The 113,315-nt window shown below is 41.9% G+C and overlaps 1 protein-coding gene across 5 annotated transcripts; it reads right to left on the bottom strand.

The window, feature by feature from the left end:
* Positions 1–47,114: 47,114 nt before the first annotated feature.
* ARFGAP3 (ARF GTPase activating protein 3) lies at positions 47,115–108,382 on the bottom strand. 5 transcript variants are annotated; one of them, XM_088141580.1, is made up of 17 exons: positions 108,143–108,363; positions 104,586–104,704; positions 100,126–100,198; positions 90,309–90,440; positions 88,846–88,929; positions 71,017–71,098; positions 70,495–70,554; positions 69,725–69,769; positions 67,332–67,378; positions 63,518–63,648; positions 57,370–57,495; positions 55,908–56,030; positions 54,317–54,454; positions 52,915–53,038; positions 52,240–52,330; positions 48,571–48,692; positions 47,115–47,920 (listed from the first exon to the last, which is right to left on the bottom strand). In XM_088141580.1, exons 1-17 carry the CDS (start codon positions 108,209–108,211, stop codon positions 47,903–47,905), a joined length of 1,584 nt encoding a protein of 527 aa, XP_087997706.1. In that variant the 5' UTR covers positions 108,212–108,363; the 3' UTR covers positions 47,115–47,902. The 5 variants fall into 5 exon arrangements, with proteins under 5 accessions (XP_087997706.1, XP_087997705.1, XP_087997704.1 ...); XM_088141579.1 differs by lacking the exon at positions 108,143–108,363 and adding an exon at positions 107,873–108,020; XM_088141578.1 differs by lacking the exon at positions 54,317–54,454 and having other exon boundaries at positions 108,143–108,382.
* Between the last annotated feature and the right edge of the window lie 4,933 nt (positions 108,383–113,315).

Below are 113,315 nucleotides of genomic sequence, written 5' to 3' on the forward strand. Positions count from 1 at the left end.
TTTCAAATCTGGTGTTGTCTGAGCCGGGAACCTCATGTCTAAAAGTGCAGTTTCGCCATTGCTAGAATAGGCCATTTGAGCAATTGCGGTAATAGGCCGTTTCTTCCACAATGCTTCTTGGGATCACTCTTCAGGCAAGGAGAGATTCATGAAACCATGATGTTTTTCTGATTCTACTACCTAGGGAGAACATGAATCATCAGCTCTTTTTCATTTCTGGTGTTTGTGTGAGCCGGGAACCTCATGTCTAAAAGTGCAGTTTCGCCATTGCTAGAATAGGCCATTTGAGCAATTGCGGTAATAGGCCGTTTCTTCCACAATGCTTCTTGGGATCACTCTTCAGGCAAGGAGAGATTCATGAAACCATGATGTTTTTCTGATTCTACTACCTAGGGAGAACATGAATCATCAGCTCTTTTTCATTTCTGGTGTTTGTGTGAGCCGGGAACCTCATGTCTAAAAGTGCAGTTTCGCCATTGCTAGAATAGGCCATTTGAGCAATTGCGGTAATAGGCCGTTTCTTCCACAATGCTTCTTGGGATCACTCTTCAGGCAAGGAGAGATTCATGAAACCATGATGTTTTTCTGATTCTACTACCTAGGGAGAACATGAATCATCAGCTCTTTTTCATTTCTGGTGTTTGTGTGAGCCGGGAACCTCATGTCTAAAAGTGCAGTTTCGCCATTGCTAGAATAGGCCATTTGAGCAATTGCGGTAATAGGCCGTTTCTTCCACAATGCTTCTTGGGATCACTCTTCAGGCAAGGAGAGATTCATGAAACCATGATGTTTTTCTGATTCTACTACCTAGGGAGAACATGAATCATCAGCTCTTTTTCATTTCTGGTGTTTGTGTGAGCCGGGAACCTCATGTCTAAAAGTGCAGTTTCGCCATTGCTAGAATAGGCCATTTGAGCAATTGCGGTAATAGGCCGTTTCTTCCACAATGCTTCTTGGGATCACTCTTCAGGCAAGGAGAGATTCATGAAACCATGATGTTTTTCTGATTCTACTACCTAGGGAGAACATGAATCATCAGCTCTTTTTCATTTCTGGTGTTTGTGTGAGCCGGGAACCTCATGTCTAAAAGTGCAGTTTCGCCATTGCTAGAATAGGCCATTTGAGCAATTGCGGTAATAGGCCGTTTCTTCCACAATGCTTCTTGGGATCACTCTTCAGGCAAGGAGAGATTCATGAAACCATGATGTTTTTCTGATTCTACTACCTAGGGAGAACATGAATCATCAGCTCTTTTTCATTTCTGGTGTTTGTGTGAGCCGGGAACCTCATGTCTAAAAGTGCAGTTTCGCCATTGCTAGAATAGGCCATTTGAGCAATTGCGGTAATAGGCCGTTTCTTCCACAATGCTTCTTGGGATCACTCTTCAGGCAAGGAGAGATTCATGAAACCATGATGTTTTTCTGATTCTACTACCTAGGGAGAACATGAATCATCAGCTCTTTTTCATTTCTGGTGTTTGTGTGAGCCGGGAACCTCATGTCTAAAAGTGCAGTTTCGCCATTGCTAGAATAGGCCATTTGAGCAATTGCGGTAATAGGCCGTTTCTTCCACAATGCTTCTTGGGATCACTCTTCAGGCAAGGAGAGATTCATGAAACCATGATGTTTTTCTGATTCTACTACCTAGGGAGAACATGAATCATCAGCTCTTTTCATTTCTGGTGTTTGTGTGAGCCGGGAACCTCATGTCTAAAAGTGCAGTTTCGCCATTGCTAGAATAGGCCATTTGAGCAATTGCGGTAATAGGCCGTTTCTTCCACAATGCTTCTTGGGATCACTCTTCAGGCAAGGAGAGATTCATGAAACCATGATGTTTTTCTGATTCTACTACCTAGGGAGAACATGAATCATCAGCTCTTTTTCATTTCTGGTGTTTGTGTGAGCCGGGAACCTCATGTCTAAAAGTGCAGTTTCGCCATTGCTAGAATAGGCCATTTGAGCAATTGCGGTAATAGGCCGTTTCTTCCACAATGCTTCTTGGGATCACTCTTCAGGCAAGGAGAGATTCATGAAACCATGATGTTTTTCTGATTCTACTACCTAGGGAGAACATGAATCATCAGCTCTTTTTCATTTCTGGTGTTTGTGTGAGCCGGGAACCTCATGTCTAAAAGTGCAGTTTCGCCATTGCTAGAATAGGCCATTTGAGCAATTGCGGTAATAGGCCGTTTCTTCCACAATGCTTCTTGGGATCACTCTTCAGGCAAGGAGAGATTCATGAAACCATGATGTTTTTCTGATTCTACTACCTAGGGAGAACATGAATCATCAGCTCTTTTTCATTTCTGGTGTTTGTGTGAGCCGGGAACCTCATGTCTAAAAGTGCAGTTTCGCCATTGCTAGAATAGGCCATTTGAGCAATTGCGGTAATAGGCCGTTTCTTCCACAATGCTTCTTGGGATCACTCTTCAGGCAAGGAGAGATTCATGAAACCATGATGTTTTTCTGATTCTACTACCTAGGGAGAACATGAATCATCAGCTCTTTTTCATTTCTGGTGTTTGTGTGAGCCGGGAACCTCATGTCTAAAAGTGCAGTTTCGCCATTGCTAGAATAGGCCATTTGAGCAATTGCGGTAATAGGCCGTTTCTTCCACAATGCTTCTTGGGATCACTCTTCAGGCAAGGAGAGATTCATGAAACCATGATGTTTTTCTGATTCTACTACCTAGGGAGAACATGAATCATCAGCTCTTTTTCATTTCTGGTGTTTGTGTGAGCCGGGAACCTCATGTCTAAAAGTGCAGTTTCGCCATTGCTAGAATAGGCCATTTGAGCAATTGCGGTAATAGGCCGTTTCTTCCACAATGCTTCTTGGGATCACTCTTCAGGCAAGGAGAGATTCATGAAACCATGATGTTTTTCTGATTCTACTACCTAGGGAGAACATGAATCATCAGCTCTTTTTCATTTCTGGTGTTTGTGTGAGCCGGGAACCTCATGTCTAAAAGTGCAGTTTCGCCATTGCTAGAATAGGCCATTTGAGCAATTGCGGTAATAGGCCGTTTCTTCCACAATGCTTCTTGGGATCACTCTTCAGGCAAGGAGAGATTCATGAAACCATGATGTTTTTCTGATTCTACTACCTAGGGAGAACATGAATCATCAGCTCTTTTTCATTTCTGGTGTTTGTGTGAGCCGGGAACCTCATGTCTAAAAGTGCAGTTTCGCCATTGCTAGAATAGGCCATTTGAGCAATTGCGGTAATAGGCCGTTTCTTCCACAATGCTTCTTGGGATCACTCTTCAGGCAAGGAGAGATTCATGAAACCATGATGTTTTTCTGATTCTACTACCTAGGGAGAACATGAATCATCAGCTCTTTTTCATTTCTGGTGTTTGTGTGAGCCGGGAACCTCATGTCTAAAAGTGCAGTTTCGCCATTGCTAGAATAGGCCATTTGAGCAATTGCGGTAATAGGCCGTTTCTTCCACAATGCTTCTTGGGATCACTCTTCAGGCAAGGAGAGATTCATGAAACCATGATGTTTTTCTGATTCTACTACCTAGGGAGAACATGAATCATCAGCTCTTTTTCATTTCTGGTGTTTGTGTGAGCCGGGAACCTCATGTCTAAAAGTGCAGTTTCGCCATTGCTAGAATAGGCCATTTGAGCAATTGCGGTAATAGGCCGTTTCTTCCACAATGCTTCTTGGGATCACTCTTCAGGCAAGGAGAGATTCATGAAACCATGATGTTTTTCTGATTCTACTACCTAGGGAGAACATGAATCATCAGCTCTTTTTCATTTCTGGTGTTTGTGTGAGCCGGGAACCTCATGTCTAAAAGTGCAGTTTCGCCATTGCTAGAATAGGCCATTTGAGCAATTGCGGTAATAGGCCGTTTCTTCCACAATGCTTCTTGGGATCACTCTTCAGGCAAGGAGAGATTCATGAAACCATGATGTTTTTCTGATTCTACTACCTAGGGAGAACATGAATCATCAGCTCTTTTTCATTTCTGGTGTTTGTGTGAGCCGGGAACCTCATGTCTAAAAGTGCAGTTTCGCCATTGCTAGAATAGGCCATTTGAGCAATTGCGGTAATAGGCCGTTTCTTCCACAATGCTTCTTGGGATCACTCTTCAGGCAAGGAGAGATTCATGAAACCATGATGTTTTTCTGATTCTACTACCTAGGGAGAACATGAATCATCAGCTCTTTTTCATTTCTGGTGTTTGTGTGAGCCGGGAACCTCATGTCTAAAAGTGCAGTTTCGCCATTGCTAGAATAGGCCATTTGAGCAATTGCGGTAATAGGCCGTTTCTTCCACAATGCTTCTTGGGATCACTCTTCAGGCAAGGAGAGATTCATGAAACCATGATGTTTTTCTGATTCTACTACCTAGGGAGAACATGAATCATCAGCTCTTTTTCATTTCTGGTGTTTGTGTGAGCCGGGAACCTCATGTCTAAAAGTGCAGTTTCGCCATTGCTAGAATAGGCCATTTGAGCAATTGCGGTAATAGGCCGTTTCTTCCACAATGCTTCTTGGGATCACTCTTCAGGCAAGGAGAGATTCATGAAACCATGATGTTTTTCTGATTCTACTACCTAGGGAGAACATGAATCATCAGCTCTTTTTCATTTCTGGTGTTTGTGTGAGCCGGGAACCTCATGTCTAAAAGTGCAGTTTCGCCATTGCTAGAATAGGCCATTTGAGCAATTGCGGTAATAGGCCGTTTCTTCCACAATGCTTCTTGGGATCACTCTTCAGGCAAGGAGAGATTCATGAAACCATGATGTTTTTCTGATTCTACTACCTAGGGAGAACATGAATCATCAGCTCTTTTTCATTTCTGGTGTTTGTGTGAGCCGGGAACCTCATGTCTAAAAGTGCAGTTTCGCCATTGCTAGAATAGGCCATTTGAGCAATTGCGGTAATAGGCCGTTTCTTCCACAATGCTTCTTGGGATCACTCTTCAGGCAAGGAGAGATTCATGAAACCATGATGTTTTTCTGATTCTACTACCTAGGGAGAACATGAATCATCAGCTCTTTTTCATTTCTGGTGTTTGTGTGAGCCGGGAACCTCATGTCTAAAAGTGCAGTTTCGCCATTGCTAGAATAGGCCATTTGAGCAATTGCGGTAATAGGCCGTTTCTTCCACAATGCTTCTTGGGATCACTCTTCAGGCAAGGAGAGATTCATGAAACCATGATGTTTTTCTGATTCTACTACCTAGGGAGAACATGAATCATCAGCTCTTTTTCATTTCTGGTGTTTGTGTGAGCCGGGAACCTCATGTCTAAAAGTGCAGTTTCGCCATTGCTAGAATAGGCCATTTGAGCAATTGCGGTAATAGGCCGTTTCTTCCACAATGCTTCTTGGGATCACTCTTCAGGCAAGGAGAGATTCATGAAACCATGATGTTTTTCTGATTCTACTACCTAGGGAGAACATGAATCATCAGCTCTTTTTCATTTCTGGTGTTTGTGTGAGCCGGGAACCTCATGTCTAAAAGTGCAGTTTCGCCATTGCTAGAATAGGCCATTTGAGCAATTGCGGTAATAGGCCGTTTCTTCCACAATGCTTCTTGGGATCACTCTTCAGGCAAGGAGAGATTCATGAAACCATGATGTTTTTCTGATTCTACTACCTAGGGAGAACATGAATCATCAGCTCTTTTTCATTTCTGGTGTTTGTGTGAGCCGGGAACCTCATGTCTAAAAGTGCAGTTTCGCCATTGCTAGAATAGGCCATTTGAGCAATTGCGGTAATAGGCCGTTTCTTCCACAATGCTTCTTGGGATCACTCTTCAGGCAAGGAGAGATTCATGAAACCATGATGTTTTTCTGATTCTACTACCTAGGGAGAACATGAATCATCAGCTCTTTTTCATTTCTGGTGTTTGTGTGAGCCGGGAACCTCATGTCTAAAAGTGCAGTTTCGCCATTGCTAGAATAGGCCATTTGAGCAATTGCGGTAATAGGCCGTTTCTTCCACAATGCTTCTTGGGATCACTCTTCAGGCAAGGAGAGATTCATGAAACCATGATGTTTTTCTGATTCTACTACCTAGGGAGAACATGAATCATCAGCTCTTTTTCATTTCTGGTGTTTGTGTGAGCCGGGAACCTCATGTCTAAAAGTGCAGTTTCGCCATTGCTAGAATAGGCCATTTGAGCAATTGCGGTAATAGGCCGTTTCTTCCACAATGCTTCTTGGGATCACTCTTCAGGCAAGGAGAGATTCATGAAACCATGATGTTTTTCTGATTCTACTACCTAGGGAGAACATGAATCATCAGCTCTTTTTCATTTCTGGTGTTTGTGTGAGCCGGGAACCTCATGTCTAAAAGTGCAGTTTCGCCATTGCTAGAATAGGCCATTTGAGCAATTGCGGTAATAGGCCGTTTCTTCCACAATGCTTCTTGGGATCACTCTTCAGGCAAGGAGAGATTCATGAAACCATGATGTTTTTCTGATTCTACTACCTAGGGAGAACATGAATCATCAGCTCTTTTTCATTTCTGGTGTTTGTGTGAGCCGGGAACCTCATGTCTAAAAGTGCAGTTTCGCCATTGCTAGAATAGGCCATTTGAGCAATTGCGGTAATAGGCCGTTTCTTCCACAATGCTTCTTGGGATCACTCTTCAGGCAAGGAGAGATTCATGAAACCATGATGTTTTTCTGATTCTACTACCTAGGGAGAACATGAATCATCAGCTCTTTTTCATTTCTGGTGTTTGTGTGAGCCGGGAACCTCATGTCTAAAAGTGCAGTTTCGCCATTGCTAGAATAGGCCATTTGAGCAATTGCGGTAATAGGCCGTTTCTTCCACAATGCTTCTTGGGATCACTCTTCAGGCAAGGAGAGATTCATGAAACCATGATGTTTTTCTGATTCTACTACCTAGGGAGAACATGAATCATCAGCTCTTTTTCATTTCTGGTGTTTGTGTGAGCCGGGAACCTCATGTCTAAAAGTGCAGTTTCGCCATTGCTAGAATAGGCCATTTGAGCAATTGCGGTAATAGGCCGTTTCTTCCACAATGCTTCTTGGGATCACTCTTCAGGCAAGGAGAGATTCATGAAACCATGATGTTTTTCTGATTCTACTACCTAGGGAGAACATGAATCATCAGCTCTTTTTCATTTCTGGTGTTTGTGTGAGCCGGGAACCTCATGTCTAAAAGTGCAGTTTCGCCATTGCTAGAATAGGCCATTTGAGCAATTGCGGTAATAGGCCGTTTCTTCCACAATGCTTCTTGGGATCACTCTTCAGGCAAGGAGAGATTCATGAAACCATGATGTTTTTCTGATTCTACTACCTAGGGAGAACATGAATCATCAGCTCTTTTTCATTTCTGGTGTTTGTGTGAGCCGGGAACCTCATGTCTAAAAGTGCAGTTTCGCCATTGCTAGAATAGGCCATTTGAGCAATTGCGGTAATAGGCCGTTTCTTCCACAATGCTTCTTGGGATCACTCTTCAGGCAAGGAGAGATTCATGAAACCATGATGTTTTTCTGATTCTACTACCTAGGGAGAACATGAATCATCAGCTCTTTTTCATTTCTGGTGTTTGTGTGAGCCGGGAACCTCATGTCTAAAAGTGCAGTTTCGCCATTGCTAGAATAGGCCATTTGAGCAATTGCGGTAATAGGCCGTTTCTTCCACAATGCTTCTTGGGATCACTCTTCAGGCAAGGAGAGATTCATGAAACCATGATGTTTTTCTGATTCTACTACCTAGGGAGAACATGAATCATCAGCTCTTTTTCATTTCTGGTGTTTGTGTGAGCCGGGAACCTCATGTCTAAAAGTGCAGTTTCGCCATTGCTAGAATAGGCCATTTGAGCAATTGCGGTAATAGGCCGTTTCTTCCACAATGCTTCTTGGGATCACTCTTCAGGCAAGGAGAGATTCATGAAACCATGATGTTTTTCTGATTCTACTACCTAGGGAGAACATGAATCATCAGCTCTTTTTCATTTCTGGTGTTTGTGTGAGCCGGGAACCTCATGTCTAAAAGTGCAGTTTCGCCATTGCTAGAATAGGCCATTTGAGCAATTGCGGTAATAGGCCGTTTCTTCCACAATGCTTCTTGGGATCACTCTTCAGGCAAGGAGAGATTCATGAAACCATGATGTTTTTCTGATTCTACTACCTAGGGAGAACATGAATCATCAGCTCTTTTTCATTTCTGGTGTTTGTGTGAGCCGGGAACCTCATGTCTAAAAGTGCAGTTTCGCCATTGCTAGAATAGGCCATTTGAGCAATTGCGGTAATAGGCCGTTTCTTCCACAATGCTTCTTGGGATCACTCTTCAGGCAAGGAGAGATTCATGAAACCATGATGTTTTTCTGATTCTACTACCTAGGGAGAACATGAATCATCAGCTCTTTTTCATTTCTGGTGTTTGTGTGAGCCGGGAACCTCATGTCTAAAAGTGCAGTTTCGCCATTGCTAGAATAGGCCATTTGAGCAATTGCGGTAATAGGCCGTTTCTTCCACAATGCTTCTTGGGATCACTCTTCAGGCAAGGAGAGATTCATGAAACCATGATGTTTTTCTGATTCTACTACCTAGGGAGAACATGAATCATCAGCTCTTTTTCATTTCTGGTGTTTGTGTGAGCCGGGAACCTCATGTCTAAAAGTGCAGTTTCGCCATTGCTAGAATAGGCCATTTGAGCAATTGCGGTAATAGGCCGTTTCTTCCACAATGCTTCTTGGGATCACTCTTCAGGCAAGGAGAGATTCATGAAACCATGATGTTTTTCTGATTCTACTACCTAGGGAGAACATGAATCATCAGCTCTTTTTCATTTCTGGTGTTTGTGTGAGCCGGGAACCTCATGTCTAAAAGTGCAGTTTCGCCATTGCTAGAATAGGCCATTTGAGCAATTGCGGTAATAGGCCGTTTCTTCCACAATGCTTCTTGGGATCACTCTTCAGGCAAGGAGAGATTCATGAAACCATGATGTTTTTCTGATTCTACTACCTAGGGAGAACATGAATCATCAGCTCTTTTTCATTTCTGGTGTTTGTGTGAGCCGGGAACCTCATGTCTAAAAGTGCAGTTTCGCCATTGCTAGAATAGGCCATTTGAGCAATTGCGGTAATAGGCCGTTTCTTCCACAATGCTTCTTGGGATCACTCTTCAGGCAAGGAGAGATTCATGAAACCATGATGTTTTTCTGATTCTACTACCTAGGGAGAACATGAATCATCAGCTCTTTTTCATTTCTGGTGTTTGTGTGAGCCGGGAACCTCATGTCTAAAAGTGCAGTTTCGCCATTGCTAGAATAGGCCATTTGAGCAATTGCGGTAATAGGCCGTTTCTTCCACAATGCTTCTTGGGATCACTCTTCAGGCAAGGAGAGATTCATGAAACCATGATGTTTTTCTGATTCTACTACCTAGGGAGAACATGAATCATCAGCTCTTTTTCATTTCTGGTGTTTGTGTGAGCCGGGAACCTCATGTCTAAAAGTGCAGTTTCGCCATTGCTAGAATAGGCCATTTGAGCAATTGCGGTAATAGGCCGTTTCTTCCACAATGCTTCTTGGGATCACTCTTCAGGCAAGGAGAGATTCATGAAACCATGATGTTTTTCTGATTCTACTACCTAGGGAGAACATGAATCATCAGCTCTTTTTCATTTCTGGTGTTTGTGTGAGCCGGGAACCTCATGTCTAAAAGTGCAGTTTCGCCATTGCTAGAATAGGCCATTTGAGCAATTGCGGTAATAGGCCGTTTCTTCCACAATGCTTCTTGGGATCACTCTTCAGGCAAGGAGAGATTCATGAAACCATGATGTTTTTCTGATTCTACTACCTAGGGAGAACATGAATCATCAGCTCTTTTTCATTTCTGGTGTTTGTGTGAGCCGGGAACCTCATGTCTAAAAGTGCAGTTTCGCCATTGCTAGAATAGGCCATTTGAGCAATTGCGGTAATAGGCCGTTTCTTCCACAATGCTTCTTGGGATCACTCTTCAGGCAAGGAGAGATTCATGAAACCATGATGTTTTTCTGATTCTACTACCTAGGGAGAACATGAATCATCAGCTCTTTTTCATTTCTGGTGTTTGTGTGAGCCGGGAACCTCATGTCTAAAAGTGCAGTTTCGCCATTGCTAGAATAGGCCATTTGAGCAATTGCGGTAATAGGCCGTTTCTTCCACAATGCTTCTTGGGATCACTCTTCAGGCAAGGAGAGATTCATGAAACCATGATGTTTTTCTGATTCTACTACCTAGGGAGAACATGAATCATCAGCTCTTTTTCATTTCTGGTGTTTGTGTGAGCCGGGAACCTCATGTCTAAAAGTGCAGTTTCGCCATTGCTAGAATAGGCCATTTGAGCAATTGCGGTAATAGGCCGTTTCTTCCACAATGCTTCTTGGGATCACTCTTCAGGCAAGGAGAGATTCATGAAACCATGATGTTTTTCTGATTCTACTACCTAGGGAGAACATGAATCATCAGCTCTTTTTCATTTCTGGTGTTTGTGTGAGCCGGGAACCTCATGTCTAAAAGTGCAGTTTCGCCATTGCTAGAATAGGCCATTTGAGCAATTGCGGTAATAGGCCGTTTCTTCCACAATGCTTCTTGGGATCACTCTTCAGGCAAGGAGAGATTCATGAAACCATGATGTTTTTCTGATTCTACTACCTAGGGAGAACATGAATCATCAGCTCTTTTTCATTTCTGGTGTTTGTGTGAGCCGGGAACCTCATGTCTAAAAGTGCAGTTTCGCCATTGCTAGAATAGGCCATTTGAGCAATTGCGGTAATAGGCCGTTTCTTCCACAATGCTTCTTGGGATCACTCTTCAGGCAAGGAGAGATTCATGAAACCATGATGTTTTTCTGATTCTACTACCTAGGGAGAACATGAATCATCAGCTCTTTTTCATTTCTGGTGTTTGTGTGAGCCGGGAACCTCATGTCTAAAAGTGCAGTTTCGCCATTGCTAGAATAGGCCATTTGAGCAATTGCGGTAATAGGCCGTTTCTTCCACAATGCTTCTTGGGATCACTCTTCAGGCAAGGAGAGATTCATGAAACCATGATGTTTTTCTGATTCTACTACCTAGGGAGAACATGAATCATCAGCTCTTTTTCATTTCTGGTGTTTGTGTGAGCCGGGAACCTCATGTCTAAAAGTGCAGTTTCGCCATTGCTAGAATAGGCCATTTGAGCAATTGCGGTAATAGGCCGTTTCTTCCACAATGCTTCTTGGGATCACTCTTCAGGCAAGGAGAGATTCATGAAACCATGATGTTTTTCTGATTCTACTACCTAGGGAGAACATGAATCATCAGCTCTTTTTCATTTCTGGTGTTTGTGTGAGCCGGGAACCTCATGTCTAAAAGTGCAGTTTCGCCATTGCTAGAATAGGCCATTTGAGCAATTGCGGTAATAGGCCGTTTCTTCCACAATGCTTCTTGGGATCACTCTTCAGGCAAGGAGAGATTCATGAAACCATGATGTTTTTCTGATTCTACTACCTAGGGAGAACATGAATCATCAGCTCTTTTTCATTTCTGGTGTTTGTGTGAGCCGGGAACCTCATGTCTAAAAGTGCAGTTTCGCCATTGCTAGAATAGGCCATTTGAGCAATTGCGGTAATAGGCCGTTTCTTCCACAATGCTTCTTGGGATCACTCTTCAGGCAAGGAGAGATTCATGAAACCATGATGTTTTTCTGATTCTACTACCTAGGGAGAACATGAATCATCAGCTCTTTTTCATTTCTGGTGTTTGTGTGAGCCGGGAACCTCATGTCTAAAAGTGCAGTTTCGCCATTGCTAGAATAGGCCATTTGAGCAATTGCGGTAATAGGCCGTTTCTTCCACAATGCTTCTTGGGATCACTCTTCAGGCAAGGAGAGATTCATGAAACCATGATGTTTTTCTGATTCTACTACCTAGGGAGAACATGAATCATCAGCTCTTTTTCATTTCTGGTGTTTGTGTGAGCCGGGAACCTCATGTCTAAAAGTGCAGTTTCGCCATTGCTAGAATAGGCCATTTGAGCAATTGCGGTAATAGGCCGTTTCTTCCACAATGCTTCTTGGGATCACTCTTCAGGCAAGGAGAGATTCATGAAACCATGATGTTTTTCTGATTCTACTACCTAGGGAGAACATGAATCATCAGCTCTTTTTCATTTCTGGTGTTTGTGTGAGCCGGGAACCTCATGTCTAAAAGTGCAGTTTCGCCATTGCTAGAATAGGCCATTTGAGCAATTGCGGTAATAGGCCGTTTCTTCCACAATGCTTCTTGGGATCACTCTTCAGGCAAGGAGAGATTCATGAAACCATGATGTTTTTCTGATTCTACTACCTAGGGAGAACATGAATCATCAGCTCTTTTTCATTTCTGGTGTTTGTGTGAGCCGGGAACCTCATGTCTAAAAGTGCAGTTTCGCCATTGCTAGAATAGGCCATTTGAGCAATTGCGGTAATAGGCCGTTTCTTCCACAATGCTTCTTGGGATCACTCTTCAGGCAAGGAGAGATTCATGAAACCATGATGTTTTTCTGATTCTACTACCTAGGGAGAACATGAATCATCAGCTCTTTTTCATTTCTGGTGTTTGTGTGAGCCGGGAACCTCATGTCTAAAAGTGCAGTTTCGCCATTGCTAGAATAGGCCATTTGAGCAATTGCGGTAATAGGCCGTTTCTTCCACAATGCTTCTTGGGATCACTCTTCAGGCAAGGAGAGATTCATGAAACCATGATGTTTTTCTGATTCTACTACCTAGGGAGAACATGAATCATCAGCTCTTTTTCATTTCTGGTGTTTGTGTGAGCCGGGAACCTCATGTCTAAAAGTGCAGTTTCGCCATTGCTAGAATAGGCCATTTGAGCAATTGCGGTAATAGGCCGTTTCTTCCACAATGCTTCTTGGGATCACTCTTCAGGCAAGGAGAGATTCATGAAACCATGATGTTTTTCTGATTCTACTACCTAGGGAGAACATGAATCATCAGCTCTTTTTCATTTCTGGTGTTTGTGTGAGCCGGGAACCTCATGTCTAAAAGTGCAGTTTCGCCATTGCTAGAATAGGCCATTTGAGCAATTGCGGTAATAGGCCGTTTCTTCCACAATGCTTCTTGGGATCACTCTTCAGGCAAGGAGAGATTCATGAAACCATGATGTTTTTCTGATTCTACTACCTAGGGAGAACATGAATCATCAGCTCTTTTTCATTTCTGGTGTTTGTGTGAGCCGGGAACCTCATGTCTAAAAGTGCAGTTTCGCCATTGCTAGAATAGGCCATTTGAGCAATTGCGGTAATAGGCCGTTTCTTCCACAATGCTTCTTGGGATCACTCTTCAGGCAAGGAGAGATTCATGAAACCATGATGTTTTTCTGATTCTACTACCTAGGGAGAACATGAATCATCAGCTCTTTTTCATTTCTGGTGTTTGTGTGAGCCGGGAACCTCATGTCTAAAAGTGCAGTTTCGCCATTGCTAGAATAGGCCATTTGAGCAATTGCGGTAATAGGCCGTTTCTTCCACAATGCTTCTTGGGATCACTCTTCAGGCAAGGAGAGATTCATGAAACCATGATGTTTTTCTGATTCTACTACCTAGGGAGAACATGAATCATCAGCTCTTTTTCATTTCTGGTGTTTGTGTGAGCCGGGAACCTCATGTCTAAAAGTGCAGTTTCGCCATTGCTAGAATAGGCCATTTGAGCAATTGCGGTAATAGGCCGTTTCTTCCACAATGCTTCTTGGGATCACTCTTCAGGCAAGGAGAGATTCATGAAACCATGATGTTTTTCTGATTCTACTACCTAGGGAGAACATGAATCATCAGCTCTTTTTCATTTCTGGTGTTTGTGTGAGCCGGGAACCTCATGTCTAAAAGTGCAGTTTCGCCATTGCTAGAATAGGCCATTTGAGCAATTGCGGTAATAGGCCGTTTCTTCCACAATGCTTCTTGGGATCACTCTTCAGGCAAGGAGAGATTCATGAAACCATGATGTTTTTCTGATTCTACTACCTAGGGAGAACATGAATCATCAGCTCTTTTTCATTTCTGGTGTTTGTGTGAGCCGGGAACCTCATGTCTAAAAGTGCAGTTTCGCCATTGCTAGAATAGGCCATTTGAGCAATTGCGGTAATAGGCCGTTTCTTCCACAATGCTTCTTGGGATCACTCTTCAGGCAAGGAGAGATTCATGAAACCATGATGTTTTTCTGATTCTACTACCTAGGGAGAACATGAATCATCAGCTCTTTTTCATTTCTGGTGTTTGTGTGAGCCGGGAACCTCATGTCTAAAAGTGCAGTTTCGCCATTGCTAGAATAGGCCATTTGAGCAATTGCGGTAATAGGCCGTTTCTTCCACAATGCTTCTTGGGATCACTCTTCAGGCAAGGAGAGATTCATGAAACCATGATGTTTTTCTGATTCTACTACCTAGGGAGAACATGAATCATCAGCTCTTTTTCATTTCTGGTGTTTGTGTGAGCCGGGAACCTCATGTCTAAAAGTGCAGTTTCGCCATTGCTAGAATAGGCCATTTGAGCAATTGCGGTAATAGGCCGTTTCTTCCACAATGCTTCTTGGGATCACTCTTCAGGCAAGGAGAGATTCATGAAACCATGATGTTTTTCTGATTCTACTACCTAGGGAGAACATGAATCATCAGCTCTTTTTCATTTCTGGTGTTTGTGTGAGCCGGGAACCTCATGTCTAAAAGTGCAGTTTCGCCATTGCTAGAATAGGCCATTTGAGCAATTGCGGTAATAGGCCGTTTCTTCCACAATGCTTCTTGGGATCACTCTTCAGGCAAGGAGAGATTCATGAAACCATGATGTTTTTCTGATTCTACTACCTAGGGAGAACATGAATCATCAGCTCTTTTTCATTTCTGGTGTTTGTGTGAGCCGGGAACCTCATGTCTAAAAGTGCAGTTTCGCCATTGCTAGAATAGGCCATTTGAGCAATTGCGGTAATAGGCCGTTTCTTCCACAATGCTTCTTGGGATCACTCTTCAGGCAAGGAGAGATTCATGAAACCATGATGTTTTTCTGATTCTACTACCTAGGGAGAACATGAATCATCAGCTCTTTTTCATTTCTGGTGTTTGTGTGAGCCGGGAACCTCATGTCTAAAAGTGCAGTTTCGCCATTGCTAGAATAGGCCATTTGAGCAATTGCGGTAATAGGCCGTTTCTTCCACAATGCTTCTTGGGATCACTCTTCAGGCAAGGAGAGATTCATGAAACCATGATGTTTTTCTGATTCTACTACCTAGGGAGAACATGAATCATCAGCTCTTTTTCATTTCTGGTGTTTGTGTGAGCCGGGAACCTCATGTCTAAAAGTGCAGTTTCGCCATTGCTAGAATAGGCCATTTGAGCAATTGCGGTAATAGGCCGTTTCTTCCACAATGCTTCTTGGGATCACTCTTCAGGCAAGGAGAGATTCATGAAACCATGATGTTTTTCTGATTCTACTACCTAGGGAGAACATGAATCATCAGCTCTTTTTCATTTCTGGTGTTTGTGTGAGCCGGGAACCTCATGTCTAAAAGTGCAGTTTCGCCATTGCTAGAATAGGCCATTTGAGCAATTGCGGTAATAGGCCGTTTCTTCCACAATGCTTCTTGGGATCACTCTTCAGGCAAGGAGAGATTCATGAAACCATGATGTTTTTCTGATTCTACTACCTAGGGAGAACATGAATCATCAGCTCTTTTTCATTTCTGGTGTTTGTGTGAGCCGGGAACCTCATGTCTAAAAGTGCAGTTTCGCCATTGCTAGAATAGGCCATTTGAGCAATTGCGGTAATAGGCCGTTTCTTCCACAATGCTTCTTGGGATCACTCTTCAGGCAAGGAGAGATTCATGAAACCATGATGTTTTTCTGATTCTACTACCTAGGGAGAACATGAATCATCAGCTCTTTTCATTTCTGGTGTTTGTGTGAGCCGGGAACCTCATGTCTAAAAGTGCAGTTTCGCCATTGCTAGAATAGGCCATTTGAGCAATTGCGGTAATAGGCCGTTTCTTCCACAATGCTTCTTGGGATCACTCTTCAGGCAAGGAGAGATTCATGAAACCATGATGTTTTTCTGATTCTACTACCTAGGGAGAACATGAATCATCAGCTCTTTTTCATTTCTGGTGTTTGTGTGAGCCGGGAACCTCATGTCTAAAAGTGCAGTTTCGCCATTGCTAGAATAGGCCATTTGAGCAATTGCGGTAATAGGCCGTTTCTTCCACAATGCTTCTTGGGATCACTCTTCAGGCAAGGAGAGATTCATGAAACCATGATGTTTTTCTGATTCTACTACCTAGGGAGAACATGAATCATCAGCTCTTTTTCATTTCTGGTGTTTGTGTGAGCCGGGAACCTCATGTCTAAAAGTGCAGTTTCGCCATTGCTAGAATAGGCCATTTGAGCAATTGCGGTAATAGGCCGTTTCTTCCACAATGCTTCTTGGGATCACTCTTCAGGCAAGGAGAGATTCATGAAACCATGATGTTTTTCTGATTCTACTACCTAGGGAGAACATGAATCATCAGCTCTTTTTCATTTCTGGTGTTTGTGTGAGCCGGGAACCTCATGTCTAAAAGTGCAGTTTCGCCATTGCTAGAATAGGCCATTTGAGCAATTGCGGTAATAGGCCGTTTCTTCCACAATGCTTCTTGGGATCACTCTTCAGGCAAGGAGAGATTCATGAAACCATGATGTTTTTCTGATTCTACTACCTAGGGAGAACATGAATCATCAGCTCTTTTTCATTTCTGGTGTTTGTGTGAGCCGGGAACCTCATGTCTAAAAGTGCAGTTTCGCCATTGCTAGAATAGGCCATTTGAGCAATTGCGGTAATAGGCCGTTTCTTCCACAATGCTTCTTGGGATCACTCTTCAGGCAAGGAGAGATTCATGAAACCATGATGTTTTTCTGATTCTACTACCTAGGGAGAACATGAATCATCAGCTCTTTTTCATTTCTGGTGTTTGTGTGAGCCGGGAACCTCATGTCTAAAAGTGCAGTTTCGCCATTGCTAGAATAGGCCATTTGAGCAATTGCGGTAATAGGCCGTTTCTTCCACAATGCTTCTTGGGATCACTCTTCAGGCAAGGAGAGATTCATGAAACCATGATGTTTTTCTGATTCTACTACCTAGGGAGAACATGAATCATCAGCTCTTTTTCATTTCTGGTGTTTGTGTGAGCCGGGAACCTCATGTCTAAAAGTGCAGTTTCGCCATTGCTAGAATAGGCCATTTGAGCAATTGCGGTAATAGGCCGTTTCTTCCACAATGCTTCTTGGGATCACTCTTCAGGCAAGGAGAGATTCATGAAACCATGATGTTTTTCTGATTCTACTACCTAGGGAGAACATGAATCATCAGCTCTTTTTCATTTCTGGTGTTTGTGTGAGCCGGGAACCTCATGTCTAAAAGTGCAGTTTCGCCATTGCTAGAATAGGCCATTTGAGCAATTGCGGTAATAGGCCGTTTCTTCCACAATGCTTCTTGGGATCACTCTTCAGGCAAGGAGAGATTCATGAAACCATGATGTTTTTCTGATTCTACTACCTAGGGAGAACATGAATCATCAGCTCTTTTTCATTTCTGGTGTTTGTGTGAGCCGGGAACCTCATGTCTAAAAGTGCAGTTTCGCCATTGCTAGAATAGGCCATTTGAGCAATTGCGGTAATAGGCCGTTTCTTCCACAATGCTTCTTGGGATCACTCTTCAGGCAAGGAGAGATTCATGAAACCATGATGTTTTTCTGATTCTACTACCTAGGGAGAACATGAATCATCAGCTCTTTTTCATTTCTGGTGTTTGTGTGAGCCGGGAACCTCATGTCTAAAAGTGCAGTTTCGCCATTGCTAGAATAGGCCATTTGAGCAATTGCGGTAATAGGCCGTTTCTTCCACAATGCTTCTTGGGATCACTCTTCAGGCAAGGAGAGATTCATGAAACCATGATGTTTTTCTGATTCTACTACCTAGGGAGAACATGAATCATCAGCTCTTTTTCATTTCTGGTGTTTGTGTGAGCCGGGAACCTCATGTCTAAAAGTGCAGTTTCGCCATTGCTAGAATAGGCCATTTGAGCAATTGCGGTAATAGGCCGTTTCTTCCACAATGCTTCTTGGGATCACTCTTCAGGCAAGGAGAGATTCATGAAACCATGATGTTTTTCTGATTCTACTACCTAGGGAGAACATGAATCATCAGCTCTTTTTCATTTCTGGTGTTTGTGTGAGCCGGGAACCTCATGTCTAAAAGTGCAGTTTCGCCATTGCTAGAATAGGCCATTTGAGCAATTGCGGTAATAGGCCGTTTCTTCCACAATGCTTCTTGGGATCACTCTTCAGGCAAGGAGAGATTCATGAAACCATGATGTTTTTCTGATTCTACTACCTAGGGAGAACATGAATCATCAGCTCTTTTTCATTTCTGGTGTTTGTGTGAGCCGGGAACCTCATGTCTAAAAGTGCAGTTTCGCCATTGCTAGAATAGGCCATTTGAGCAATTGCGGTAATAGGCCGTTTCTTCCACAATGCTTCTTGGGATCACTCTTCAGGCAAGGAGAGATTCATGAAACCATGATGTTTTTCTGATTCTACTACCTAGGGAGAACATGAATCATCAGCTCTTTTCATTTCTGGTGTTTGTGTGAGCCGGGAACCTCATGTCTAAAAGTGCAGTTTCGCCATTGCTAGAATAGGCCATTTGAGCAATTGCGGTAATAGGCCGTTTCTTCCACAATGCTTCTTGGGATCACTCTTCAGGCAAGGAGAGATTCATGAAACCATGATGTTTTTCTGATTCTACTACCTAGGGAGAACATGAATCATCAGCTCTTTTTCATTTCTGGTGTTTGTGTGAGCCGGGAACCTCATGTCTAAAAGTGCAGTTTCGCCATTGCTAGAATAGGCCATTTGAGCAATTGCGGTAATAGGCCGTTTCTTCCACAATGCTTCTTGGGATCACTCTTCAGGCAAGGAGAGATTCATGAAACCATGATGTTTTTCTGATTCTACTACCTAGGGAGAACATGAATCATCAGCTCTTTTTCATTTCTGGTGTTTGTGTGAGCCGGGAACCTCATGTCTAAAAGTGCAGTTTCGCCATTGCTAGAATAGGCCATTTGAGCAATTGCGGTAATAGGCCGTTTCTTCCACAATGCTTCTTGGGATCACTCTTCAGGCAAGGAGAGATTCATGAAACCATGATGTTTTTCTGATTCTACTACCTAGGGAGAACATGAATCATCAGCTCTTTTTCATTTCTGGTGTTTGTGTGAGCCGGGAACCTCATGTCTAAAAGTGCAGTTTCGCCATTGCTAGAATAGGCCATTTGAGCAATTGCGGTAATAGGCCGTTTCTTCCACAATGCTTCTTGGGATCACTCTTCAGGCAAGGAGAGATTCATGAAACCATGATGTTTTTCTGATTCTACTACCTAGGGAGAACATGAATCATCAGCTCTTTTTCATTTCTGGTGTTTGTGTGAGCCGGGAACCTCATGTCTAAAAGTGCAGTTTCGCCATTGCTAGAATAGGCCATTTGAGCAATTGCGGTAATAGGCCGTTTCTTCCACAATGCTTCTTGGGATCACTCTTCAGGCAAGGAGAGATTCATGAAACCATGATGTTTTTCTGATTCTACTACCTAGGGAGAACATGAATCATCAGCTCTTTTTCATTTCTGGTGTTTGTGTGAGCCGGGAACCTCATGTCTAAAAGTGCAGTTTCGCCATTGCTAGAATAGGCCATTTGAGCAATTGCGGTAATAGGCCGTTTCTTCCACAATGCTTCTTGGGATCACTCTTCAGGCAAGGAGAGATTCATGAAACCATGATGTTTTTCTGATTCTACTACCTAGGGAGAACATGAATCATCAGCTCTTTTCATTTCTGGTGTTTGTGTGAGCCGGGAACCTCATGTCTAAAAGTGCAGTTTCGCCATTGCTAGAATAGGCCATTTGAGCAATTGCGGTAATAGGCCGTTTCTTCCACAATGCTTCTTGGGATCACTCTTCAGGCAAGGAGAGATTCATGAAACCATGATGTTTTTCTGATTCTACTACCTAGGGAGAACATGAATCATCAGCTCTTTTTCATTTCTGGTGTTTGTGTGAGCCGGGAACCTCATGTCTAAAAGTGCAGTTTCGCCATTGCTAGAATAGGCCATTTGAGCAATTGCGGTAATAGGCCGTTTCTTCCACAATGCTTCTTGGGATCACTCTTCAGGCAAGGAGAGATTCATGAAACCATGATGTTTTTCTGATTCTACTACCTAGGGAGAACATGAATCATCAGCTCTTTTTCATTTCTGGTGTTTGTGTGAGCCGGGAACCTCATGTCTAAAAGTGCAGTTTCGCCATTGCTAGAATAGGCCATTTGAGCAATTGCGGTAATAGGCCGTTTCTTCCACAATGCTTCTTCGGATCACTCTTCAGGCAAGGAGAGATTCATGAAACCATGATGTTCTTCTGATTCTCCTACCTAAGGAGAACATGAATCATCAGCTCTTTTTCATTTCTGGTGTTTGTGTGAGCCGGGAACCTCATGTCTAAAACTGCAGTTTCGCCATTGCTAGAATAGGCCATTTGAGCAATTGCAGTAATAGGCCGTTTTTCCACAATGCTTCTTGGGATCACTCTTCAGGCAAGGAGAGATTCATGAAACCATGATGTTTTTCTGATTCTACTACCTAGGGAGAACATGAATCATCAGCTCTTTTTCATTTCTGGTGTTTGTGTGAGCCGGGAACCTCATGTCTAAAAGTGCAGTTTCGCCATTGCTAGAATAGGCCATTTGAGCAATTGCGGTAATAGGCCGTTTCTTCCACAATGCTTCTTGGGATCACTCTTCAGGCAAGGAGAGATTCATGAAACCATGATGTTTTTCTGATTCTACTACCTAGGGAGAACATGAATCATCAGCTCTTTTTCATTTCTGGTGTTTGTGTGAGCCGGGAACCTCATGTCTAAAAGTGCAGTTTCGCCATTGCTAGAATAGGCCATTTGAGCAATTGCGGTAATAGGCCGTTTCTTCCACAATGCTTCTTGGGATCACTCTTCAGGCAAGGAGAGATTCATGAAACCATGATGTTTTTCTGATTCTACTACCTAGGGAGAACATGAATCATCAGCTCTTTTTCATTTCTGGTGTTTGTGTGAGCCGGGAACCTCATGTCTAAAAGTGCAGTTTCGCCATTGCTAGAATAGGCCATTTGAGCAATTGCGGTAATAGGCCGTTTCTTCCACAATGCTTCTTGGGATCACTCTTCAGGCAAGGAGAGATTCATGAAACCATGATGTTTTTCTGATTCTACTACCTAGGGAGAACATGAATCATCAGCTCTTTTTCATTTCTGGTGTTTGTGTGAGCCGGGAACCTCATGTCTAAAAGTGCAGTTTCGCCATTGCTAGAATAGGCCATTTGAGCAATTGCGGTAATAGGCCGTTTCTTCCACAATGCTTCTTGGGATCACTCTTCAGGCAAGGAGAGATTCATGAAACCATGATGTTTTTCTGATTCTACTACCTAGGGAGAACATGAATCATCAGCTCTTTTTCATTTCTGGTGTTTGTGTGAGCCGGGAACCTCATGTCTAAAAGTGCAGTTTCGCCATTGCTAGAATAGGCCATTTGAGCAATTGCGGTAATAGGCCGTTTCTTCCACAATGCTTCTTGGGATCACTCTTCAGGCAAGGAGAGATTCATGAAACCATGATGTTTTTCTGATTCTACTACCTAGGGAGAACATGAATCATCAGCTCTTTTCATTTCTGGTGTTTGTGTGAGCCGGGAACCTCATGTCTAAAAGTGCAGTTTCGCCATTGCTAGAATAGGCCATTTGAGCAATTGCGGTAATAGGCCGTTTCTTCCACAATGCTTCTTGGGATCACTCTTCAGGCAAGGAGAGATTCATGAAACCATGATGTTTTTCTGATTCTACTACCTAGGGAGAACATGAATCATCAGCTCTTTTTCATTTCTGGTGTTTGTGTGAGCCGGGAACCTCATGTCTAAAAGTGCAGTTTCGCCATTGCTAGAATAGGCCATTTGAGCAATTGCGGTAATAGGCCGTTTCTTCCACAATGCTTCTTGGGATCACTCTTCAGGCAAGGAGAGATTCATGAAACCATGATGTTTTTCTGATTCTACTACCTAGGGAGAACATGAATCATCAGCTCTTTTTCATTTCTGGTGTTTGTGTGAGCCGGGAACCTCATGTCTAAAAGTGCAGTTTCGCCATTGCTAGAATAGGCCATTTGAGCAATTGCGGTAATAGGCCGTTTCTTCCACAATGCTTCTTGGGATCACTCTTCAGGCAAGGAGAGATTCATGAAACCATGATGTTTTTCTGATTCTACTACCTAGGGAGAACATGAATCATCAGCTCTTTTTCATTTCTGGTGTTTGTGTGAGCCGGGAACCTCATGTCTAAAAGTGCAGTTTCGCCATTGCTAGAATAGGCCATTTGAGCAATTGCGGTAATAGGCCGTTTCTTCCACAATGCTTCTTGGGATCACTCTTCAGGCAAGGAGAGATTCATGAAACCATGATGTTTTTCTGATTCTACTACCTAGGGAGAACATGAATCATCAGCTCTTTTTCATTTCTGGTGTTTGTGTGAGCCGGGAACCTCATGTCTAAAAGTGCAGTTTCGCCATTGCTAGAATAGGCCATTTGAGCAATTGCGGTAATAGGCCGTTTCTTCCACAATGCTTCTTGGGATCACTCTTCAGGCAAGGAGAGATTCATGAAACCATGATGTTTTTCTGATTCTACTACCTAGGGAGAACATGAATCATCAGCTCTTTTTCATTTCTGGTGTTTGTGTGAGCCGGGAACCTCATGTCTAAAAGTGCAGTTTCGCCATTGCTAGAATAGGCCATTTGAGCAATTGCGGTAATAGGCCGTTTCTTCCACAATGCTTCTTGGGATCACTCTTCAGGCAAGGAGAGATTCATGAAACCATGATGTTTTTCTGATTCTACTACCTAGGGAGAACATGAATCATCAGCTCTTTTTCATTTCTGGTGTTTGTGTGAGCCGGGAACCTCATGTCTAAAAGTGCAGTTTCGCCATTGCTAGAATAGGCCATTTGAGCAATTGCGGTAATAGGCCGTTTCTTCCACAATGCTTCTTGGGATCACTCTTCAGGCAAGGAGAGATTCATGAAACCATGATGTTTTTCTGATTCTACTACCTAGGGAGAACATGAATCATCAGCTCTTTTTCATTTCTGGTGTTTGTGTGAGCCGGGAACCTCATGTCTAAAAGTGCAGTTTCGCCATTGCTAGAATAGGCCATTTGAGCAATTGCGGTAATAGGCCGTTTCTTCCACAATGCTTCTTGGGATCACTCTTCAGGCAAGGAGAGATTCATGAAACCATGATGTTTTTCTGATTCTACTACCTAGGGAGAACATGAATCATCAGCTCTTTTTCATTTCTGGTGTTTGTGTGAGCCGGGAACCTCATGTCTAAAAGTGCAGTTTCGCCATTGCTAGAATAGGCCATTTGAGCAATTGCGGTAGTAGGCCGTTTTTTCCAACATTCTTCCTTGGCTGGTGTGGGTCTTCCGGGCTGTGTGGCCGTGGTCTTGAAGTTTTGTTTCCTAACATTTCGCCAGCACCTGTGACCGGCATCTTCAGAGTGCAGGAGCACGGACAGGAGCAGTTCTCTCTGTGCCCAGGGTGATGTGACCCTTCTGTGGGTATTTATAGAGATCTGGGGATATAATCCACCCCAATATACAATTCACCATGGAAAAAGAAGTGGATGGCCAAATTCCATTTCTAGACACGTTGGTCATACGCAAACCAGACCTCAAATTAGGACACAAAGTCTACAGAAAACCCACCCACACAGACCAGTACGTACAGAAAAACTCCAACCACCACCCACGTCAGAAAAGAAGCATTATCAAAACCCTCATGGATCGTGCCAATCGGATCTGCGAAACCCAATTCCTAAGCTTAATTGGGTCCTACAAGCGAATGGCTACTCCAAGAATGAAATAAAAAGAGCCATCAAACCAAGAAAGCAACATGCGACTGAAGAAGAAAAACAGCCACCCACCAACAAAGTATTTCTGCCCTATATCAAAGGGGTCACAGACCACATGGGAAACCTGATGGAAAAACACCATTTCCAAACAATCTTCAGACCCACCAGAAAAGTACAAGAAGTGCTAAAATCAGCAAAAGACAAAAGGGATCCCCTCACCGCTGCAGGAGTATACCGCATACCATGCAGTTGCGGACAAGTATACATCGGGACCACAAAACGCAGCATCCATACCAGGATAAAAGAACACGAAAGACACTGCAGACTACAGCAACCAGAAAAATCTGCAGTAGCTGAACATGCTCTCAAGCACACTGGACACAAAATCCTATTTGAAAACACAGAGATACTGGACAACACCAACAGCCACTATACCAGGCTATACCGGGAAGCCATTGAGATTCACAAACACCAGCACAGTTTCAATAAAAAAGAGGAGAGTCTAAAAATCAACAAAACCTGGCTACCAATCCTGAAAAATACAGCCTGCAAAAGGTCAACGAACTCAGCTCAACCACCAGGACATGTGAACAATTCACACAATGAACTTGCTAATCACCCCCAGCAGCCCCTCGTTAACAATTCAGTAGAAGAAAAAACCCTGCCTAATCCCCAGGAAAATACACACAGATGCTGACTCCAAAACAAGCAGCCACTCAGTAACCCAACCCCCCCCCACACACACCCCCCCAGATCTCTATAAATACCCACAGAAGGGTCACATCACCCTGGGCACAGAGAGAACTGCTCCTGTCTGTGCTCCTGCACTCTGAAGATGCCGGTCACAGGTGCTGGCGAAACGTTAGGAAACAAAACTTCAAGACCACGGCCACACAGCCCGGAAGACCCACACCAGCCATCGTATGCCGGCCGTGAAAGCCTTCGACAATACATTCTTCCTTGGATCACTCTTAAGGCAAGGAGAGATTCTTGAAACCATGATGTTTTTCTGATTCTACTACAACTGGAGAACATGAATCATGACGTCCTTTTCAAATCTGGGGGTTTTCTGGGCCGGGAACGTCAGTTCTGAAAGGGGAGTTTCGCCCTCAGTACAGGAGGCCTTTTTAGCATATGCAGTAAAAAGCCATTTTTTCCAACTTTCTCCCTTGGATCACTCTTAAGGCAAGGAGAGATTCTTGAAACTATGATGTTTTTCTGATTCTACAACCTTGGGAGAACCTGAATCATGATGCTTTTTTAAAATTCTGGTGTTTGTCTGGGCCGGGAACCTCAGTTCTGAAAGTGGAGTTTCACCCTCAATACAGTAGGCGTTTTGAGCATATGTGGTAATAGGCCGTTTTTTTGAACTTTCTTCCTTGGATTACTCTTAAGGCAAGGAGAGATTCTTGAAATTGTGATATGTTTCGAATTCTACTGCCTCGGGAAAATATGAATCATGACGTCTTTTTCAAATCTGGTGTTTGTCTGGGCCAGGAAGATCAGTTCTGAAAGTGGAGTTTCGCCCTCAATACGGTAGGCCTTTTGAGCATATGCAGTAATAGGCCGTTTTTTCCAACTTTCTTCCTTGGATCACTTAGCGCAAGGAGACATTCTTGAAACCATGATGTTTTTCTGATTCTACTACCTCGGGAGAACATGAATCATGACATGTTTTTCAAATCTGGTATTTGTCTGGGCCAGGAACGTCACTCCCCAACTTTCTTCCTTGGATCACTCTTGGGAATCAGGAAAGACACTTGGTTTCATGAATCTGTCTTTGCCTCAAGAGTGACCCGAAGAACCAATCTGAGAAAATCGCCTCATTGCCACACGTTCCAGAATGGAGTCCATACCTGAAGCAGAAAGAAGGGGCAAGGGAACTACACCGTTCATTTAGCACTCCAGTGAGAGTTCAGAATTGTCATCTGAATGCAGTCTATGACATTGACCTCCTTTGATGCAACTTCATACGGTGACCTCACGTTACCAATTACTATGAGGGCTGCTATAGTGAATGCAGAATTGAACTTTGAGAACTGAAGTTTGCAGCTTAGGGAAACACGAGATATAAAGAACGGCTGGTGATTTATGTTCTACCTAGCAAGGGGAATCAGGAAGAGCACTTGGTTTCAGGAATCTGTCCTTGCCTTAAGAGTAATCCAAAGAACAAATCTGAGGAAATTGCTTCATTGCCACACGTTCCAGAATGGAGTCCATACCAGAAGCAGAAAGACGGGGAAAGGGAACTACACTGTTGATTTAGCAATCCAATGAGAGTTCAGAACTGTCAAATGAATGCAGTCTATGAGATTTACCATTTTTGATGCCACTTCATACGGAGACCTCATGTTACCAATCGCTATCATGCCTGTTATCGTGAATGCAGAATTCAACTTTGAGAACTCAGGTTTCCAGCCCAGTCAAGCACCAGATTTGAAAAAGTGTGGGGGATTTATGTTCTCCCTAGCAAGGGGAGTCACGAAAAGCACGTGGTTTCATGAATCTCTCTTTGCCTTGAGAATGATCCAAAGAACCATAGAGGAAGAAAATACAAGACTTCCCGAAAGGTGGTTTACAGCACTGGACAATATCCCATGGCTCTTTTTAATTAGGATTGTAATGTGTGAGTAATGAATCAAATTCTTAGAACAAACATATTTTTAATTTAGAATCAGTTGTATAGTGGGATGGGTGGCATATTGTAAAATTGGAAAAAAAATAGTTTTAATACAAAGATTCTTCAATAGAAATATTCATTGTTTTATTTGAGAGTCACAGTGTTCTTCATGTTTATTGAGCAGTAAAGTTTCCCGGTCAGTCAAACACCAGATTTGAAAAATTGCTGGTGATTCATGTTTCCTTAGCAAGATGGATGAGGAAAATGAACTTGGTTTCATGAATCTCTGTGCCTTCAGAGTCATCAAAACAACACATCTGATAAGCATTGCTTTATTACGGTTTGTCACAAGTGCAGACAAGGAGAAAGTGAACTATAGTGTTAGTGCTTTGAAGTTGGAATCTGGATTCAGTATAACAGGGTTCATAGTGATTGCTAACGAGGTCCCTCTATGATTATGCATTGAACTAGATAATTGTCATAGACTGCATTTAGATGACAATTTTGAACTCTCATTGGATTATTAAATCAATGGTGTAGTTCACTTTCCCCTTGTTTATACTTCTGTTATGTACTCCATTTCGTGACATGCAGTAATAAAGTGATGTTTCTCAGATGTGTTGTTTTGATGACGCTGAGGGCAGAGAGATTCATGAAACTATGGTTTTCCCCATTCTCCTTCCTACAGAGAAGATGAATCGCCAGCAGCTTTTCAAATCTGGCCTTTTACTGACCTGGAAACTTTAGTGCTCACAGTTCAATTTTGTATACAGTATGAAAAATGTACAAGGAACTGTGACACTGAATTAAATGCATGAATATTTGTATTAAATAATGTTTGTATTAAAAATATTTAAAATATCTTTGTTAGAAGAAATTGATATGTTACTTACATATTACAATCTTAGTGAAGAGGAAGACTGGTATATTGTGCCGTGCTATAAACCTGGTCTGGGGGAGTTTTGTTTTTCTTGCTCTGCTGTTTTTGTTTTTCTTCTCATCTAAATTATGGATTATATTGCCCAGTAGGGGGCGCCCCAATGCAAGAAATAGTCACACAGAATTTTTCTGCTTCCAAATAGTTGTTTTCTATCTCTCTAACCACAAGAAGGCAGTCCAACATTACTGTAACTTTTTTCTTATTAAGACTGAATCTGTCAATGCTGTCTCCTTCCTTGTCATTAAGATTCCAATGTCTGAATAATAATGTGGTTTTTTATAATACGGGTATTTCTAATACAAAGATACATTTATTCATTTAGTTAGTGTACATTTATCATACTGCATTTGCATTCCATATCATATGCATTATATGTATTGCTAAGATGAGGCCTATGATGTTGCGTCAAACTAGGTTAAGTGTCATTAACCTAGTCTTAATTGCATTTCAATGACAGTTCTGAACTCTCATTGGATTGCTGTAATGAGCTGCCCTGCAACCTGTTGATCCCAAATCCAGTAACTTTCCTTGCAACCAATATTGATTCAAAAGAAAGTTCATTTATTGAGAATAAGTGTACAGATCCAAAGCATTGCTAAGACTGAGCAAAAGCGCGCCAAAAGCTGTTTTTCTTACTCCCCCCTCCCCACATCGCCCTTAGTTCTTGGTCCTCTGATTCCCTTGCTGGTATGACCTTGAGCATGCCAGACCCTGTGATAAGGAACCATCTGCTTTAAACGGTTTCTCATTCCTACTCCCCCCCCCCCTTTTACAATGGCAGAACCGCAGCATGTAAAAAGCCATTTTTTAAACTAGCCATATAATAATCTATTATAAAATCTTGCGAGGATTCTGACAATTGCTAAATCAATGGTGTAGTTTACTTTCCTCCTGTTTGTAAATCTGCTATGGACTCTATTTTGTGACTTGCGGTAATAAAGTGATTTTCTCAAATTTCTTCATTGGATCACTCTTAAGGGAAAGAGAGATTCATGAAACCAAGTGCTTTTCCTGATTCTCCTTGCTAGTGTGAGAGATGGTTAAAATATGTTATTATTGACAAAGAAATAGTAGCTTGAGCATGCTAAGAGTGCAGCTGTGTGAGAGAGAAGGAAGTAGTGTTAAGTGTTATGGTTATCAAATAGTGGCAGATGGAGAGGAAGTTGTCTCCTTGTGTGGGACAATGTAAATAAAACTAATTTAACCTGGGGCAGTCTTTATCAGTATAATGCAATTAGCTGAAACCTTGAGCAAATTACCATAGACTTGCAATGGATGAGGTGGGAGGGACCAGGAAGAAATCATAGAGCGGCCGGAAAGACTGTACACCCTGAGTACCTTAGCCAATGGGGAAAAGGGGAGGGACTTGCGATCGGGAAGGTATATAATTAGGCCGGAGTGTGTATGTGGGTGTGGCTTCTTATTTGCAATGAAGCCCACCAGCCTTTGCAAATGCTTCCAATAAAACTTTACTTCTGACTGACCCAGAGAGAGATTTGTGGTGCTTGTTTCGCACACTAGGGAGAACATAAATCACCAGCTTTTTTTCAAATCTGGTATTTGGTTGGCCTGGAATCTTTAGTGCTTACAGTTGAATTCTGCTTTCATTACAATAGGTATGATAGGGATTGCTAACATGAGGCCTCTCTATGATGCTGCATCAAACTAGTTAAGTGTCATAGACACTTGCACTTGTTGTCTAAATGCATGTTGCATTTAGACAACAATTCTAAGGAATCTTTGTGTTAAAAATAATTAAAAATATCTGTTATAATTAAAATATCTTTTTATACTGTCATTGAATTGCTAAAAACCTCTGTAGATCCCATTGTGTGCACAGCTGCTACGGCCTCCATTTTGTGAATTCTAGTAATAAAGGAAGGTTTCTCAGATTGCTGTTTTGATCTCTCTTTACCAAAAGGTAGATTGAAGTCCTATGCCATGAAGGGATGTATAGCTAATAACCAGCACCTTGAATTGCACTTGGAAGCTGACTGGCAGCAAATGTAGCTTGCATAGCAGTGGTGACACATGGGCACCCCAAGAGGCAGCCATTACTGTCTGTTCTACTGCATTTTGAACCAGCTGTAGCTTCCGGGTGGTCTTCAAGGGCAACACAATAATCCCATTATGAGCAGAGCATGAGTAATTGTGTGAAGGGCCTGCTGATCAAGGAAAAGTGGCAACTGGCACACAAGAGGAACAGGCCCTCCTGGCCACAGCTGCCACCTGGTCTCTGAGCAGTAGCTTTGAGTCCAGAAGGACCCCCAAATTGTGTACTAGTCTTGAATGGGGAAGTGCAGCCCCATCCAAGACCAAGAATGGTAACATTCCCAATCCTGGGGGTTAGGGTTGTTCTGTTTTGTTTTGTTTTGCAAGCCACTATTCAAATGCACATAAAACATATGCTGAAATTTATTCAGGGGGTGCTGGCAATTTATTTCTGTTTTGTGAGTATTGAGAGAAAAGAATTTTTATTATATCAAGACAAGGAGTGGAGCTGTCATTGAATGACATTCTTTGCTGCTTTTCTGGTCATCTGGTGTATATTCTCTGCATTTCAGTCATTTGAAGTCAGGATGATCATGGGTTAGATTAAGACTGCTTTGGAGGGATCAGGAATTAGAAATCTAGACATCAGATGCCAGGGTTCTGAAAGAATTTACCACCTGTCTGTCATGCTTTATTTTCAATAAGACTTTTTTTTAATCCCACCTTTCTTATTTCTATAAATAACTCAAGGCGGCGAACATACCTAATACTCCTTCCTCCTCCTATTTTACTGACAACAACAACCCTGTGAGGTGAGTTGGGCTGAGAGAGAGGGACTGGCCCAAAGTCACCCAGACAGCTTTCATGCCTAAAGCAGGACTAGAATGCAGTCTCCTGTTTTCTAGCCTCATGCCTTCACCACTAGGAACAAACTGGCTAAGACTCAAATATCAAGAAAGGTAAGAAAAGAATGGGTACACATCATTTGTAGGGTTAAGGTAATGATGTTGTATCTATACATTTTTATTTATTGGATAATTCCAGTTTATTTAGTTTGTAATTCTTGCACTGTATGCAGAATTCAATTAATGTCTATTGATAGCTGTCCTGAAATCAGCATTCCATTGCCTAAAGTTTCTCTCCCGATACCATTCACAAAGCTATGGTAGCCTTATATTGCCACCAGATTTGCTAAAGGCTCCAAAATATATAATATGTACCAAAATTGACTCATGTAAGTTTGAAAAACATTGGCCTCTCATTTTTCATTAGCCATTTTTGTATTAGACAATAAGTTATTAAGCTTCAACATTCAGAAGATACAAAACCTGTAGATCAGATGTACAATGCTGATCAAAATCTTGTATTTGTATATAATATTTAAATATCTTACAATGCAGGATTTGCATCTCAAGTAGGGACCAGTCTGTTCATAGTCTTATCAAATGGGTAATACTACACAATTCAGTTTGGAACTATTTCCACATTTCATTCATAATGAAAAAGATACAAATGGAAACTTTTTTGAAAAGAAATAAACTTGTATTTAGGATATATTGGTTGAAGAAAGTGTTCCAGATGATAATGCTCCATGTAGTCAGTCCCTGCCCCTTGCTAGAATTTGACTCATTATAACTTGTGAAAAATATCACTGTCATTCCTATGTGAAATAAGATTTGCTGGAATATTTTCTTTTTGACCTATGGAATTTTATAAATCCAGGAAAATGCACTTAGACTTGAATTCCAATCAGTAAACTTCGTGGAATTACTATAGGGAATGCTAATAAAAAATAATAATTCAGGTAAGATTTTTAGCTTTAGTACTATATGCTATCTAATCAATATAGGCTGATGTTAAGACATTTTAAAACCTAATTCTTCTTCTTATTGTTTCATTGTTCAGTCTTGAAATACCCTCAGAATAAAATAATACAACAAACCTTATTTTTCTCTCTAGAAGTAAGCAAGATTTAAATCTCATCCATAAATAAATCATCAGTATTTATGTCCAACCATTCCAAATTAAACTCATTTTACAAACCAAAATAATTTAAAACTATGTTGTAAAAATTTAAGTGTCTTAGATTGTATTAATATGAAAATTGATGCAATTCATGCCTAAACTTATTAGTACAGTATTGCAATACAAATCTCATCAATTTCAAGCTTGAAAGCTGCATTTAAATTAAGAAACCTTAATAGTACAGACAGAAAATTTGCTTTGTGTGGAGTCCTTGGGGTTCTCTGAGCTTGGTTCTTTGCTTCTTTAGCACTGAAGATGTTACCTAGCTGGGTAATGAAACGTTTGCAAGAAAAGAACCAAGCTCAGAGAACCACAAGGACTCCACAGTTCAACCCTGAGCTACACATAAGCTCAATTTGCTTTGTTTTGATGTAACTAATTTTAGTAGCATTAGCAAACATTGTGTCAGAACCTGCATCACCCAACTGTTGTTGTTTTCCATTGTATTGCATTCGTTGGGAGTTGGATTGATTTGTTTCTGCCACTTGTAAATAAGGGGGGGGGGCTGTTAATGGTTGTAAGGGGAGTTGGAAAGCAGCTTAACCATATATGGGCAATTTAGACTGGCTTGATTGCCGGCCAGGCAGCTGGGGCCCAAAGAACCAGGAAGAAGCTCGGCCAGGCAGCTGGGGCCCAAAGAACCAGGAAGAAGCTCGGGGAGGAAGGAGAGAGGTCAACAACAGGTGAAGAGGAGTCACAACACCAGGCAATAAGGGGAGGGGGGATAAATAGAGGGAGGTTTACCCAAGGCATTAGTTTTAGCAATGTTCTGTTTACAAGCTACATGTACCTCTTAATAAAAAAGTATTTATCTGACCCAAGCCTGGTTGTGTGAGAATGCTTCAGAACTGAGAGTTGGACATCGTGGACTTGACACATTGTCAGTCATCATACATTGCCAGTGCATAGGAAATTGATATTCTGAGTTAGATTATCATTCCCTTAGAACTGTCTGCTCAACCAGTGCCACTCCACATTTCCAGACCAAAGGATTTTTGAGTCTGGAGTGGCACAGTGGCAAGGACAGTGATATGATCCATTTCTTCCCTTTTGCAGGTGTACCTGTGTATGAAGGATTATATGACTGGCTGAGATAATGTGTGTTTTTTGAACCTATTTTTATTTAATTTAATCTGATTTTTATTTTAAATTTATTTCATTTTTATTTTTGTTCTTACTTAGCAAGCTCCAGTATTTGCTTGCAGCCTGGAAAAAGTTGTGTATCAAGCTTTGTGAATTGCAGCACTGTACTGTAACTCACTCTTGCCTTTGAACCTTGTACCTGTATCCTATGTGTAACAATTACAATAGAGGACAACGTGAGTTCTTTGACACTGTGGAAGGGAGGGAAAGTAGTGTACATTAGAAATAATGTCCCACCTTTGGCAGAGGGTCAATTATCCAGATTCCCAATTTGTTGACAAGGCATCTCCTCAGATCATCCCCAGGTGTTGCGTGCTAGGGAGGGTTGTTGTTGTTATTAGGTGCCTTCAAATCAGTGTTGACTCTGTGAGAAGGCAGGGAGAAGTGAGGGCCTCAAACGAACCATGTTTGCTAGGGGAGAGCGCTGTGCACCATGGGGCAGCCTTGGGGGGGACGGCAGGAGGGAGGAAAGACTGCAGGCAAAAGGCACGTTCGCACCAGAGTGAAGAGAAACGGCAGGGGGCGGCTGTTGGGTCAAGTGGGTATTGCAATGTGTATTGCGCTGATTGGATTAGGAAAGTGGAATGTATGCGGTTTTGCGGTTAATTAGTGGCGCTCCGGGGCGGTAAAAAAAAGGTGAGATTGTGAGCCAAGCCCTCGTAGGAGGGGGAGGACAGATAGGGGGTATAAAAACCTGTCAGACCTTGTTTCGGGGTTCCTCCATTGCTGCGGGAGGGACCCACCTTTGCAAACGTGCCCAATAAAAAAAACTTCTGTCTACTGGACAACCGAACCCGTGTCTGTCGTTTTCTGACAAAATGGTGAGCCAGGCAGGAGTCCTCGACGTGGACCGGACTGTGGGGAACCGGTGAGTAATCACCCGTAACACCCCGTTGAGGTGTCTCCCGTTTTCCCCGGAGTCGGGTCCGGGACGGGACTCCAATCGCCAGTCAGACAGAAGTAAAGAGGAAGTCGGCCGACGAGGGGACCTCCGGGAGGTCTGGTGAGTACAGCCTACCCATAATCTCGGGGAGATTAGAGTGGTTACAAGGCGTTGGACCTCGCAAGGGGACAGAAGAGTCCGGGACTTTCTGTAAGGTGGGAAACATAGTCAGGAAGGATGGGTAAGGTGCAGAGTAAGAGTGTAAGGCCAGGGGCCAATGGGAAAAACGCAGTAGGGGGAATCCCCATGGATTCTCCATTAGGACAATTGTTGCAACAATGGGAGACACCCTGGTTGTGTCCATTCACCAGGGGTCTGGAAAAACCGACCATGATAACTTTGTGCACTAAAGAATGGCCAAAATATCCACTAGTGGACCCCGAATTCCCCTACCGTTGGGATACTTTGGAATCCCCAGTAATTACTGGGTGACCCAACTAAAAAAAAAAACACTACATTATAGAGCATAAATTGTTAACCAAGGATGTGGAAGTCTGGTTCCATGTTCATTGGGAGGGGCCTCGACCCAAGTTAGCCAAAATTTTTGTCCAAAAAGAACAGGAGGATGAGGAGGACCGCTGGCTGACTGGACCCCAATGGGGGCCGCCACCTCCTCCTCCTCCTCCTCCTCCTCCTCCTCCTCTTCCTACTGCTCCCCCTCCGGCACCCCCACCCTATCCTGGGCTGCGGAAAGAGCTGGACCAGCTGAACCAAGACATTCAGAACTTGCCCTTTATTCTAAGGTCGGCCAGTGCCTTCCCCGTCCGGGAGGTCCCGAACGGAATGAACGCACGGGGTGGCCGTCACCAGTTACGTAACGGTTCCCATCAAACCCAGTGAGTTGAGGGAATTAAAAAAGACCCTCCCTCATATGCAAGAGAACGCCCATACCGCCGCCGAACAATTGGAACTTTTTCTCAGCCCGGTGGAATACTCCTGGGGGGAACTGAATTACATTTTAGCCCACCTCTATATGCCAGAAGAGAGGGGCCAGATTCGGCGAGCCGCGCTCGGGGCTTGGGAGCGAAGGAATGCAAACGTTCCGAGTGCCCCGGCTGTGGATACTAAATTCCCTCTGGCAGACCCAAATTGGGATCCTGATAATGCTGAACATCGGCAGAACATGAGAGGAGTTTCCCCCTGTACAACTAGGGGGGTCATGGTTCCCCAACTGGGACCCACGGGGAACCCTTGGTAAACATCATGGTGGGTCCCACCGGCGAGGAACGGCAGTTCCTCGTGGACACCGGAGCCTCTTGAATGTCGCTGTGCCAACCGATCCCAGGGATTGCGAAATCCCGGGGCGCGTCGGTATCGGTGATGGGGGTGGGAGGCTCTCCGGTCAAGGCAGACGTACTGGAGGGAGTAAGATTAGAGTGGAATGGGAAGGAGGTAACTGCAGATGTGTTACTGATCCCACAGGTGGGAGTGAACCTACTGGGAAAGGATCTAATGGGTAGTCTAGGAGTGGAGTTGTGGAATGTGGAACAGGCAGAAAGGACGTGTTTGTTGCGGGAGGCGGACGTGGAGGTTGTGAACCCTGAGGTATGGGCAGGGGAGGGGGCGGTGGGTCGGTTTCGCATCGCCCCAATTAGCATCCCCTTGAAACCGGGGGTGACGGGTTTGCGGCAAGCCCAATACCCGCTGTCCCGGGATGGGAGGCGCGGGCTGAAGCCCATCATAGATGGGCTGAGGCGGCAAGGGCTGTTGGAACCGGCTATGTCCCCCGTCAACTCCCCTATCTTAGCTGTGAAGAAGGACAATAGTTACAGGCTGGTGCAGGACCTGCAGGAGGTCCCGCTGGAGGAGGGTGAGGTCTGATTTGTGGATGGGTCTAGCCGAGTAGAGCAGGGACAAAGGAAGTCAGGGTATGCGATAGTGGTGGCGGAGGGAGAGACAGTAGAGAAGGGGGCACTACCAGCGGACTGGTCGGCCCAGCTGTGTGAAGTGCATGCTTTGAAACGGGCACTAGAATTGGGAAAGGGAGTGTCCCTCACCGTTTACACAGACTCGCGATACGCCTGGGGAGTAGTGCACACTTTCGGGAAAATTTGGCTGGAACGGGGGTTTACTCACAACTGCTGGGAAGGAGGTGAAAGCTCGGCAACTGATAGAGGGGATGATGGAAGCTCTTCAAGAACCCGACAGGATTGCAGTGGTGCATGTAATGGGACATCAGAAGGGGGACTCGATGGAGGCAAGAGGGAACTGACTTGCTGATCGAGTAGCAAAGGAGGCAGCGGAGGGTGTCCCCATTGCCATCATGATTGCAATCCCCCAAATAGAAGAACCTCCGGCTTGGGCGCCGGGGAAGTTGGACGAGGTGCTGCTGGAAAGGGAAGGTTGCAGGGAGGAAGCAGGTCATTGGGTTACAATTGAGGGGACCCCAGTAGTGAGCCGTGCTGACATGAGGGGGATGGTGGAGAAACTGCACGAAGGGTCTCACAGGGGGGTGCAGGCTTTGGTAGACACTGTAAAGCCGTGGTGCTGGAGCCTGGGGGTTCGATGGGAACTCCACACCCCTTGGCATCCTGACTCCAGTGGGAAAGTGGAAAGGGCCAACGGGGTGTTGAAGCAACATCTCACCAAACTGGGATTGGAAACAGGGCTACCTTGGGCAAAGACACTTCCGGTTGCCCTGCTTCAAATGCGGACAGCCCCTCGCAAGGATGTGGGGGTCTCCCCGTTCGAGCTGATGATGGGAAGACCTTTCCTGGCTCCAATGGGAGAGCCTATCCCCGAGCTAAAGGATGCCTTCCTAAGAAAGTATCTCCTGGTACTGTCACAATCTCTCTTGTCTCTAAGAAAACAGGGACTCCTTGCTCAATGGCCCTCTTGCTGGAAGACCAACACCCCCATAAGCCAGAGGATTGGGTCCTGATAAAGACGTGGAAGGATGAGAAGCTGAAACTGTCTTGGGAGGGACCATACCAAGTTCTCCTGACAACTGAATCAGCGGTTTGGACCCGACAGGGGGGTTGGACCCACTACCATCAGGTTAAGCGAGCTCCCGACCCCCGACCATGGACTGCCCAACCGGGAGACGGATTCAAAGTAAAACTTAAAAGGAACTGAACTAAGGCAGGGGAGGAGATGACCAACATAAAGGCTTGCATCCAGGTTATTCTGTTATGTCACTGCTTAGATGCTCTACAGCACAGCTCTAACAACAATTTTTTTTTGTAGAATTGGCACAGACAGCTTTGAACAGCTCAACTTTTTGTGTGGGGCAACTCTTGACTGTGAATGATGTCACTTCCACCTGTTTCTTTGGAATGCCCATCAGCTTGGAAGCATTGAAGAATGTTACTCAGATAGCGAATATTGATATCACTGGGGATGATCCCCCATGGGGGGGGATGTTCTATCATTCTGGGTCTACTCCCACACCAAGACCCTGGACTGATCAAAGGCAAATGACTCTAAATCTCTTGGGGATAACCAATGCAACTCAATGTGTATATTTCAACAATACCCAGAACCGTACCCACCCATTGCCCTCAAAAGGTCCTGCTTTCACTTGTGGAGGGCTCTATAATATCCCTTACGCTTCAACCCCTCTATACCTACCTAAAGGTTTCTTTTTGTTATGTGGACATGAACCTTATACCTATGTTCCAACCTATAGTTCAGGGGGCCCTTGTGCCATAGGGCGCCTGACCTCTCTATATGCCCTGCCTCCAATGCAAGCGCACCCATCAAAAGAAAAAAGAAAAAGGGAGCTGCCATCTGATTGTGAGAGTGATGTGACACTCTTGTCCGAAACAGAAGCCATGGCTCTGGCCCTCTCCTTAGTAGGGGTTCCTGCACTAAGCGGAAGAACTTATCTGGACCTAAGGAAGGTGGCCTGCCTCCTGGCTAAAAGTGTCAACCTTACATCCTCTCTCATTGCAGTTCTCACTGAAGAAGTCACTGAGATCAGGAGGGCGGTCATTCAAAATCGGATAGCTATAGATATCTCCTATTAAGGGCAGGACAAGGCTGTGAATCTTTTCAAGGTCTTTGTTGCTTTAACCTAACCAACAATGAGAATTATATTGAAGCAAAACTAGCCAAGTTGAAGACCTTAGCCTCTCGCATATCCGAGGATCCAGAGGGATGGAATTGGTCGTGGCTCACTAGTTGGTTACCTAACTTTGCTTGGTTAAAACAACTTTCTGTGCTATTGGCTTCATTGCCTTACTGGTCCTAGTATGTTGCTTAATGCAATGCCTCCCTGCTTGTGGGAATTACCTGTCCCAGTGTGTGAAGCCCCGGGTCTGGGACGAGGGAGCGATCCTGTTAGCCAGGTTTGAGGCCCAACAGAGGCGTGAAAAGAAAAAGGGGGGATTGTGAGAAGGCAGGGAGAAGTGAGGGCCTCAAACGAACCATGTTTGCTAAGGGAGAGCGCTGTGCACCATGGGGCAGCCTTGGGGGGGACGGCAGGAGGGAGGAAAGACTGCAGGCAAAAAGCACGTTCGCACCAGAGTGAAGAGAAACGGCAGGGGGCGGCTGTTGGGTATTGCAATGTGTATTGTGCTGATTGGATTAGGAAAGTGGAATGTATGCGGTTTTGCGGTTAATTAGCGGCGCTCCGGGGCGGTAAAAAAAAGGTGAGATTGTGAGCCAAGCCCTCGTAGGAGGGGGAGGACAGATAGGGGGTATAAAAACCTGTCAGACCTTGTTTCGGGGTTCCTCCATTGCTGCGGGAGGGACCCACCTTTGCAAACGTGCCCAATAAAAAAAACTTCTGTCTACTGGACAACCGAACCCGTGTCTGTCATTTTCTGACAACTCCCAGCAACTGCCTGGATTAGTCCCTGCAATTTTCTGGTTTGTCTTTACCTTCTTTCTAGGGCTGAAAGAGAGTGACTGGCCCAAAGTCATCCAGCTAGCTTCATGCCGTAGGCAGGACAAGAACTCATGGTCTCCCAGTTTCCAGCCTGGTGCCTTAACTGCTGCACCAAACTAGCTCTCACTGGAGAGGATGTACAGTTTAAAATATCCTTAGCAGTGGGTTAACTGACTTAATTATGACCAAGTTGCTGATAAGGCATGCCACAAAGCCATCTCCAGGTGTCCCTTAAGAAAAGTACAAAAAGGTGGCAAAAGCCCACTGATACTTGGAATTTTGGGTTAGATCTAAAGACCTAGGAAAAGAACTGCACTAATGCTGGCAAAAGGGGATCCATCCACTGCCATATCTTTGGGGTTCCTGGCAAGCTGAAGGGACAAGGATTGGTGTATCTTCTTCTCTGTAACTCTCTTTAAGATTTATGAAATCGATTATTTTTGGCATATTCACCCTGGTTTGAGTCTGTTGGCTCTGAACCCTAAGAACCTATGGACTGCTGGCTAGGCACTGATGCTAACATACAGCCCTACTTGGAAATTGAACCCAAGAACTACTATATACTTTTTCAGTGTATCATAGTCACTTCTCTAAGGGGATGTCAGAGGTATCCAGGTTTTTGATACATAAAATACATAGCCATATTGATTTTGTTAAAAAAACAACACTAAAGTCTTCTTTAACTACTTGTCAACTCCTCAACTACTTGTCACTTAAAGCTTATGTCCATATAACTGTTGGCAACACCAAGCCTTCTGGGTTTGGGTTGTTGTTTTTTTTAAAGACTTGTATTTCCTTGTGATCTCCTATTCAAGTACTAACCAGATCTGATCCTGTTTAGTTTTTCAAGATCAGCTAGGTGCTGTCACTGATTATAATTAACATATTCTTTGGGGGGAAAAAAGCTCAACTTGCTATTTTCCAGATATTTTGATGAGTTAATGATAAATCTGATCCTGTTCCACATAATAAGCCAAACATATTAAGCCAATTCTAATTCCAATAGTGTTATTAAAATATTATAGCCTGGGGTAGCAATCCATATTACAGATAGATCAGCTTATGTTAAAAACTGCTTTAAAAATAATGAGAACTAAGTTTTTGTTTCCTTTTCCTGGCAGCAGCTGGACTAGAGAAGGGAGTTCCATACCTCCAATCTCTCTCTCCTTTTTCCTTTCAGATGCAGTAGGAAGTGGGAATTGCAACTGATAACCCAAGAAGACAAGTTGCTTTTAGCACTTCAGTGTCATTATCTCAAATATGATTGAGGCCCATCTCTAGAACAGAGGTCTGTAGTCTCAAAGCTCAAATTTCTCTCATTTACATGACCTTCTTTGATTTTGATCACCAGGAAATCCCAGAGCAGTGGGGTACACTGGGAAATTGAAAAAGAAATTCCCAAAAGCAAACTGCATCCATATTAGTGGCAAGAAAAGTACACAGATATTTCTATGTAAACCAGAGTCTAGTTTGACTCAAGGAAATTTCCTTTTTTACAAGTAGCTGACCATGGGTGTTATCTAGCCAGGTTTTGCAAATGCCCCACTGTCTTTTTTCTCTCTCCTTGGGCCCCACGTTATTTAGCTTTTTTCAAGATCAGCAAAAGCAGTTAAATGGAATTAAAGTTGTGCTGTCCTTCTACTCTGTTGAAACTACCAGAATCACCTAACTTGCATTTCCAAAATATCAGTAAGCCTCAACTATTTGTGATAGTATGTATATAGAATTTCCTTCCATCTGTACCAGAAAATTGAAAGAACGCAGTTATTCTTCCCCTGCATAAAGGGAAAGGTTGAATGCAAAAATGATAGGGGAATTTGTTTGTCAAGTATATTTCAGAAGGTGTTTGGCAGGACACCTTTAATTAAGCGTATGACATGACACTGAACAAATTTGAGAAGTGTACTTTGGCTTTATGCTTTATGCATTTGGGTATGCAGATCCATTTTAGCTTTTTAGGTCACTAAAAATGCAAACAGATTGAGGAAGCATATGATTAAGATGGTGGCATCTGGAGGAGTTTGCTTTCATCATTCTACATCTTTGGGAATGTTACTGAATAAACTGAATGTGCTTGAATTATGGAACTTTTGCACAATTATGGAGTTTAAAGTTGGTTTCTTGAAGCATCCATCAGAATAAACAGAATGCTTACCAAATGGTTCAACAATAAGAGGAACCAAGACATGGTTGGAAGATGTCTGCCTGGTTGCTGAACACTAGAGATACGTTGGCTAGGGACATAAATGGCATGTGTTTACATACAGATGCCATGTGATTAGCTAAGAATGTGAATGATTTGCAACTACTATTAGATACCCTATATGAGGCAACAGGGATACTGAACCTGAAAATTAATGTATCAAAGACAGGGTAGTTCTATTTGACATGGAAAAACAGATGAATTTGTGCACCTTAGTGGAATATTAAAGGTGGAAAAACTGATAGATTTTAAGTTGTGCATATGCTGATAGAAAGGGAGGTTAATTTGGGGCAATTTGTTTCTCTCTCAAGCAGCCTCCTACACCTCTCCTGCTTTGCTCAGGGCAGAGTAAAGAAACTTCTCACAGAGCGAAAACACCATGAAAGCACAGGAAACTTTCCTTTGAGTCCAGGCCTCAGTTAAGTTATTAAATAAATTCAGTTAAGTGAACTTGTCAAGATAAACAACAAGTAAATGCACAGACAGCTGTATGGCATACATGAACCTTTGCTAGGACTCATCATCATCTTCTCTTCTTCTCCTTCTCCTTCTCTTTCGCCTCCTCCTTCTCTCCTTCTCCCTTCTTTTCCCGCTGATTAACTCTCTTGACTTTAATATTTGTTTAAAGGAAACACACATATGTAGAGCAAAGTGCCATCTGTTGTTATCATCTTGTTTATAAAGGAAGCCTTAGGAACCTTAGAAAAGGAGTGATATGTAACATGGTGTTTTGTTTCAAACAGGACCCACCTCCCTGGAAAAGGAAAAAAAAGGATGAGATTGCTTTCTGTTTACTGGGAAGTTGCATCCATTATGAAAAGGATCTCTGAAATAGTCTAGCCATGACAGGTATTTTGTGAGGGCACCCATAATATGTCTAAAAATTCAGGGAGATGGGAGAATGCTGTCTTACTAAATCCAACCACTGTTCTTATACACACACCCACATACTCCCAATGGTCTACACAAGCATTATTTGCAAGAGGTTTGTTGTATGTTTCTGTGTTTCCCTGAAAGATAAATACTCCCTTGAGATAAGCCAAATACGGTTCTGTGGAAGAAATGGTGAACGGAAGATGATAGAATGAAGAGCTGACGAGTAGACCGGCTCTTTGATAATTCCTCTCCGGACAAGGAGAGGACTTGAGATTGCCCACAAGTGTTCCAGACAGTTGCTCCCTGCAAGGAGACTACAAGACAGCAGTCTCCAGTGGGTTTAGAGCTCCAGGGGATGAGGAAACAGCTATCTTTTTGCTCAAACCACAGTTGGCGCCTTCAAAAGGACAATGGGTTCACATACTTCTTTTTTAATCACTTTTGGAAATTGCTTGTTAACTGCTTTTCAGCTATTAGGAACCGTTGGATCAACACGTTTTACAGCACTGGGTGAGCTTCCTTCAATCCTTAGCAAAAGAAGTTTTAAATACAAGTTTAAGGACTTAAAACATTTTTTTTAATAATCAGCAAAAGGATGATTAGAACTTTGATTTTGGAAAGTTACAAATGGACTAAGGGTCCAGATGGATTTGAAATAAGATTTTAGAATCAATAATAAGAATCCTTCCTGTAGCAAAATGCTTTTGTTTTGAATTCTTTAAAAAAAAAAAAAAACCATGTTAGGATGGACACTAGATCAAACCACAAGGAACTAAAGATTACAAGTAAAGGAAAAGAATACTTAATTTGACTTACTAATACAGAATGAAGCAAAATATTTTAACATTGGACATATTGAAGAACATTTTTTAAAATGGACCCAGAAGTTAATTTTAAGAGTGTCTGCCATTATAGACAGACTGTGTTTAAAAGTTGTTATAGAAGGGGAACAAGTTATAGCAGACAAGACTGAGACTGATCTGAAAGTGGATTTAAAAAATGACAGGCTATAAGAATGATATGGAAAAAAATGTTACGCTGGATATACAAATGAAACCAGCTAATGTCTTCATAATTAAAAGGGGTATACAAATAATAAACCAAGAGAGTGACCTGGATAATTTTCCTATATTAGATTTACAAAAGAAGCTTGTTAAAGCTTTGAAGAATTTTGTGAGAAGGGACAAAGAAAAAAATGAAAAGAAATCAAGTTCTAGGAAATTATTTGAAGGACTAAGGAGCAAGATTGTTAAAAGGAAGGAATATAAAGTTGGTTTATGCAATCAAGGTTAAAATAGATACGTTGTTATCTTTGGTAACCCTTAATGGACTTTTCCCCTTCATGGATCACTGCCTTGTCGTGGCGAAGGGGCTTGCGTAACTCAGTGAAGCCATGAGCTATACCGTGCAGGGCCACCCAAGACGGACAGGTCATGACAGAGAGTTCTGACAAAATGTGGTCCACTGGAGAAGGAAATGGCAACCCACTCCAGTATCCTTGCCAAGAAAACCCCATGGACAATGTTAAAAGGCTAAAAGATATGACGCCGGAAGATGAGCCCCTCAGGTCGGAAGGTGTCCAATATGCTACTGGGGAAGAGCGGAGGGCAATTCCAAGTAGCTCCAGAAAGAGTGAAGCGGCTGGGCCAAAGCCGAAAGGACGTTCAGCTGTGGATGTTATCTGGAAGCGAAAAGAAGGTCCGATACTGTAAAGAACAATATTGTATAGGTACCTGGAATGTAAGATCTATGAACCAAGGCAAGCTGGATGTGGTCAAACATGAGATGACAAGATTGAACATCGACATCTTGGGAATCAGCGAATTGAAATGGATGGGAATGGGTGAATTTAATTTGGGTGACCATTATATCTACTACTGTGGGCAAGAAACCCTTAGAAGAAATGGAGTTGCACTCATAGTCAATAAGAGTGGGAAAGGCAGTAATGGGGTACAACCTCAAAAACGACAGAATGATCTCAGTGCGTATCCAAGGCAAACCATTCAATATCACAGTCATCCAAGTCTATGCCCCAACCACTGATGCTGAAGAAGCTGAAGTTGACCGCTTCTATGAAGACCTACAACACCTTCTAGAACTAGCACCAAAAAAAGATGTCCTTTTCATCATAGGGGATTGGAATGCTAAAGTAGGAAGTCAAGGAGTAATCGGAATAACAGGCAAGTTTGGCCTTGGAGTACAAAATGAAGCAGGGCAAAGGCTAATAAGAGTTCTGTCAAGAGAACAAGCTAGTCATAGCAAACACTCTTTTCCAACAACACAAGAGACGACTCTACACATGGACATCACCAGATGGTCAATACTGAAACCAGATTGATTATATACTTTGCAGCCAAAGATGGAGAAGCTCTATAAAGACAGCAAAAACAAGACCAGGAGCTGACTGTGGCTCAGATCATGAGCTTCTTACTGCAAAATTTAGGCTTAAATTGAAGAATGTAGGGAAAACCACTAGACCACTCAGGTATGACTTAGATCATATTCCTTGTGAGTACACAGTGAAGGTGATGAATAGATTTAGAGGATTAGATTTGGTAGACAGAGTGCCTGAAGAACTATGGACGGAGGTCCGTAACATTGTACAGGAGGCAGCAACTAAAACCATCCCAAAGAAAAAGAAATGGAAGAAAGCAAAATGGCTGTCTGATGAGGCTTTACAAATAGCTGTGGAAAGAAGGAATGCGAAAAGCAAGGGTGAAAGGGAAAGATATAAGCAACTGAATGCAGATTTCCAGAGAATAGCAAGGAGAGATAAGAAGGCCTTCTTAAATGAACAATGCAAAGAAATTGAGGAAAACAATAGAATGGGGAAGACTAGAGATCTCTACAAGAAAATTGGAGATATGAAAGGAACGTTTAGTGCAAAGATGGGCATGATAAAGGACAAAAAAGGCAGGGACCTAACAGAAGCAGAAGAGATTAAGAAGAGGTGGCAAGAATACACAGAAGAACTATACAAGAAAGATCTTAATGTCCCTGATGTCCACGCTGGTGTGATCACTGACCTTGAGCCAGACATCCTAGAGAGTGAAGTCAAGTGGGCCTTAGGAAGCATTGCTAACAACAAAGCTAGTGGAGATGACAGTATTCCAGCTGAGTTATTTAAAATACTAAAAGATGATGGTGTTAAAGTGCTGCACTCAATATGCCAGCAAGTTTGGAAAACGCAACAGTGGCCACGGGATTGGAAAAGGTCAGTTTATGTTCCAATTCCAAAGAAGGGCAATGCCAAAGAATGCTCAAACTATTGCACAATTGCACTCATTTCACATGCTAGCAAGGTTATGCTCAAAATCCTACAAGCTAGGCTTCAGCAATACATGAACCGAGAACTACTGGATGTACAAGCTGGGTTTCGAAGAGGCAGAGGAACTAGAGATCAAATCGCCAACATTCGCTGGATCATGGAGAAAGCACAAGAGTTCCAGAAAAATATCTACTTCTGCTTCATTGACTATGCAAAAGCCTTTGATTGTGTAGATCACAACGAACTGTGGCAAATTCTTAAAGAGATGGGGGTACCAGACCATCTTACCTGTCTCCTGAGAAATCTGTATGCGGGCCAAGAAGCAACAGTTAGAACCGGTCACGGAACAACCGATTGGTTCAAAATAGGGAAAGGAGTACGACAAGGCTGTATACGGTCACCCTGCTTATTTAACCTATATGCAGAGTACATCATGAGAAATGCCAGGCTGGAAGAATCACAAGCCGGAATTAAGATTGCAGGGAGAATCATCAACAACCTCAGATATGCAGACGATACCACCCTAATGGCAGAAAGTGAAGAAGAACTAAAGAGCCTCTTGATGAGGGTGAAAGAGGAGAGTGCAAAAGCTGGCTTGAAACTCAACATTAAAAAAACTAAGATCATGGCATCTGGACCCATCAATTCCTGGCAAATAGAAGGGGTAGAAATGGAAGCAGTAACAGACTTCATTTATTTGGGCTCCAAGATCACCGCAGATGGAGACTGCAGCCATGAAATTAAAAGACGCTTGCTTCTTGGGAGGAAAGCTATGGCAAGCCTAGATAGCATATTAAAAAGCAGAGACGTCACCTTGCCGACAAAGATCTGCATAGTCAAAGCTATGGTTTTTCCAGTAGTAATGTATGACTGTGAGAACTGGACCATAAAAAAGGCTGAGTGCCGAAGAATTGATGCCTTTGAACTGTGGTGCTGGAGAAGACTCTTGAGAGTCCCCTGGACTGCTAGGAGGTCAAACCAGTCAATCTTAAAGGAAATCAACCCTGATTGCTCATTGGAAGGTTCGATAATGAAGCTCAAGCTCAGATACTTTGGTCACCTAATGCGAAGAGAGATCTCTTTGGAGAAGACCCTGATGTTGGGAAAGATTGAAGGCAAAAGGAGAAGAGGACGGCAGAGGATGAGATGGTTAGATAGCATCACTGAAGCAATGAGCATGAAACTGAGCAAACTCAGGAAGGCAGTGAAGGACAGGAAGGCCTGGCGCAATATGGTTCATGGGGTCACGAAGAGTCGGACACGACTTAACGACTAAACAACAACAACAAATGGACTTTTGCTGACTAGGACTGAACGATGAGGTGTAAAGGATTTGTTTATAGATAAGAGATGGGATATAAGAGATCTTTTCTTATATTTTAAGAGAAGGTGATAAGTTAGTAAAAATGTTTATACTTGTGATGAAGGGGGAAGTAATTTCTTTATATATTCCTTTTCTTTTTCTTTACTATAATCTTACTTTTTCTTTCTTTTCTATTTTTTTCCTTTTCTGCACCTTCTATTTTTTCTTTTTATTCTTTTCTTTTTTTAGTTTGTATTAGTTTTTATCTTTGCAATTGTAATTTTTAATAAAATTACTATTAAAAAAAAGAGATGAGCCAAAGACCTGGGGGCATAAATGGTTTGCCACTGCCCTTTTCTAGGATGTTTTCTTAACTTCCATTCTATTTCCTGGTGGTCTCCCATCCAAATATTAATCAGGTTCAATCTTGCAGCCATATTTGGAACAATGTGAAATACGTTCCAAATATGAAATATGCTAAGCAATCTTTCATATTTCTTCTACAGATCTGACAATCTTAAAAGTCAAATTCATGAAAATCCATGTAATACCAAATTCAAGAATTCATACAAGTTATAACTTGTAAAATCACAATTTATTCTGATTGTTATTATACTGAAATGGTTGCTGTTCAAGGAAAAAAGAAAATTTCTGGCTTCATATCAAACATTTTAAATTCACTGTTTTAAATAACTGGGGTTCCAGGCTGTTTAAAACATCCGGCACCCACTTTTATGCACAGATGCAGTGCTAGAACTCTTGTTATTTAAACATTCTATTAGTGTATCTGGTTCGACTCAGAGAACATCTCTCCTTATCACTTGATATACACGTACAAGTAATTTATTTTTCATTTTAGCCACCATATTGATTGCTGAAAAGCACAAGGAATCAAATTAAATGCAATGAATAAATATAATGTCAAACCTATGCTTTTTTAAATACAGGACACATGTGTCTCATTTTCATTAAACAAACTTAGATGAAAAACTAATGCAACAAAAACTATTTGAATTTTCTATTGCACATACAGACTTTCAGTTATTTCTCATGTACAGATCTATTACTATTTACTATCAAGATACATGAACACAGTCCAACACAAAATTATACACCTTAACTTTGTGCTGAACCTTATGTTGGATCCTCTCCCTTTCTAGAAATCTCCCCATGCCCCACCCCACCATCATCTCTCACATAAGAACTCACATTTCATAGGCTTCTGCATTTCTTACTCCTTTTTACTCTTACATGTGTGTATGCATGTGTTCCAATCGATTACCTGAATCTCCATAGAGTGAAATGTCTTGTACCAAAATATGTTACTTTCTATAACAGAAAAGGCACAGAATTAATTGCCACTATTGTGTTCAGAGTGATAATGAAAAGTAATTTATCAGCAGGCCATAGTCATTGTAATTTAAAATGATCATTCATCTTTCAAGTTTATAAAAGGAGTTAATTCTTAGTCTAGTACTATTCTGTGAAAGAGAATGGCATTCCTTATTTCTTGTTCTATTTTAGAACCAGACTCAGGATAACCAATTACTTGTAGCACAATAAGGCAGCAAAAAATAAAACATTAACAGAGTAAAAACAGAAGTTACAAACGAATATTGCTAGGAGCCAAAAAAGACTCTCCTTACAAACGTACAAGTGACAAACAAATTAGGATAAAATATTTTACAGCCTAAAGGCAACCTTCATGTTAGATCTGCAATATGATCACTGGTAGACACAGACACATAAAAAAAAAACTCTTCTAGATATCCAGTCAGCTGAACAGAAATGGTTAAGAACCATAGCGGTCCTAGGGAAAGATGGAAAGAAATGAAAAGGTTATATTTCTTATGAGCAAAATTACCATATTTACATACACAGTTTTCATTTTAACTCTGCCACAAACTGAAATCTATACTGATGTTATTTTGTACCCATGTTACATTCACAAGTAACTAAACTACATTCATAATAATTTAGAGTTTACAGAACAATTCCTCCATCCTTGGAAAATTAAGGTATACTTCTGTTTCTGAAAACTCTGCATATATAACTGCTGCTTGATTAATTGTGTTCATGGGTAACTTAATGAAGCAGCCTGAAAAAGTATAAGGACCTTCCTTCATTCTTTTCTTCATTTATTTCACAAGAGATGTTGATTACCCTAACAGAAAAGGGCTTTCCTTTTTTAGCTGCAAAACAATCCATCTGTGGCCATGAAATACTCTGCATATATTCTCACTGGCAGATTCATGGATCTTAATGAAAATGTGGAATTCAATTGTATGCTTATGCAGGTGCAAGAGACCTTCCCTTTCCTGTCAAAATGACATTTCAGCCAATTTATAAACACACTCAAAGGGATCCACCCTTCATACAAGATCCCAGGACTAAACTGAGGAAGGTAGCATATGGAACAATTTCACTTTGGAAAGATTCCACTTCTGCAAGTTTACTAACCTGAATAGAGGTCATGACTCCATTTGCCAGGACAGAAAGCTTTCCAGCAACAGACTTCACTCCCTGTTTAAACTGAGTCATATCAGGAGCAGCGGGCAAGACATTTGAAATATTGTAACTGCCTAAAGAGAGAGAGAAAGGTTTTAGCATGTAGTTCTATAAAACCATTTGGAGTGAATAAACTCAACATGATAAATTAAATAAAGTTGAATTGTATCAAAAAGTTCATTTGATCTTTGAACAAATGGGCAGCTTCTACATTTTTGTTCTTCTACACAATAAACTCAGTTTTTCTGTACAAACAATTGAAGACAAGATGAAACCAGAGAAATAAAGGATGTTACCAGCTTGCAGCAACTCTCATAAACTGAAAATGAAGAATAAAGAACTAGCAGCAGGAAATGGCCTTCTCCTCCATCACTCCCAGGCTACTCCTTCAAGAGGTGTGCTTAGATCCACTCTCTCTATCTTTAAGAAACCAGTAAAGCTACACCCCTGTAGCTGGGCTTTTAATGGTTACAGGTTTCATTATTTGTGTTCTTACTTTTTCTTTTTTATACCTTGCACATTTGTGTTTTAAATTGAAAGCCACCTTAAACATCCTTTTCAAATGGAAAGACTATATGGAGAACCATGTACAGTGGTACCTCGGGATACGAACGCCTCTACTAACGAACTTTTCGGGTTATGACCACTTCCGGCCGCAAAAATTTACCTCGATGTGCGAACTCCGCCTTGGGGTACGATCATTTTTCCGCCCTGACACGTGGTCCACGGCCATTTTTCTGCCCCTGACACGTGGTCCGCGGCCGTTCTGCCGCGCCGCGCCTGGCCGTTCTCCCGCCACGCCGCACCCAGCCATTCTCCTGCTGCGCCGCGTGGCGCCCAGCCGTTCTCGCGCCGCGCACGGCCCTTCTCCCGCTGCGCCACGCCACGTGGCGCCCGGCTGTTCTCGTGCAGCACCCGGCTGTTCTCCCGCGGCGCCCGGCCCTTCTCCCGCTGCGCCGCGCCACGTGGCGCCCGGCCGTTCTCGCGTGGCGCCCGGCAGTTCTCCTGCTGCGCCATGCCTGGCCGTTCTCCCGCCCCTGACGTGTGGTCCACGGATGCCAGAACGGATTAACAGTAATTACATTGAACCTTATGGGAAAATTTGCTTCGGAGTGCGACCAAATTCAGAGGGCGGAACAGATTAACCGGATTTACATTGAACCCTATGGGGAAATTTGCATCGGGTTACGACCAACTCGGGATACGCCCAGAGTCACGGAACGCATTAAGTTCGTATCCCGAGGTATCACTGTAGTTTTCTTCACAAAAATGTGGAAGTGGCATGACATTGCTTTCTTCTGAAATACTGCTAATGTTTTTGACTTCTTCGTGTAGCCTACAGGTAGTCCTTGGATTATGACTACTTGTTCAGCGACTGTTAAGTTATAACAATGCTGAATAAGGGGAACTTAAAAACGGTCCTTGGAGTTCTAGCTGTTGCAGCATCCCTGCAGTTACATGATCGCAATCCAGGTGCTTGGGTGTATGGCTTGTGATTATAACGTTGCAGTGAGCCGCAGTCATGTGATTGTGGTTTCTGATGTTCCCTGCCAGCTTCCTACAAGCAAAGTCAATGGGGAAGCTGGCTCCTGCCACTTTTTCATTTGCCCACGCTCCATAGTGCCTGCTCACAGCACCCCTCTGCTCTCTGCTCACCTGCCTGTGCTCCCTAGCACCTACCTGCAGCATCCCCGGACCACCTGCAGCACTTGCGCACCCACTTCTGCTCCCTAGTGCCTGCCCATGGACCCCCGCACCCATTAGCACCCACCTGTGCTTTGTAGATTCTGCCTGCGGCACCCACAAACTCACCTGCCAGCCTGCTTGCCTTGGGACTCCCACCTCTTCCCGCTTCATGACCTGCATGGTCCTGGGGTTACAAAGGCAACCAGGAATGCTGGGATTGCCATCACTAAGCAATGCCATTACTTGATGTTGCACTTTATGACCACATCGCTTAGCAATGGTAATTCCAGCCCCAATTGCTGTTACAACCCAAGGACTACCTGTACAGCCCTTGAAATGTCTGCATGGTTTCCCCATTCAAGTACTAACCAGAAAGTTCCTGCCTCCCAGCCAGGAGAAGTATATAAATCAAATAAATAAATAATAAAATAAAGAGGGAGGCTATTTCATTGGAAATGACCTTTCAGAGTTTAGAATAAGTCTTAATGAATGTATTACATTGCATAATGCAACCTTTCACCACCTTTTTATTTTGGAGGGCCTCTGAAATAATGTTAAGGTCTCAGGGAACCACTGCATAAACACAACCACATTTTACCATTTTTACAACAGCAGCAAAGTAACAGGCTGGCAGCTGAGTCACAGTGTGTAAAAATTCTCACCACTCCAAACATTAGCATTGTGCAGCATGTGAAGTTAAAAAAAAAATTTTTGTTTCAATCATGATCTCTCATGGAATCCCAGTTAAGAAAGGCTGATATAATGGAATCTGACATTTTAAACATTCCTCCCCTTGGTATTTGAGCCACAGTGTGACCAATCCATCAGAAATTTTCATGATTTCATATCTCTAAGCGCTGAACATCTTAAGTGTATGCAAGAGCAACAATTTACAGCTAATATTTGAGAAACAATCCCCCCCCCCTGTTTCTCTGAGTTTAGTTCTATTTCAAAACAGATGTGCTATATTTAAAATGTTCCTTCTGCATTTAGGCTTAAAGCTCAAACTGCAACTGTAACAGAATATTAAATGTACACTCCTACCTATCCTGGATATGCACTTGAATTTGTCAATTACATTAAAGCATTTGTAGCAAAAAAAAAAAAAGGAGGAATAAGCCATTTCTACCTCACAGAAAGGCAGCATACAAATATAAAATTATTTCTACAAATAAAAATAATATTTGCATTATTAAAAGTGTATTATTTGTACTTACAGTACTTAAAAGTTAGTGATATTTTGTGGCATAAACATTCAAACAAAAAACAGTAACTATGTACAGGCACACATATAACACATAAAATAAGTCTAGATGTGAAAGGATAGTTCACATCCATTGTGTTCAGAATCCTAATTTCTGAGCAGATGAGCCAATCAACTGATTCTTTTATCACATAACAGTTTTCAATAAGCAAGTTATGATGCAAAATTGAAGGCAGAGCTTTCTAAATTCATAGCCTATCAATGTAAAAAATTAGGCTTCAAAACATTAATAAAATGGTCTAAGAAAATGACAATTGTCATTTCTTCACATACTCAGTATTTCCCATTTATTTAGATTGTAGAGGGCTAGCATAAGATTTTGACATTCATTAGATTTATAATCTGCATTTTATTCAGCCCCTCTTCCCATTTTTTCCTGCAACCAGAACCTTGTGAGGAAGGTTGGGTTAAGAAAGAGTCACCCTGTGAGCTTTGTGGCTGAGGGTGCACTCATGACAATGGTGGAATGACACGGCCAACTGCCCTGTGCTTGATTTTGTATGGACACAAAAATCTTGAAACATATTAAGACTCCTAAACAGATTTATCTAGAAATGCACTGTACTTAATTTATTTTCCAAAGTCTTAACTAGTACATTATAATTAATAAACTTAACAGGTTGCTTTATAAAACTAGTAATATCTGAAACTCAGCTTTTTTCCGTCCATACCTGATGGCTGTTTCTTTTGATCTTCAAACAAGTCAGCTGAACTTATGGCAGCATTCCCGGAAAGCCTTTCTAACCGAACTCTAGCTTCGTACTATAAAGAGTGAATGAGATTTCAGTCATAAGGAATGTGCCCACCTTTCCCATCTAGATAGTGATTTCCAAAGTGGCAATGAAAGCAAGCAAGCAGAGAAGGCCGACTCTTCAGAGTACATACACAGCTATAATATAGTCCACCATAATAATCTACAATATTAATCCATCCATACAGTACAAAGTTTACATCACCTCAAAACATAAATGGAATCTTACTCTTCTAAGCAGACTTCTTTGGTTCTATATCTAAATGAAACAATACTTACATGGACTGTATTGAAATATTTACAGCACTGAGCTTTTTCCCTGAATAAATGAATCCTTCCAAACACAGTTTATACTCCATATTCTGTCATGTCGACACTCAAATTATTTTTCCCCTGGATCCTTCCTCTTGACTTTTCTTACTGATTTTCCCCTTGGAAAAATTAGATAGTAATTGGGGAAGATATAAAGCATACTAGTGTTTCTGTAATTCCACTGTACTCCATATCTTTCTTTATTCAGCCAATTGTATTATGATGGGATAATATCCTGAAACTATAACCAGTGAATAATTTCAAAGTGTTTGATTATACTTACTTCAGCATGGTCTTGCTTTCCAAAATACATATCTGATGAAATAGCTTTTGCATTGCCAAATTTCTTTTGTGCTTCATCTGTGCTTGGAGAAATTTCATGCTCTGGTTTCCGACGAGACGATGGCCTAAGAAATGTTTTCACATGGTTATGTCTCAGAAGTTCAACAAGAATTCTTTCTACAAATACCCTTAATATTGTGAATACTACCTAATGTGATAGTTTTATACATAATGACAACTACTTGTTATCTGACTTTTATATTATCAATGTTTATATATAACAAATTCTATTCTTAGATTGTCCTTCTTAATGTAGAATCACTTATGACAATCACTGAAAACTGCTTGGAATTCTTTAAAAAAGCATATAAATAGAAAACAAGTACAGAAAATGTATTATTTTTAGAAGAATAAAACAAACACAGAAAATGTATTATCTTTAGAAGAATAAATTTGCTGTATTTGTTATTTACCACTTTGATCCAAAGGAATTTTGAGCTTTATACAAGTAGTCCTCACTTAATGATCATTTAACGATGGTTCGAAGTTATGATGGCCTTGGAAAAAGTGCTTTACGGCCTGTACTTGCGCTTGCAACCATTGCAAACCATCACACCGCCTCCTGCACTCACATGATCTTGATTTGCAACTTTTATGACAGCCGTTAAGTGAATCGGTGCAGTCATTAAGCAAATCATGTGGTCATCAAGTGAATTCCAGCAAAAAAGTCCATTGGGGAAGCTGGATTCGCTTAACGACCATGTGCTTTGCTTAATGACCATGGTGATTTGCTTGATGTCCGTCATAAAAATGGCTGTAAAATTGGGTTGGATCATGAGGTGAATCACTTAACAATTTTCTGGTGCCTATTGCAGTTGTTAAGTGAGAACTACCTGTATTCCCTTGACGTTCCTCCTTTTTGACTACAACTTTCACAACCATGTGTGCAATATGGTAAAACTGCAAACAAGACATCATGCCTATACATTTAAATTTTACCTATAAAATCTACAGTCTGGATTATGCACACATTTCATTGGCTACTTCCTTATTAGAATGCTTTCCAGAGCTTTTCACATTCCCAATTGCTTCATCAATGAATTTTCTCGTATACTTATGCAAATTGTAGAAGCAACCAGAAAGCAAAATAGTGTTTTTAAACTCTTAAGTCCAAATCCTTCACCACCCTATGCAGAGGGGTTATTAGTATAATATTCAGATTACTAATAGATAGATTTCTTTGCATATGTAAATTTTCATTCCAATACTGGAATTTGAGCATACAAGTTTAGCCAATTTTGCAGAGATTATTCAATAGTAGTAGGTTAGCAAGCAAGTAATTGACTTCATGTTGGTGACATTTTAAGGTTTGGTATTTTGTAAAGAAAATTTTCTTTAGTCACCTCTCTGAATAACTTGCAGGCTTGGAAGACAGAATCATATCCATATCTCTGCTGCTGCTTTCTTTCTTCCAGAATGAATCAGTATTGTCATCCCATTTAGAAAAAGCACTACTTCTCAAGTCAGATGAATCAAAATACCTGAATGACCAGTGAAAATATTTCATTGATTTTGAAGGCTCTGAGAATAAAAGATGTCAACCTTGGATCCATTTCTTTACAACAGCAATGTTACTAGAAAGCACTGCATGACTATTGTCCTATGACTGAACTGTGCTTTTAATTAGCACCTGAAGACTTGCTTGGATAAGCTAGTCTTTTCCTATTTGTTTACCTCAATTAGCTAATTATTTCCTGCTTTGCCTTAACTGCCCAATACCTTCACTTAACAATGCAGCTAATCCTCACTTTATATGTAACTTCCCTGTGCAACCATTTCCTGACTTATTTTCCCAAAAGCAATCTAAGCAACCTCAGAAGGGAGAGAGGTTGAAGGGCTGCAAAATTTGCTTAACAATGGCAGTCTTTGTGGGTGTTTTGCCATGGCATGCTCTCCATACCCACCACAGCGGGTGAGGAAGGGAATTTTATGTAAGAATCCAGAAATATTCAGTAAAACTTTGCAATTTCTTTTATTCTGGCTTCTGTCATTCATTCCTCTTTGGTACTCGACCTGCAGTCACTTCAGCCGACAACATGTATCCATTTGATGCAATGTATGTAAAATTTGATAAAATTTATACTTTGCTCACATTTTAATAAAAATAAACATAATACAAAAGGAGGCATACTTTCTTTTTCAACACCTATACTACCCCATAGTATTACTTGGCACGGATGGACAATCCACACACCACTCCTAGTAGTCTTTCTGCAACCACAAGTAGGCATGTTCAAAATGTTTTATCCTTTGGGGAGGCATTTTTGGGGAAAATTTAAAATGGGTATCTTAATTTTCTTCATGCTTTAACAAAAAATAGGCCAATTTTCCCACTTGGGGGATATTTAGAAAACCCAGTGGGCAACTTAAAACTTGCAGAATTTAAATCATCCATTTTGCCCTTTAGAATTCACCCAATGGCATGAAAAAAAAATTGTCACCACTTACTCCAATGATATTGATTCCTGGGAAACACCCTCTCCCCCAAGTTCTCCAATCCTATGTAAGGGAAAGCAAATCTATTCTAATGAAGATGGAAAGCAAAGACAGCCAGGATTATCTATTCAACTGCTGAGTAACAGATCAGCAAGGTGTCAAACACTCGCTAAGTATTTCTAGGACAGACAGGTAAAGATAAACATATCCTTGAGTCAAGCGTGATTCTTGGTGCTATCATGCTGTTTTCTTCTAGAAGTATTCACCTTCTCAATCTAGCCTAAAGCCTTGAGATTTCCTGGTGCTCTCCCACCCCAGAGCCCAGACAGCATTAGTCTGCTACTTGCTGAAACTCTGTATCAGTAGGAAAAGAAAATCTTTGTTTATCAAGATCTATCTTAAAATAAGATCATGGACCCATTATTTTCTAAATAATCAAAATGGCACATGTATGCTAAAAACTATTTTCAAGAGTTTAAAATTAAAATAAATGATTACCTTGAATTGGGGCAAGAAAAATACAAGTCATCTTCATCATTATACTTTTTCCTCGGTTTTGCACTTGTAGGTATTTCTTGTTCTATGATCTGCATATCTGAACTTACCGAATGAGAAATACCACTAGGAAAAAACATGTTTGAAATGTTAGCTTATGAAGGGAAAAAACAAAATCAGACTGAAATCAAAGGTGGTTGACACTCTGTAATTGCAATTGTAATTGCAACACAATCCAGAATAAGAAAAGAAACTTTGTAGCACTAATCCTGTTTCAGGCCTTCTAAGGGTGGGCAACTTGCATCATCACATCCTTGCACTATCCTTTTGGTGACCTGCAGAGCTCCCACTGTAGTTGCTGAACTATGAAAAATAATGTAAACCCCAAAATCAAGGTTAAAAAACAAAGAAAAATGTTAAAAAGAAAAATACCCAATAAAAACAACCTACTGCCCATAAATGTGATGTGCCCCTCCCATTTTTTGGCCCTACAATATATTGTGGCCTTTAATCACTAAAAGGTTGCCAAGAGGTCCTACCTTACACTGTGAGACCAATCTTAAAACATTCTTAAATAGTACTTTAAAAAGCCTTTCCCAAGACCCTGTTGCTTCAAACTCTGATGCCTGGCAAGAAGTCCACAGAGAAGGTGGAGCCCTTGACTTGTCCTGAGGGGTGCCTTTAGAGGGGAAGGTGCTGGCCTTGGAGCAGGGAGACCCAGGTTCCAGTGCCCCGCTCAGCTCCATGGGGGACTCTGGGCCAGCCCCTCCCACTCAGTCCAAGAGGCAGAATGGTCCAAGGGTAAAGGTGCTAGACCAGGAGTGAGGAGACCCAAATTCTAGACCTCTTCAGCCATGAAAGCACCCTGGGGGACTCTGGGCCAATAGCCAGTGTAGAGTAGTACTGAAGATGCAGGACTAGGAGGGAGGAGACCCAGGACCTAGTTTCCTGGACCAGTCACTCACTCTGCCCAACCTGCCTCAGAGGATTGCTGTGGGGAAAAAGAGGAAAAGAATCTTGAATGAACGGCATCTACTAAGCTAAATTAAATTAACACATCTTATTTGAACAACTGAACCGTTCGGCTAGCTTTCTATGGATTCAAAACTTATTATGCACCAACTCTAAATATGCATAAATTATGTGAATACTGGACATCAAACAGCTTGTGACAGGATGTAGCCAAAAATGTCTTGTCTTGTCTTGTCTTCTCTCTTCTCTTTGCTCTGCATATCACCTTGCTCATAATCAGAGTCCATACACACAAACATATAGTCCCTTGATACGTTAAACAAATAATCTGGGGCGGGAAAGAGGGAGTCAACTTGAGGTGGCAGGACTATAAACTCTATTAGACTATTAAACTCTATTATTAGTAGAGGCTATTTAGTACAGCATCTTGGAAAGTGAAAACATATCATGAGATGTACAATATTAAAGTCAATTCTCAGAATCAAACACATACCTTCTCTTACTACTGAATCCCATGCCAAGTCTTTCTACCTCTGTTTTCTTTTTACCAGCCACATTTAATTTTTCATCCCTCATCTGGATTTCAAGATCTTTGTAGGCTAGTCGTAAAGATGATACCCTAAAAAGAAAACCGCACATTCAACCGATATATCTTGAATGAATGCCAGAAAATCTTCCTCACAGAAGTATAAATGAAGTAATGTTTTTCAGTACATAAACCAGAAGTATATGAATCAACTGAGCAAAATTCTTTTTCCTATATTGTTAAAACAGAGAGTTCTACCTTTACATGAGGATCCAAATTTAATCAAACTTTGTATTGGATTTTGGATATTATTTTGCTTCTAAAGGATTAGAAGTAAGGGAATAATAAACAAGAATGGAAAACGTAATTGAAAAATGCAACAGGATCAAGGAGATGTATGGTGAACAGCAGAACTTGAGATAATTTGAAGTAGTAATAAGAAAAAGAGTTTCTGAGCTCAGACTGCAGGAAACAGGACAAAGCTGTCAGATTCAGCTGGCACGGCATGGCAAGGCGAACGCCGCTGCTCGGCTTCACCTAGTCAACTTCACCATCCCAGGCGCTAGCAGCGAAAAAGGGGAAGTTAGCGAAGACCGCGAACTGATTGCTGACACGTGGTGGCACTTAACTCAAACTGCAAGCAGATACTTTGTATCAGCGCCGGCTTCCCTTGAGCGCTGTAGACAAAGAAAAGCACAGAGACTCTGAAGTGAAGCAATCAACAAGCGATTGAGAACTCCCGGCTTTATGCGCAAACAGGAAAACCCAACAAAGGCAACAACAGCACAACCCATAGACACGTGGGTGCAATCAGAAAGACAAAAGCACCGGACTGAATCTGCCATTTGGGCGAGGGGGGATTACTGCGGGTAATCTGTAACTAAGCAATGGGGTAAAGCGCGGGAACGGGGAAACTATAAAATACCATGTAAGCTATGCCAAGCCAACCCTGGCTTTGTCTGTACCTACTTATGTTACACTTGAGTAAACTTCTTTGCTGAACCCACGTGTCACAAGAGTTTTTCTGAGTCGAACAGGGTAAACCTTACATAAAGCCAGAGTTCACCCAGGAGCACTACCCGGTACACACCGAGGAGCGCTCACCTTTTTCCCGTAGCCAGACCGCGAGAGGATCTGATTGACTTCGCCAGGAGATGGCCAGCAGTGGTGAGGGCACGAGCGCGGAGTGGTGAGGAGCCCGGACCAGAGGTTGCAACAGTGAGGCCAGTCCCGAGTGTTCGGCGTCGGGACAGGCCCCAAAGGGTTGAGGAGACATGGAGTCATAGGGAGCCACGGCGCGGGGTCCAGGAGCATAGAGCTGGAAGAGAGGCTGAACCGGATAGAGAGCAACTTCCAGCAGCAGCTGACAGCCATACAGGGCATGCTGCAGGCATGGCTTCGCGGACCTGGAGCCCCATCTGGGGCGGCCACAGAGGGCGGCGCAGAAGCAGGGGCCAGCGCGGGGCCCATGTCCAGGCTGGCGGCGGCAGCCAGCCCTGCAGGAGGCCCGATGGAGGACCAGCGGGCAGCAGAGGCACTCTGGTTCAGGAGCTCGAGGAGCAAGTTCTCGGGGGGATCCTGAGTAACTACCCTGCTTACTCACACAGGATGGGCTCCACCCGGAGATCCCAGAGAGAGCACCGGCAGGGACAACCTGGAGACTCTAGCGGAGTGGACCTGGCTGACAGGGATGGTGGAAGCTGCCTGGGACCGGGTTAAACGAGGGACCTGAGCCCAGGTACCAACCACACCCGACCGTGACGAGGCGGTCCTAGAGGCAAGGTGCAGGAGCCAACGGCGGAGGCTCAATGACGGAGAGGCCCAGCAGACGGTGGGTGCTTGCTACCGTTGCGGAGGGAAGGGGTACCAGGTGGTGCAGTGCCCCTCGGGGCGGGGTGCCCTGACGCACTGCCCAGAGGATGGGGCCCAGCAACCTCCAGCTACCAGAACCCCCAACTGACCCCGGAAGGAGGCAGCAGCTCGCAGAGCGGCATGCGGTGGAGCTGGCTGGCTCGTTTTGAAGTCCAGCTCCGCGAGGGGGGGAGAGCGAGCCAGCAGAAGACGATGGGGGTCTACGCTGAGGCGCACCCCGGAGCAGCCAACGGAGCCGCAGTATGAGGACCCGCTAGGAAACAGGGACTGCTCACCCATGCGGGTCAGGGTCCACCTCAAGGGGGTGAGATCAGGAGCAGAGGTGAACATTGAGGCCCTGCTGGACTCAGGATGTACCCGCTGCCTTATCCCCCTGGTGCTGGCATCCGCGCTGGGGCTCCAAGTGAGGAGACTCAGGGAGCCCATCGCATTCAGCAAGTTGGACGGATCGATGGTGGGGGGGGGCTGGTGCAGTATTGCACTGAGCCGGTTAGCATGACAATTGGGGCCCACCGAGAGGAGCTACGGTTTGTAGTTACCCCAGTGGCCGACCATGCACTGGTGCTGGGCCTGGCATGGCTAAAGCACCAGAACCTGCATGTCGACTGGGCGTCCAAGACCCTGCGGTTCGGTGGCACCACCAGGCAGACCGGGTCGGGCCACGGAGGAGACGCGATGGCAGAGGACCCAGTGAAGCTCGAGGTACCGGCCACAGGAGGGGGAGCCAAGGGATGGAAAGCTGCGGCGGCAACTGGAGTAGTGGCAGCGGGACCCAGGCAACCAATGGCACGTAAGGTGAGGACAAGCACGGTGCTAAGGGCGACTGGAAAGCGAGAGGGGATGGCAGCAGCGGAGATGGCGGCGCCAGGACCAGAGAGCCCAGCGGCAAAGCAGGCGACGGTAGCATTGGCGCTGAGAGCACTGGCAGTAACTGCGGCAGAGTCGACGGTGGTGGAAGCCGAGCAGTCCACACCAGGCGAGGGTGGAGAAGCCAGCAGTAGATCGGGACCCTACCGCGGCCAGGAGCATCTGGAGGTGTTTAGGACCCTGCGGGAGCTGTCACCTAATTTGACTATCCCTGGGACCCAGCTGGTGGTGAGAGGCTTGACCCAAGTCCAGGCGGAGAAGCAGCGGGAGGAAGCAGAGCCGGAGCTGATGCGAGCCTGCGGGAAAGCAGGCAAGAAAGACTCCTGGTTGGCAAGAAATAAAGAATCATTGAAGGGACAAGGGGGCCTGTGGTGGCGCAATGGGAAACTCTATGTGCCGGAGGGTTGCTGTACGGAAGTGCTGGAGAGAGGGCACACCGGCGGAATTGTGGGACATTGTGGATTTGTCAGGACCGCCCACCTCCTGCGTGGGCAGTTCTGGTGGCCATCCCTCAGGAAGGATATGAGGGAACATGTGGCTAGCTGCCCAACATGTGCGACGGCGAGGGGAGAGAAGAAGAATCCTCGGGGACCCTTCCGGCCAGTAATTGACCCGGTCATGGTAAGGCTAGAGCCCCAAAGCCCTAGGAAAGCCCACACAGTTATGGCAGATGGGGGGCAGTACCCCGGTAAGCCCAATTAGAGAGGGGGGATCTCTTTTCAGGGAGGCGGTATGTTGGATTCAGCCGGCACGGCATGGCAAGGCGAACGCTGCTGCTCAGCTTCGCCTAGTCAATTTCACCATCCCAGGCGCTAGCAGCGAGGCGCTTAACTCAAACCACAAGCGGGTACTTTGTATCAGCGCCAGCTTCCCTCAAGCACTGTAGACAAAGGAAAGCGCAGAGACTCTGAAGTGAAGCAATCAACGAGCGATTGAGAACTCCCGGCTTTACGCGCAAACAGGAAAACCCAACAAAGGCAACAACAGCACAACCCATAGACATGTGGGTGCAATCAGAAAGACAAAAGCACCGGACTGAATCTGCCATTTGGGTGAGGGGGGATTACTGCGGTTAATCTGTAACTAAGCAACGGGGTAAAGCGCGGGAACGGGGAAACTATAAGATACCATGTAAGCTATGCCAAGCCAACCCTGGCTTTGTCTGTACCTACCTACGTTACGCTTGAGTAAACTTCTTTGCTGAACCCACGTGTCACGAGAGTTTTTCTGAGTCAAATGGGGTAAACCTTACAAAAGCTACAATCCATAATCAGGAAAAATTGTGGCTATTTTTCGTGATATTGCATGGTAAAAGCAGTTTTTCCAAGTGGCATTTATGTTAAAGCTGCCAATTCTCTTTTCTTTTTGGCAATGCTGGTTGGGAATAATGGAAATTGTATTTGGGAAAGACTGGCCTTACTATATACTGTTACTAGATCATTTACAAATTGGATAGATACTGTAAAAACAAGTGGAGAGAAATGATTTACTCACAAACCTACAGATACAAGTATCAACTAGGATATTAACTGCAACTGCATTCCTCTTACAGAATGTTTCTCTGGCTCTCCACACTCCTGCAAAGCAGATTACAGGAGCTATGCAGAACAGTGTTTGACAGGATTCCAATCTGGGTGAGGATTAGCGTACACGACGCTATAGTATGGAGAGATGGGCAAGACTTACCTCATGGTGGGATGTCTCCCGCTCCCACGCACTGTTTATGATTCTGTCCTATCTTTTCCAGCAGGATTGCAAAGAGGATATTGGAAACATTTGTTTCAGATGTCAATCATCAGAGTTTAACTGTGCCTGTACCTAACTATGGTTAGTTGAAACAAGCTAACTTTTTAAAAATGCAGTTTTTTGCTTGCTTGTTTCTGCTAATCATAGTTAAGATGAGCAGTAGTTTACCCCAATTTAGATATGATGCTAAACTTGGTTAGTCTAAAATGGAAATGAACCTCTTTTTCCTAAGGATTCAAGTAGACAGGAACATAGAGAGTAAGTGGGTTCAAGGGTCATCCAGATTAATTCTCCTAACCAAAAAACCCATAGTATTGTCCCTCTCAATAAAGAAAATATAAGTGCTGCCATTTTAGAAGACATACTTGATAAAAAACAAAACAAAACTCTGAGTGTTTCTGAGCATCTCCAATCTGTATTTGATCAGAGGGTAACTGCTGCAAGTTATGAACATGTAGAACTCTGTACACAAAACGTAACAGTTGAATAATGTAGTGTATGAAATGCACATATTAAGAAAGTATATATGAAGACATTACTGTATTTGATTTTCATAACAAATTTCTAGTTTTGCATTTATCACTGGTACATTTAATGAATCCTTTGTAATGATGCAGAATAGAAATGAACATTTATGAAATATAAAAATGATCTACCAGGAAAGTATGTTAGATCACCATTCATTAAAGAGATAACAAGTAAATGGAAACTGATGGACTTCAGTTAGACAAATGAATAGATATCAGAAGAAATAAAATGATTGTGAAATTTTGTGGTATTCATTCCTAATTTGAAGCCATGCTGCAAAAGCTTTCAATCAGTGTATGTGCTTTGAGTTTTCAGTTACAAAACAAAAATCACACTTACTGTTATTTCTGTCTGACGGCATTAATAAAATCAAAAATATCAGAACATAGTTCTTCAAAGAAAGGTGAATAATTTTTCTAACCTACCTTGAGAAAAAATTTAGTCAAATTGCAACACAAGCATTTAATCAATGTAATTAATAAAGATGCAAAGTAAAGTCATTAAGAATAGCTTGGCATCCCATTTTGACAGAAGGGTTAGTAAATTATAGCAGACATTAAACCTTGATTAATATTTCCATAATTGATAAAGAAATCTGTGTGCTGTTTACAGCATTATTTCCAAATAGCAGCTATGTTTATTTGAATACAATGCCTATACTATCCATGAAAGTAGTGGAAAGGGATATATAGAAAGATAACAGCATAATGCTGAATTTGTTAAAATAAACAGTATATAATGTAGAATGTTTGCTGCATTCTCTCCTCACAACCTAAAACAATTCAAGCATTATTCATGTTTTAATGGAATTTTATTATAATTCTGCTAAGTTTTAATTTGATTATGAAACAAATCTACATGTATTCTAGAAATACATACACACACAGTAAAAACAGCCTATTAAGTTCTAAGTATCAGATGCCTATCAGCTTTAGAAAAATCATGTGATACGATTATTTAGCTGCAGGTCCTGTACCAAAGTAAAACAGGTATCACTCCTAAAGTTCCTTGCATCAGAGGGCATTCAAACATTTGCCACTTCAAATACCCCACATAATATGTAAAGAAAGAATCTAACAGATGCCAAACAAGCTCTACTTACAGTGGTTCTTCCTTCTCTGGTGTTTTCCCAGCTTCCTTCAGTTTATCTACTGCCAGTGCTTGTTTTTCTATCTCATTAAAACTCTTGCTGCTCATTTTCTGGGCCCCCAAACCACCTTTCTTAGCTGCAAGCTTTAACGAGAAAAAGATTCTATACTTAAAATGATGTAAGGGGAAAATAAAAAAGGTGTCACAATACTGGATCATGAAGTTATTTTGTGTTTTCTTTCTTTCAGAACAAAATGGAAAGGAAACAGCTCTAGTAAAGGCAAGGGAAGCCATACAAGCAAGGCCTGGCTTCTACACTCATGATACTTTGTAGCCCTAAGGGCATCCTTATAGCTCTGGATTTGTGATTGCCACTATTGTATTTTGACTGCTGGATGAAGCAAATCTATGGTTAGTTATTACCACAGTATGAAAGAAGGTTCTGATTCTGCTTTGAAAGCAATTAACAAGAAGTTAAATTCAGATGTCATAAAGGTGAGACAAAGGCTACTATAAATTAGGATACATGGAAAGCAATCAGGATGGAAATCTAGAACAACTTAGATGTAGAATTTAGTAAAGCAAGATTGTGAGATGAGTACAAAAATGCATTCTAATTGCACCTGTTTGTATAGCTAATCACATGAAATGCAGCTGGAGCAAGTTACCATATAGAAAAGCAGACTAGGAATGCATACAATTAAGAAAATAGCTCATCAAATTATTACTGCTTGATTCCAAGTCAGTCCTATATAGCATGGAAGTAATTTTGGCAAGTATCTCTCTAAATGGATGTAGAACCCAGCCTAGCGGCATCCGCAGCAAACCACAATGAGGCCAAAGTGACCGCGTGCGCACGGTGCCCTGCCTCATTACTTAATGGCTGTTTCCTGATACACAATTGAAGTATGTAAGTTGCTGCATTTGCATCATGCCATCATCATTCACTTTTCATAATGTGTCTCCCGTTCTATCATAATGGCAACTCTCTAGTTGTGATGGAATGTATCTACGAGGAGGAGAGTGATGTGGGAGATCAAGGCTATCAGGAGGGAGGGGCTGCATTCCAGCAGAGGAAAGGAGACAAAAGACAATATAGCCCGCAAGAGGAGCATGGGAAGAATAAGAGGTTCAGGACAGCCACTCCCTAGAATCTCCCAGGGTATATCCACTAGTTGCTATAGTATACAGTCAGGTCCAGAAATACTGGGACATCGACACAATTCTAACATCTTTGGCTCTATACACCACCACAATGGATTTGGAATGAAACAAACACAATGTGCCTTAACTGCAGACTGTCAGCTTTAATTTGAGGGTATGTACATCCAACTCAGGTGAACAGTGTAGGAATTACAACAGTTTGCATATGTGCCTCCCACTTGTTAAGGGACCAAAAGTAATAGGACAATTGGCTTCTCAGCTGTTCCATGGCCAGGTGTGTGATATTCCCTCAGTACCCCAATTACAATGTGCAGATAAAAGGCCCAGAGTTCATTTCAAGTGTGCTATTTGCATTTGGAATCTGTTGCTGTCAACTAGCAAGATGGGATCCAAAGAGCTGTCACTATCAGTGAAGCAAGCCATCATTAGGCTGAAGAAACAAAACAAACCCATCAGAGAGATAGCAAGAACACTAGGCATGGCCAAAACAACTGTTTGGAACATTCTCAAAAAGAAGGAACGCACCGGTGAGCTCAGCAACACCAAAAGACCCGGGAGACAATGGAAAACAACTGTGGTGGATGACTGAAGAATCCTTTCCCTGGTGAAGAAAACACCCTTCACAACAGTTGGCCAGATCAAGAACTCTCTCTAGGAGGTAGGTGTATGTGTGTCAAAGTCAACAATCAAAAGAAGACTTCACCAGAGTGAATACAGAGGGTTCACCACAAGATGTAAACCATTGGTGAGCCTCAAAAACAGGAAGGCCAGATTAAAGTTTGCCAAACGACATCTAAAAAAGCCTTCACAGTTCTGGAACAACATCCTATGGACAGATGAGACCAAGATCAACTTGTACCAGAGTGATGGGAAGAGAAGAGTATGGAGAAGGAAAGGAACTGCTCATGATCCTAAGCATACCACCTCATCAGTGAAGCATGGTGGTGGTAGTGTCATGGCGTGGGCATGTATGGCTGCCAATGGAACTGGTTCTCTTGTATTTATTGATGATGTGACTGCTGACAAAAGCAGCAGGATGAATTCTGCAGTGTTTCGGGCAATATTATCTGCTCACATTCAGCCAAATGCTGCAGAACTCATTGGACGGCGGTTCACAGTACAGATGGACAATGACCCAAAGCATACTGCAAAAGCAACCAAAGAGTTTTTGAAGGGACAGAAGTGGAATGTTATGCAATAGCCAAGTCAATCACCTGACCTGAATCCCATTGAGCATGCATTTCACTTGCTGAAGACAAAACTGAAGGGAAAATGCCCCAAGAACAAGCAGGAACTGAAGACAGTTGCAGTAGAGGCCTGGCAGAGCATCACCAGGGATGAAACCCACCGTCTGGTGATGTCTATGCGTTCCAGGCTTCAGGCTGTGATTGACTGCAACGGATTTGCAACCAAGTATTAAAAAGGGAAAGTTTGATGTATGATTATTATTCTGTCCCATTACTTTTGGTCCCTTAACAAGTGGGAGGCACATATGCAAACTGTTGTAATTCCTACACCGTTCACCTGAGTTGGATGTACATACCCTCAAATTAAAGCTGACAGTCTGCAGTTAAAGCACATTGTGTTTGTTTCATTCTAAATCCATTGTGGTGGTGTATAGAGCCAAAGATGTTAGAATTGTGTCGATGTCCCAATATTTCTGGACCTGACTGTAGATGTAGTTGGGCAGGACTGATGTCAGGCCCAGCCCAAGAACACGATGAAACACTTCAGTTGAGTAAAGTTCCTTTATTTGGTTATACCTTATAGACAGAATCTTGCCAGACTAAATGTCAGAACCTGCAGCAATTGGAGGAATAGCCAAAAGAGGGCTGATTTATTGGGGATAATAAATGCTGGCTTTGCTTGCTTTGATTCTGCCATTTGTAACAAGGGGCGGCGGGGGGGGGGGGGACTGAAAGAAGACAGAACCAGTGTCATCTCGAAGGCCGGGAAGCAGAGGTGTTATCAGGGTGAGAAATTCACAAGGCCACGACTCGGTGAGAAAGAAATCTGGCGTCAAAGAAGGGGGAGTAGAGGGGGTAAAAGTAGAAGGAAAATTACACGGGCTTTAGTTTTAGCAATGCTTTGCTTAGAGCTGCATGTACCATCCAATAAAGGAGATTTTATCTGAACCAGGCCTGGTTTCATGAGAATTTTTCTGGATTGGGATTTGGACATTGTAGACTTGACACTAAATCTATACTACAGCAACTAGTGGATATACCCTGGGAGATTCTAGGGAGTGGCTATCCTGAAGCTCTTTCTTTCTTTCTTACACGCTCCTCTTGCAGGCTATATTGTCTCTTGTCTCCTTTCCCCTGCTGGAATGCAGCCCCTCCCTGCTGTTAGCTGTGATCTCTCACATCACTCTCCTCCCCGTAGATACATTCCATTACACTAGGTCAATTTAAGAGCTGTGGGTATGAATACCACAAAGGAAGTTTAATTCTCTCCCCACCCCACCCCCACTTCAACTAGTTAATAACAGGATGTCACTTTTTAAAAGAGGATGATATGCATATAGACCTGGCTATTCCTAATTTGATTACTTCAGAACTATACAACTCCATATAATAACTTTCAACAACTATATAAAGAACATGAATCTCTTGAGCAGCCCATTAAAAAAGACATTTGAAAATATCAGTCTAAATACTTACTCCCTTTTTTACTTGATTTGGTTTCTTCTTCATCACACAACTGACTTCTGTAAGAACACACATCCTATGAATTATATATATATCGTAGCATGATGAAATTAGCATTAACTATAATATCTGTAAAAGCATTAAACCACCTGAAGAATTTCCAATTTAACTTAAAGCATTAGAAAAAGTAATACAATATAGTATGGAATTTGATTTCAACATTTAGAAACAACTATAAGAAGCATCATTATAATCAAACCCATAAAAGAGGGGAGAGACAGCAGTACCATAGTGACAACAATTCAGGGAATCAAAAAATATCTTCATTTTTTCCCCCAAAGAACATAAAATACAATCAGCACTGGAAAAAAGGAATCCTTGGCACCTGCTTATAAATCAATCAATACACTTCCAAAGTTCTGTATTTCTCAATAAAAGAATTAAGCATAAAAAGGGAAATATGTTTCTCAAGAATGCCTACATAACAATTTCTCTTGAGGGAAAGTAAGATGACATTCTAAGTTGAATAAAATAATGGAATGTTTGTTATAAGTAAATTACCCTGAAGTTCTACAATAGTTTACCAACTGACACATTAAAGAAAAATAGAATAGTTTTTCAGAATTAGAGTTCTGTCTCAGCAGCCTTTTCTTTTAATGTCATAAACCTTGGGGGGTGCGCATTGTTATAATGGTGCTTCAACAGATGGCAATGCCTGGCCAGCCCTGGCTGATCTCAGAAGCCAAGTGGGAGTGGTCTGACACCAAGAAACCCCAGGACTATAGATGAGACTGGGAACCCCCATCTCAAACAAACAAACAAAAATCTGAAAGGAGGTCATGACAAACTGAGTTGGTAGCTTTGCCAAGAAAACTACACAGATGCAGTCACCAGGCATTGAGCTTGATTTGATATCTTGGCCTTTATTAATAATTCCTGTGCCATATTGCAGCAGGGGCAGGGAAATTAACCAGTGTGTTACTTTTTAAATAATTATGCAGGTCAAAATAGATACATCTTGTTTTTCAAAGGAAATTTTATTAACTATGGCATTAGGACTAGACTAAAGGGTACCTGATACATTAATGGTACATCAAACAATATATGCATTTAGCAAATATGAGAATGAAGTATTACTACCAGATCTGCATTTCTGGCTGATCACCATTTTTCTGCACTTTGTCAGAACAAGTAGAAATGATAACAGAATGGTAATGTGATAAAAACAATAGATTGCAACTACAGAGTACCTAGCTACTTTCATATGAGGAAGTAAAGGGAAAAGCTAAGAGAACTGAGAAAGAAAGAGGAGTGAGGCAGTTGATAAAAGGAGGGGAAAGGAAAAGAAAAGGAGATAATTAGTACATAGAAAAGATAAGACACTTGTCACCCTTGTAAAAAACCAGGCAGTCATTCTGTAAATAATCATGGAATTCTGTACCTCTAAACAGATAAACTTAGACCCCATATTATCTGGTCATACGATTTATTGCATAATACAATTTTAACTATTTATGAATAGTCCTCCAAATAAATGACAGCCAGAACATAATACTTCCCCATATTTAAGATGCAACTTAAGTTTGTCAGGAAAACAACTGACAAAAGAGAAGACAACCTCAGTATGGGAACTCTGAATATTTTGAGGTAATGGCAGAATTATGCCATTTCATACCAAGTAAACCCAGTTCTGTTACATGGGTCTTTTTACACAAATTATTCAGGTGTACAAGATTTAAGTATCAATGACATCCACATCTATCTTTGCTGAGACAGTAAATCTACAAACAGATCAGTCTTATGAATCAGATTCTGTATGGTAATCTAGGCTGCTGAAGGGAAAAATAAAAATCCACTGAAGATCTAAGTACTTCATTCTGTGTATAAACTATTAAAATTATGGTGACATTTCCAGCTCATAATAACCTCCTTCAGGGACAGGAGAAAATCGAATCCCCATATAACAGAGTAGAATAGAATTCTTTCTTAAGGTCAAAGGCCAGTAACCTGAATAGCCTACAAGCAATAAACTGTCCAGAAAATGTAATAAATAGATATTAACACTATAAAACAGATAACAGAGCATTCATCACCTATTACTAGACCTCTGTCTAGACACTTGCATGCAAACTGGTTTTGGGTCTCCAGAGGAAAGCCACCTTAAATATGTAACACGTTAAATACTGAGCTACCAAATAAATCTCATCACTCTTTAGTTACTTCAATAAAAACAGGAAAAAAGTTAAGATTCGGAAGCAAGAGAAAATTGAAAAAGAAATTAGAAGCATGTAGATATATTTGCTGGAACTGATAATGCAAACTAAGGAAATTAATATAATGTTTTATTCCACAGAAGTGTGTGGAAACTGAAGCAGCAAAACAGGATAACTAAAACATCCAGTCACCTTTGTTAGGTGCAGTGCCTGAAGTATTTATATTCTCCGAGTTGGCTAAAATAAGAGATAAAAAATACATATCACTAACTAAACAAACATCTGCATTTATACAAGACTGCAGCTGTGTTGATCCTAGAGCCAATCTACCAAATTCCCCCCCCCCCCCCAAAAGCATATGGTTCTGATGTCTGGGAGTTGTACCATTTCAGAATGATGGAAGAAACAATTTAAGTTCCTCCATGTTACAGGAACATACCTGTGACAAGTTAGCATATCTTTGGTCTCCTACAGTAAGGGAGGTTTTGGTTTGTTTATTCATTTAAATTTTCCCCTTGAATACTGATATAGTTTAAACAGGGATGCACCATGTCAACTGAAAAGCAAGCATCAGGAATGAAGATCCAGAATACTCAAAGTGGAAAGGTATTCTGGCTGAATTGCAAAAATACTGAGCATGTATCCAGAACTGTGGCTCTATTATATGGTGCTACTCACCACATCCCCAAAGAAACACAGCTTCAAATAAGCCAGATGTTATTGGAAGAAACACAAATTGTTGAAAAACTTCTGTTCTAAAACATGTCTCAGTAATATATGTGTAGCAGTGATGTGCAAATCTGACTCACATGCATTTTCCAAATTCTAGTAATAGTAAGCTGTTGAGGGGTGGGCTAATTTTTATTATGAATTTGCTGACAAGTCGGCAAACATAATGTACTGTTTTCTCCAACCTGATACATCTTTAGACATTAAGAGATCTTTTCTTCTGGATTGTTTACCTAAAGAAGCTTGAGGTGATACACTAAGGTAATCGACACTTGGTCCATGTTCTGGATCTTCTAGAAATATAAAGAGTAAAAATATAAATATTAAGGACTAATTATTAATACAGTTCTAGATTCTTGACTCACATACAGTCAATGTGATTTTCTGTTTTCCCAATCAATCAACTCTATTCTCACCTATTTGAATTAAAGTCAGTCACGGTATGCAGAAAATTTATCTGGATCTGAACTGATTATAATAGGTAAATTTAAAGTATCTTTTTGTCAGACAGTGTGTCATATTTGTAGAAGTTTTCATGTGTGACAATAAATGGCATGGGTGACAAAGCAGCAAAAATTATCTAGTTTTTTGTAAGTACTTTTGTATAGGTTCTTAAAAGCAACATAAAGCTATCTGCTACTTATCAATCAATCAACCTTATAAAAATTAAGGGCACAAAGTCAACAGGATTTAGGAGTTTTACATTTTTCCTACATTCTGCCGCACATTTTAGAAATGAGGTTGCTAAACTATACCACTTTTGGTTTCTGGATTATTTTCTGAAGAATTCTGCTGTGGATTAATTGTTTTCTGTTGGGATGCTTCCCAATCAATAACCTACAAAAAAGAAAAACCAACAATTAGCGGTGTGAAGTCCAAAGAATTAGAATTAAAATTAAGCTAATCAGAATTAGTTTAGGTACAGACTAATTTTCATAGCTGAAGAATCATATTTAATATGAGTAATGAAGAAGCTTTGGTTTTAAGTTCCAGGTATTTATGGTAGTGCCAATAGTAGAGAATATATGTAGCTCAGGATTGAACTGTGGAGTCCTTGGGGTTCTCTGAGCTTGGTTGTTTTCTTGCAGACATTTCATTACCCAACTAGGTAACAACTTCAGTACTAGAAGGGAGTGGAGATTGTTCTCTGTTTATATACAGGTGAAACTCGAAAAATTAGAATATCGTGCAAATGTTCATTTATGTCAGTAAGGCAACTCAAAAGGTGAAACCAATATATGAGATAGACGCATTACATGCAAAGCGAGATATCTCAAGCCTTACTTTGGTATAATTGTGATGATTATGGCGTACAGCTTATGAAAACCCCAAATCCACAATCTCAGAAAATTAGAATATTACATGACATCAATAACACAAGGATTGGAAATAGAACAATATTGGACCTCTGCAAAGTATAAGCATGCATATGTACTCAGTACTTGGCTTGGGCCCCTTTTGTAGCAATGACTGCCGCAATGCGGCGTGGCATGGATGCTATCAGCCTGTGGCACTGCTGAGGTGTTATGGAAGACCAGGATGCTTCAATAGCGGCCTTCAGCTCCGCTGCATTGTTCAGTCTCATGTCCCTCATCTTTCTCTTGGCAATGATTCTCTATGGGGTTCAGGTCAGGCGAGTTTGCTGGCCAATCAAGCACAGTAATCCCATGGTCACTGAACCAGGTTTTGGTACTTTTGGCAGTGTGGGCAGGTGCCAGGTCCTGCTGGAAAATGAAGTCAGCATCCCCATAAAGCTCGTCTGCGGAAGGAAGCATGAAGTGCTCCAAAATCTCCTGGTAGATGGCTGCGTTGACCCTGGACTTAATGAAGCACAGTGGACCAACACCAGCAGATGACATGGCTCCCCAAATCAACATAGACTGTGGAAACTTCACATTGGACTTCCAGCATCGTGCATTGTGTGCCTCTCCATTCTTCCTCCAGACTCTGGGTCCTTGGTTCCCAAATGAGATGCAAAAGTTGCTCTCATCAGAAAAAAGGACTTTAGACCACTGGGCAACAGACCAGTTCTTTTTTTCTGTAGCCCAGGTAAGACGCTTCTGACGTTGTTTGTTGTTCAGGAGCGGCTTGACAAGAGGAATACGACATTTGAAGTCCATGTCCAGGATCCGTCTGTGTGTGGTGGCTCTTGATGCACTAACTCCAGCCTCAGTCCACTCCTTGTGAAAGTCCCCAACACTTTTGAATGGCCTTTTCCTGACAATCCTCTCCAGGCTGCGGTCATCCCTGCTGCTTGTGCACCTTTTTCTTCCACACTTTTCCCTTCCACACAACCTTCTATTGATGTGCTTTGATACAGCACTTTGGGAACATCCAACTTCTTTTGCAATTACCTTTTGGGGCTTTCCCTCCTTATGGAGGGTGTCAATGATGGTTTTCTGCACAACTGTCAGGTCAGCAGTCTTTCCCATGCTTGTGATTCCTACTGAACCAGACTGAGAGACCATTTAAAGGCTCAGGAACCCTTTGCAGGTGTTATGGATTCATTAGCTGATTAGAGTGGGACACTTTGAGCCTAGAATATTGAACCTTTTCACACTATTCTAATTTTCTGAGATTGTGGATTTGGGGTTTTCATAAGCTGTACGCCATAATCATCACAATTATACCAAAGTAAGGCTTGAGATATCTCGCTTTGCATGTAATGCGTCTATCTCATATATTGGTTTCACCTTTTGAGTTGCCTTACTGACATAAATGAACATTTGCACGATATTCTAATTTTTCAAGTTTCACCTGCTCAGTAGCTTGCCCTGTCAGTGTTGGAGGGGGTGTTTTTTTCCCCACCTGGTAGTTCCTAGATTAGGCTGTTGTTTACTATTTGATTGAATGTCTGAGTTGGTAGTCCTTGATTACTGTTTAAATTTGATTAAAATTGTTTACTGCTTGATTGTTTGTCTGGTGTTAATCCTGGTGTTAATCCCTGCTTATCTGGGTGTTGATTGCTGGCAAGGAGGTGTTCTGGTCTTTTTGTTTCCTTTTGTTCCTTTTGTTTCTGTCCTACAAAGCTGTTATAGTCCTTACAGTGTATTTTGTAGATGACTCCTGAGGACAGCAACAGGCACTATGTAGGACAGCTCAGGATGACTCCTGAGGACTGTAACAGCCACTATACAGGACAGACAGGCCGAAGACTAGCAGAACACATGCATGAACACCAACTAGCAGTCAGAAGACATGATGAAAATTCCTTAATCTCACAACAAATGGACAGGCTCAACCATAGTTTCAACTGGGAAACTGTTAGCATCTTAAACCAAGCTAAATCCAAAAATGTGAGGGAATTCCTAGAAGCTTGGTATTCAGACAAGTCAGCCATCCACAGGCACATAGAGATAAACAACCTTTACAAACCATTCAAAAGAAACAATAGAAAGGAAACAAAAAGACCAGAACACCTCCTCGCCAGCAATCAACATCCAGATAAGCAGGAATTAACACCAGGATTAACACCAGACAAACAATCAAGCAGTAAACATCAGCCTAATCAAGGAACTACCAAGGAGAAAACAACATCTCCACCAACACTAACAGGGCAAGCTACTGTACAGTCGTGTGAAAAAGAAAGTACATCCTCTTTGAGTTCTATGGTTTTACGTATCAGGACATAATAAAAATCATCTGGTCCTTAGCAGTTTTCAAAAGGAGGTAAATACAACTTCAGATGAACAACAACACATGACGTATTACACAATGTCATCATTTATTTTACAAAAAGAAAGCCAAAATGGAAAAGCTATGGGTGAAAAACTAAGTACAGTGGTACCTCGGGATACGAACGCCTCTACTAACAAACCTTTTGGGTTATGACCAGCTCCGGCCACAAAAATTAACCTCAATGTGCGAACTCCGCCTTGGGGTACGGTCATTTTTCCGCCCTGACATGTGGTCCGCGGCCATTTTTCCCCCCCGACACGTGGTCCGCGGCCGTTCTCCCGCCGCGCCGAGCCGTTCTCCCGCCGCGCCGCGCCCGGCTTTTCTCCCGCCACGCCGCACCCGGACTTTTTCCCACCGCACCGCGCGGTGCCTGGCTGTTCTCCTGCTGCGCCGCACCACGCGGCGCCCAGCCGTTCTCCCGCCGCGCCGCACCCGGCCTTTCTCCCGCCGCGCCGTGCCTGGCCATTCTCCCGCCGCGCCATGCGGCGCCCGGCTGTTCTCCTGCCACGCCGCGCCCGGCCTTTTTCCCACCGCGCCGCCCGGCTGTTCTCCCGCTGCGCCACACCACGCGGCGCCCAGCCATTCTCCCACCACGCGGCGCCCAGCCATTCTCCCACCGCACCGCGCCCAGCCTTTCTTCCGCCGCGATGTGCTGCGCCTGGCCGTTCTCCCGCCGCGTCATGCCTGGCCGTTCTCCCACCGCACCGCGCTGCGCCCGGCCATTCTCCCGCCACGCCGCTAAGAGCCTATGAAGAGGCTAAGTAGCAGCCAGGTGCTGCTAATCAAATGCCCTTGATCAATTGATCATCAGCAAGTGTGACTACCTCTATAAAAGCGGAAGTTTTAGGAGTTTTGAGTATTGAGGTGTGTGTTAACACAATGCCAAAGAGTAAAGACATCAGCAATGATCTTAGAGAAGCAATTGTTGCTGCCCATCAATCTGGGAAGGGTTATAAGGCCATTTCCAAACAATTTAACATCCATCATTCTACAGTGAGGAAGATTATTCACAAGTGGAAAACATTCAAGACAGTTGCCAATCTTCCCAGGAGTGGATGTCCCAGCAAATTCGCCCCAAGGCCCGACCGTGCAATGCTCAGAGAAATTGCAAAAAATCCAAGAGTTACATCTCAGACTCTACAGGCCTCAGTTAGCATGTGTCTATCGTTCTTTCCCACGTATGCTTAAACCGCTGTGGTTCTGCCATTCTGGAAGGAGGGGGGAAGAAGCTTAGAGCTCGATGCAGGCAAGCCATATCCGGAACCATCAGGGACAATTAAGAACCTAGCAACAGAGGAAATCGGAGAGCCTTGACACCCTGAGCAAAAAGGACTAATCATTGAGGGGGAAAGGAAAGGGCTTTAAATTTGGGGTTTGGCTGGGGGGGATTTAGTTCCAGCTATTTCTTTTTGCTATATCATAGTGTGCTTCTGTTTTTTTAGTAAAACTTATCTCTGAACCTGTATCGGTTTCGATGAGGATTGCTTTTATTGAGGACTGAGCGCAGTCCTGACAGCATGTTAAATGTTAAAGTTCATGACACTACAATTAGAAAAAGACTGAACAAGTATGGTTTGTTTGGAAGGGTTGCCAGGAGAAAGCCTCTTCTCTCTAAAAAAGAACATGGCAGTACGATTTAGGTTTGCAAAGTTGCATCTGAACAAATCACGAGACTTCTGGAACACAGTCCTTTGGACAGATGAGACCAAAGTGGAGAATGTTTGGCCATAATGCACATCACCATGTTTGGCAAAAACCAAACATAGCATATCAGCACAAACATCTCATACCAACTGTCAAGCACGGTGGTGCAGGGGTGATGATTTGGGCTTGTTCTGCAGCCCCAGGATACCTGGGCACCTTGCAGTCATTGAGTTGAAGGGCATTATTTTAATATATGATTTTATATTCTCTCTATATATTTCAAATAATGTATAAACATACATGTAACAGTGCACTCTATCTTACTTATAAAGGGTTAACTTGCTTTTGCCTTCCAAGAGAGCACAGCATTCCCCCACCCCATTTCCTTTAGAAACAATTAGCCAGATGCCTGACTGCCTTTGAAGCTATAAATTAGATCACTACCAGGCAAAGAAAAGTGCCAGAAGTTTCGAATTCCAAAGAAGAGATAAGGACCGACATGGGGTGTTTCCTTGGTAACCAGAAGAAAAAAGTTAAACTTAGATTCACCTCTTTAGGACCCACCTTTACTCCTCCCTAGACCATCCCAAAAATCCCTTGTATGGGTATGAGGGGATGTACTATTTGAATACATTTGTAACTGTCTATAAATTCCTGATGTTTGCTTTTGCAAGGTGTGATTCAATCAGCATTCATTGCCACTGTGTTGATTGGGTTCACCCAGATATGTCTTGGCCAAAATATATCTGTTTACTCTCAAGGAAGCCTCGTCTCAAGTTCTATTTGGTTCTCTGAACTTGAGTAAACAAATAAACAAAGGCGAGTGCCTAACATTTTCTGGGGAGCCAGCCAGGAGTCCCGAAGGCGGGGATTCCTTGGGGTAGGCTGCTTTTAGCCCCCCTCTGCATTGCCTTCACTACAGCGGAGAAAATCGACAGGGACCATTCATCAACGTCAAGCGCGCGCCTGGAAGGTTTTCCAGTGACCTTGTGCTGGCCACCATTGGCAGACTCTGCTCCAGCTGAGCCTGAACGCTCAAAATCGAGGCTTCTCTTATATCTGTTGTATAAAGACGGATTTGGGGAAACCGGAAAGGGGTGAGTATGCTTTTATTAGGTGGGGAGAGCTGCCTTGTGAGTGCGTGAGTGAGACGTGGGAAATTCCATTAGGGGCTTGCCCACGAAGCGAGTGCGGTATGTGTGCTTGTTGGAATATATTGTTCTAGAGGAGGATTTTGTATTAGGGGGAGCACACCGTTTCACGGAGAAGGATTTTATATTAGGAAGGGTGACTGGCCAGACCCCGAGCCGATGGAAAGGCCCGAGAAATTCCTAAAAATCCCGAGCTGAAACCCTGTGTCGACAGAAAGACTGATGGGACAAGAAAATAAAAAGCCCGAGAAATTCTCCAAGGTGCAGTTCTCAGAAATCCCAAGTTGAAGGAAAAACCCGAGAAATCCTCTAGGTGGCGCCAAAACCCAAGCCGAGGGAAAGGCTTAGGAGAAAAAGAAAAGAGAAAAAAGGAATCACAAGGCTTGGAAGTAATTTTTAGAAAAAGAAATAAAAAGAGAAATAGAAAATAGAAAAAGAAAAAAGTGGCAAAACTTTGTATTTTTTTATTTTGCTGTCAGTCTTATCATCAGAAGAAAAACGCCAAGTGCTTAAAGCAGCTACTGACGCTTACACAGCTGCAAAAGAAATTTGGACGCACAGGCTGGCCGCCCACTGGGTGCTTGGCCAGCCGCCCAGGATGTCCTGGTGCCCAGTTATGAGGCTAACCCCAATACCCCAGATGGAGCACTTGTTTTGGAAAGGGTTAGAACTGCTTTCCTTCAGGGACTGCGTTTGGGTGTGCCAAAGACAGTGAATTTTCATCGTGTCCACCAAATTGTTCAGGAACCTAAAGAATCCCCTATGGAATTCCTGACACGCCTTAAAGATGGCTACTGCCGCTTCACTGATCTTGACCCAGAAGCCCCTGCCAATGAAGTTATGATTAAAGCTGCTTTTGTTGGCCAAAGTGCTCCAGATATTAAGAAAAAGCTCCAGAAGTTACCTGCCCCATCAACCCAAAATTTTGAAACTCTTATCCAGATGGCTTTCACTGTTTATTCTCAGAGAGAGCTCGAAGATTGAAAAAAGAAGAAGAAGAAGAAGAAGAAGAAGAAGAAGAAGAAGAAGAAGAAGAAGAGGAGGAGGAGGAGGAAGAGGAAGAGGAAGAGGAAGAGGAAGAGGAAGAGGAAGAGGAAGAGGAAGAGGAAGAGGAAGAGGAAGAGGAAGAGGAAGAGGAAGAGGAAGAGGAAGAGGAAGAGGAAGAGGAAGAGGAAGAGGAAGAAGAAGAAGAAGAAGAAGAAGAAGAAGAAAAGAGAATGCATAAACAAGCATCTCTTCTTGCACTGGCCATTCGCCCACAAAGCAAAGGGAGGCAGGAATCCTCCCTCTCAGAGACTCATACAGAAAGACCAATGTGCAAAAATGGATAAATTGGCCACTGGAAAAATGAATGTTTGTGGAATGCCAAGCCTGATGCCCAACCTTCAAGGGCCAACAGAGGCTGAAAAGGACCAACACTGCAAGGCCAAGAACCACAGAGAAGCAGACCTCAAAACTCCCAGCAAAGGTCTGGACCCCCCTTCTCTCTTTTAAGTGCTCAAGCCTCTAAATTTTACCCTGAGAACAGTTCATATTAAAGGGACTCCAGAGGACTTTTGTTTTGCCCCGATCCTCTGGTTGAGTTAAATGTCAATCCTATCATTTTCTCATTGATACAGGTGCAACTTATAGTGTTTTAAATGACAAAAATATCCCTTGCCTGACCACTTCCTCTGCTCCTGTAATTGGTGCAACAGGAGTTATGGAAATGGCACCAATCAGCCAACCTCTTTCAGTTGTTGCTCCCAGGGACCTCAATTGGATTGTTCTTTTTTGCTCATGCCACATTGTCCCATCAACCTCCTTGGTCGGGACCTATTAGGAAAATTAAGAGCTACCATTCAATTCAATGATCAAGGCTTGAGTCTTCACATTCCCCCAGGACACTTATCTTTGTTTTTTATCCAAGCCAACTGAAGCCAGCCCACTTAACACCCAGATTGACCCACGGTTGTGGTATCAAGGGAAACCAGGGTTTGCTCAGTTTGCCAAGCCCCACATGGCTCAGTTGTTCCCTGAGGCACAACCCATCTCAATCAAGCAATATCCTATCAGACAGGAAGCACGCCTGGGAATTAAAACATTGACTTTTTTTGGAAAAATGGCCTGTTGATTCCTATTCAATCTTATTGGTCAACGCCTATTTTCCCGGTCCCCAAGCAAGATGGCTCCTGGAGGATGGTTCTTAACCTTAGAGAGGTCAATAGGAGGGTTCAACCGTTGCACCAGGTTGTGGCCAACCCTTACACTGTATTGACCACCTTGTCTAGTACAGGAAAGAAATGTCAGCTTTCCTGGACAAGGCTCCCCCAGGGGTACAGAAACAGCCCTACAGCGTTTGCTGCTGCGTTGTCCCAAGATTTAAAGGACTTTTCCCCCAATGGGAATTCTCTGCTTCTTTATGTTGATGATCTCCTTTTAGCTGGAAAGACTAAAGAAGCCATAGAAACCACCTCTGTATTTTTCCTCAATCACCTTGCTGTTAAAGGATATTCTGGGTATTCCCTCCTTGCCAAGCCTCTTTACCAACTCACTCAGAAGGATATGGCTTGGGAATGGACTGGAGAACATCAATCTGCTTGGCAGGACCTAAAAGACTCTCTTGCTAGAGCTGTGGCCCTTGCCCTTCCTGATCAGTCTAAAGGCTTTGTTTGTTATTGAAAAACAAGGATGCACACTAGGAGTCCTTACCCAGAAATTAAGACCTGAAAAGGATTCCTATTGCTTATCTATCCAAAATCATGGATGCTGTGGTAAAAGGCTGGCCTTCCTGCCTTCGTACAATTGGAGCTACAGCGCTTTTAATCCAAGAGACAGAAAAGATGTCTACACCCCCCACTCTGTTCAAACATTGCTGGAACAAAAACTTCCTGCATGGGCTACTTCAGCCTGATTGACTAAATATGCCAGCTTATGATTCAGTTAAACTGTTTAGCTGTGAACGGCTCAACCCAGCCACCCTTCTGCCTCGACCACCAGAAGAGGCTAACACATCAGAAGGCCCCCATGACTGCCATCAGGTTTTAGAGACTATTGTTGGAATTCGCCCTGACCTCCAAGTTGAACCTTTGAACTTGGCAGAATGTCAGTTTTGGACTGATGGTTCTTTTTTGGTTGAAAATGGGGTCCACCAGACAGGTTTGGCTGTGGTCACCACTGATGGACCTATTTTACTACGTAAACTGCCCTCCCACTGGTCAGCCCAAGCAGCTGAACTGTTAGCCCTTATAGAAGCTTACTACCTTGCCAAAGGGAAAACAGCCAACATTTTCACTGATAGCCACTCACATACGTGCTGCTCTTTGGAAAGCCCGAGGATATGTGGGGGTGATGTCATGCCTGCAGAAACTCACCAACTTTTGCCCCTCATTCCTGTAGAGCCTGATCACCCACTTTCCCTCTCTATGATTAGAGAGATCATCTTGATCCACAAGGAAAGTGGAAGGATGGGTAGTGGATTGTTGACAATCGTGTTCAACTACCTCTTCAAATCCTGTGGATGGTTATCAGAAGAAGTTGTGCCATGGCCCATTGTGGCCCCAAACCTCTTGTTAAGTGGCCTTCTCAAAGATACAGTAACAAGAAGCTGAGGCACCTTTGCCAATCAGCTGTAGCTCAATGTACTATTTGCCACAGAAATAACCCAAAGAGTGGTAAACCTACCCCTCCAGGCCACCTCCGTACTGTTCGATACCCAGGGGAAGCCTGGCAAGTGAACTTTACTGAACTTCTAAAAAAAAAAAAAAGGGACCCAAAAATCATCTTTTGGTCTTTGTGGATTTGTTTTCCAGATGGCCTGAAGCCTTCCCTGCTTCATCTCAGCATGCAGGAAAAGTGGTTAGGGCCCTAGTGGAGTACATCATTCCAAGATTCTCGGTCCCTAAAGGGTTAAATCAGATAACGGCTGGCACTTCACCTCTGAAGTCACTCAGCAAGTCAGTAAATTCCTGGATATCCCTTGGTATTCACATTCTAATTACAGGCCTCAGGCTTCAGCCGGGGCTGAAGACATGGATCGGGGCTGAAGACATGGATCGTACTTTAAAAGCTCAGCTTGCAAAGCTTTATCAGGAGACTCAGTTGCCGTGGCCCAAAATATTGTCCCTTGCTTTAACATGTATCAGGGCTATGCCCAGAGGGCCACTATTGCTGTCCCCCTTTGAAATGCTTTATGGGAGACCGTTTGTATCTCATGAAGTGCAAACTGCATGGATTGGTGAAAAGAACATTTCTCAATACTTGCAGAAGCTGGCGCAAGTTCTATCCTCTATTTCTCTGCAGGTCCGAGATACCTTGCCAGTCGCTCCTGCGCCCAGCCAGGCCAGTGGGTCAGAGTGAAGGAGCTGTTCCCATCTTGCACTGATCCGAAGTGGTCCGAGCCGAAGCAAGTCCTCCTGAGCATGCCAACTGCTGTGAAAGTCGAGGGGATCAAAGCTTGGGTGCACGGATCCAGGATCAAGCAAGTGAAGGAGCCCCCCAGACACTTGGCAAGTTTCCGCAGTCGATGGACTTAAATTAAAATTGCAGCGTTCTCTAGCTTCACCAGCAGATCTTTTCAAGGACTAATTAGGTCCACCGGTAGTGACCTAATTCAGGAACAACCAGAAGATTTGGAACTATAAACTCTACCAGCCACACGATCCTTAGATGTGCTGGCTTGGTTACAAACCAAGTTATGGAACTGATATTGTTCTCATTGTGTTGATTGTTTGTTTTGAAATACTTTTCATTTGTTGTTGGTTTCCCCGCACCTTTTGGGGAAGAGATAAAAATGGGGCTGATTACTATTTACTGGAGGGGGGATGCCTTAATGCCCTGGATGCCCAGGGACAGATCAAAGAGTGTTTGTCTGAAGAATTTGATCATAAGCCTATTGATAATTGAAGTGTTTCTTTTGGTTGACAATATTGATGCTCATATCCAAAGGTATGGAGTCTGGAAACCACCCCTCCTGCACCAACTTACAAGGTAATACGTAGAGAGGATACAGAGAAGTTTGTGTCCCGTTTATAGCCTAATACGACATATATGTATGATACTGTTGTTTTATCCCCTAACCCCCAGTGGGAGCAATGGTTGGAATCTATGTTTTCAGATTCAAACCCTGGGAAAGCGGAAAGCGGGGCCCCAAGTGACACCAGACCTTGTACTGGGACCAAAAACTTGGAGCACGGGTAGCTTCCCAGGAAAGTGTAATGTTACCCTAATGGTTGACCCTGTTAAAAATATGGGTCAGTATGAATGATGGAACCCTGTTATCCATCTGAGTACAATGAGTTTGAACATTTTTTCTAACCTGTGGAAAAGGTTTATGGATGTAAAGGGAAAGAGAGTGAGTGAGCGAGCAGGTGCGGGCAGCAGGATGTGTGATGAGCAATGGTTGTGGATTGCTAACTGCTATAGAGTGTGTATATGTGTGTGTAGGAGGAAAGGAAAAGGAAAAGGAAAAGGAAAAGGAAAAGGAAAAGGAAAAGGAAAAGGAAAGGAAGATGTATATGGTAAATTTAATCTTATTTATTGTTGTCTCCAAATAGATGAAAAAATTATAGACCAGATGTGTAAAATTGCCCATGTTCCAGTTCAGACCTGGACAGGAGGGCTAAATCTTGGATGGTTTGGTGATCGCTTTTCTGACTGGAAACGCATATGGTTAATGATTTTATTGGCTTTTGTTGGACTCCTGTTTTTACCTTGCTTAATTCCCCTTATACGAAATGTTGTTGCTTCCACGATTGATGGTTTAACTGTAATTGCAGCCCCCAGAAATCAAGCCCAAGCATCTGCCAAACTTATGATCCTTCGCTTTCTTCTGAAAACGTATAAGTAAAATCACATACATAAGAAGCATCTTATGTTCAAAAGCAAAGGGAGGAAATGAAGGGCATTATTTTAATATATGATTTTATATTCTATATATATATTTCAGATAATGTATAAACATACATGTAACAGTGCACTCTATCTTACTTATAAAGGGTTAACTTGCTTTTGCCTTCCAAGAGAGCACAGCATTCCCCCACCCCATTTCCTTTAGAAACAATTAGCCAGATGCCTGACTGCCTTTGACGCTATAAATTAGATCAGTACCAGGCAAAGAAAAGTGCCAGAAGAAGTTTCGAATTCCAAAGAAGAGATAAGGACCGACATGGGGTGTTTCCTTGGTAACCAGAAGAAAAAAGTTAAACTTAGATTCACCTCTTTAGGACCCACCTTTACTCCTCCCTAGACCATCCCAAAAATCCCTTGTATGGGTATGAGGGGATGTACTATTTGAATACATTTGTAACTGTCTATAAATTCCTGGGTTCACCCAGATGTGTCTTGGCCAAAATATATCTGTTTACTCTCAAGGAAGCCTTGTCTCAAGTTCTATTTGGTTCTCTGAACTTGGGTAAACAAATAAACAAAGGCGAGTGCCTAACATTGTCGACCATGAACTCCTCTGTATACCAAAGTATTCTAGAGTCAAATGTGAGGCCATCTGTCCAACAGCTAAAGCTTGGCCGATATTGGGTCATGCAACAGGACAATGATCCCAAGCACACCAGCAAATCTACAACAGAATGGCTGAAAAAGAAAAGAATCCAGGTGTTATCCAGTCAAAGTCCAGACCTCAACCTGACTGAAATCCTGTGGCGGGACCTCAAGAGAGCTGTGCATAAACAAATGCCCGCAAACCTCAATTAACTGAAGCAATGTTGTAAAGAAGAGTGGGCCAAAATTCCTCCACAACGATGTGAGAGACTGATAGTCATACAGAAAATGACTAATTACTTCAAGTTATTGCTGCTAAAGGTAGTTCTACAAGCTATTGAATCATAAGGTCTACTTAGTCTTTCACACACGGCTTCTCCATTTTGGCTTTCTTCTTGTAAAATAAATGATGACATGGTATATGTCATGTGTTGTTGTTCATCTGAGGTTGTATTTACCTACTTTTGAGAACTGCTAAGGACCAGATGATTTTTATTATGTCCTGATACGTAAAACCATAGAACTCAAAGTGGGCGTACTTTCTTTTTCACACAACTGTATATAAACAGGGAGCAAACCCCACACTCACTAGCACTGAAGATGTTACCTAATCAGGTAATGAAATGCCTGCAAGAAAACAACCAAGCTCAGAGAACCCCAAGGACTCTACAGTTATGATAGTGGAATATTTTACTATTAGTTTGCTTGTACAAAAACACATTTACATCTGTAAGATTCCTTCTAATCTTGATTAAACAGATTTAGAATTGTTACAAATCGTTACATTTGATCACACTGAGCAAATGAAGAAAGAGAGCAAAAGGGGCTTGACAGGGAATTCAACTGATAAGAAAGAGGCCAAGGAGAGGGGAGACAGCAGAAGAGCCAGGGAGGTGGAAGGGCTGCTAACTGTTCCCTAAGTGATGCTCACTGCTCATTGTATGACAAGGTGCTGCTTGCTGCTAGTTTCAAGGTAGGTTCAGGAGGCACATAAGAAAGCCAGCTTGCCAGTGAGCAAGTTTACTGAGTGAACAAACAGGACCTTGGCAAGACAGACACTTTTTTTGCGGTTAATCTGAAAAACATGAAGACAGAAGGAACTTCTTTTGTGACTTGCAGAGAATGTTTGCTTTCCTTCCAAGGACAGAATTTATATATGTTATAAGGGTGAATGCTCTCATGGAAGAGAAGATAAAGGATCCTGAGGTAAAGCTGTCTGTTTTCCATCTTATCAGGGAAAATGATGAACTCTTGGATCAGATGCGGAAGCCCTTGAAGAGGGAATATGGCATCAATAAACTTCCCAGGAGACAGGTAGCCAAGGTGAAAGTAGTGGAGATGGAGGAATGTAATATAAGAAAACTCAGCCTGTCAAGAAGTCCTCTCATTTCCTGAAGCATCAGAGCAGACTTCAAAGTCTCCACACTGATGTTGTTTCCAGACCCTGGACACAGAGCTGCCACCACAAAGAAACTGAGTAAAAGGTCTCTCTGGGCTCTGCAAAGGGAGTTTTTCTGCCTGAAGTGAAGGGTATTGGAACAGCCACAGTCGGTTAACAAAGGGGTGCTTTCTTCCTGGGGCACTAATTCAGGAGGAGACAGAAAGTGTCCCAAGTTCTTAAAACCCATTGGGAAATATCCCTTTCTATTGAGACACGAAGAAACAAATAGTACAGCCAAGAGCACACCACAAAAATACTACAGGGGACTAAGAAGCAGTAAGCAGGAGGGTGAAGAGCTAGGGGCACAGGTGAATGTTTCTTTGCTCCTTCTTGTGTGAACACATGGCCCAGGAAGAGAGGGAATACTGAAAGTGAATGAACAACTGGCTATGCAGATGTGGTCAATGAGAACAGTTTGGATTCTTTGATAATAGGATGTTTCTCAAATGAGGGACTACTGGCAAGAGATGGGCTGTACCTCACAAGACCTGAAAAGAATATGCTTGGAAGGTACTTTGCAAACCTGAATCCAGTATTTCCATACTGAAAAAAGAAGGGAAAAGAGAAAGTCCAGAAAATGGTACAACACCAAGTGCTGGTACTGGGAAGGGATCTAGGTTGTGGAGGAACCCAATAATAAACACAAAAATACTGGAAGGAAATGATCAAGTTAGAATAGGGTTGGAAAGGATCATAAAAGTCATCTAGTCCAAGCCTGTTCAGTGCAGGATCCACTAGAGCAGCGTTTCTCAACCTTGGGGACTTTAAGAGATGTGGACTTCAACTCCCAGAATTCCCCAGCCAGCATGCTGGCTGGGGAATTCTGGGAGTTGAAGTCCACATCTCTTAAAGTCCCCAAGGTTGAGAAACACTGCACTAGAGCAACTCTGGCAGATGACCACATAGCTTCTGTGTGAAGATTTCTAGTGAAAGAAAATTCACTGCTTTATTTGAAATTTCATACAGCCAGGAAGTTCCCCCGACATCTAGTCTGAACCTCCTTCCTTGGAGTCTTAACTCACTGGTTCTGGTCCTGTATTAGAAAATAAGTCCACTCCTTCTGTGTAAAAAAAAATTAGATATTTGAGGACTGGTATTCTATCTCCCCTCAACTGTCTCTCTTGAAGGCTTAAACATATCTAGAACTGCTAACCACCCCTCACAGGGCTTGGTTTTCAAACCTCTCACCTTCTTGGTAGCCCTCCTATGAACCTGCTCCCATCTACCATTGCCTTTTTAAAAATATGATCCTCAGAACTGGTCACAGTACTCCAAGCAGGGTGTAACTAGGGGAGAGTAGACTGGAACAATTACTTTCTGTGAACTGGACTCTGTGCTCCTATTAATACACCCACTGCTCAAGCCTGTTAATAGCTTTTTTAATCTTCTCTCTTTTATCTGAAGTATTAGCCATCTTTCCAAACTTCTGTCATCTGAAAACGTGATGAACACTCCGTCAACTCCCTCATCCACCTCATTGATAAAATGTGTTGAAAGCACAGGGCACAGGATAAAGCCCTGTAGAATTCCATTCAATACTTCCCTCCAAGCTGTTGAAGCCTAAACAAACACTTTTCAGCTGAGTCCCTTCAGCCAATTGAGCATCTAACAATAGCAAGATACAGCTCATACTTTACAATTGTATTAAGGAGAATATCATGAAGACTTCCTCAAAGGCTTTCCTGAGGTTCAGATGCATTATGTCTACTGCATTCCCCAGATAGTAATTCTGTTGAAGAAGGAGATATGGTAAATCTGACACAGTTTGCAACAAATCCATGCTGACACCTGTTAATTTTAGCATGCTTATTCAAGTGCTCACAAATATGCTGCTTCATAATCTGTTAAAGGATCTGGGAGGGGATATATAATAGCAGTCTTCTCCATTTCCCCAGGTAGAACTTACAGATTAAAACTGAGAGTAGTCATCAGGTTGCAGTTGAGAGTAGTCATCAGGAGCAACTTCCTGACTGAACAAGCTGTTAGCTAATGGAACAGATTTCCACATGCGATCTGGAGATCTTCACTGGAAATTTTCAATAGAGACTGGATGCTCATCTATCAGAGATGCTCTACTTGATCCTGCACTGACCAAGGGATTCGACTAGATGACTTCTATCTACTGCCTGCCCAAGTTGGTCTGTAGTAAACTCCTACAAAGGTATTACTTTTGTTGTATCACCTGTTATTGTAACCAAAGCACAGTCAACAGGATTTCTATGCTCCAATTCTGTGTATTAGTTTTCCTTTACATACAATATAACACCCACCCTTTCTGTTGGGTCTGTTCCTTTAAGTTGTAGCATTACAGTATCATGGGCCCATCATGAATATCATTCCATCAACTTTCAGTAATGCCAGTCCCATCAAATTTATCTTTCTGAGTTAGGATCTCTAATTCTCCCTATTATCCATCCTCTGGGCACTGATGTAGAAACACTTGAAGCTTTGAGTGGCATCACCTACCTGGACATCCGTTGGAAAACCAACTTGGCTAAGACTGCAAATTCCTGAGAAAGTTGCAGAAGAGGCAAGAGGCAAGATTCTACGGATAGAGATCTTCATGTCAAAAGAAATGCAGGAAGGTTGGCAATGTCTCAAAAATAAGAAGCTGGAAATCACACACCATCCAATGAGAAAAAAAGAGAAACAATTTAGAAAACTGCTGTGGATGCACAGGGAATTTCTACTGAGCTAAAAGTTACATGTTAGAAAATGGAAGATGGATGTAATCTCCAAGAAAGTGCACCAGAAAGTAGCAAACATCTGCAGAAACAGAAGGGCTAAAGCTCATAAAGGAACTAAAACTCATAAGGGGAGCTAAAAAGCAACAAAAAGGGTGGGATATATTTTTTTTTTGGCTGTATCAGTTGTAAAAGAAAGAAAAAGTAAGGGGCAAGTCTTATGCTGGGAGATGGTATAAGAATGACAGGTGATGGGAGGGGTATAATTCCTCAACTCCTGCTTGAGAACAGTGCTTTAATGGCCCTTAGTGGCAACCCAAGGTAAGTAAAGAGATTATCAGGAAATACCTTGCTACCATAAATGAGTTTAAGACTCTGGGAATAGACCAATTACTTCTAAGAACCTTGAAGCCCCTTTCTATGATCTTTGAGAAATCATGGACGATGTACACTGCTTGGAGAAATGCAAATGTTTCTATCTTCAAAAAGGGGAAAAGAGAGGACCCAGGTAACTAAACACCATTGACATTGATATTAGGTTAAACTCTGGGAAAGATTATTAAGCAGTCAGATTGTGAGCATTTAGAAAATAACACACTGCTTGGGCCTAGTATGGATTTGTCAAAAATAAATTATGCCAAGACAAAATCTCCTTTTCAAGTAGCACGACCATGGGACCTAGCATACCCTGACTTCAGCAAAGCATCCAATGAATTCTCCCATTAAACTCTACCAGAGAGGATGACAACATGTGGACTAGAACATCCTACCGTTGGATGAAAACAAAGATGGCTGAATAATTTAACGGATGTACATCAATGGCTCTGCATTAAGCTGGAAGGTGTTGAGTTGCATACCACAGGACTTTGTTCTAGGCCTTGTACTATTCAACATATATATCATTAAGTTGGATAAGGGGCTAGAAACCATGATCATTATACTTGCAGAAGACAAAAAGAGAGGGGTGGTAGTAGCATACATCTGAGTGTCACGATTCAGGAGGATGTGGAAATCAGCATAAAGAATTTCAACAGGGGCAATGCTAAACCTTACATTTAGACCAGAAAAAGGGATAAGTATAGGATGAAGGACAACCCAGACAGCAATACTTACCAGTCACTCTCTGGGGGAGATGGGCAGCATATAAATTTAATCTTAAATAAAAATAAAATTATTGTTCCTTTTTATTCTACATTGATCAGAATGTACCTAGACTATTGTGTCCAGTTTGGGGTACTGCATTTTAGGAAGGACAATGACAAATTGGAACACGTCCAAGATGATAAAGGGCCTGAAAAGAAAAGCTTAAGAGGAACAGCTAGATGCACTGATTTATTTAACCTGGAGAAGACTGTGGAGAGACACGACCAACTTTCAGCATTTTGTTGTGATGCATGGGAATACAGCAGGGGCCAACAACGTTTCAAGTGCTACTGAGACATCTCTAATGATGATCCATGTTAGTTCTATTACTCCACATATAGGTAAAATTCCATATAATCAAAAACTTACCCGGGTAGAGCTGTGAGATGCAAAGAAGTCTTCTTCTTTCTCTTGAGGTGATAAAGGAGGGGCTCCACAGGCATCTATCCATAACTAAAATACACAGCAGGACATCTCATTATAAATGAACTAAAGCATATAATTATGTTCTAAACATAATTAGTAGCATTACAAGTTTAAATTAAACTTTGATGTGAAGACAAAACACAGCAGTGCAACTATTACTGGAAAGGATGTATAAACATTTAAATTCTAATGACTGATACAACATTTTACAGTGGCTGCTAAACTTTTGGCAGTCTTCACCAGGATAAGTAATTCTGAAAATCTAATTCCTTTATCCATGGCCATTTGCCAGCTGGAGCTGATAGTCCAAAATATCTGGAATGGATTACTTGTCTTTTCAAATCCAGAAACAGAGTCTGCCTTTTTTTATGGCAACTATAAGCAGATGAGAGCAGGGGTTTTACTGAGTCTACATCAATCATTCTACTGCAGAGATTAGATCTGCAGCTGATACACATGTTTTAAAGAGTAGTTTCCAATTTAAGGTTTTCACTGGCTCTTTAGTTTGAATTGTTACTTTCTGTTAAGTTTTAGATTAAGATATTTTATGTTTTAAATTTAAATATTTTATGTTTTAAATTAAGATATTTTAAGTTTTAGATTAAGATATTTTATGACTGAAATTCACTGGGATCCAAACTACTACTATTTTTAACAGCCTTTAGTGCTGGGTGAGGAAGTCTTTTGTGGGCAAGGACATACGTGCATAACCTTTTTGGGGGAAGGCAATGATCTACAATGTGGATGGAACAATAATACATACAGAAGTGGGAGTTTGTCAGGTTTTTTTCGCTTTTTGTTTGTTTTAAAGTGTATTTTAGGGCTTACACTACAGTTTTCATCTGTTTCCTAACTAATGTGGAAAAAATTGTACCATCAGTTCTCTGCAATCATTATACAACACTGAACAAATTGCCTGTGAACAAGATGAAATTGGTGATGAAAATTAACATGTCAGGTGATCACATGCTTGTAATTAGTAAGGCTGCAAGTTCAGATTCAGAAAAGGTGTTCTGGAGTATATCTATTACAATTCTTTAAAGCAGCTGCACTTCTTCCCAGGATCTAGTCATGAGGCTCAATAATTTCAGACAAATGCAACAGTTTTTGCAAATTACTTGTAGGGTTCCAACCAGGTGTATGTACTTTGCCACACAACAAGAACAGTATGGTATATTTTATCTTTGTATATGAACTGCTCATATAAGCAGAGAAGCAAAACATAATGGTAATATTAATACTGATACTAAAAATACAATAAGCTCCACCTTTCCAAATTAACTGCAGCATTTTAATGCATCTGAATACCATGAAATTTGTTTCATTTTAGCTTTATAAATATTAGGATCAGTTATAGATATTAGGATGACTGAATCAGCAAACACTGTAAAATGTACATTACTTACATCAGTGCCATGTTTCCGTGTTGCCTGAGCTGCAAGAGATCTAATCTTGTCTCTGTAGAGCTGCGCAGTACGACTGCTGTACTTGGCACTGGTATCATTTGTGGCACAACCATGCTGATGAAAGAATGCAAACTAAAAAAGAAATACCAACAAGATGTGCTTTTTTAAAAAATGGGGGATGAATTTGGCATTTAAAATTTGGTGTAAGCAAATAAAATGAAAACTAATTCATTATTAAGATATACTTCTTCAGTTATTCAATTAAAACAGTTTGTTTGTACCATATACTCTCATCCTCTACATGAGATGCCCCTGACAACTACCTGGAAGCTATGGCTGGTCTGCAATGTAGCACCTTGAGTAATTATGAGTGCTTCTCACTTCATTCGGGGAACACCAATTTCAAGAGTTACACTGGGTATCAGTTGGCTTCTGGGTTCAGAACCTGGATATCTTTTGAACCACCCACTTTCAATGGTATCTGCCCATCCAGTAAGATCTGGAAGGGAGGATTCTCTTTGGGTCCCTCTTTTGAGGTAATGTCATCTTCAAGGGCCACAAAGGTTGTTCTGTTCCACTGCTGCCTCCCTTTCTGGAACAGCATTCTCCCCAAACTTGCTGGGATTTAGAGAGGCCACTAAGATCTGGCCATTTCAGGTAGCCTGTGGGATTAGACAGCAATAAGTTTATGCTGCTGAGTGCATGCTCCTCAGTGCAACAGAAGGGATGATGCTATTACGTGTACAGTTTTGCATTACTTTAGCCCTTTTTACTGAAATGGAGTGTATGTCACTTAGAGTTGGGTGCTACTGAAGTGGCACATAACTCTGAATAATAAATAATAATAAACATATGCCCAAATATGTGTAAGTATGTTTTTATTAGTTTCAGCTACTCCCAGAGATAACATAATGGTAAAAGTATCTATGCAAGATATATCCTACAATAGTCTTTGGTAACATAGAACAGTCCCAAACATTATAAATTGGGACTGGCTTCAAATATTATTGCTTGAGGTAAAGTATCACAAAACAATATTGTTTTTAATAATTAAAAATCATGGTTTGCAAACATCTGTGCTGCCTTGGAGAGAAGAGGTGAATGACAATAGGCTTTGGTCTTACCCATTGATCAAGGACTATTACGAGAAGGTATTATTTCTTTCCAGATGACATTTTTTAAATTTATATCAAGCAGAGAAGCTTGCCATTCTTCTTTCTGACAAACAGCATATTCAGTGGCTACTGACTTTGGACTCAGTAGTAGAAGCAGTAGTAATTTTAATTTTCCTGTGTCTATAACTAGACACAGTACAAAATAATAAAATGCAACATCAAGAGATTAATACAATAGCATACTATAATACAAGATCACAACTAAAATAACCTGAATGGCCTCTAATATTAATCATTAAAATTTATACTTAAACATGTTTTTGCACACATAGTACTTAAACCAGCTTCACCAAGGCTCATAAAAATAATTTTCATTACCTTTTTCATCAAAAAGAAAAATCAGATTCCAGGTGTAATTCTAGTGGAAGCTGGTTCCAGAAGATTGGCACTAGATGGAAAACAGCTCTCAGCTGTGATATAGATATTTTAGGAAGAGGAAATACTAGTCAGCCCTGGCTAGACAACTGGGTTGAGCTTGTAGACTAGTGAGCTACAAGCAGATTGTCCAAATAGCTATGTGAATGCAATTTAGAGAAATTGTACAAGATAGCTAAATATGAAAAATTATTTTAAACCACTCAATGAAAAATCAGAAGGTTCATAAATAAAAGTTTATACGTGCTTCCTTGCCTATACACTAACACTCAGAGTATGGGAAATAAACAGGATGAGCTTCTTCTTTTAGTACAGAAGAGCAAATAATGATTTAATATGTGCAATCCACACAAGACTCCCATGACTCGACAAGAGTAATTGAAGGGTGCCATCTTTTTCAAAAGGAAGAAAAGTAATAGAAAGAAGAGTTACAATGTATGTTAAAAAATAACCATTCCTGCTTAGAAATCCAAATAAATTAAATTGGTAATGCTGTAGAAAGCAGCTGGTTAAAGTAAGTGGAGAAGGCCTTAAAACAATATTGTTGTTGGTATTTACTGTCATCCTCCTAATAAAGACAAGTTGCAGATCTTTTAAAGGATCTGTAGTGATGGGAGACTTTAATTACACTAACTTACTAAAAGGTAGAATTACATTTTTGCTTCCTGAGAGGCAAACTCTGTCAAGTATGTTCCTTTCTGATTTGTCTTGCTGACAGGTTTTTCTCCAGAGTGTGGAAGAAGATATAAGGTTACTCTTGGCTTCATAATACCCAACATCAAGTTGAAAAAGTGAGAGCAGCAGGAACTTTAGGGAGAAAATTATAATGCAATATTGGAGTTTTTGATTTTAAGGAAGTTAAAGCCAAGTGAACACATATCAAAAAGTAAATTTTAAAAGCTCAGAGCAATAACAATCACTTCTATGGCAAGAGAGGGTTAAATTAAAAGAAACTCAAGTTGGGAGCCCTTAAAAGTGAGATATTAAAGTACAGCTGCAAACAATTATAGGCAATGTCTCTATACAAATGCACAGGATATGGGGAGCAAATAGAAAGAACTAAAATTCTTAACGCAGGAAAGTGAATATGATTAGTAGGTATTACTGAAACCTGGTGGAATGCAAGGTTTGAGGATTTTACTTATTCAAAGAGAATAAGCCAGGAGGGAAAGGGAAAGAGGAGTGAATATATTTATTGAGTATATATGTGCACTTATATTGAGAAAGAGGAATTTGAGCACAACAGTCCAGACAAGAGCATTTGGATAATACAAGGAGAAATAACAAAGTAGTGCTGACTGCCAAGCCAGGCATAATTTTGGGGTTAATGCCCTCTTGGACCAGAGTGTGGAACTTTCTGAGTGGAGAAACATAGTAATAATGGGAGATTTTCAGCACTGTTGAAAATCCAACTCAATTAAGACTCCTCAATGGCATTGCTGACTATTTCATTTTCAGAAGTCTGAAGAAGAAACAAGAGGATTGGATCTGAGATCTGATCCTAACAACTAAGGAAGCAGTGGAAATTTTGAGAGGAAGTGACTATGTCATCTTGAAGTTTAAGATACTACCAAAAGAGAAAATGGATCATAGTCATACATGGATTGTAGGAACGCCAATTTCAACAAGCTTAGAGAAGGCAGGATCCCGTGGATAGACACTCTCACATTAAAGGGAGCCAAGAAATATCTCAAAAGTAACATTCTGGAAATGGAATTACACACCATCCCCTGGGAATAAAAATGGGGGCAGCATAGCAAATGCAAATTACTGTTGTAGTTATTATTTTCCTGCATGTAATATAATCACAACATTGAAAAGTTGTTGAAAATTATGTTAAAAGTTTATGGGATTTTTGCATACAAATTGATCATCAAATGGAATGCAACACACAGATTGAAAAAAGTAATTCTTGCTGCAATTCTTGGGTACAATAGAACTGAGGAAAAAGAATTGGAAAAATTATAAAATATAGAGATCTAATTATCAAAATGGGTAAATTATAGAAAAGCTTCTTGCAAAGTCATCCCTACAGTTATTGGCACATTAGGCACAATGACCAACAAATATTATTAACAAGACATAAACATTTCAGTGATATCAACTGTGGATTTACAAAAAAACACCTTGTTGAACATATGCTATATCTTGTTACTTGGATAATTCCTCGGCTCCTGGGTTAAGGTTGAATTTCCAAAGTACAGCAGTCCAAGTTTTGATTCTTTTTGTTTTTTTCTTTATTCTGTGTTATTCCTTGATGAACAAAAACATTATTGTTAGTTGCACAGTCAGCCAGATGTTTAGACTGGATCTGACATTTTTATCTCCCTATCGAGTCCTTCCCAAGGACCTGGGATAGGCAGATGTTGTTTGATGGTATTAAAGGTATTGTCACAGGATGTAAGATGTTTCAAGATGCCTTTTGCAATTGACTGATGGTGATTTTGTCAATGTCGGTGGTCTTCAAGTGGTGCTCCAGATGTTTTGGGATTGCACCCAAGGCACCTATGACTATTGGTACTATCTTTGCTTTCTTTTGCTACAGTCATTCTAATTCTATTTGCAGGTCTATTTGCATTTTGTGATTTTCTCCAGTTCCTTCTCTTCTGCTGTCTCCAGCTATTGCAATGTCCACTATCCAGACTTGTCTTTCTTATCAACAATTGTTAAGTCTGGGGTGTTATGTGGCAGGTGCTTCTCTGTTTGAATTTTAAAGTCATAGAGTATTTTAGCTTCTTCATTTTCTATACTTTGTTTTGTGGTCCCACCAGTTCTTGCTTACAGGCAAATGATATTTCTTGCAGATATTCCAATGTGCCATTGTAGCTACTTTGTCATGCTGTTGTTTGCACTCAGTCTGTGCGATCTTCCTGTAGCAGCTGATTAGGTGGTACACTGTTTCTTCAGCTTCTTTGCAGAGCAGCATTTGCTGTCTGTTGCTGTCTTCTCAATTCTGGCTTTGTATGCATTTGTTCTTAAGGCTTGGTCTTGTGCAATCAGAATTAGCCCCTCTCTTTCTTCAACTTTCCTGCTCTTAATCATTGCCAGGTCTTGTTATCTGCTTTGCCTATTTTTTTTTTTTTTTGGGTGTGTGTACTGGCCATGTAATACTTTGCTTTGCCATGTATCTTTTCTATTCTTTGTTTGGTCTTTCTTACAGGCCAGTTTGGTCTCTGGTATTCAGTAAGCCTTCATGGTGTACTAGTTTCAATGCATCTTCTTTACTGTCCTTCAGATATTCTTCCAATGCCCCCTTTTCTTCTTCAACTGTCTGGTGTACTTGCAACATTCCACGCCCAACAATGCTTCTTGGTAAGTAGAGTCTGTCAACATCACTGTGTGGATGAAGGGCATGATTCATTATCATTATTTTTCTGGTCTTCCTATCCAGGGCTTTTAGTTTGGCTTGAGTTCAGTCCACTATTCCAGCTGTATATCTAATGACTGGAATTGCCCAGGTGTTCATCGCCTTGATGATATTTCCACCATGGAGTTTGGACTTTAGGATCTTCTTCACTCTCATTATGTATTCACTACTAACCTTCTTCTTGACTTCAGTGTGCTTGATGTTGTCAGCCTAAAGGATGCCCAAGTATTTGTAGTGATCTTCTTCATCCAGACTCTTGATGTTATTTCCATAAAGCATCTTGATTCCTTCAGTTTTCACTATTTTTCCCTTGTTGATGGTAAGGGTGGCACATCTGTCCAGTCCAAATTCCATTGCAATATCTTGGCTGCATTGGCAGTGCTGAGCAGCAATTCCATTCCAGATGGTGTTTTTCCATACAGCTTCAGATTGTCCACATAAAGGAGGTGGGATAGCCTGACAGAAGTTTTTGATGTTTGATAGCCATGGCCTGACTTGTTCAGTGTTGTTGACAGAGGAATCAATGCAAATGACAAACAGTAGTGGTGACAGTGAGCCTCCTTGAAAGATTCCTCTCTTGATGTTAATCTCTCCCAATCTATCACCATTGACCAGCAACTGTGTCTTCCACTGTGCCATTGATCTTTGCACAAAAGTTCTGATGTTTCTACTGACTCCTGTTATTTCTAGGCACTTGATGATGATGATGATGATGATTAATTTTATTTATTTATTGTATTTATATAGCCGCCCATCTCACATAAAGTGACTCTATTATTCCAGGATAACTATTTATTTCTATCAACAAGAGAAACCTGCCATGTCTCTTCTTGCCATGGAGCTTTGACAATGGGCTTCTCTACGGGCAACAGCAATTCAGGTGACATCATATTCCTTGATTGAAGGAATGAAAGCCATATATTGCTATTCAAGCAAGAACTCTAGAAGGGCAAGTTCAGCCCAAGCTGACCTGTAAACAAATGCCAGCAAATTGCTCACCACTGTTTTCCTGGCCTTGAAAAACTAACCATTCTCCTCTTATTATCCATCATGCACCTTATCTTTTTACACTGCACATGTAAAAATAGAAGGAAAGAGGAACTCTTTCTCCTTTTTTACCAGATGCGAACTACTTTCAGCAATAACTGTCTGAAAAACAGGATAAAAAACAATGAATGCATCAATTCCAGTAACGATAATACAGATAGTCCTCTGTTAACAATGGTAATTGGGACTGGGAACTCCGTCGCTAAGCAGTGTAGTCGTAAAGCACGTCATGTGACCGTGCTGACTTACAACAGCAGTTCCAGTTGTGGTTGTCAGGCAAATCCTGCATGGTTGTTAGGCGCAATGTCATGTGATTTGCAACCTCCTACCAGCTTCCCCATTGACTCTGCTTATTGGAAGCCAGCAGTGAAGGTCTCAAATGGTGATCACGTGACCACAGGATGCTGCGACCACTGTAACTGGGAGCCTGGTTACCAAGCGCTCGAATTGCAATCATCTGACCATGGGGATGCTACGACAGCCTCAACTTTGAGGACCAGCTGTAAGACTCCTTGTTTACTGCTGTCATAACTTTGAACAGTCACTGAATGAATGTTAAACAAGGACTATCTGTAATCAAATCATACAGGCAGTCCTTGACTTATGACCATTCATTCAGCGACCATTTGAAGTTACAACAGCACTGAACAAAGGGACTATGACCTGTGCCCAAAGTTATGGCCGTTGCAGCGCCCCTACGGTCATATGATCAAAATGTGGGTGCTTGGCAGCCTGTACACACTTACGACCACAGGGGCACTGCAACTCCCCCCACTCGCCTAGCTCTCCCGATCTATGCCCTTTTGGCCCCCTGCTGCCTCATACTTTGCTGCTCCAGCTGACTTTCACTGCTGCCTTCTTGCTCCCACTGTTGACAAGGTGTACCCGGTCTGGCTGCTGGGCTGTATGATACTGGTTTCATGCAGTGAAAAAGAAAAAGAACCCCCCCCGCCACAAAACAGCTTAAAGGGGCCACAGCGTGCAAAAACTCCCCTTTGTGCCACACTCCTAAGCTGTATTTGGCTAGCTTTGCACTGCAAAAAAGGGGGAAAGGCTGCTTTTGGCTTTTTTCCCCTTTTTTGCAACACAAACCCAGCCCCATACAGCCCAAAAGCGCAGCGCAAAGGGACATTTTGGCATGCCTCCTGGCTCAGGAGGCAGCTGCTTTGCAGCACAAAGCCAGCCCCATATAGCCCAGGAGCATGGTGCAAAGGGGCCTTTTGACACACTTCAGCCCCTTTAAACTTTTTTTTTTCTTTTTCGCTGCGCAAAGCCAGCCCTATGTGACCCAGCAGCCAGGCCAGGCACACCTCATCAGCAGCAGCAGCAAAAAGTGGCAGCAAAGGTCAAATGGGGTGGTGGAGCACAGGGCGGCAGGGGTCTTGGAGTGCAGGGTGGTGAGGGGGACTGGGTTGGGGTGGCTGCGGCTTCCCAGGGAGTGGCAAGCAGCTCCAGAGCCATGCGGTTCTGGGGCTGCTTGCCACCCTACAAGGCAGGATGCAGGGTGGCCAAAAGGGCAGAGATGGGGAGAGATAGGTGGGTGGGAGGAGTTGAAGGCAGTTCCTTACCTTACTGAGGCTCAGGGCTGGGAGGGACCAAGCCCAGAATGGCTTGGATTGGAGCGGGTACTCGGCTAACAAACGGTAAAATGATGCCATCACTTAATGATGGCAACAGGGATTGCCAGGATTGTGGTCGCTAAGCAATGCAGTCATGTGATGTCTCACTTTATGACCGCATCACTTAGCAACAAAATTCCAGTCCCAATTGTGGTCATAAGTCAAGGACTTACCTGTATTCCTTAACAGAATTGTGCATATCAAGAGACAATGATTATGTGCCATGAAGTCAATATCCACTCGTAATGACTACATAGATGGACTTTTTCCAGGATGTTCTATCCCCAACTGGCCTCTTCAGCTCTTCCAACAGTGCACCTACTGCTGTTGAAATTGAGTCTATCCACTTTGCTGCTAGTTATCTTTTTCCTCCCTTCTTTCCCAGCATTATAAACTTCTCAACAGAGCTGGGTGTTTGCACAATGTGTCCAAAGTATGATAATTTGAGCCTGGTCACTGGTGACTCAAGTAATTGAGCTGGGTGATTCTATGATCCAATTATTTGTTTTTTTTGGCATCTATGGAATCTCAGGAGTCTACTTCAAGGAGACAGTTTTAAAGCATCAATATTATTTTTATTTTTTCTTCAGAGTCCAACTTTTGCTTCCATGGACTATTAAGGCAAACCACTGCCTGGATGATTCTGATCTTTGTAGGTATAGACACATCATAGCATCTGATTATCTTTTACAAGGCCTTCATTGCTACCCTACTAAATGCTAGTCTGCAGCATATTTTTGGACTGCTGGTTGGTTCCTTTACTACTGATAGCTGATACTAAAAGGCAGAAGCTATCTATTACTTCAGTATCTTCACTGTCAATTCTACAGCTGGTTACTATACTATACTATGTCATTAATTTGATCTTCTTTATATTTCACTTTAGTTCCATTTTTCACTGTGTTCCTTTATTTTCAATACTGTGGCTTCCTGCCCTGTGTATACGTTCCACATGAGGACAATGAGATCCCCATTTCTTAAGTACATTCCACAGCTGGATATAATCAACACAATTAAAGATCTTTCTATAATTAATTAAGTGCATATTGATTTCTTTTCAGTATTCTCTTGTCTCTCAATTATCTAGTATGCATCGGCAATAATGTCTCCTGTTCCTCAGCTTTTGCTAAAACCAGCATTAATATCCAGCATCACCCTTTCCATGTATAGTCCTAATCTACATTGGACAATCCTACACATTATTTGGCTAGCATGTGAAATTAAGAATATTGTTCAATAGTTTGCACACTCTGTTAAGTATTTTTTTGATATTGGTATGCAGACTGACTTCTTCCAATCTTTTGGCCACTGTGTTGTTCTCCAGGTTTTCCTGGCATAGTTTGGTTCAAACCTTTACTGATTCTTCTTCTGTTGTTTGTAAATAAACATTGTGTCTTCAATAATATTGAAAAAAATATTTTCAATACTTGAAAATATTGAAAAAACATTTCCATTAGTAATCCTACATTACTAAGCTAAGTAATATAGTACTAGTACTATGTATAATAACACTACATTATAATACTGAACATATTCCAGAGTTTGGACATATGATCACATATGATCAGGTGAATTTAAAGTTAGTGATATACAGTATTTCCTATTTAAATACTTTTTACTCAAAATGTAGCTTCACATTTCTGATTAGTATCTATTAGCAGGACTGAGTTATCCATACTCAGTGCCAAAATTTCTGAACCTTTGCATTCCACATTAAAAATCTGTATAATTTAGGCAAAAGTGTATGGTTTCTTATTTTACTCTCATTTTTATTTTGTTGCTGTTTTGAATAATTAGTTATTCAAATCAAAAAACAGATTAGGGCATCATCCCAGTATTACTAAATATCTCAGGTTGGACCTGGCCTACTGAAACCAGTGGGATTTAGACATGATCAACTTAACTCCCTTTGTTTCCTAAAGTATCTATTCATTTATCAGGGTTCCATGCATATTAGGATTTTTATGAATCACATTTTATATATTTTCTGTCCTTTGATATAACTGCAACAGATTCCTAGAGCAACTAACTATCTTGAAAGTCAGAGAAATAAATGAATAAGCAGCTAGATCCATCTTATTCATTTATTTCTCTGGCTTTCAAGATTGTTAGCTGCTCTAGGAATATGTTGCAGTAACTCATAATATCCACAGAACCCTGATAAATGAGTTAATAAATACGGATTCCTAGAAACCAGGAAAAAAAAACAAGCAAGTTTTAATAGGTATACTTACAGCATTTGCATTACCTCCAACCTGCATACACCTCAACTGAAACCATGACCAGTTTGAATCTAATTCTGTAGACCTAAAACCAAAAAAATAGAAATAATTTCTCAAACGCTTTTTAAAAACAAGAGTATCTTATGAGAGATACCAAAAACAAAAAAGGGGCTTGGGAATATGTTAAAAATAAAACAAAAGCCAAAGAGGATGTAGGCCCATTGCAAGGAGAAGGTGGTGAATTATAATGAATGATGGGGAAAAGACAGAACTTTTTAACTTCTTAATTTTCTGCCTGTCCTGTCACAGAAAGGAAATGGAGGTAAATGCTGGTATGCATTATGCCACTGGGAAAAGGAGGGAACAGAAGGTTAGGATAGACAAAGAGAAGGTAAGAGAGAACTTGGTTAATATAAATGAATTCAACTCTCCAGGGCCAGATGGATGACTTCCCAGGCTACTGAAGCAGCGGTGATTGAAGAACCACTCTTGGTATCTGGGTGACCTTGGGCCAGTCACTCTCTCTGTCAGCCCTTGGAAGCAGCAGTGGTAAACCACTTCCAAAAAATCTTGCCAGGAAAACTGCAGGGATTTGTCCAGGTAGTCACCAGGAGTCAAGCCTGACTCAAATGCACCAAAAAAAAAAAAAGCCCCAGAAGAGCTTTTTTTTGTCATCAAAAAAAGGAAAGGAGAAGGACCTGGGAAACTATAGAGTTCTCAGCTTGAGATCTATACTAGATAAGAGCCTCAAACAGATGATCAAATAACATGTTTGTGAGCACTTGTATAGGCATGCTACAATTAATAGGAGTCAACAAGTATTTGCCACAAACAATTCATGCCAGACCAACTTCTCTTTCTTTGACAGAATTACTAGCTTAGTAGATTAGGAAAATACCAAAGACGAAATATACCTGGACTATACCAAAGCCTTCAAGATAATGCCTCGTAATGTTTTCCTTCATAAAATGGTAAAATATGGGCCAAATATACTTCGTAGTGCTAGATGTATTCACAATTGACTGAATGCTTGCACCCAAAGAATGCTCTGTAACCTAAAAGGAACTCTGTGTGAAGTGTCACAAGATTCTGTCCTGAGTCATTTGCTGTTCAACATTTTTAACAATGATTTGGGTGAGAGAGTTAAGGGTGACAGATGACACAAAGCTAGGAAGGGTAATTGTCCATTGTATGGATGATTACCATGAAATATGGTCATTCTTTATCGAAATTATTGTATAGAACTTTATATACATACAGTGCATTCAGGAAGTATTCAGACCCCCTTCACTTTTTTCAATTTTGTTATGTTGCAGCCTGATACTACAATCATTCAAATTCATTTTTTTCCTCATTAATCTACACTCAGTACCCCATAATGACAAAGCGAAAACAGAATTTTAAAAATGTCTGTAAATTTATTAAAAAGGAAAAACTGAAATATCACATGTACTTAAGTATTCAGATCCTTTGCAACAACACTTGAAATTTAGCTCAGGTGTCTCTTGATTATTGCTGAGCTGTTTCTACACCTTGATTGAAGTCCACATGTGGTAAATTAAATTGATTGGACATGATTTGGAAAGGCACACACCTCTCTATAGAAGGCCTCACAGCTGACAATGCATACTGTATCAGAGCAAAAGCCATGAAGTCAAAGCAACTGCCTGCAGAGCTCAGAGACAGGATTATTGCAAGGCACAGATCTGGGGAAGGCTACAAAAAAATTTCTGCTGCACTGAAGGTTCCCAAGAGCATAATGGCCTCCATCATTCTCAAATGGAAGAAGTTTGGCACAACCAGGACTCTTCCAAGAGCTGGTCACCTGGCCAAACTGAGCAATCGGGGGAGAAGAGCCTTAGTAAGAGAAGTGACCAAGAACCCGATGGTCACTCTGACTGAGCTCCAGAGATCCTGTGTGGAGATGGGACAAAGTTCCAGAAGGACAACCATCACTGTAGCCCTCCACCAATCTGGGCTTTATGGCAGAGTGGCTACACGGAAGTCTCTCCTCAGTGCAAAACACATGAAAGCCTGCTTGGAGTTTGCAAAAAAATCCTGAAGGACTCTCAGACTGTGAGGAACAAGATTCTCTGGTCTGATGAAACCAAGACTGAACTGTCAGGCCTCAGTTCTAAATGTTATGTCTGGAGGAAACCAGGCACCGCTCATCACCTGCCCAATACCATCCCAACAGTGAAGGATGAAGGTGGCAGCATCATGCTGTGGGGGTTTTTTTCAGCAGCAGGGGCTGGGAGACTGGTCAGGGTTGAGGGAAAGCTGAATGGAGCAAAGTACAGAGATCTCCTCAACGAAAACCTGTTCCACAGTGCTCAGGACCTCAGACTGGTCTGAAGGTTCACCTTCCAACATGACAACGAACCTAAGCACACAGCCAAGACAACACAGGAATGGCTTACGGACAACTCTGTGAATGTCCTAGAGTGGCCCAGCCAGAGCCCTGACTTGAACCCTATTAAACATCTCTGGAGAGACCTGAAAATGACCGTCCACTGATGGTCCCCATCCAACCTGATTAAGCTTGAGAGGATTTGCAAAGAAGAATGGCAGAAAATCCCTCAATTCAGGTGTGCAAAGCTTGTCACATCATACCAAAAAAGACTTGAGGCTGCAATTGCTGCCAAAGGTGCTTCAACAAAGTACTGAGTAAAAGGTCTGAATACTTAAGTACATGTGATATTTCAATGTTTCCTTTTTAATAAGTTTACAGACATTACTAAAATTCTGTTTTCACTTTGTCATTATGGGGTACTGAGTGTAGATTGAGAAAAAAAATGAATGTGAACGATTGTAGTATCAGGCTGCAACATAACAAAAGTGAAGGGGGTCTGAATACTTTCTGAATGCACGGTATATACACAAACAACATTTATATCATAGTTCTTTTGTTCTTTTTTCTTTAATTTTTTTCTTTATTCTGTTTAATTAAATAAATAAAAGCCACCCCCCAAAAAAAAACCCCTCGGAGGAATGGTTAATTCTTCAGATGAAAGAAACAATATCCAAAATGATCTAGACAGGCTTGAGGAATGGACTAAAATGAATAGAATGGAATTTTAAGAGGGAGAACTTAAAGTTATGCATTTTGGTAGGAAAAATGTAAGGCTCTGGGTATCTTTGTCACCCTCAAACCGAATATTAAATCAGCAGTGTGATGCATTTGCTAAAAAGACAACTACTATCTTGATGCATTAACAGAAATATAGGTCCAGATCATAGAAGAAAGTGTTCCACTCTATTCTGCTTTGGTCAGATCCCATTTAGAATACTGTGTCCTGAAATGAACATCATAGCTCAAAACGACAGTGACAAATTAGAACAAGTTCAGAAGAGGATTACCCAGATGATGAACAGCCTGGAAACCAAGCTCTATGTAGAATGGTTAAGGATTTGGGAGGGAAAGTATGATAGTCTTTTCTACTACCCCAGATGCAGGACAAGAAGATCTTTTCATCACAACTTAATTAAATGGAACTCAGGAGAGGAACAGGTTGGTTACACTGTTAGAACTCAACACTGCAAAAAGTTAAAAAGGGATCAAGCATCTCTTTCTGAACTCTGTGAATGGGACAGGATTTTAGATCTGAGAAGAGCCATCATTAAAGGTTTTCTCTTACTGAAAAGAGATAGGACATTACTTCAACTGGATGATATAAATCACAGCAGAAAGCATTATGATATATGTTTTCTGGAACCAGTAAAACAAATGAAGCAATATTCACGTTGACGGAGAGTCAATGAAAGTATTTTGAAACCTAAATAGACAACTGCAGAACAATCACCCAATGAATGTGTGAGTATACTACTTTACAGGAGTTGGGTTGTCAAACAAAAATACCAAACCTTGGGAAAGCTGCTACTATATTTGATATACAAAGTTCACCCATTTTAGCTGGACACAAGTACAGGATTGTTCTTTATCAGATCTATAGAACAATACTCACAATAAAGTTGAAGATACTCTAAATTATGAAGAGAACTGCAACTTGTTTAATGTCCAAAAGAGCTAAGGCATAAAACTCTATGGCAAAATTGAAGAGCTGCAATAGATATTAGATACTTAAGATGTTAATTTTAAGAACTTCTATTTCTAGTACAGCTAACAAATCATGCAACATTTTTAAGAACAAACAAAAACTATGGGAACATATATAAGTCAGAGTAACTGACATCAGTTTAAATATTATCTAAAGTTTAGCTTGAAAGTGAAATCTTTATATGATACTCTATATTTTGAAATTCGTGTAAGATATAGATGTGCTGAACTATTTTCATTTTGTACCAGTGCACAATAAAGACAGCAGGAATAAGAGACAGATTCAAACCAAGAAGCATCTTTTCTACAAGATGAGGAAAATATATGTATATATAGACACAGAAACTCAGGAAAACATCCCCAAACAATGAACAGCATTGTTCATTACTGAAGCATTACTGAACGAATTGCTTACCGAATGAAACTCAAGTGAACTCCAAGTGAGCGATGAGTCCCCGAGCAGTCAATACAGAGGAAAACCCCATAAGTTATGCTTGCCCAGCTTGGATTTTTTGCTCCACAGTCGAAACATAACTAGAAACACAACCACAATTTGATTTTTCTTTAAGTATTACCCAGCATACTTTGTCTCCTAAAAAAGCTATGATCTGCAAAGTGCACAGAGAATACAAATATCACTCAACAATTTAGCTGCTATTTATTGTACACCATTAGTGAAATGTTACTTTTAAGAATCCAAATCAAATCAATGGAATGTAGGTCCAACTGAAATTAATGGCAACTAAGTTGTAGTTAAGTCCAAATAAAATAAATTATAAGAAAGTTCAACAGACTGGATGTAGACATTGTAGGAAAGCTATGTAAGTCTATGGTGGCAAAAAAATCAGGAGTCTGGTAGCACCTTTTCCAACTAACAAATTTTATTAAAGGGCAGATGCTTACAAATGTTAGTTGGGAAAGGGTTAGTTGGGAAAGACTCCTCCTTATTTTCAGTGCAACTTGGATGCAACCCAAGAAGGTTAAATATTCACAACTCTGCAAGATATTCTATGACAAAATTAATACTTCTCTACATCAGTTCTGCAAATTAGTAAAACAACTCAGAATAGCAGATGAAATAATGGAACTGTGCATTAATTTAAATACTAATTCAATGGATTAAGTGAACCTACTGAATAACCTACTTACTAGATTGTTTCTGTGGTGCAATGAGGAAAGGAAAATAACAGAAAAATATTTACTAAAATCTGGCATTTAAAATATCTACAGCATTTTTAACCTAAGCAAACATTTACAGGTAGTCCTTGTTTAGCAACTGCCTCATTTAGTGACCATTCGCAGCTATGACAGTGATGAAGAAGTTTATGACCAATTCCTGAATTTACAACCTTTGCAGGTCTGTAAAGCAAAGGAAAGCTGAAGTCAGGTCATACGTACGGTCATGATTTCGCTTAACGACTGAGTTGCCAGTCCCAATTGTGGTTGCTAAACGAGGACTACCTGTACAATTCAAGTGGCATGAATTTATGTTGTTCCACCTCTTAGAAATTCCTAAGATGTGCATGGATGGATGCACACAGAATCAGACATAACTGTTCACAAATCAGTAAATACAATCCCAAATCTAACATATCAGTTAGTGTGTTGTCTGCAAGAGAATTAGTTCTAGATTATTCAAACAATGACCTGAAGTTACAGGAAAGGCAAGAAGTTAATTAATCACCCTGATGCAATGTTCAATGAGCTGCAAGATTTCTCCAACAAGCTATGTATCTCTCTGATAATTGGGCTGCATGCCAGAAAAATGAAAAATAAGCCCATAATGAATCAGGTTGCCATCCAATTCACACTTACCCTGTAATGGATATAATGACTATAGCAGTACTTTTCTAACAAACAGACACAAAATATGATTATGATTTGGTAATACAACATATTCACTTAGATACACTGCTACAGCATGCTAGCTGTTCTTACTTTTCAGCAACTGCATATGAACGTACAGATAGTCCTCGCTATCCAACCATTCATTCAGCAACCATTTGAAGTTACAATGGTGCTGAACGAAGGGACTTACGACCTGGCCTGAAGTTATGGCAAACTGGACTCTTGGCAATCGGTTCTCCCTCACAACTGGTTGCCAAGCACCCCATGATCATGTGATCACCATTTGCTATCTTCCCTGCTGGCTGCCAGAAAAGTAGCTGGCAGAGAAGGTTGCAAGCTGCTGTTGCCTACCAAGAGGACTCACTTTTGTCTCTGAGGGCTGCCTGAAAAAGTTCCAAGCCAAAATCCAAGAAATTCCAACATCTGGAACTTATGAGATTACTTTGAAGCTTGGTCGCTAGAGGGCACTAGAAGGAAATAAATATATCAATGGCTATGTTAAGAGAGATCTATAACTATTGGGGTCAGAAAATAATTTTAAAGTTATCTGCTATGATAGAAAAAAATTGATATCACTGAAGAGGAACAAGTCCCACTGAATAAAAATGGAAATCGATTTGAATGTGGATTTCAAGATGACAGCCTATAAAGAGATGGAAAAGATGAAATAGTGGATATACAAAAAGATGAAATACTATATTTACAAATGAAACCAGTTGATGATTTAACAAGTAAAAAAAACACACAAATGCTAAACCAGAAGAGTGATGTGGATAACCTCTTTACTTTGAATTTATAAAAGGGACTTGTTGAAGTTGTCAATGATTTCATGAGGAGAAACAGTGAGAATATGAACAGTGACATGGATAACCTTTTTATACTGGAATTAGAAAAGGGGATTCTTAGAGATGCCAATGATTCTGGGAGAAGAGACAAGGAGAGTATGAGGAGAAAGCAGATGTTGGGATATTGTCTGAGGGGGCTAAAGACTGCTGGGAGAAGGAGGAAAGAATATAAAATCAGTTTATTTGACCAAGGCTAAAATAAATGGGTTGCTATCTTTGATAACGTTTAATGGATTCTGTGGACTAGGACTGGATGACAATGTTTTAAAGGTTTTGTTTATTTGAAGAGAGGAGATGGGGGATTTGTTTAAATGGAAAAGGAGATATAAATATAAGAGGAAGGATTCAAACTGGGTTTGTTAGATATAGTTTGTAATAGTTACGTTGTTATTCTTGATAACCCTTAATGGATTTTTGCTGATTAAGATGGAGTGATGAGGCTTTAAAGATTGGTTTATAGAGAAGGGGATGAGATATGAGATGAAGAGATGGTTGGTTTTATTTTAAGAGATGGTGATACACTGTTAATGTTGATCATACTTACTGGGGATGAAGGGGGAGGTTTTTTTTTTTTCTTTTTCTTTCCTTTTTTCTGGACTTTCTTTTTTCTTTTTATATATATTTATATTGTGTAGATTGTATTAATTTTATCTGTATAACAAAATCTTTCATAAAATTATTCTAAAAAAATAGAAGAGAGATCCAGATTCAGATCCACTCCCATGCAGAAGCTGGCTCATCACAACCACCCTGCAAGGTGCAGAGCCATGGATTGGCTTGAAGTCTTCTGGAAGATCTAGCTGAACAGGGACTTGACCTTGCCTCTCCCAAATCCAACACCTGTACCTTTATCTGCAGAAAAGTAATCTAAAGATACTGACCACTTTGTGGACACATCCTTTCATTCTCACAGCAGCACTAAAGAAGTGGTTACCCATTGCCTTCCCAGAAGTTTTCCCCAGATGTTTTCCCCCGTGATTTCCGAGTGCTCACCCATCCAAATACTAACCAGGAGCAACTCTGCTTAGCTTTTTCTCCCAGTCGAGCTGGACTGAATCCGTAACTCGATGAACGTATCCAGGCAACCCTCTGCCTTCTTTTCTCAGGCTCTCCAGCCCACTCTCCAATCTTCCGATTTCCTGGTGGTCTCTCACCTACACCTACCCAGGTTCCAACGCGCTGAACTTCCCGGCCCACACAGAATCGCCCTCTCACGGGCTCCGCCTCTCGCCGCCTTGCGACGTGTTATTCGCGAAGTCTTCGCTCGCCTCCTGCTTACCTTGTTCGTGGGAATGGCGCGGAGCCGCTTGAAGACAGCCACCAAGTCCTGCTTGCTAGGCTCGCACATCCCTCCACATCCCAGTTCCAAATCTTCGTGAGACCCTCCGGCGGTCTCGCTCCCGCCGCCGCTGCTGCCGACCTCGGCGGAAACAGGGATGGCGACGCACACGCGCTTAGCGCCAGCGACAAGACGGACTCCCCCGGGGGCGGAGCTCTGGCGCGCGATCGACGCCGCGTAGGGAAAGAGCGAGCCTGGAGCGCGCACTTCCTTGCAGCTGATTTGTCCGCTGCGGATTGGAGGGAGCCCCACGGACCGCCCGCGCGCCACTCAGAACCGCCCCGTTGCTAGGAGGAGGAGGAAGGCCGGCGCTAGGCGGGGACTATGGCGGAGCTCGCCGAGCGCAGGAGGGGCTTCGGAGGCGTCGCGAGGCCACGTCAGCCTTTCTGCGCCCGCCCTCCTTCGGGACTGCGACCTAAGAGCCGTGACGGGGCAAAGGGAGGCGGGGGATTCGCCTTGCCTAGAAGCGGTGGCTTGGTTTATCTGCAGTGATTGGCATCGTCGTTTGATGGGGGAAGACCGGCAGAAAACCCCCAGGGCAGTAGCTGATGTCCGAGAAAGTTCTGGAAAGAGGGCAGTCGGTCGTTCCCACGCAGAGGATGCATCCGTGGCGTTTCCAGCAGTTGAGCTCAGTTTGGGGGTGGCCTTCAGTGCGCAGCTCCGCGTATTCCCCCCCCCCCCGAGAATGCCAGCGCTCTAAAAAGTGGTCCTCAGGGGCTCCCGGCTAACCTTGAAAATCCTCTGCTCTGAAGGGAACCCGGAACTGATCTTTTGCGGGCTCGGAAATTAAGGAGAGTCGGTCCTCCTTACGAGGGAGATTGGAGATCATCAGGAAATCCTAGGACTCTAGGTTAGTCAAAAAATAGACTGGAAGAAGACAGTAGCAAACGGCTTCTCTGTTGTCGAGAGCGTGTTCCTGAAATCACCGGGAGTCGAACTGCTAACTAAAAGGAAGGAAAGTAAATGATGTTTTAATTACTGCTCTCCTGAACACTGAGGAACAGAATAATTATCAGGCCGTGGGATGATAAAATGAACAATGAACATCTTTGGTTGTCAAGAAACATGCATTAGCTTTACTTTTACCAATGAATTGTAGAGGAATATATCTTTTTTTCTTTAAAAGATAGCTAAACAAACTAACAACTGCAAGCCTCAATTATCTTTTAGAAGATAGCAACTTTACTCTTGTTTAATGAAATAACTTACAAAACAAGCAGCATACAAAAAAGCTTTAATGTTTCAACTAGAGGTTTTGTAACAAGGCAAGGAAAATTATTTAACAAATTTTAAAAAGTCATAATTAGATAAATATAGAGATAGATAAATATTTCTGTATTTCCTCCCAGAGCTGTCTAGAATAATAAGGTAATATAAACAGGCTGAAATAAAGCTATTGCAATGAAAGCAACAATCCTTGAAAATAATAAATATTAAAATTAAAAAATGTAAAACATAATTACAATTTTAAAAAATCTGTCCCTGAAGTACTATACCTACAAATGCCTACTTTGTGATCAATAAAAAATCTGTTTTTCGTTTGTTAGAACAGACGATACCATAGGAGAGAGTTATCAAATTTATTTATCAAAATAAAATAAAGATAATAAAGAGAAACAAGATTACTATAGTAGGGATATTCTGGAGTACCTGAACAAGAAAGTAGGGGTGAAGGAGCTTGGCAGCATTTCAAATTATCTTAAAGGTGAGGAAGGAAGTTATCTCCTGGGCTAGAAACAGAAGATGATGGGCATTTTAAAATGGTTAGGGCTGACTGAGTCAAAGCATCTATGAAGGCTATTTTTCCAATGGAGAGAATAGCAAACCTTTACCTGACAACAGTAAATCCAATTAGCATTCTGTATTTAAGCTTCTGTATATGTCAGCCATAACTAGACCTGAAATTGTCACAGTTGTGCAGAAAAGTAAGTGCATGAACCAGAGTGACAGGACTGTAGTCAAAAGGCTGGACAGATGTGTTAAAGGCACTGCTGACTTCAAGCAGCATCCCTGAACTTATTGGCTATGCATATATACTGCAGATAGAGCTGATCACTGCCTATAAGTAAGTACTTGTTCTCTTCTATGGTGCTGAAGCAATCAGTTGGTCAGCAGAAAGCAAGTGGACCTGTCCTCCAACAAAGCCAAGTACATTTCAGCTAGTGAAGTCATATGAATTTACAAATTGCTACAAGGTTTTAGAGTACTGAACCTGAGCCTATAGTAATATTTGAAGGCAACAAAAGTCACAGAAAGAAAAGATGAATTAAAAAGTGAAGCACCAAATGGCACTATGGACAGAATGTACAAGAGCAAGGAATTCAGGGACATCTCTCAGCTCTCCAGCCCATTCTCCAATCTTCAAATTTCCTGGTGGTCTCCCATCAATACCTACCCAGGCACCAACATGATTAGCTTCCCAGCCCACACAAAATCGCACAAGCTCTGCTTTTTGCCGCCTTGCAACATGTCACAAAGCCTTCGCTCACCTCCTGCTTGCTTTGTTCGTGGGAATGGTGCAGAGCCAGTTTGGTCTAGTTTGGTCTAGTGGTTAAGGCACCAAGCTAGAAAGCAGGAGACTCAGTTCTAGTCCCACCTTAGGCACGAAAGCTAGCTGGGTGTCTTTGGGCCAGTCACTCTCTCTCAGCCCAACTCACCTCACAGGGTTGTAGTGGGGAAAATAGGAGGAAGGAGTACATTCATGTTATGTACGTACATTATGTATGTTCACCACCTTGAGTTATTTATAAAAATAAGAAAGGCGGGATAAAAAATCTTTGAAAAAAATATCAGTTTATAGTACTGTTCCACGGAACAAATGATAGCTTATGTGCTGGCCTAGCCACTGCCCCATGACTGGTTCCAGATGTTTTGAGAGAAGATAGGAGTCATAAGGGGGCGCCTGAGACAATGACAAGGAGTAAGGAATGTTGGAGATGTGTTTTATCTTCGCACCTACTCTAGGACAAATGGTGAGCGATGCATAACGGGAAGGGTCTATTTGTTAAATGAGTCTGTGTTAAAGGGATAAAGAATAGTTTTCATTTGTCTTGTGTTTCCCTCTTTCAAGGAATAGTTAGGATAGAAGTGAGACTTTTCTATCTCTGTAGTAATAAATCTAATTTTTGCTTCAAATATAATGAATTAATTTTTTGTTATGAACAATTTTTAATGAACAGATCTGCTACTTAATTATTCAGCATTCATTCTGTACTCAGGCACATAACCTCTAACAAGGGCTCTTGCTGAATTCAGAATCTCCAACAAGTTGGCTCCCCTGCTCCTCTTTTATACCATTAACATGTTCCTGTATCACCCCCACAAACATCCACTCACCCCCTTTCGTTTCCTCACCCACTTCTTACTTTCTAACATCATCCTAACTACACTCTCCCCTCCATGGTTCAGCCTCTTACTAGGGCTTTGGTGTGGGAGTACACCTCCCCCTTTAAATCCCTGGGTGAATCCCTGGGAGTACACCCTACCTCTTGAATCCCTGAGCATGTGGCTTCAGCCTTCTCCAGAGACAGCCTTCTTCTATTCTGTTTCCACAAATGGCAGCAGCAAGGTCCAACCCAGCTGGCATTGCCTCTCACCTATCACTCACCTCCAGTCTGGCTCGGTGGAGCTGCTTGTACTCTTCTTTCCCTCCTCACTGCCCTTTGTCACTTCTCCAGGGCCTCTTTTTAGCTGTTGCTTTCTAGATTCCCCTTCCAGCTAGGGTCCAGTAGCAGCCTCCTTTTCCATAGTCCACAGGAAATAGTCTCGCTTGGAAAACTTCCCTCAACCTTGTTGGCCCTCTGGAGGGCTTGGATAATGCTACATAGACAATGCCACTGCTGTTATTGCTCTACCTTAAGTTTCTTTTTTGTTGTAATGCTTTTAACTCTAATTGTGTTTTCATTGTTTTATGTGTATACCGTTGAGAGATGCATGATCACAGCAGTATAAAATCCAATAAATAAATGGTACAACTAGTAAGTTACTCAAAAACTTCAAGTGGCTAGGAAAAGAGTGATGATAATAAAAGTGATTTTTAAGCAACGTACTAACTATCCAAGATTCTGGATGGGCTCCCTACTGAAATCTACTCACATTAAATGGTTCCACTCAAGGAGACCATCCCGGTGAATTCACATTCATGGCAGGTACAAAAACAAGTACCATAGACGATTTGTCAGTCAATAGAAATCTATTACCGCTTGTGGAGAATTGTAAAGTTCTGCCCTATTTTGACAGTGACCATCTGCCACTTTGTCTAAACCTGAAGTCTCCCAGTCAGGGGACACATCTTGAAACCCAGTGTACCCCTGAAATTAGTTGGCCAAGCAAGATGCCGGGCCAAATGGACTCTACAACTTGACTAAAAGCTGAAAAAGACGCTTGCAGAGGAGAATATGCAGACTTGGCGAGCAGCTTTTATAACAACTACCGTATTTTTCCATCAATAAGACCCCCCCATGTACAAGACGACCCCCACTTTTCCAACCCAAAATTAAGAAATCAATATTTTAAAGATAGTGCAGAACACATTTTTATTTAGTAATTAGGTAACATTGACTTACCTTACTCCTCTCACTCGGTGGGAGGAGGTCCAAACCGTCTCTCTGCAGCTCTATTTCCATGCTCTTTTGCATAACTGATTACATTCAGTCATGAGTAAAACTGCCGATAGCTTGTCTCTGCAAACAGACGTCCTCCAATTGGTTTGTTCAGCATCAGCTGACGTCACTATAAAGCTCATGATTGGAGGAAGTCTGTTTTCAGAGACAGTATGGGCAGTTTCACTCGTGATTGGAGGAAGCCTGTTTGTAGAGAAAAGCTATTTCACTCATGATTGGAGGCTAGTAATAAGAGGAAGCCTGTTTGCAGAGACAAAGTATGGGCAGTTTTGCAACCGCGCGGTTCTCTCCTCGGCTTACTTCCTTGAATAAGACGCCCTTCAATTTTTAGCGTAAGGATTTTAGAAAAAAGCATCGTCTTATAGTTGGAAAAATACGGTAAGTTCACCCAAGACCCTCTGAACTTATATAAAACCCTAATACAAAACTTACATTCCTTATTGGCTTATGATTGCGCATCTCCAGCTAAAAGATCTATAAATGCATCAAAG

The sequence above is a fragment of the Python bivittatus genome, unplaced genomic scaffold (assembly GCF_059951505.1).
Source record: "Python bivittatus isolate LINGU-HERP-01145 unplaced genomic scaffold, Pbiv_v1 ctg000330_np1212, whole genome shotgun sequence".
NCBI lineage: Eukaryota > Metazoa > Chordata > Lepidosauria > Squamata > Pythonidae > Python > Python bivittatus.

Excerpts from the sequence above, each read along its gene's own strand:
- ARFGAP3 (XM_088141580.1), bottom strand. The coding sequence starts at position 108,211 with ATGTGCGAGCCTAGCAAGCAGGACTTGGTGGCTGTCTTCAAGCGGCTC. Across the intron at positions 71,099-88,845 it reads CATCTCACAGCTCTACCCGG|GTTATTGATTGGGAAGCATC; the intron begins GTAAGTTTTTGA and ends TCTTTTTTGTAG. Across the intron at positions 63,649-67,331 it reads CAAATCAAGTAAAAAAGGGA|CTTGCAGCTAAGAAAGGTGG; the intron begins GTAAGTATTTAG and ends TTCTCGTTAAAG.